Consider the following 144179-nt stretch of genomic DNA (forward strand, 5'->3'; position numbering starts at 1 on the left):
CTAGGAGACGTCCCGGACGTTCGCGTCCCGGTTGAACGTTCCACTGTATCGTGGCCGGCTTTTAGCGACCACTTGCACCACAATATGGGACAAATACGACCGATCCACAACGCTCAGGAACTGGATGAGGCTGTTGAACGACTCACGGTCGCAATCGAGGATTCTCTTCGATACGCGACCAACACGATTCCCGTAAAGGACCATCGATGGGTGCTTCCGGCGCACATCAGGGAACTTATGCGGGAGCGTGATCGCGTCAGGCGGACTTATCAGCGCAATTGGGATCCCGATCTCAAGCGTCGCTATAACCGTCTGCGCGGTGATGTGAGAAGGGAGCTCGCGGAGTTCCGATACGCGTCTTTCGACGCCAAACTCGACGCCCTGAACACCGAAGACGATCACTCCTGTTGGAAGATGGTCAAGGTGCTGAAGGGGAACACGACGCGCATGCCGCCCATTCACGGTGAAACCGGAATGGCTTTCACTCTCGAAGAGAAAGCAGAGGCTCATGCCGATAACTTCGAAAACCAGTGCAGCCCGCTATGCGACGATGACGAAGATGAAGATTTCATCGATCGAGTCGAACGCGTAGTGAGTAGGCGGCTGGCCGTAGAAGATCGTCGGCATATCGAGCACGCTTCTCCGACCGAGGTGAAAGAGGCAATCGCGAGATGTAAGTCGAAGAAGGCATCGGGACCGGACGGGATAGGAAACGCTGCTTTAAAGGCCATGCCTTTAAAAGCGGTCGTTTCGCTGACGGGAATCATCAATGTGTTACGGTGGGTGTTGTTGTTAAACGCAACGGTTGGTTTGAAATGTTTATTTACAATATGTACAAGGGTTATATACAATTATATGCGGATACGATGATGATGGTGGACGGAGAGAGTCGCAAGTAGGCGCCGTGGTTAAGGAGACGTGATCTTCTACTGCTACTAAAGTCGCTAATCGGTTGGAACTGGTTTCTGTTTGCCTTCACCCTTCTTTTAACCCCAAGGGTGGCTGGGGTGAACAAAAGCGTCCAATCGTTGAGCGGCACCGCTGTCCGAACTGCCGGACCAATGGCGTGGGCCGAACGGCGCCCGAGCGGTGGTTTGGGATAACACCCCCTCCCTCAAGGCGCCGGTTCGGGTGGCGCTGGTTGTTGTCGAAGTGGTGGAGGGGCCGGCCGCAGATCGTTCACGTGAACCTTAACGGGTTCCGCCGTCTGGTGCCGTCTGATCCAGTAGGTTGTTGGACCTGCTTCTTCGATGACCATATGGGGTCCAATCCAGCGGGGACCAAACGGAGTTGCGGCTCGTGATCTTTCCATGACGAGCTGCCCCGGTAGGAACCGCCTGGGTGGTGGGTCCTCACCAGCGTAGCGTTGGCGATACCGATGCTCGTTCATGTGGGCCTCCCTGATTCGCCTTCTTCTCTGTTCGGGACGTTCGAGCTCAAGCTGTTGATTCATGCCGGGTGCTTCTACCAACCATTCCCCTGGACGTGGCAACTCATAGCCTAGCAGCAAAGCGGCAGGAGTTTCCTTGGTGGCTGCGTTACGTCTCGAGCGAATGTTAAATAAAGCCCGGTTAATGTGACGATCCCATGTTGTCGGATTTCGTCCTTCCAGCTGAATCCGGATACATTTCTTTATCTCCTGGATTCGCCTCTCCGTTGGGTTGGCTTGGGGATGGTAAATGGGGGTGGTCCAATGCAGACAGCCCCAACGGCGCAAGGCGGAGTCCCAGTCGATGCAGGTGAATTGCGGTCCGTTATCGGACAGGATGGCTCGCGGATACCCGTACCGCGGAAACACCTCGCTCTCCAAGAGGTCGATGACCCTTGCGGCGCCGCTGGTGGTGGCGGGGAAGGCTTCAACCCACCGGCTGAATAGGTCAGTGACAACGAAAACAAACCTGTTGTTGTTTCGAGTTTTTACATAGGGGCCCATGAGATCGACGGCGATCACTTCCCAGGGCTGGGTTGGTGCCCGGGGACGCAATGGGGCCCGTTCCTGCAGAGGGCCTCGTTTAAGGGAAGCGCAAGTCCAGCAACTTCGGACGTGATCTTTCACTTGTACTTCCAGCCCGAGCCACCAATACTTTTTCAGAATGGCTCTTGTGGTTTCTTCAGCTCCAGGATGTCCTGCGAGGGAGGCGTCATGGTAGGCATGCAGAACTTGTGCGTGCATGTCTTGCGGCACAATCAGCCGCTTGCCGTCTGGATGTTGCCTCCATAGTAACCCCTCGTGGGTCGAGTATTGGTCGACTATCCTAGCTTCGCCGGGATTAACAGGACCCGCCTGGATGATCATGTCCAGGGTCTGAATGAGGTTCTGGGCATGAGGATTCCGGCGTTGACTTTCCTTTACATCATCGGCCAACCCCGGTACTTCTAGGCACGCAATATGGTGGCTTCGTACATCTATGGTACGTTGTTTGGTGGGCAATGGCACGAATATCCGGTCGGTGTCCGGCACACTATGTTCTGTTGTTGATTCGTGAACTGGCTGTCGCGAGAGGAAGTCCGGGAGCTCGTTCTGTGCTCCCGGAACGTGTTCCACAGTAAATTTGAATTCCTGCAAGAGGAGTGCCCATCGAGTTAGTTTGGCGTTTCGACCTTTCATTGTGTCTAGCCATAACAGAGCCTTACTGTCGGTGCGCAAGGTGAATCGACGATCCTCCAAGTAAGGATGGAAATAACGTACCGCCCATACGACCGCCAGGCATTCCTGCTCATTGGCGTGGTACCTTTGTTCGGCAGGAGACAGCTTAGCGCTGGCAAATGCGACTATCTTTCTCCCGGGATCCTGATACAGCACCGCAGCAATACCCTTCCCACTGGCATCTGTTTGCAACACAAATGGTTGATCGAAGTTAGGGCGTCGTAGTTGCAGCGGGCGACTCAGCAGCTGCTTGATCCGACAGAAGGCTTCCTCTGCGTCCGAATTCCATTTGAATTTGTTTTGTCCCCGCAAAAGGTTAGTGAGTGGCGTCAGCACCTCGGCGCAACGGGGTACAAAACCGCGGAGCCAGTTGCACAAGCCTAAGAAAGAACGAAGCTGTTTTTTGTTGGTCGGGCTCGTGGCGCTGCAGAGGGTGTTGATGTGTGTTGGCAGGGGTTCGACCCCGCCTGGCGTAATTCGGTGACCCAGGTAGTCGATGGTTGTCGCGCCCAGATGACATTTTTCCGGCGACAACCGCAAACCGTGCAAGCTAAGCCTTTCGAACACAAGGTGCAGGTGTTTGAGATGATCTTCCCACGAGTCGCTGTAAACTATCACGTCATCCAGGTAAACCAGCGCAAACCTTCGGAGATATCCTGGTAGAACTTCCTGAGTCATCAACTTCTGGAAGGTGGCGGGGGCATTTTTCAGGCCAAAGGGCATAACCCGGAATTGATAAGCGGCCCCGTCCGGCGTTGTAAATGCAGTAAGAGCCCGGGATTCTCGCTCCATTGGGATCTGCCAGTACCCGGACCGTAGGTCGAGGCTTGAGAAAACTGTGGCCTGGCTGACGTCCCGCAGGGTTTCGTGGATGATCGGAAGTGCCGAAGATTCGTCCTTAGTCTGCTGGTTCAATCGACGGTAGTCGATACAAAAACGCTTGGTGCCATCTTTTTTTTTCACTAGGACAATCGGGGAAGAATACGGAGAACGGCTGGCCTCGATCACACCCTCCGCCAACATCCTCTCCACCTCGCGCGCGATGAATTCCTTCTTGGCGGGAGAGCAGCGGTAAGGTGGTAGACGGAAAGGCCGTGCCCCTTCAAGGAGCTCCAGCCTGTGTTCCGTGGTGCCAGATGTGCTTTTGCGTGAGTCGACAAACACATCAGGAAAGGCGCGAAGTACAGTATACAGCGCCTCTTGGTGCTCATCCGGAACTTGGTGGCGGATGGAAGAAACGTCAAATTTGGGCGGAGGCGTTGAAGGGATGTTTCGCCGGAAGTAAACTGTAGCGCGCTTCTCGTTCCCAAAATGGAAACAACCGCGTTGAAAGTCCAGTACCACTTCGTAATCGTGAAACCAGGGATCGCCGAGAACGAATGGGGCGCTCAGACGCGGAACCACCAGGAACTGTTGTTCACATTGAACCCCGTCAATAACGAACTGCACCATGGTCCTCCCGAGGATGGGGAGTAGAGCGTCTGGGTCGGCTTGACTAGCGGAGGAAACACACGCGGGGTCATACGACGGCACAATGTCTGATCGCACGAAATTGTTTGTGGATCCCGAATCGAGGAGCGCCACGTGGCGTCCTCCAGCAGTCGCAATAGTCACCGCGGAACGCGTCGACCGGCCGAGCCTTTCTAGTGTGGAGATTGCGGCCGCTCGAACTGTGCTGGGCGAACGGCCGCTGCTTCGTTTCCCGAAGACTTGGTCTGTTGAAGAGGGCAATCTCTGTTCCAATGGTACCCCGGGCAGTACCAGCAGCGGGGTGGCTCTTTTTTCTTCGATATCCCGGGGTCGGCTGTTGTCGACTTAACCTTTTGTTGGGTCGAGGTAGGTTGCTTAAGCGCACCGGATTTTCTGAGCAGGGCCTCCGTACGAATAGCTTGATGCCGTAATTCTATTATGCTAGCCGGCGTCTTGGTTATATGCAGCTGTATTTGTGGAAGTAGTGAAGCCACCATCATAGCGATGTCGTCGTTGGGTTTGCGGCGGAGGCGTTGCGCTTGCAAGTGTTTCCTCTTAAGGAATACCTGGACGGGTTCGTCCGCACGCTGTTGTCTGCTGAAATACTGGCCATTAATCTGCGCCAGTATCTGCGGGCTGTTAAATCTGTCCAACAAGGCCTGGTGGAACGCTGCGAAGGTCAGCCCCAGATCGTCATATGCCGTCCACCACGTAGCGGCTTCTCCCCGAAGGCAGTGAGCAGCCTGCTCCGTTTGAGCAGCCGGGGGCGTTTGTGTCTGCTGGAAGTGTTCCTTCATCTGTAGCAGAAAGGTTTCTGGGTCTTCCATCGCATCGCCGGAGAAGGTCGGTGGTTCGACATTCGATATGGACAGGTGGTCGGCCAGCAGCTTTTGCAGGGAACACACCTGCGGCTCGCAGACGCTGGGTTTGCTGGCTTCTGGTTCAGGCTTCATTGTGGTAGGTTCTGTGGGTCCCTCTTCTTCTGAAAAGCTTGCCAATTCTTCCTTGCTGAAGTACGGACGGGCAGCAGCGGTTCGGCTTCTGGTCGAAGGAGTCTTTGGCATCATCGGGCCCCACGTTGGGCGCCAATTGTTACGGTGGGTGTTGTTGTTAAACGCAACGGTTGGTTTGAAATGTTTATTTACAATATGTACAAGGGTTATATACAATTATATGCGGATACGATGATGATGGTGGACGGAGAGAGTCGCAAGTAGGCGCCGTGGTTAAGGAGACGTGATCTTCTACTGCTACTAAAGTCGCTAATCGGTTGGAACTGGTTTCTGTTTGCCTTCACCCTTCTTTTAACCCCAAGGGTGGCTGGGGTGAACAAAAGCGTCCAATCGTTGAGCGGCACCGCTGTCCGAACTGCCGGACCAATGGCGTGGGCCGAACGGCGCCCGAGCGGTGGTTTGGGATAACAAATGCGGCGTTCCGGCTGCGGCATTTCCCTACCAAGTGGAAATGCGCGGACGTCGTCGTGTTACCGAAACCCGGGGCGAACCTAACGTTCCCGCAAAGCTACAGGCCCATCAGTTTGCTTTCTTGTCTCGGCAAGGTATGCGAGAGGATCGTCCAGACGAGGCTACAAAGATCAGTTCAAGATCTTAAGCTCATTCAGGACGAACAGTTTGGTTTCCGACCCAAACATTCGACCGTACACCAGGTACTGCGACTTGTCGAATACATAACCGAAGGCTTCAATCGAAAGCAAAGCACTTGTGCGGCGCTTTTCGATGTTGCCAAGGCGTTCGACAAAGTATGGCATGAAGGACTTTTGTTCAAAATGCTAGAAGCGGGCGTGCCCCTGGCGTTGGTTCAATTGATCGCGTCCTATCTTGGCGGTAGGAAGGCGCGCATCAAATTGAACGGTACGCGTTCGACAGAGCGAATCCTAACTGCTGGCGTCCCTCAGGGGTCGTTGCTTTCACCGATACTCTTTTGTATCTTTGTTAGCGACCTACCCCGGTGCGAGGGCACTCAGTTAGCGATGTACGCCGACGATGTGTGCATCTACAGCAGATCTTGGTCCCCCGAGATCGCCGCTCGTAGACTGCAGACAGCATCGGATCAGCTGCAAGACTACTTCGCAAAGTGGCGGGTCAAAATCAACGCTGATAAAAGTACCGCAGTACTCTTTACTCGGCGTAGACAGAGACCCCCCGATGCGTTGGTACTGCGAGGGAACGAGCTTCCCTGGCATTCCGAAACCAGGTATTTGGGTGTCATTCTGGACTCTAAACTAACTTGGAAAAGTCACATCGAGGCCATGGCGAACCGGGCGAAGGTAGCTCTGGTCAATCTGTACGCTCTGATAAATCGCCGAAGTAAGTTGGATCCTCTCCGGAAGATTCGACTCTACAAAGCGGTTATCAGACCTGCGATGACATACGCTTCTTCAGTCTGGGGTTACGCCGCGCACTCGCACGTGCAAAAACTCCAAGTGGTTCAGAACAAGGTCCTAAGGATGGCATTCGATGCTCCTTGGTTTGTCAGTAATGCGACACTGCACAATGATTCCCAGATGGTGACCATCGAGGAATTCATTCGGAACAAAGCCAGTACCGAGTTTACGCGGCTCGAAGACCACCCAAATCCCCTCCTAGCGGGATTAACGGATTACGACGTTGAACACCTTCGCCATAAACGGCCAAGGCTGCTTCTCGTCTGACGATCCGGGAACCCGACTGTCCTTTCCAAATCCACTTCCGATATCGCTAATTTAGCGAATATTAACTAATATATTTTCCGTCTGTTTTAGATCCGATGAAGAGGGTTAAGGAAGATTCCAGGAACCTCAAGAGGCCCGTCAAGTTCACCGTTCGTTTTTTTTTAATACTGTAGACGCGAACGCTCTGTTAACGTCGTGCGAGTACTGAGCGATATCATAATCTTGAAATCGATTTATTATTATTAACTAATCAACAATGCCACCGAAAACTAGTGGAAAAGCAGCAAAAAAGGCCGGTAAAGCGCAAAAAAACATTTCGAAAACCGACAAAAAGAAGAAGCGCAAGAGGAAGGAAAGCTACGCTATTTACATTTACAAGGTATTGAAGCAAGTTCATCCTGACACTGGCATTTCGAGTAAAGCTATGAGCATCATGAACAGCTTTGTCAACGATATTTTCGAGCGAATTGCCGCGGAAGCGTCTCGTTTGGCCCATTATAACAAAAGATCGACGATCACCAGTCGCGAAATTCAAACGGCCGTCAGACTTCTATTACCGGGAGAATTGGCGAAGCACGCCGTAAGTGAAGGCACCAAAGCTGTTACGAAATACACAAGTTCCAAATAATTTCTGTACATTTTTATAACGACCGGTTCTTTTCAGAGCCACAAATCTATTTCTGAGAAAGTATTATCGCATCCTATCTACAGTTTAGTTTTACAAACGTATCATCGTACAAGACGTGCTAAATTTAATATAAATTTAAACACGTCGAATGCTTTATCACAAAATATATTCAAGATCCGGAATTACGATACGGCTGTAAAAAACCGTTAACAATAGAAGTGGCAATAGTTTTACCTTTTGAGTTTACAAAATCAGGCACGGCATAAGCAACTTTTTTGTAATGTTCTTAAAAATAATTAACATATTTTTTTAAAGCGAAAATAAGTTCTGGTACCTAATATTTGTTATTATTATTAAATAAGGATTAAGAAAATAATTTTCAAAAAGTAATTAATTTTTTTTAATTAGATTTTAATTTGATTTGAATTAGGTTTTAGGGTATATTTAACCCCCATTTCTTTCATCTATCAATAGTACTAAAAATATTATTATTATATAGTTTACTGACCAATAAAGTTAAGTGTAATTAACTCAAAGGAAGTCGTTGGTACGTCCCTGACTTTCTAAACTATACGGAGTTGTACATCGAGGGAAATATATTCTTGAACGAAGATTATTACTCTTGGCACAAGCTTAACATATTCGTGTATATCCACAAGAAGATCATTTTGTTAAGTGAAGAAAAACCACATATTCTCAAAGCAAGTATACAAATATTCTTGATTCTCAAGAATAATTCGTTTTCTTGAAAGTCAAGAATAATTTCCCTCAGTGCAGGTCTCGTCTCAGGTAGAAATGGTTAAGTACCCTTAACCACACAGAAGCAGAGGTCTACAATTTATGGGGGTTGTAATTCCGTATCTTGGTGTGGACGACTATACATAGAAAGGAAAGGAATAACGGTCGGTCGTTATAGTCTTCCATATAGGCATCGGTTGTTTGACAGTCATATCAACCTATGTGTTATTTTTCTACAATTTGCAAGTAAAGGGGTTCCTTAATGCGGCCCTGAGTGAGAAATCCCAGTATTCTACGAAAACTACCTGTTTATAATCCCGTCTTTAACCGTTTTACTACTACAGTAGGAAAGGGACGGAGTCATAAAAACCGATCGCCATCTGGAGGACTTTACAATGAAAAAGCTTTCGGAAATAACTACATATGTATTTATACAAAGTTGTTTAAAATTCATATTTTATTTTACTTTTTTTAATTATTTTAATTAATTCTTAATTTTCGTTCAAGGGTCAATATTGTTAAAACAAGTTTTAACAATATTGACAATCTTTTTAAAATTAATACTTACAACAATTAAAACAATTCAGAACAGCTGTTATTTTCACTAGAAAAACCTTAAATTTGAGTTGTTGTGGTATCGGACAGGTTTTGTTGAATCAGTGAACCCAACCTTTAATATAATAATAGTTTTAAAAAACTAAAAAAATATGGAATAATCTGAACATCCTAATTTTCTAAAAATCACAAGTTTCACCTTTCTCTTTAAACTTATAATAGTAAAACATAAGTTGCGATTTAAAGTGTATTTTATTTTGTATAAACTATGTAATAAATTAATAAATAAACTGAACTAACAAATAAGACAATAACTATTCGATCAGAATTACTATATCAGTACAATAACTTATTCTAAGGTAAACTATAACTAAATAAACTAAATTATGTAATAGTTATTTATATTAGAAGTGGGCTAGAAACATAATTACTGTACGAGTGTGGAGAATTGTACGACGAGGTCGTAGACCGAGTTGTGTAATCACACGAGTACTGCAATTGTGCTCTAGCCCACGTGTGATATGCAGCATTTTATCTACGACTGTTAAAAATTACTAAAAAATCAATTTCTTTAAAAAAGTCTATTTGACATTTATAAAAGTATTTTGAAATGATTGTTGACAATTTTTAATTGTCAGTTTCAACAATATGTTTACTCATCTGGAATAAGTGTTTTGAAATGTAAAAACATAACAATTAATGTTTATAATAAATAGTATTGTTTCTCTGTAAGTAGATAGCACTTTTTCTTTTGTATTGTTGCTCGTTTCAATAAATTAAGTCTGTTCTGATTAGGCTAAAAATGCGTTACGTAATGAAACCAGTGCGGTAATGAACTTCATTACGTAACTTAAATCACCTCAAATGAGTGCGGTAATGATGACTTATCCAAGCAGTCGTAGATAATAGTTATTTATATTACAAGTGGGCTAGAAACATAATTACTGTACGAGTGTGGAGAATTGTACGACGAGGTCGTAGACCGAGTCGTGTAATCACACGAGTACTTCGAATTTTGAATTGTCAGTTTCAACAATATGTTTACTGTGGAACATGTGTTTAGTAATGTAAAAAACATAACAATTAATGTTTATAATAAATAGTATTGTTTCTCTGTAAGTAGATAGCACTTTTTCTTTTGTATTGTTGCTCGTTTCAATAAATTAAGTCTGTTCTGATTAGGCTAAAAATGCGTTACGCAATGAAACCAGTGCGGTAATGAACTTCATTACGTAACTCAAATCACCTCAAATGAGTGCGGTAAGGATGACTTATCCAAGCAGTCGTAGATAAATAAACTAATATCATGCAATAATACGGTTACATCACTTTCCTCATTTATAAACATATATGCACATTTGTGCATTTATTTCAGTAGCTTCTTCAACTTGCACGGATTTTTTCGTAAGTCATTAAATAATACCCAATTGGCATTGTTGGGCACAAATATTGGGTACTGTCCTACATCATTCAAAGATTGAGTACCTTCGTAACTGATGATACCTGCGGGGATATAGAATTTGTTGTGAAGTAACAAATTGCGTGCGTAATTACTCAATTTTGTTTTATTGTTCTCTCCATTCGTTGTTTCTATAAACAGACCACATTTTCTTGCAATTGATGCTTAGGGTTTGCATGTAGTTTTCTATTACTTGCTTTAGCTGTGTATAGCCAAATATTGTTACGATGTCAATATCGATTGGTAAAATTATGTTTTTATGGAAAGTAACGTTTAAACAATTACTGCAGTTTTTAGTCCTACAATAACTAAATTCTTCTTTATACAGTTGTGTGCAAAGAAACGCAATGTTTGAAATAGCATTCACTATTATCACGCCGGCAATTTTCTGGCTTCCAAAATAATTTATTCCTGTTAATAGTTCAGCTCTTTTTTATATGTTGCTTTACTAGAACCGGTTTTTAAAAATAATTTTAGGAAACTAAAGCAATCTGTGCAAACATTCTCAACATGATTTCTAAATGAATTGTGTGTACGGGCAAATGCTAAACTATGAAATATGCTGTCGAATCCGCAAGTATTTTGAACAATATATTTTTTATTGAAATAGATATTAATGAAACTTACTTATGAACTTATGAAAGAATTACTAACTGAAACTTCCAAAAATTTTAATTTTCAAAGAGTAAAGTGTTCTTTATAGAGTTGTTCTAGTGAAAATATTAGCTGTTCCAGATTGCTTAGGTATAATATATATATATTTGTGATATGGAACTGAAAATAGAAAAACTATGGTCACAGCAATCAACTAGACATTTTGGCAGCCCAACCTACTTTTGTTAGTTTAGTTTATTTATTAATTTATTACTTTGTTTTACAAAATAAAATACACTTTAAATCGCAACTTATGTTTTATTATTATAAGTTTAAAGAGAAAGGTGATTTTTAGGAAATTAGATGGTCAGATTATTCCATATTTTTTAATTTTTTAAAATTATAATTTTATTAAAGGTCGGGTTCACTGATTCAACAAAACCTGTCCGATATCACAACAACTCAAATTTAAGGTTTTTCCAGTGAAAATAACAGCTGTTCTGAATTGTTTTAATTGTTGTAAGTAAAAAGTAAATTTTTAATATGAAACTTTAAAAGAACTAAAGCCGCAGTGATTAAATAAACATTTTAAGTACCTAGAACATCAAGAACAATTTAGAGCAACAAAAAATATGTTATTTTGCAAAATTAATGTCCGTGTTAAACGTAAAACACATCTAGAACAATTTGAATCGGCAAAGTTTGAGTTATTTTAGATTGGCCTATGTTTTTTAATTCTTATTGTGTAATATAAAGCCGCTGACACAAGAATTACTGACTGAAACTTCTAAAAACTTTAATTTTCAAAGAGTAAAGTGCCCTTTAGAAAGTTGTTTTAGTAAAAATAATAGCTGTTCTAGATTGCGTTAGCTATTATAAGTATATATTTGTAATATGGAATTGATAATAGAAAAACTATGGTCACAGCAATCAACTAGACATTTCGGCGGCCAAACCTATTTTTAGTTATAACTTCGTAATGCTGTATCCCATAATTTTGATTTTCTAGAACAATAACTAGAACAACTAGAACAACCCAGAACAACAGAGAAAATTAGATTTTTCCAAAAATGGGGGGCTAGTCAAAAAACCCGTTTTTTCGGTTTTCTCGCGGAGTTTTTATTTTTTCGATTTGCCGGTTTGGAACAATGTAGAACAACTCTAAAACAATCTAGAACAACAATGAAAAATTTAAAAATCAAAAAATGGGGGCTAACTTCCTGCACTCGAGAGGTTGTTAGATGAACAACACTGACAACAAGAATGATGCACAAATATTAAATCTATATTTGTCACAATCGTAGATATCGATAGATAGTTCATTATTCCGATATTATGTTTGTGGCCCTGAGAAGGGCCGTTTGTTAATGTGCCGCGGCGGCAAGGATGTAAGAGGAAATTAAGCTTTTTTCTCGGTCTTCTTAGGTAACAAAACAGCTTGTATATTCGGAAGCACACCTCCTTGTGCAATAGTTACTCCAGATAGTAATTTATTTAATTCTTCGTCGTTACGTATGGCCAATTGTAAATGTCTAGGGATGATACGGGTCTTCTTGTTATCTCTAGCGGCGTTACCGGCCAACTCAAGAACTTCGGCTGCTAAGTACTCCATTACGGCCGCCAAATATACGGGAGCCCCGGCTCCTACACGTTCCGCATAATTGCCCTTCCTCAGCAACCTGTGAATACGGCCAACGGGAAATTGTAATCCGGCACGACTGGATCTGGACTTTGCTTTCCCTTTAACTTTTCCACCTTTTCCTCGACCCGACATGGCGACTTAGATTAGTTGATTGTTGATTTAATGTGTGACGAAAACTTCAACAATATGGTTCTAGTTTCAATGCGAGCGAAACCGTTGTCTTAAAATATTTATACGCATCTGCGCCGACGTATCAACCAATAGCTGCCGTCAGCTAAGCGGTAGCAACAGGAGGCGTGGCCTACTGATCCGACGCTTCCACGTTTTAAACGACAAAGACAGATTTTTTTTTTTAATACTGTAGACGCGAACGCTCTGTTAACGTCGTGCGAGTACTGAGCGATATCATAATCTTGAAATCGATTTATTATTATTAACTAATCAACAATGCCACCGAAAACTAGTGGAAAAGCAGCAAAAAAGGCCGGTAAAGCGCAAAAAAACATTTCGAAAACCGACAAAAAGAAGAAGCGCAAGAGGAAGGAAAGCTACGCTATTTACATTTACAAGGTATTGAAGCAAGTTCATCCTGACACTGGCATTTCGAGTAAAGCTATGAGCATCATGAACAGCTTTGTGAACGACATTTTCGAGCGAATTGCCGCGGAAGCGTCTCGTTTGGCCCATTATAACAAAAGATCGACGATTACCAGTCGCGAAATTCAAACGGCCGTCAGACTTCTATTACCGGGAGAATTGGCGAAGCACGCCGTAAGTGAAGGCACCAAAGCTGTTACGAAATACACAAGTTCCAAATAATTTCTCTACATTTTTATAACGACCGGTTCTTTTCAGAGCCACAAATCTATTTCTGAGAAAGTATTATCGCATCCTATCGACAGTTTAGTTTTACAAACTATCATCGTACAAGACTTGCTAAATTTAATATAAATTTAAACACGTCGAATGCTTTATCAGAAAATATATTCAAGATCCGGAATTACAACAATATTTTTATCTTTTGGGTTCATAAAAAAGTGCGGGAAGTTAGCCCCCCATTTTTTGATTTTTAAATTTTTTGTTGTTCTAGAGTTGTTCTACATTGTTCCAAAGCAGCAAATCGAAAAAATAAAAACTCTGCGAGAAAACCGAAAAAACAGGTTTTTTGACTAGCCCCCCATTTTTGGAAAAATCAAATTTTTTTTGTTGTTCTGGGTTGTTCTAGTTGTTCTAGTTATTGTTCTAGAAAATCAAAATTATGGGTTACAGCATTAGGAAGTTATAACTAAAAATAGGTTTTGCTGCCGAAATGTCTAGTTAATTGCTGTGACCATAGTTTTTCTATTATCAATTCCATATTACAAATATATACTTATTATAGCTAACGCAATCTGGAACAGCTATTATTTTTAGTAGAACAACTCTCTAAAGGGCACTCTTTGAAAATTAAAGTTTTTGGAAGTTTCAGTCAGTAATTCTTGTGTTAGCGGTTTTATATAACACAATAAGAATTAAAAAACATAGAACAATCTAAAATAACTCAAACTTTGCCGATTCAAATTGTTCTATTAGATGTGTTTTACGTTTAACACGGACATTAATTTTGCAAAATCACATATTTTTTGTTACTCTAAATTGTTCTTGTTGTTCTAGGTACTTAAAATGTTTATTTAATCACTGCGCGGCATTAAAACAATTCAGAACAGCTGTTATTTTCACTAGAAAAACCTTAAATTTCAGTTGTTGTGATATCGGACAGGTTTTGTTGAATCAGTGAACCCAATCTTTAATATAATAATAGTTTTAAAAAACTAAAAAAATATGGAATAATCTGACCATCCTACTTTTCTAAAAATCACAAGTTTCACCTTTCTCTTTAAACTTATAATAGTAAAACATAAGATGCGATTTAAAGTGTATTTTATTTTGTATAAACTAAGTAATAAATTAATAAATAAACTAAACTAACAAATAACACAATAAATACACAATTTTGTTTTATTGTTCTCTCCATTCGTTGTTTCTATAAACAGACAACATTTGTCATGGCTAGCCAAAAAACCCGTTTTTTCTGTTTTCTCGCGGAGTTCTTATTTTTTCGATTTGCCGCTTTGGAACAATGTAGAACAACTCTAGAACAACAATAAAAAATTTAAAAATCAAAAAATGGGGGCTAACTTCCCGCACTCTTCATAAAATTAGGCACGACATAAACAACTTTTTTGTAGTGTTCTTAAAAATAATTAACATGTTTTTTTAAGCGAAATAAGTTTTGATACCTAATATTTGTTATTATTATTAAATAAGAATTAAGAAAATAATTTCCAAAAAATAATAAAATTTTTGTAATTAGATTTTAATTTGATTTGAATTAGGTTTTAGGGTATATTTAACCCTCATTTCCTTCGTCTATCAACAGTACTAAAAATATTATTATTATATAGTTTACTGACCAATAACGACGTAATTAACTCAAAGAAAGGCGTTGGTACGTCCCTGACTTTGTAAACTATACGGAGTTCTACACTGACGGAAATATATTCTTGAACGAAGATTATTACTCTTGGGACAAGCTTATCGTATTATCAGCGATAAATATTCTTGATTCTCAAGAAAACGAATTTTTAGTGAAAGTAAATCAATCGTTTTGAAAAAGAGTATCTTAGTGTTTCGTCAACAATCCCATTTTCGTATCGAGAATAAATTTCGTATGTCAAGAATAACGTATCTTTCTTTTTAGAAAAACTTATTCATGTAACAACAATCTTGTATAATTCTTCATTTGAGTATTATAAATTATTGACGCAAAAATGAATTTTTTGATACAAAGAATTGATATTCTTCGATGCTAAGAATATGAGATACTTCATTCGATAATATTTCTATTCTTAAAACAAAAAAATATTTTTGTTTTAAGAGTATCTTATATTTGTTTCTAAAAAATACATTCAAAAATAAATTTTTCTTGAAACTCAAAAATAATTTCCCTCAGTGTAGGTCTCGTCCAGGTAGAAATGGTTATGTACCCTTAACCGCACAGAAGCAGAGGTCTACAATTTATGGGGGTTGTAATTCCGGATCTTGGTGTGGACGACTATACGTAGAAAGGAAAGGAATAACGGTCGGTCGTTATAGTCTTCCACATAGGCATCGGTTGTTTGACAGTCATAAATAAAAGCTGGTTAGGAAGGGCAGGGTCGATTTTTTTAAAATTTTTATACCAACATTGTGTTCCTTAATGCGGTCCTGAGTGAGAAATCCCAGTATTCTGCAATGGAAAACTACCTGTTTATAATCCTGTCTTTAACCGTTTTACTACTACCACAAAATAACCAGTAAGGACAAAACCGGCGGTGTCTTTGATGTTTCACCAGCTATTTTATTTAACCTTCAACCATATTGTTGCCGTGTAGGCGCCAATTTTAAAAGTAAAGTACTCTGTTTTAGGAGAGTGTCCACTAAAATGATTTTGAAATTTAATTTTACTAAATTTCTATTGAAGATATAATTACGGTTATTGAAAATTTAATACAATATATCAAATTCATTTAATACAGTATATCGTTAATTAAAAAAAAAAAATATGTAGATCATTTCAATATTTATTTTATAAATTATTTACAAATTTAAATTTTGCACTGGGCCCGGGCTGCATTGAAAATCTAAAAATTAGCAATTATAGTAAAAGGAAATTTTGTATGCTGTATAATTAACATTAAAAAACTATTATTAAAAAAATAGAAAAACTAAACTACCGTAAAAGATAAGAAAAAACTAATACTACTTTAAAATGTAAGAAAAAATAGCATAATACACTAAATAACTATTAACTAAACAACTATAACTTAAAGAAAAACTTTCGCAATCAAAACAATCTCAACAAACGCACGTGGTAACACAGATGTAAATAAACGCCAACAATATGGCGTAGCCGCACATGTGCATAAAAATGAGTTTCGGCGGGAAGGTCTCTTTGTCCTTTCTGGTTATTCTGTGCTACTACAGTAGGAAAGGGACGGAGTCATAAAAACCGATCGCCATTTGGAGGACGTTACAATGAAGAAGCTTTCGGAAATAACTACATATGTATACAGTTGTTTAAAATTCATATTTTATATTATGTATATATACATATAAAGATATAAAAAACTTCTTACTTGCTTATATTTTAAATATTTATTGGAACCGGTTTCGACACTTAAAGGTCATCATAAGCCAAAATCTTTGCAAGCGAAAAATAAAAAAGAAAATCACATCAAAATCTAATTTCGTTATAAAAATTATATAACTTACGTCATAAATGAAGAAAATGCTAACGTTGAATTTTATAAAAATAACACATTGAATATTAAAATATTAAAATTTAAATAAATAAACTATGGTAAAATGTTAAAATTAAATAAATATGTTACAAATTAAAATGAAACGTACGACAAGACGAACACAGCACACAATAATGGAAATTGATGAAGATGTGATTTTCTTTTTTATTTTTCGCTTGCAAAGATTTTGGCTGATGATGACCTTTATATGTCGAAAGCGGTTCCAATAAATATTTAAAATATATGCAGGAAAATAATATACATTTTCCCATATTAATTGTTATGTTTTTACATTTCGAAACACTTATTCAAGATGAGTAAACATGTTATTGAAACTGACATTAATTCAAAATTGTCAACAACCATTTCAAATTATTTTTATAAATGTCAAAATAGACCTTTTTTAAAGAAATTGATTTTTAAGTAATTTTTGGTAGTCGCAGATAAAATGTTGTATATCACACATGGGCTAGAGCATAATTGCAGTACTCGTGTGATTACACGACTCGGTCTACAACCTCGTCGTGCAATTCGCCACTCTCCACGGTAAACACTTATTAATGTTACTATACAATCATAATGTTACGCTGCAAACCTACAAAATTATTAAAATTAACCCCTTTGTTTAATCCATTTCACTATTCTTGGCAAATCAAAATAATTATTGTAGATCTGCTTAAATTACACAGAGGTTCCATTGAAAATCGGGCAAATTTTACTTCAAGTTCACACAAATTTTATGGCCTTCTAGAAACAAAATGGATGCAGATCAAAAGCACTAAATTATTTGATTAAAAATTAATCTCTTATTTACACTTTATCACAAATAATTATAATTTTTAGGTGATAACATCAGAATTAATGTTACTATATAATCATAATATTGCAAAGTATATTCCGAATTTACATTATAACTATTGTTGCACCTATTTGATTTTACAAAGAAAATATTAAACATTATATTTTGATTGAAATAAAAAAAAAGCTTTCGGTTGCTGTTTTATACCTTGTGTATGTTGTAATTTAAACTTTAGGTCTTAAAACTTACTTAAAAACGTACAATTAGTATTGGAAAAGTTGCTTTTCAGAAAATAATCTATTGGTTCTGAAAAGAACCGGTCTTGTTGAGAAGTTGGGTTGATTAAAATGATTTAAGCTCTTTCGCCACGAATACGTCTAGCGAGCTGAATGTCCTTCGGCATAATGGTGACGCGTTTTGCATGAATTGCGCATAAGTTGGTATCCTCAAAAAGTCCTACCAAGTAAGCCTCGCTAGCTTCTTGCAAGGCCATCACGGCGCTACTTTGGAATCGCAAATCGGTCTTGAAATCCTGGGCAATTTCTCTAACCAAACGTTGGAAAGGTAACTTCCTAATCAAAAGTTCAGTGCTCTTTTGGTAACGACGAATTTCTCGAAGAGCTACGGTTCCAGGTCTGTAACGATGTGGCTTCTTCACACCTCCAGTAGCGGGAGCGCTTTTCCTAGCTGCTTTAGTTGCCAATTGTTTACGAGGGGCTTTACCGCCAGTAGATTTACGTGCAGTTTGCTTCGTACGCGCCATTTTCGTTGTTTTTTTATGAACGTAACAGTAACAAACAGTTACAAACCGATTGCTATCGTCAGATCTAAAAAATTTTAACGGCCGGAGGCTATTTTCTATCCGTTACACGTACCGCTCATTGCACGCTTGTTCGGATTGGTCGAACCCAAGCGGTGATGGGCGTTCCCGTTCCACATGTATATAACAGGGTCGAAAGTGGTCACTCCTATCATAACCACCGAGTGATTACTAGAGTATTGACAAGCTAATACAATGACTGGCCGAGGAAAGGGAGGAAAAGGGCTTGGTAAAGGGGGTGCGAAACGTCATCGCAAAGTACTCCGTGACAACATCCAGGGCATTACTAAACCGGCCATCAGGCGTCTTGCTCGTCGCGGAGGCGTAAAACGAATTTCCGGATTAATTTATGAAGAAACCAGAGGAGTTCTAAAGGTATTTCTTGAGAATGTTATTCGCGACGCTGTCACCTATACGGAACATGCAAAGAGGAAAACCGTCACTGCTATGGACGTCGTTTACGCCCTTAAACGGCAAGGACGCACTCTCTACGGCTTTGGAGGCTAAGAAATTGAAATTATTTTAGTATCAACACGACCCGGTTCTTTTCAGAACCAAAACATTCATAAAAGTTGAAGAACAATTTCACATACACCAACTAAATTTACTGCGATTTGAGAGCCACAGCATATATTATACATATGTACAATGTGTTAATTAGCTATCGTAGTCGACGTCATCATTGCAAGTATGCAACCAATATCACAGTGTAATATGCATCATACACAAATCGCGTGTTGCAATACCAATACTGTGATATTGGTTGCATACTTGTAATGATGACGTGTCGGGTACGATAATTAATTAACACACTGTACTTTTTAACGTACACATATGTATGTAGTTATTCGAAAAAAATATTAATATATTATATTTTAATGGTAATGTATTATTTGCTGCCGCTACTTACTATGTTCATTTTAAAATAAGTTCAATACTAAACCTCACCACTCACCTGGTTGGTTTATTACGCAACCGTCAATAAGTACGGTAACACTGTCATTTTTCTTAATTTTTGTTCAAAATAATGAATAAACCGCTTTTTTTTTGTGTGAATTTACTTTACTAAGACTTCCACGTCATATGGTATGAGAATCGTTAAAAAATAAAACCATAAATTTCGTCATTTTTAACATTTTTGCAAATTATTCTCGACAACCGCGGAAACCTTAATGTAAGTACTTGTACATAGGTATACAGTGATACAATAAAGTCTACATACAGCCCGGAAAATGATAATATCTCAGCTCCCCAAATGTAATTCAATGAAAGTTTTTAACAAAACATGTAAGAAGTCCATATTATTTCCATATTTTACATAAAAACTATATAAGTTATTAATCGAGGGGAACACAAAACAATCATATCTTTAACTCAAAAAAGTCTACATACAGTCCTAAAAAAAGTCTATCAGTGTCCGTTATAGCTCAATAAACATATACAACTATCTAGGTGTAATGTTAGTTCTAGAGACAGTAGTAAGTAGCGTAGTTAGCATAAGATATTATGTTGCACATTTTTATTGAACTAAAATGTTCGGGTTTAGCAGTCTTCAGAGACGTACAGCTAAGCCCGAATGTTTCTAGTTCTAGGTCTAATGTTAGTTCTAGAGACAGTGGTAAGTAGCGCTAGTTAGCATAAGAACTAGAACTAACACTAGACTAATCTTCAAGGATATTTAATAAAGTTCCACAATCCTATCAAACCGAAATAAAACAATTTATTTATGATATGTAGTCGGGGAACATCATACCGCCGAATGTATCCGTTACTTTTGGGAAACCGTGTATATGTGCGGAAAAAAGATTTATCTATGTACCAAGGCAGTGAAGTGTCTCTTGAAATCACTTTGCTGACTTGGTACATAGATACATTTTTTTTCGCACATATATAAATAAACTTTCAGATATAATTTCGTCGTAGTTGGACGAGAATATTATAGAAGTGAAGATGTTTGTTGCTACTATTTTTTTAATACTTGTTATAACAGCAATAAATTCAACTTCTGCTTGTGGTAAGTTTATTAATAAAAATCACAAACAACCAAAGACGGTAGAATCTAAGAGGACTGCCACATCGTTTATTCTTTCGTTTGTAGTGGACTACAAAAGAGTAAGGGATGTAGCAGTCCTCTTAAATTCTACCGCACTTACAAAACAACTAAAAAAACATTTTATAATGTCAGGACCTTATTACTGGAAAATATGCGATGGAGCAGTTCCGGATGATGCTGTTTTAACTGAAGATACAACGATTTTTGTAAGTCGTGTCTGTGCAGGAGGACGTAAGTTATACACAATTATTATTAATTTAAACTTAAATACTGAATTATATTTACAGATCACGACCGCATGAGTTGTTATACAGCGACATACAATTCAATAGATATGACTTCTACGGCTAACGTTAACAGACATAGAGATATTTTTTATAAAAATCGTATGGTAACTTATTAAATTAAAATACATTAATAATAAATAAAATTTAAAACGAATTTTGATTCAGATTTTATGTACATCTAATCCAGAACTTTTACGATGGGAATTCGTTAATATTGAAAGCTTGACAGGAGATTTTCTAAATAAAGTTGTATCCGCTGGTTCTTTAGACGGAACTGATAGGTATGTTGGAAAGGTGTTTCACGAAAACGAATGGAAAATTTCGACGGTAGAACCAGGAAAGGGTTTACTGATTTGGGCAAACGAAGACGGAACTGACGTTGTGGTAACCGATTTTCAAGTACTTGTAATTCAATAATTTTCCCAAAGGCAGAATCAAGTTATGTTCAAGTACAGTAACAAAGTGACAAGGAGTATAATGTATAATGTGTCAGTGTTCACGAAAGTAGTAAAAATTGTTCAAATAAATAAATAAAACTCTCTAAAATAATGATTTGTTGGTAATTAATTTTTTACCTTGTTCTTATCTCCATTAGCCTCTATCATTTGGTACTGGTACTCAAGACGGCTAAACTCATATGTTTCTAGCTCTAGTATTAGTTTTATTTTTGGTTCAATACAAATATAGTGTGTTCCATATCTTCCGCATCAGAGCATTATACGATTGAAGGATACATTATTCTAAAACTTGTTTCACCAAGATTCTTTTAATAATTGAGACCTTAAGAGTCTTTTAATAATTTTTTAATCCTGGCATATTCTACGTCTTATGGTTTCTTAAAATAAAGAAATCAATCCTCTCACCTGGTATGCTTTTCTTTGAACAGTGTTTTGATTTCATTAGTGTTTATATATTCGTCTACTAAATTTATACTCACCAGTATTGATAACCCAAATCTATACTTCTCCATGTCCTTGATCCCTGAAACTATTTTTGGTTTCTCTGCAAAAGGTAAAACCGTATCTCTCACAAAAGTTTGGCATTTCACTGCAGGCTTGTCACTGACATGAAAAATAAATTATCAATGATGGATAAATTTACATATACATATGTATAATTTACATTTGTGCTCAGAACTTTCAATTCAATCTGTGAGTGGTTCAGAACAATTCCACTAGATGGATATTATATTTATAACAAAAAATGTATAGGCTTAGAATGCACTTACCTCGAAAACGCATTTATCCCGCCTTATCTTATTTTAAATGAAATGCTATAGTTTTTGTTACACCTTTTATTTATACGAAAAAAAAATGTTTCTTAGCCAACGTTAATTCAGTAAAGCTCTAATTTGGCATGATTACTCTTCAGATGCCATCAAGTAGATTGTCATTCCTTGTATCAGAATTTCTATTGAATTACCGGTTTCCCACATTCTATGGCAAGAAAGGCAAATATTTTAAATGGAACAGTCCATATTTTATTAACCTATCAGATAGAGAGTTACCTATAAGTCCCCTATGAACATTCTTATACAGTGCTAGCGTAAAGTAACCCCCCCCCCCTGTTTAACTTCTGAACAGATTGAGATATCAATATGAACAAAAAAACGTCAGTTTCTATATTTTATCAGCACAAATATTTTCTTATGGAAAATTTTGGTATCACTTTTAGTTTTTCCGGAAAATGGAACAGCTTTGTTTTTTTAAATGGAACACCCAGTATATTATGGTATCTTTCGAAAGAATAAAACAATACGAATTCAACGATACCTCACAATCAAATATCGGTTTATTAGTTTTTTACATAAAAATTAAACAAAATGCGGAATTTCGCCGGAAAAACCAACGTATCTTCGTTGACTACCTGTCGAGATACAATGGGCCAGATAAATGGTGGACGGTCAGTTAAAGGTCGGTCTACGCTCGGATTAAGCAGGGTTAAAATCAGCAATTCTATTAGAATGTTTTTATGAAACAATCAATATAAGAAAAGGATAAAAAGAAAGTTCTTTTTAAAACTTCTAAGAAAAAATTGTCATAACAACAATTTTAAAGTTTGTAGGTACTTTGAAATTTTGTATTTAAGGCAGCATGCAAATATTTTCCTTCATTTCTATCTTTGAATTCTACCCGACCATGTATAACCAAAGAAAGGCGAGATCAAAATGGCTAGAAGGAGTTTAGAGCACAATATCGAAGCAATTTTAATATTCGCTCGTGCTGACAGAAATCTACATGAAACAGGGCGACAATTTAAGGAACGATTTCCTGAACATCCAATTAGTCGAAAATATTTAAGAGAGCTTGTGAATAAGTTTTTGGAAACTGGAAGCGTCGAAGACCGCAAAAGAACTGGTCGTCAGATATTAACAGAAGTATTTAATGTGCCCATGATGTCGTCTGCTGCTATCGCATCAACGTGTGATGTGTTAAATATTTCCGCGTCGTGGAAATAGACGTGGAAATACTTAAAGAAGAATAAATATCATCCATTTTAAATAAAAATGCTTCATGAATTAACAGAAGATGACCCTGATATAGAAGAACAGAATTTTGTGAGCTAATGACAAATATGGTTGAACGAAATCGATTATACTTGAAACATATTTGTTTCAGTGATGAATGTACTTTCTTTTTGGGTGGAAAATTGCATCGGCGTGATGTTAATCCACATGAATATCGTGAATTTCATTAGAAAGTAAATGTTTTTTTTTCAAGACTTTTGCAAATTGTACAACAGAATTCTGACGATTTTGAAATGGAACTAGTGTTTCATCAAGACGGAGCACCTCCACCTTATGCGCCAATGGTACGAAATTATCTTGATAAAAATTTTAATGGACAACAAGATCACCAGATCTGACACCTTTAGATTTCTTTTTATGGGGTTATTTAAAATCCAAGGTATATGAAATTCCGTTGGGTAGTATTGAGGATTTAGAACAAAAAATTATTGACGTCTGCCAAAATATTGATCACATGTTAAGCCGTGTGAGAGAGGAAACACTACAAAGATGGTACCACTGCCTAGAAGTTCAAGGTAATCATATCGAACAATTTGCTTAATATTTGATTCTTAATAAATAAAAAATTCTTTTATTATTCAATAACAACACTAAGCAAATTTTTCACCGTTACCTATACTAGCAAAATCTTTAATAAGACAATTTCATTTCTTATATTGACTTTTTTTCTTTATAAATATTTTTTGATAAAATATGATTAATTCATAAATTTAATATACTTCCAAACAACTTTTATTTCATTTCTAAAAAAAATAAGTAATTGAACTTGCAATTTTACATCCGTCTTAGCTCGAGCGTATACCGACCGTCCACCATTTACCTGGCCGATTGCATTTCGACAGGTAGTCGACGAAGATACGTTGGTTTTTCCGGCAAAATTCCGCATTTTGTTTAATTTTTATGCGGAAAACTAATAAACCGATATTTGATTGTGAGGTACCGTTGGATTCGTATTGTTTTCATCTTTCGGAAGATACCATAATATACTGGGTGTTCCATTTAAAAAAACAAAGTTGATCTATTTTCCGGAAAAACTAAAAGTGATGGCAAAATTTTCCATAAGAAAATATTTGTGCTGATAAAATATAGAAACTGACGTTTTTTTGTTCATAGTGATATCTCAATTTGTTCGGAAGTTAAACAGGGGGGGGGTTACTTTACGCTAGCACTGTATGTATTTATTGCAGTTTTAATGATATTGGAAAATTTGTACATAGAATGCCAGAAATTCTTTCCTAATTGATTGTTTATTTATTAATAAAGAATTTTCTTTACCAATAGTAATTTAATTATGATTATTGTCTTTTATAGGTTTTGTCATAGGTTTTGTAGGTCATATAGGTTTTGTTTTCAATTATTATTGGTATAGGGCAGGGATGGCGAACCTTTACGTATCAGCGTGCCATTTCTCTAAAGAAATGTTTAATGAGGTCATAGACGTGCCATAAAAAAATTTGACTGTGATTATTGGGAAAATAATAATAATAAATACTATCAACTCAAAACACTTTATTTACTACAAAAACATAGGAACATTTTGCAATGTTTCAATTATACGCGTAATTTAAATTAAAGTAAAATTAGTGTGACTTCTGTTGTTGCAGATTAGATGACAAATAACATATGTTAGAGTTGTAAGATGTTACTTTTAGCAGAATGCATGCTGAACTAGGGTCATCTGTTAAACGGTTTCTAACCGAGTCTTTAATGTCATTCGCCTCTGAAAATAATGACTCGCAGGCATAGGTTGATGAAAATATTGTTAAAATAGCATGAGCCAGCTTCTTCAAACAATTAAATATGTCTGGTAACGCAGTCCACGTTTCCAGAATTTTGTTATTAGCATTTTCACTTATATTACTTGTCAATCTTTCTGTTTCAATTAATTCTAACTCTTTCCTTGTTTCAATAAATTTTTGAATCTATATTGAACTAGACTGGAAATCAATCAGCTGCATTTCAAATTCTTCAATTTCCAACCAATCGAATGGGGACAAATTCAGTTTATCAAATGACGTCACATCAGGGTACATAATAAACTTGAGTATTCCCGATAATTCTTTGAACTGAGAAAATCTCGCTGAAAATTCCCTGATTGAAGAATCAATCGCAGAAATAAATTCTTCAGTAACTTGGTCTTCGTCTGGTTTCTTGTGATAATATCGTTCCTGAAAACTTGCAATTTAGCCTCAAAAGCGCGAATGAGATCTATCATGACGATAATTGTTTTATTAATGTCTTGAAGCTTCATGTTTAACTTATTTAAATGTTGGCATATGTCTGTAAAAAATATAAATTTTGAAAGCCACATAACATCCAACAACTCTGATACTCTTTCTATCTTGCACGTTTTGTTTTTTTGCTGAACTAACCATATTAAATAACAGTTAAAATCATAGATAAAACTCAAATAAACTTTAAATACAATTATATCAACGAAATTCACTATTATGTTATGCATAAACAAACTATGCTTTTTCAACAAACTTTTTTCGTACTGTATCATAATGAATTTTGTGATCAGTGACGTGCCCAAAATATTGTGACGCGTGCCATTGGTTCGCCATCCCTGGTATAGGGTATAAACATAGTGTTGTAATTCTTTTCTTTTCAAGCTATCAGCGGTCAAGGTTGAATCAAAAATTTTTATTTTATTGTTTATATCCGCTAAAAGTAAACCATAGAATTTGAAAATGTATACGTATTTACTACTGGTTAACATCATATTTTCAAGAGCACCCTCTAAGGTTGCCTAGTGCCCTCTAAGGGGATGAAAGGGGACAACCCCTTTGCATTTTTGTAAGAACTTTTTAACACCATGGAATATTAACATTAAAAGATATGAGTTGTAAACTCATTTATTAATGGTACTTTTTGGTCTCTTCAGTTTTTTCCTTAAAGAGGTTATCAGCTTCAAGTTCAAATTAAATAAAGTTTTAATAAAATTAATTAGAGACCGATTAAACATCGTGTATCATTCGATTTATTTACAGATTACTTGGTAAATAAAAACACCTTCAAGTTCAAATCAAATAAAGTTTTAATGAAAATTGTCTGTAACAGTGATGCTAGCAACAACTGATGATGGGGGAAAATTGCCGCCATTATTAATATTGAAAAAAAAACCATTCCGAAATTGGAGTACTTTCCGAAAGACGTCTTACTTAGGGGACGGATGATGGAATAGCTGATGTTGTAATGGTTAACAGAAGTATGGAGTCATAATCCAGGAGGATTATTAAATAAACCGTCAATGATTGTCCTTGATTTATTCAAGACATCTGATCATACATACTACAATCTATGCATGTATCTATTAATAAATGCTTTAAAGAAAGCATGATAAAATGTGAGGTACCTACTGTTGTTTCAATTACACGCTTCCAAATTTTTGAGTTTATAGAGTTTAGGAATGAGAATTTTAATTTAAACAAAACGTCGTTAAAGTGAAATATAAACAATTTTTATGTTAGATTGATTAATTTGAAAATTGTTATCATACTTACCTCTTTTTTTGATGAAAACTTCACTTGTTCACGGAAATTTCGTTTATTGTTATTATTTTTAATCATTATGTTTTTGATTAATATTAATAAAAAAAAAATCCATTATACCAGTACTATATGAACGAAATTTAATAAAAGTTTGTTATACGTAAAATGAATTTTGTAGTTTCTTCTGGTTTATTAATAAAAATTAGCTTTACATGTTTCGACTATACAGTCATCTTCTGAAGCGCTACAAATTAACTTTGATAATATAATAAAGTTTAATAAAAAATTAATTTCAAGGTTACTTATTCGTTAGTTCTGAAATGACGGTCAAAGAAAAATGTAAACATGTCGTACAGTATAATTACAAACTAATAGTATATTATTCAACAAGCGTATAATGGCGGCTATTACCCACGAAGATGAAGTTGCAACCCGAGCAAGCAAAGCGAGCGAGTGTTGTAATCTGAGTGGGTAACATCCATTATACGCAAGTTGTAGTATGCAACTTTATCTATAACTATTTAATTTTGAAAAAAAAAATCAAAAAAAGGAAAAAGAAATAAACTTGATAGACGCGATAATGCGTGTCATTACCAGTCAAAAATCAAATGTATAACGAATAGATAATTCAATAGTTGTAGATAAAATACTTTTATCTGTCTGTACTTTTATTAAAATGGATTCACTGTTATAAATTCTACCGGTTTCGGCTTATTTACAAAACCATCTTCAGGAACCTTCGAATCTCGTCAATTTATTTTAAAGATCGATAGTGATGTTGAGCTGATGCAGGTGGATGATAGCATGTTTTCAGTTTTTCCCCACTTCATTATATTATTTTTTTTTATTAATTTATTTTACTTTTTATAGATCAATGGGGTGAGTATGATACCCACGGTCACCCTCGCTTTCCTCACCATAGGAAACTGTTAATAATGATAGTAGCGAGGAGTATTGCTCAACTGCGTTGCAACGAGGGAGCACTTCGAAGTTGTATAATACTCCATATGTATATCGCTATCCCCACCGCAACTAGGAGGAAATAAATGACAACTTAGGTTTAATAACAAATTGATTACTTAGCATAAATGAAAAATTAAATAAAAATAATTGATTTGTTCTAATTGCCTGTTTTGTTTTTTTATCCACACACACATTCATTATAAAAACAGTGACAATAAAAGTAACAATAAAAGATGTACATATATTAATAAAATATTGAATCGTTTATTTTTGTAATGTTGTTGTTCAATTAACCGTGTATCATTTCTTTATTTTATTTATTCTATAATTTTATTTTGCATAAAAAGGTATTTATACTGTATTTATTCTTTTCTTAAATTAAAGTCAATCGATTGGAATTTCAATTATTTATATTTAATTAAAAAAAGCAACATCTTTTTAAAGATTCCCAGTTAATTGCCGCGCGAATAGTAATCATTGTATTGATAACATATGTTATAAAGTCATTTAAACCCATTTTTTGTAAATATTTTTAACCACATAACATGCCTAATCTCGCTGAATCCAATTCTTTAGCATACAATTTAACAAATATTTCTAATGGGCAATAAATTCCACAATTTGGAACAAAAATTGGTTGAGGTTCTAAATGACCATCATAGTTTTGGTGCAAAAACTAAAATTTTCCTGCTTAAAGATTTTATAATTCAAATATTAAACATCATTACCTTTAAGAAATATATTCCAATATATTTATGAACTTCAATAATTATATGAGCTCCATAATTTGGGTTATGTGGAATGAAATTATCAAAGAAGTTTAGCATTGACGAGATATTAAGATCATGAGCTGAATACACATAAATTTTACGATTTTTCGCTTCTTTTTCCTCGTTTATCGTTAAATATGTGTTGTTAATTATTGTCGAAATCAAAAATCCCGGTGTTAAAGTTTTTAAATCATCCATCATATAATATCTCCATCCATTTGATGATATTTCGTTTAAAATATCGGGATAAATCGATTCAGTCCAATCGGGTAATTCTAAACCAGCTTCTTCTTCCGATTTTAATGTTGAATATAAAACCGTTGCTATACTATAAATACTTCCAGTCATACCAGTTTTTTCTATTAAAAAGGGAAGCAAATAATTGTATTTCTGAAATACTAAATCTGTTGGAAGATACTTCTGATAATTTTCTGCCAACATTATAGGCCAATTTGGACATGTTATTAATGGAGTAAATAATTTATTTTCCTTTATTGGTACATAATCATAAGGAATTGGTTCCCAAAGTAAAGCTTTGTTCCAAATTAATTCCTTTGAAGGAGGATATAATCCTGCTAAAATACCTTCAAGACTTGCTTTAGTTCTTGGAAGATGAGAAGAAATTGCGTATAATATATCTGGAGTGTAGACATCACCAAGAAGTTTATTGTATTTTTGACGAATAGTTGTTCCTATTTTATAATTGGTTAATTTTCCGTTATTGGTGAGATGTCCGATTCTGAACGGATAGAAATCTTTTTCTGTGTAAGGATCGTTTGGATATAAGACATCTGGAGTTCTATCACCATGACGAAAAACCTTGGCAAAAATATTTAAACAGATATACACAATAAAACAATACTTACAACGTGAATAAGTTTTAAAGTTGATTCAATACTAGCAAAATTTTGAATATCATTTGCAAAAGCAATCCCAAAATAACAAATGAAGACAATGAAAGTTTTCATTTTGTGTTGGCAACAAATAAATACTCCGGCAATTCTAAGAGAAATTCTGCTTTTTATATAATTTTTATCTTCTTTTATTAAAAATTGATTATGAGGACATAATTGGTGTAATTAAGTTTTTGGATAGCAACAAATTAGGCATTTCAATTTTTATCTCTGTTAATCTCTATTACCGTTTGTAAAACAAAGAAATTTCTATTTTTGGGATGAATATCAATTTATTATTATATAACGGCAATTCTTTACATCAATAATAAAAAATGTAAAATCTTCTAATACTTTCATTTTAACCAGCCCAAGGCATCCAAATTAGATGGGTCCAATTGTTTCGCATACAATCGAACGAACACTTCTTTAAATTCCACTATTAGGAATTTATAAAATTGCAGCAACGTTTTCATCATGACCTGAATATAAATAAATTTTCTTATTTTTTGCCTCATCCACGCCATTTATTGTTGAATAAGTATTATTAATAATTTTTAAAATCAAAAATCCAGGTATTAAAGTTTTTAAATCCTCCAACATATGACATTTTATTTCATTTTCTGATATTTCTCTTAAAATACCAGGATATACTCTTTTAGTCCATTTTGGTAATTCCATACCAAGATCTTCTTCAGATTTTAATGATGAAAATAAAAATCTAGCCACATTGTAAAAGTTGTCATTCAAACCTGAATTTTCTAGTAAAAACGGATATAAATAATTATATTTTTAATATATCGGATCTGAGTCGAGTTTAATACAATTTTCGTTTAACAATTTAAGTCTATTTGGACAAAGTCACTGAACTAAATAACATGTTTTCTTTAGCGGGTAAATAATCGTAAGGTATGGGTTCCCAAAGTAAATTTTTCTTCCAAATTAATTGGAATAAACCCGCCAAAACAGCTTGAAGACTCGCTTTAGTTCTTGGAAAATGAGATGAAATCGCACTTAAAATATCGGGAGTATAGACATATCCAAGAAGTTTATTATATTTTCTACGGAGGTACGTTCCAAGGTTATAGCAAGTCAATTTTCCTTTATTTGTTAAATGAGCAATTTTATATGGATAAAAATCTTCTTCGGTGTATGGATCTTTTGGATATAAAAAGTCAGGAGTTCGATCACCATGCCGAAAAAGCTTTAATAAAAATATAATTTTTAAAATCCTCTTAAAGATTGTTTTTTAACAATCTATTTTTTGCTATCGACTAAGATTATTTTTAATACGTCATATTTGATTTATTTCTAGCAAATTTTTATCAAAGCAAATCAAAAAATTTCTAACATCCAAAACTTTTCATGGCTTAAGAGAAGTTAATTGAAATTTATTCAGCGATTTACTTTCTTTCTTTCTCAGCGCGTCTCTATTTACTCTTGGATGTAGGTTTCTTCCATGTTTCTCCATTTCACGCCATTTGTAGCAAATTTCTACCCCCAATCTTCTTGATGTCATCCAGCCATCTCAGTTACGGTCTATACTCCGGTTTGTTGTCCGGGGCCTCCACTGGATGATTTCTTTGGGACATCTGATGCTGTCTTGTGTTGCGACGTGTCCTGCCCATCACCACTTCAGAACAGCAATTTTTGCCATTACGTCTATGATTTTAGTGCGCCTTCGGATCTCCTACTGGCTCTTTGATATGTTCTTAGCCTATTAGCGTTTCTTCTTCATGAGCGCGGTGATTTTCAGCCCATATGTTGTTGCCTGTAGTATGCAGAATTCGCATAAAAAACCCTAAAGTAAAACAGACAAAAAAGCAAGAAGGTAGGATGGCAAATAAAAATGTAGATAAATAAGAATACTAAGGGAATAGAAAAATACAGAAAGATTCCACAAAGAATGTTGGATGCAGTAAGAAATAATGATGAAAGAAAAAACGGCCACTTTTTACGAAAGTAACTAGAATCACTAAAAAAATAGGGCACATGCAAGATGACAGAGGGAGTTTAACAAAGCAAGAAGGAAAGCAGATATGAAGAACAATATGACGGGAGTTTATAGATTTCTAAAATAAATTAGAGAGGATATAAACAAACAAGTCAATATGGAAACGAACAAGGGTAAACGGTCAGTTATGTCTTTGTTTGGTGTTATATCCACTAAACAAAGATATTATGCTATAACATTTTCTGCTCTTGTTAGACATGGAAACACTAAACACACTTTATATGTCGAGTGACAGGCTGTTGTCGAGTGATGTAGTGCTTTAGAATTCTGTAAGGACGTTACTTGTCGTGGCGAACAAGAAGGTTGGATACCATCGGTTATGTTTTAATTATAGGGTGATTAAGGAGGCGATCCGATAACTTTTGTTTCAACTTTTCTGTTTTTGATTTCTAGTTGATATTTAGTGGTTCCAGTATCGAAAGAGTCGAGACCGAATGCTGCATTTACTGTTAGGATATAGAACTATTCCACTTTAAGAGAAAACCCTTTCGCTTTCATAAGTCCACTACTGCTTAGCACTGTTAGATTCGTAGAGTGCTTAGTGTTAATTTAAATCCGTTCATGTTATGTCACTTGAACAAACAGTGTCATTTTTATCAATCGATTATTGCGAAACATCTGTAAGGATGAATTAGCTATTAAACCTGTCACGATTAACTTCGCTATTCCCAAAATTGTCTGTGAAATCACGTGCAACTTCGATATGAATTTCTGATGCAGGAAATATATTTCTAATTTGTTGACTGCAATTAGCTTTATCATATTATTCCTAAAAATGTCAAGATTATCAATATCCAAAACTCAAAACACGTGGTGTGTATTTTAAAGCAGGAATTGAGAATACAAAATTTCTTAATTCGTTCGTTAAGGGTGATAATGATTATGAACTCCAGGTTACGATTTATATTTTGCAAAAAGTGCAAGAGTGGCAATTATGGTACACAGGGACCTAAAGCAAAATAACAAAACATGTGCCATCTTAGAGAGGGTGATATATGTATTACGGTCAAATTAAATGACTTCTATACCCTGCAAGTGATCCAAGTCTAGCAGTTTACGATGGACTACAAGGAGCATAGAGAAGGCCAGCTTTGTTGTCGTGATGGGAGGCTTTAGCGCAAAGATATGGAAATTATAGACCTACCTTACCGTGGGCCAATTGTTCTGAAACAGGAACGAACGAACTCAGAAAATCTATTCTGCATCAACACTCAGTCCCAGAAACCATCTAAAAGGAGGTGGATATGGGAAAGCCCAAACAACACGATGAAAAATTAAATCGATTACATACTCACTAACAGCAAAGAGATTTGCACGGATGCCAATGTCTGTAACCGATTTAATACTGGCAGCGACCACAGGCTGATAAGAGCGAAAGTCAGTATCGATGTTAGTCGCAATATCCGAATTCGGATATTAAACATGAAATTTTTACCTACAACGCGTTGTAATCATTTAAGCTTACCCATAATTCGCCGTTGTATCAGCTATGGCCTTCAGCACTAGAACGTTGAGCCCATCTGGCCAATTTCATGGAAGGTAATAGCGAAAAATGTATTGAAAATGCGATATCGATAATGTAAAATGTTTCTTAATTTATAATAAATAATACTTACAACGTGTACTAATTTTAATGTTGATTCTGTACTGGCAAAATGAGATATATCATTCGCACGAGAAAATGTGAAAAATGAAACAAAGAAAATAAACAAAGTTTTCATTTTTTCGTCTTATTAAAACTCCAACGATGGTTTAAAAAAATCGCGTTTTTATATACCTTTTTTATCATCTTTATCGTGTTATTCAATATGATTGGTCTAATTAAAACATTTTTTTTCTTATTTCTAGACAGTTTACAATGGTATAACAGAAATTTAGATTATGCGTATCAATAAATTCTTTGTCATTGTCGGTGTTGTTAAATTTATTACATTTTCAAACACCGCGTAACAGATTTTGGAAAGCAAGAAAAAAAGTCAATCGTAAGAAAGTTATTTTATGTACACACAGCTCCTAAAAAGATTGCATATAGATAAAAATATATTGAAGATATGCTGGATACTGCAACGAAGTTATTGAGAAGTTGGGTAAAATTGTTGATTCCATACTTGATGAAATACTTGATGAGACGATAATTAAAACAGCGGTGAAGCTAGCGGTATTTCAAGTACATTTGAAGGAAAAAAGGATTTATGAAAAGTGAAATGAGCAATAGGACAAAGTCGGCAGTAGTCCTTAACCATCTTAATGAGTTCGTGGTTGAGAAAGAGGAGAGATTAAAAATGAAGAAGGATACCATTCAGAACATTGTTATGATCATGCTCCAGTAACGAATCCAGGAAGGAGGTGAAAGTGATACTAATAACGAAAAGATATAATGATTGGATGGAGTAATTTTTAATGTTGTCAATTCGAGATTACTAAAAATTCAACCTTCCCAACTTCTTCCTGTTGCGCGTGTGGTTTTATATATTTCTGTTTTTCAGATTTGGTGTTGTCTTCATCTCCTAAAACCGTTTCAATCGGATTTTTTTAAAAAGTATACTAGCCAGAAGAGAAAAACTGGCGGCTCGGAAAAATTTCTTCGAAGAAAAAAGAGGAATACTCTATGGATCAGACATAGCATATAAGTAACAGTAACTACAATCATTTTGATGTGCTACTAGTTTAAAACTTTAAATGCGATTCTCCCAAAAGTAACTCGTCAAGATTCGTTGACATTTCTTCTCAGAAACTAATCGTGTTGCCATTTTTCACACATTTTCGAAGAATGTGTGTACACACCCTCCAACCCTGAACTAGAATTCGTTCAATATTATTTAGAATCGTGTATTTCACCGGAATTTACTTACATTTCTTTTGTCGTTTGTGCAGATGTTTTGATCTGAACTATTCACTGATTAAACAATTGGTTGCTTTGGTAATAATGCTTCAAATGTTTAAAATCATTTTCATATTTTTCTATCGCTATATTTTCATCACTTTTCTTCATTAATTGTAAAAATAAAAAAGTGTTGTTGTTTTTGAAAATATAATAAACTTATTGACAAACCCGATTAGACCACTTAAGATTAGTATTTATATGATTCTGAAATAAATGCATTTCCTTATTGGTGATAAGAAATAATAACAAAGAACTTATTGATATAAAAATCTAAATTGGAGTTATACTATTGTAAAATATCCAGAATAAGAAAAAGACTTATTTAATTACACCAATCATACCGAATGTGCTGATAAAGATGATAAGGAACATAATATAAAAACGCGTTTTTTAAGTATCGTTGGAGTTGCAATACTTCAATATTGTTGAAAAAATGAAAACTTTCTTTGTTTTTTTTGTTTCATTTTTTACAGTTTCGTTTGCTTACGATGTATCCAATTTTGTTGGTACTGAATCAACTTTAAAACTAGTACACGTTGTAAGTATTATTTATTATGAATTAAGAGAAGTATTTAGCAATTATTAACTAAAATGATAATTTTTTGATTTTGACAATTGATAACACAATTTTGAGATATCATCCAAAATTAACTAAAAAATCTCTAAATAAATTCATAGAACAGCATTCTTTGTTTTCTCTAACGAAAGAACACCGTTTGTGAAAAAGAAACCTTCTGCTACTTAATTAATCAAGAAACTGTTTGGGAAAGTATTAGATATCGTTTGGAATAGATCATAAATCAGGTCGTAGAAACAAATTGATAAATAAACTGAAGAGATCGATATAATAAATGTTCCAATGAAGTTCTTTTATTTGCCAATAATCTAGAAAATACTACATTTAAATATAATTAAAGGAATTTTGATGATAGGAATACTTTCCATACATAAATTGAGTTTTATTTTTTTATGGGTACACTTCATAAAGTCTCAACAAAAACATTGACAACGTTAATCATGTTAAATAAAATATTACCAACATCGTGGAAAATTGACATGGATAAACTATTAGTTTACCTATCTTAATTTTGTGTATATTATCACACACAGCTAAAATGGCAGTAACGTCAGCGAATGTAGCAACTGATATATTATTGTCTTCTGGTAAATTGTTTGTGTAAGGTAAGTGCAGGGTTGGCCTAAGAACACTTCCTTGCGGAACACCAGTTTCTATCTCTCTTAACTCACTAAATTCGTTTTCATATTTAACTCGAATAATCGGTCGATAATATAATATCCGTTTTGGCACGACCTTACTGATTTTACATATTAGACCTTTATGCCACACTTTGGTGTAACATTCAATGCTCTGCAATATACCACATAATGGGTACGTATCATAAACAACACGTCGCGTTTATTAAACGTGTCAATTTTACGATAGCTTTTCAGAGAAGATTTTTTAAAATTTCTCTTGTATTCAAGTCAAAATCTGGTGCTTTCTCTGCTGTATTTACATTCTTTTGAATTTCTTGAACCAATTCGTTAAGTCATCATTGCAAGTATGCAACCAATATCACAAATCGCCATCCAATAACACGCAAATCGCGTATTCCAATAAAAATACTGTGATATTGGTTACATACTTGCAATGATGACGTCGGGTACGATAATTAATTAACTTAATATTTTATATTATATACGTTCATTAGGATTAATTTTGATTTTGACCTCTTCATCATCGAAACTTACATCATTTTTCTGAAAGGTTCTTTCTAAATGTTTAGCAAATAAAACTGATTTTTGTTAATTTGTTCTTGCGCATGTTTCATTATCAGTGCGGAGAGGTTGGTTTTGATTAATTGGACTTTAAAGCTTTCTGGCTGCTCTCCATAATGAATAATTACTTCCCATATCGGTTAACTTAATAAGGCATTTCTTAACCAATTCTTCCTTTACCTGTTTTTTTCTTATGTTAATTATTATGCGAGATTATTGAATCTATTTTTATGGGAAGGATAGCTTTTCTTTCTTCCGCGACTAGTTCCATAACTTCCGGTGTTGCCAACAGTTTTCCTTTTCAGTTCGTTGGTATTATTCCATGCTGCGTGCTAAATATCTCGTAAGAGACTCACACTTTCATTTTGCATCAGCAATCAATGTAATTTATTAATATTTTTTATTCACGAAATAGTCATGTAACCATAATAACCATGTACAACTCGACAATCGAAAATATTGAAATCTCGACGTATTGCCCTAACAAACACCACTCGACCTCACATACGACCTCAGTGCAATTATCAAGTAGTATCTCGTATTATCAAGTATTTTCGATTGTCTTGTTGTATAATATATGAAAAGCAAATTAGACCACTTACAATTTTCAAATGATTTTAACAATTACCTCTTTATTAAAGATTTTCCGACATGGTGATAGAACTCCTGACTCATTATACCCAAAAGATCCATACACGGAAGACGATTTTTATCCATTTAGAATTGCCCATTTAACCAATAAAGGAAAATTAAGAGCTTACAACATTGGAACATATCTTCGTAAAAAATATAACAAACTTCTCGGAGATGTCTACACTCCGGATATTTTATATGGAATTTCTTCGCATTATCCAAGATGTAGAGCAAGTTTAGAATCAGTTTTAGCAGGTTTATATCCACCGTCCGAAGAATTAATTTGGAATAAAGAATTACTTTGGGAACCGATTCCTTACGATTATTTACCAATGAAAGAAAACAATTTATTTCTTCCTGTTTATACCTGCCCAAATATGAACACATTAGTGACTGACATTTACCAAAATCTCGATTCCGATCCCATAATTCAAAAATATAACTATCTACTTCCGTTTTTAGTAGAAAATACAGGTTTGACGGGAAATCTTTACTCTATTGCTATAAATTTATGGTCAACTTTAAAATCGGAAGAAGAAGCTGGTTTGAAAATACCAATTTGGGCTCAAACGGTTTATCCGGAAATTTTATCGGAAATAACTAAATACAGTTGGGAAGTATATTCACGGACACCCGATTTAAAGACTTTATCCAGTGGATTTTTGATGTCGAAAATTATTAATAACACTTTTTCGACGTTAAATGGCGAGAATGAAGCAAGAAATCGAAAAATTTATTTGTATTCAGGACATGACTTTAACGTTGGTGCAGTTTTATCTTACTTAGACAATTTTGTTCCTCATCTTATCAATTATGGAGCTCATGTTATTATTGAAGTTCATAAGTATATTGGAATTTACTTTTTAAAGGTAATGAAAATGTTCTTGTGAAAGTAATTTTGGTAACATTAACATTTTTAGTTTTTACATGAAAATAATGATGATTTGGAACCTCAACCTCTTTTCATTCCAAATTGTGGAATCTATTGCCCATTAGATGCTTTCGTTCGATTATACTCCAAAGCATTAGATCCTGCTATCTTAAATACTTTGTGTACTGGTTAAAAGAAAACATTACAACATAAACACATATAGATTTTTGTTATTGCTGTGAAAAATAAATTGTCGCTGTATATTAATAAATTCATATTCATCCCACAAATAAAAATTTGTTTGTTTTACAAACGGTAATAGAGATAAACAAAGATAAAATGCTTAATTTGTTGCTATTCAAAATCTTAATTACACCAATCATGTTAGATTTTTTTAATGAAAATGAAAAGTATAAAAAGTAGAATTTCCCTTAAAATTGTTGTTAACAGAAAATGAAAACTTTCTTTGTCTTCTATTTTGCAATTACTTTTGGATCTTTAAACGTTTACCAATTATCTATTTAATTAAAGGTTGTTCGTCATGGAGAAAGAACTCCTGATGTTTTATATCCAAAGGATCCCTACTCGGAAAAAGATTTCTATCCATTTAGAGTCGGACATCTAACTAATAAAGGCAAATTAACCAATTACAAAGTTGGAACAACACTGCGTCAAAAATACAACAAACTTCTTGGTGATATCTACACCCCAGACATTTTATACGCAGTTTCTTCTCACCTTTCAAGAAATAAAGCAACTCTTCAAGGTATTTTAGCAGGTTTATTTACACCTTCGAAGGAATTAATTTGGAACAAAAATTTACTTTGGGAACCAATTCCTTATGATTACTTACCAAAGAATGAAAATAAATTGTTTTCTACATTATCGACATGTCCAAATTGGCCGATATTATTGGCAGAAAATTATCAAAAGTATCTTGCAACAGATTTAGTATTTCAAAAATACAATTATTTGCTTCCATTTTTATTGGAAAAAACTGGTATGACTGGAAATATTTATAGTATATCTAGGGTGCTATATTCAACATTAAAATCGGAAGAAGAAGCCGGTTTAGAATTACCAGAATGGACAGAATCGATTTATCCTGATATTTTAAACGAAATATCATCAAATGGATATAAGTATGAAATGATGGATGATTTAAAAACATTAACACCTGGATTTTTAATTTCGAAAATTATTAATAACACATATTCTACGATAAATGGTGAAATTGAAGCGAAAAATCATAAAATTCATGTGTATTCAGCACATGATCTTAATATCGCGTCAATGTTAAACTTCTTTGACAATTTTGTTCCACATAATCCAAATTATGGAGCCCATATTATCATTGAAGTTCATAAATATATTGGAATTTATATCTTAAAGGTAATGAAGTTGAAATGTTTTAATTGATAATCTTAAAGCAGAAAAATTTTAGTTTTTGTATCAAAACAATGTTGGTTACTTAGAACCTCAGCCTATTTTCGTTCCAAATTGCGGAATTTATTGTCCATTGGAAGTACTTGTTAAATTGTATGCTAAAGAATTGGATCCAGCAAGATTAGAAACGCTATGTGGTTAATAGTATTTATTATAATGAATTTCTATAAATTTAAGACGGAAATATTTACAGCAATGAAAATATTACAAAAATAATAATAAATAAAATAATAATATAATAAGGGCAAGTGCATTTACATCGCTTGGATTTAAATTGCCGAAACGTACTATTTTTTATTTTATTGGATTTAAATGCAATGACATTCTATTAGAATAAGCAAGTAACGATTGAAATCCACATTTATAAACGAGCAGGTCGAAGAAAGAGCATGTCTTGAAAATAAATATACAGCTATATATTTCTAATCCTTTCATATACGTTTCATATACATGAATATATTTGGGAAGTGTAAATTAAGAACAACAGTGGCGTACCAGTATTAAAAAGTAAAGAGGTAGAGCATTGATTATCTACTTTGACAACCTCGCTGTATTCCTCATACACTGAGGGAAATATATTCTTGAACGAAGATTATTACTCTTGGCACAAGCTTATCATATTCTTGTATATCCACAAGAAGATCATTTTGTTAAGTGAAGAAAAACCACATATTCCCAAAGCAAGTATACAAATATTTTTGATTCTCAAGAAAACGAATTTTTAGTAAAAGTAAATCAATCATCTTGAAAAAGAGTATCTTAGTGTTGCGTCAACAATCCTATTTTCATATCGAGAATAAATTTCTTATGTCAAGAATAACGTATCTTTCTTTTTAGAAAAACTTATTCATGTAACAACAATCTTGTATAATTCTTCATTTGAGTATTATAAATTATTGACGCAAGAATGAATTTTTTGATACAAAGAATTGATATTCTTCGATGTTAAGAATATAACATACTTCATTCGATAATGTTTCTATTCTTAAAACAAAAAAATATTTTTGTTTTAAGAGTATCTTATATTTGTTTCTAAGAAATACATTCAAGAATAAATTTTTTTTGAAAGTCAAGAATAATTTCCCTCAGTGTAGTAAAAGATTATTATTCCTTAATTTTTTTGTTACTCATCGTAAAGGATTAATAAGTAAAGGTTAAAGTAAAGGTAAAGTAAAGGTAAAGGTTTCGTAAAGGTTTGTCTGTAAAACTTTTTTTGTATATTTTAAACAGATTTTTTATCTGATTTTATTTATTGATTAAATTCACATTTATCCATGTTGTAAGTTAAATATTTTGAATAAGAAAATGTTTTAAAAAACTTCTTTACTTGCTAAAAATAATTTCATTTACTCAGATACTAGTTTGGGGTTTCATCCCCATCATAAGTCTGAATCTATATTATAAATGAAAATAAGCAATACATATACGTTAAAATGTTAAAAAACAATCGTTGAAACTTTATATTACGCGTGGTGTTGATATAATTATATACATCTAGAAATAGAGCTACAGTTAAATGTGATTAAACAACAGGGAAAGAATTCGACTTACGTTACAAAATGAAGAAACATATACAGGGTGTCCCGTTAAGCGTACGGAGCGGCTGTATCTCTAGAACGGTACGGCCAAGAGGTTTGGGAAAAAAATCCTTATAAGCAAAGTGGGCAAGAGAAATAGCTGGAAATTATTTTGAAGTTCGTAATTCGACCGCTAGGGGGCGTAACTGCCATTGAAAAACATAAAGTTCCCGCTATCTCAGAAACTTAGACGATGAGCTATAACTTTGACAACATCATTTAATAGCTTTTATAATACCGCCTCGCTTTTTGGTTTGCGATATTTCTCATATCTGTCATAATAAGGGAGGGGAAGGCCAATGCGTTTTCATATGTTTACATTTTAATATCTCCTAGACCATTCAACCGATTTGAATGTTTTCGGTGTTGTTAGAAAGAGCATGTTATGCTCTTTTTAAAGATATTTTCAGTAAGACCGTCTGCTTTAAAACAAATGAACTAGAGGACGTTATCTGCAGCGATTACATATTTTTGTGATTTTTGAAGAAAAGTTAAATGGAACGATACTATTTACTTCACAGATCCTTGGTCACCTTCAAATTTGCTAAATTTTAGTGAAAACCGCATCTCGATGTCGCCACCCGTTCTCGAGTTATAGAAGAAAATGTTAAAAACTCGAGTGCCATCAATCGGATCCAGTTACCTCATCGAGAAAAACAAATCACATAACCATGGTAACTGTAAACATGTCATTTACTAACGCAGAAGCGTATGATAGAGCGTATGATGATTTATTTTCAATGTTTCAAATACGATGCAACTGCATGGCAAAAATGTGCAATGCAATTACGACAAAGAAAGACATTTTTCTCTAGAAGTGTTTTTAAGATTGACTTAGCGATTACGGAAAACTGGCAACGTGTAGCCCATTCAGACATCTCTATGAATTCGTAAATCATATTGGTGCGCAATGTGATCCCACATAATCTGGGAACTCCGAAAACAATTGTCCACAAGAGTTCTCAAGAGAATAATATTTCCACCACGTTGTTTTACATCAGGCCTTAACAGATACCGATTATGATAACAGACTGAACTATTACCATTGACTTTTAAATATGATTTGGGCAAATCCAAACCTTTTATCACGAATGCTATGGATGCATGAAGCATCTGTCAACAAGCTGATGTAAACTTGCATAATATGCATTCTTGGTTCGAGCAAAACATTGCTTTCACCCCTTTATCTATTGGGCAGACTAAACGACCTGACTTTTCAAGAAAAACCAATAACCAGGAAAAATATGACAAAACACTAAATACCAGTAAAAACGTGTCCAGGGAAGAGACTTAAGCAGCGCTTTTTTTTCGTCGAAACTAGATTAAATAAATGCATCGAGGTTTATGGAAGGCATTTCGCTCATTAGTGAGTTATTTTTGCCAAAAATTTAAGTTATTCTAAGTGTTTTGGTTTATTTTGTTTTATTATCATTGTTGATGTTTCATTGATCCGTTGGCTTTTCAACACGCCTCAAAAGTAGTTTTGAAGCAGTTCTAAGCTTAGATAAAGTGTGAAGGAAGGTTATAGATAATAAAATTTTTGTTCTCTCTAATTTGTTTCCTAAGGTAACTTGATCCGATTAAGATATACGAATTTTTAACATTTTCTTTTATAATTCGAGAATGGATGGAGATATCGAGGTGCGGTTTTCACTAATATTTAGCAAATTTTATGGTGATTAACGGTCTGTGAAGTAAATAGTATCGTTCCATTTAACTTTTCTTCAAAAATCACAAAAATATGTAATCGCTGCAGATAACGTCCTCTAGTTCATTTGTTTTAAAGCAGACGGTCTTACTGAATATCTTTAAAAAGAGCATAACATGCTCTTTCTAACAACACCGAAAACATTCAAATCGGTTGAATGGTCTAGGAGATATTAAAATGTAAACATATGAAAACGCATTGGCCTCCCCCTCCCTTATTATGACAGATATGAAAAATATTTCAAAACAAAAGCGATGCGGTATTATCCAAGCTACTAAATGATGTTGTCAAAGTTATAGCTCATCGTCTAACTTTCTGAGATAGCGGGAATTTTATGTTTCTCTATGGCAGTTACGCCCCCTAGCGGTCGAATTACGAACTTCAAAATAATTTCCAGCTATTTCTCTTGCCCACTTTGCTTATAAAGATTTTTTTCCCAAACCTCTAGGCCTTACCGTTGTTGAGATACAGCCGCTCCGTACGCTTAACGGAACATCCTGTATTATGACTTAGAGATGTATCAAATATTCGCATTCACATTAGCATTCTCGAATATTCGCATATTTTTCAACATTCGTATTCGCGAAAAACATGCGAATATTTTGCGAATATTTCTAACCATACATTTTTTAATTTGTTGAATTGAAAATGACACACAATATTTTAAAAAGTTTTATCTTTAGTAATAAAAATTAAAAATCAACAAATGTTTACTTCTGACTTAACATGAAATAAAACCTATAAATCAAAATACTATAACTGCATAGTTATCTAAAACATGTCTTATTGTAATGTTCTTAAACCAAAAAAATATTATGAATATAAATTAAATAAAAACACAACATCTATCTGCGAAAATAAACAAAAATATTTTCTTTTCTAGGTAACTAGCTCCAATATGTAACAATTTTTTTGAAAACTAATTGTAGGTAACTGTCTGTAACTGTTGAAATGAAAACTATAAATTTGGTTTCAAGCAAACACTATTACTGCTTTGATTATAATTAGAAAAAGCAATATGTGTGTACTCAATAATTACAAAATATATCCAAAAAAGTTAATATTTAAATTGAAGAAGAGGAATATTATATTTTAAAAATAAAAGCTTTGACGCCTTTTCTTCTTGTAGTCTGTTTCGATGTGATGTGTAAATAAGCCCAGCTTCACTAAAAAATCTCTCACTAGGAACACTTGTTGGTGGTGTAACCTGATATTGTCTTGCAACAGGAGAAAGAAGTTTATATTTCATCTCATTCACCTTCCACCACAGAAGTGGATCTTTATCTTTTTTTAAACGCTTTTCAGATAAATATTCCGTAATAGTTTTTCTGACCAATAGGTGTAAGGCATTAGCAGGCGGAGGTTGATCACTAGTGATTTCGCTTTCTCCTTCACTTTCACTGGAAGAATCCATTAGGGAAATCATGGTGTCTCTAACAGATGCCTGCCTTATTGACTGAAATGCACTGGGTCCTAACTTTTCGACTCCATCAGTTAATCTGGCACGCTTTGCTTTAGGGCCACTTGATCTAAAGTGTGCAATTGATGCATTTATTTGTTTTTCATGTCCAAAAAAAGAATTTTGAGAAAATCAAGAAAAACTGCTTACCTTTATACTGTAAAGGATTTTTAGTAATTCGGGGCGGTATTGAAAGCTATAACAGTACTCAATCGGGTGCTGTAATGAGACTCCTTACAGCATCCGATGCTGTAATGAGATTTTAGTAACATTTTATGGAACCAGTTCAAGTTGGTGACATTGGGTCATTAATTTTTCTAGTTGTCAATGTGACAATGTTTGTCTATGGATGTTTAAATACGTTCTTAGCATCGAATACAAGGTCCACAATGATGAGGACATTGAACTCTGAGCAATTTCTCTTATTTTGGGAGGTGTACATGAAACATTTTTGTCGGGTGAATACATTTTGTGTTTTGACAGTTTCTAATTGTCAATTCAAATTTCTATTTTCAAGTGTTACGGTGTTACCAACATACCTATTTTCCTACTTTGTCAAAATTTATTTTATTTTTGAAAAAAAAAGGATAGAAACGCGAATTACAAAAAATAGCATAAAAAACACGTTTCGTAAGACTTAAAGCACTCATTCATTAAAAAACTCGTGGCTTCGCCACTCGTTTTTTAACTTGAATTCGTGCATTTCAAACATGTCTTACGAAACTTGTTTTTTAATATACTATTTTGTAATTCGCGACGGTAATGAAAGCTCTGCAGTATCCGATGCTGCAATGAGATTTTAGTAACATTTTATGGAACCAGTTCAAGTTGGTGACATTGGATCATTAATTTTTCTAGTTGTCAATGTGACAATTTTTGTCTATGGATGTTTAAACACGTTCTTAGCACAGAGTAAGGCAGAGAGTTAGCTCACCGGGAAAATGATAGGCCATTCTCTATCTCTTATTATCACCTTATTATTATTATCATAATACCGATATTTTCTCTTTGTCATCTTGATAGAAATCCTTAGTAGATGGCGTACATGTCGTTAGTAATATTACAGAAAGCTGTTGACTTTGTTTAAGCGGTTTTGACATTTTATGTATGTATGTTACATATCACACAGTCCTTTTGCGTTTATTGTCTTATTTGTGCTTATTATCTATTTTTGCGTTGTATTTTTTACGAATAATTTTCGAGAATAATTATTGTAAAAATGTTTTGCATTGTGTGTGGATGTAGCGAAGATGACGTTGGAAAATTATTTTGTTTTCCCAAGAATAAGGACAGGTTAGTATTTTAATTATATTAATGTTTAATTTCAATAGTATTCAAATTAAGTATTCAAATTTTTGATAACACCGTGTCACTTAGGGTAAGAAGCAGTTGGTGTTTGATAACCAACATTTATTAAATTTGTTATAATGCTTTTTTGTTGTATGTACTTTATCAATTGAAAACCACAGACAAAAACGGCCAACCCAACCCAACCTGTGAGGGTCATCCCGGAGAAGACAAGGACAGGGGTTTTTAGTGTAATTATATTGTAATTTAAATATAAAATTTTAAATCGCCAATGGATTTCTCTTTATTTTGCATTGAAATTATAAAATTATAACTTTTTGATTTGAGGTGCTTTTTATTGGTCTATTAAGCTGTAATTATTTTGGCTTACGCAAGCTAAATATAGCTTAATAGATCCACAAAAAGCACATTAGATCAAAAATATTTCTGTATTCAAATTTTAAATTAAATAAAAGATTTGAATTTGGCGCCAATTGCATTTTTGCTTCTCACTGCCATCTACATAAGTGTTACATGATGAGTGAGAGAGACCGGTATATATTGGATCTCGCTTTCACAATGGAGTTGGCCGTCTGGTAGTAGTCTGTGGTTCTTAGCATCGAATGCAAGGTTCACAATAATGAGGACATTGAACACTGAGCAATTTCTCTTATTTTGGGAGGTGTACATGAAACATTTTTTTCAGGTGAATACATTTTGTGTTTTGACAGTTTCTAATTGTCAATTCAAATTTCTATTTTCAAGTGTTACGGTGTTACCAACTGCTACATACCTATTTCCCTACATTGTCAAAATTTATTTTATTTTTGTTAAAAAAAAAGGATAGAAACGCGAATTACAAAAAATATTTTTTAATATATTATTGATTTTATTAAGATGTTTTTATAATTAAATGTAGAATAAAAAATAACTTTTGACTTTAGTTTTTGTTTATTTTGCACACAAAACCAAAAAATTATCAAAAATTAAAAAATATTGGAAAAGTAACACTTGTCCCAATGTCAATGCTTGTCAATGTTTATTAGTTGTCAATGTTTATTAAAGAACAAAAATACTGGAGTGAATGAGGAGCACTATCCGATTTTGACATAAAACGATTATATTTACATAACAACATGTTTTTTGATTGTAGTAAGGGACAGGAATTTCAGTCAGTATTGGAAATAAGGCTACGGTTACAGTGCAAGCGAATTCGCGCGAACCATAGTTCGGGCGTGTACGTCCGAATCATAGATAAGATATAATATATTTGTTATATAGATGGGCAACTATAAACGTTTGATTGAAATGCGCAATTAGTTTTGGATACTGTCACCTACAGCGCTGAAATCATTGGCAGGCGGGAAATATAAATTAAATTTGTTATTTGAAAGGTTTATCGATGATTTTTTACGAAAGCATTGCTTGGCGACAAAACTTTACAAACTGTGCAAAACTTTAAACACATTAAATTTTGTCGTTTACAATGTTTTACAAAAAAACATCAAAAAAACATGACTAGGTATTAAATTATTATTTGGTACAGGGTTTATTAAAAAGTCTTTAAATGAATAACAAAGACTTTATTCTTTAATTTTTTTATTATTATTTTTACCACATCGTTTCCTTTTAATTTTATTGCATTTATCCAATGCTGCTTCCGCATCAATCGAGGTGTACTTATTATAAAGCAACAACAACAAATCGCCTTTTTTTCAAATCGCTAGCAACTCTTCCACTGTACACAATACAACGCAATCAAAAATATTAGTATGTCAAACCTGGTCAAACCAGTCAAACTGACAACTCAAAAAATTGCCAAAATGGGTTCTGTAATCGAAAGCAACGCCATAAGTGACAGTATCCAGAATTAAACGTATGTTCCCAACTTCATTAATACGAGTGACTGGTGCATGGTCCGAATTCGGGCGAACAAACAAACCGATATAGTGAAATGTGTATGGTTACAGTACAAGCGAATTAATCGCGCGAATCGCTACTTGTCGCTAGAAGTTCAAATGGGTTTGTTTTTTTCGCGCGAACTGCACATTTTAATATTGAAATTCAAGTTGGCATTATTTCAAATAATATTTGGATATCATGGATAATGAGAAATTAATCCTACTGGTGTTCGACAGAAGAGTGTTGTGGGACCAAAAATATAAAGGATACCATAATCGTGACAAATCGCGAAAATTATGGGAAGAAGTGGCAACTGAATTAAATGTAGGCAGTAAGTAAAATTTTTTTATATAAAGCAATTAGTGTATGATTTTAATTTCACATTAAACTACAATTTATTAAGCTAGTCACACTGTTTAATGTTTTCTAATGTATTTATATAATTGAGATGTTAAATTCCGGTCTTAAATAGTATATTGTTGTGGTATGGCGCCAATTTCACTATTAAAATATAGTTTAAAAGTTTCTCATACATCGTATGCCACGTTAGTAGACCTGTTGTTTGCACGAGCTTTCTAATTGTCCTTCCCTGTCTATAATTACGTTATGTAATTACTTTTATTATGCATTTCACTATTAAATCGACCTTATTTGGATGACACTCTATAGGTTTGTTTAATAGTCTCCATTTTGCTGTCATAATTCCAAATGAGCATTCCACTGTTCTGCGACACCGTGACAGTCTGTAGTTGAATATTTCTTCTTCCCTTGAGAGATTTCGTTTAGAATAGGGTTTCATTAGATACTTTTTTAAAGGATATGCATCGTCACGTAGTAAAACGTGCGACATCGGAATTGGGAAGTTTTCTATTTTCTGGTAGTAAAGATCGATGTTCTAACTGCTGCGATAAAGTTGAAGAAGCAAAAGTTCCGCCATCGCTTTGTTTCCCACATCCACCCACGTCAATGCACACAAATTTATAATTTGTATCTGCTACTGATATGTAGTACTATGGAAAAGTATTGTTTATAATTATAAAACATTGTGCCAGTTTTATCTTTTTGTCATTTTCAGGTGAAACAGCAAAGTCACAATGGAAAGGACTGAGAGATACATTTCGGAGAGAATACCAAAAAGTGAAAATTAAATGCTCCGGTGATGAAGGAGGAGAACAGGTTGGCTCTACCTGGCCTTACTACGATAGTTTGTGTTTTCTGGCAGATGAGATGACACCGAGAGAAAGTGCAGGTAATGTTCCACCAGTGCGTAATAAAAATGTTGAAAGCACAATATCACAAGAACAGAGGCAATATGAAGAACTCTCTCAAATGCAATCCTGCAGTGATGATTATCAGGATGATGTTAGTAACCAACCTGTAGAGGAAGAAACCCCATCAATATGTACAGTTAGAACGCCAGAATCAACTGAAAAACACCCAACGCGTTCTCTGAAACATTCGAGCGATATACAGAAAAGAATGATAGAAGTGGAAAAGGAAAAACTTAAATTTTTTAAAGCCTTTAGTACAGTTGCAGTTGCAACAAGTTCTTGTCAATGAAGTCATGTCTTACACGCAACCAGTACAACGCACACTTTCTTCAGATACGTTTTCCGCACCTCCCTCAACTCAAACTTCCTATACTCCTCAACCTACACCTTCTCCTTCGTTATCAGAATCCAGTTTACGTCACTCTTATATTTTACTCTAATCACCTGTCTCTCGATCTAATAACATACCCAAGCATTTGAATTCAGCAGTAAGCAACGTTCAAGACTCCCAGTTGGATATCGCAGCAGAAGAACAAAGTTACAGTCTAGCATCGTATGTCACAAATTTCCAGATGTAAATAAACTTACAATTAGAATTAGATTTATTTTGCTTACTTACCTTAAACTTACTGTTAACTTTTCAGATGGAGAAATACATTCTCTAAAATTACATTGTTTTCTTATATATTCCTCTATCGCATTCGATATATAAAAGTATGTGTCATAAGTCATACGATAATATTCATAAAACTTTAATGGCTGATTTTTTAATTCTTCAAAAATTTTGAAATATTCACTCAAGTGGTGATTGAAATAAATTTCATTAACCCAGAATTGTCTCTTTCTTGGTCCAAATAATAGCTGTTTCGGGAATGTACTTTCTGCTAAATAGAATTCTTCTTCAACATCCATGACACTTTTATAGGTCGCTCGCGTCCGTTCTGTACAGCAAACTAAAATCGCTCTGAATTTCGCTTAAAATATCTCTTGAACCAAAAACCATTTCTTGTTCGCCCGAATTCGGACGTACACGCCTGAACTATGGTTCGCGCGAATTCGCTTGCACTGTAACCGTAGCCTAAGGAATTTTAAAACCTAAAATAACATTCCATATTCGGGAGTGCTCGGCGATAATCGGCCGGTGGTCCGATCTGTTCACGTTTTCGGATTCGATAAAGGTTGTTAATAAACAAATAGTGTGTTGCGTTGGCTTCAAGTTTAAAGTGTTTACAACTGCCTCTATATAATATATGCAATTTTGTTGGTTAAATTCATAATTTTTATTTAAATCTAAAATTCTAGACAAGTTGCGTCGTGCCATCTGTAAATAAAACACCCAACTACACTTATTACCAGAAATTTTTTTTTAGTGGCATGAATTAATAAAGGGGTTGTATTGATTTTTTGTCGTTACATACAATGATTATTATTTAATCAACTCAGCGGTGTTAATCCCATTTTGTTTTCCCAACAAAGATAATGTCATTTGGAACAAAATTCTCTGGAAATGGTAACGAGTTTTTCACAATCAAGTTTACAAAAATGTCAAAATATTGCAAATGGAATCTTTCTTATAACCTTTATCTTGAAGATTATCTACCAATAAATACGAAATCGGAAATTGATCACAATTCGGTATTCCAAAGGTGATAATGGTGCCATGGTATGGAAAAAGTAAGAATTTGAAATTAAATTTAATCGTTTACAAACAAGAATTAATAAACATAACCACAATATTACATTCTAATATATTTTTATGGTATTGTTTAAAGTAAATTTCTTTCCACATTTTAGGTGGAACTGAAACACGGTAAAGGATAGACACTGAAGATTGATGTCATTTGTTGATTAGTTAATCAGGATTTGATGCCCTCTTAAGGAATTAATGCTTTATTGAAAATTAAAGAATACAAACTATGGTGACACTCCAATTTTTGAAGACAATGTTACAGTTTAACAGGTAATACATAACTTCTTACATTATAAGTCTGGTAGGGGACTTGTGTAACAACTAGTAACAGTACAAGTTAAGTCTGGAATATCTAAATAAGTACTGTTACAAGACTTACAGGAAGTGTATCTTATTGTTCATTTTTTTTTCTATAATATGTGTCAAGGTAAATTTTTTAGGGATTCTGTTGCTATTAGTTAGGACCCTTATAAAATGTATGTTGTTTTTCTGATTTTTAATAACATTTTCAGTAACTAAATACACCCATACCTCGCTGTACGACCTAGATACGTTCCACGAAAGTTGCCCGCAAAGCAAAAAGCCGTATAAGGAATCTATTATTCTAATACAAATTCATACAAATTCAATGGGATCGGTTCCAAATTTGTTAAATATGTAAAATGGTTTATTATTCAAAATGCATTTTATCTTTTTATTTCATTTAAATCAAAAATACATACATAACAAGTACATACATTTGTAGATAAAATAATAACAGACTCCAAAAACCAACAATAATCTATAAACAAAAATGAAACAACTTCATGTTACATGTTTACATACAGGGTGTCCCACCTAAGTTGCCTCGGTTCATAGCCGAATTATGATTAAGTTTTTCAAAAAATGTTTCAAATAAAAGTTGAATCGAATCATATTGTACATATTTTAAAATTAGTTTCAGTAATGGCGGACTTCCGCTTCTACCGGAAATGGATATCAAATTTGTTATTTTAAATGGAACATCCTGTATATTATTGCATTTTTGGATTCCTCGTGAAATTTCAATGGTACTTTGTTAAGGATACCTTAGATCTAACTGGTATCGTTTTTGAATTACATGACGATTGTAGAAAAAAATGACATTTGCAGCATCTTATAAATTTGGCAATATTGCCGAAACTGTGAAAGCTAGAAAGATTTGGTTTTCTGTTTTGGATTAACAATAAAAGAGCACACGTTTGCTAATAGAAAATTATGCATTTATATTACGGAGTTCTTAAGTAGGGATCTGTAATTTTCGAACTTTTTAATCATGGATAACTTAATTCTTTTAAATGGAACAATATACCAGTTTTTGCATAACTGGATGTAAAATTTAATTTCCGTTCAGTTTTATACAGGTATCATGGTGTCTATCTTGAACGGTTTTGAAGATATTCCCGATTTTTCAGTTTTTTACGATAGATATGTATTGCGAAGTAGGCTTAGGACTGGTAAAATGAAATGGACGCTTTGCAATACTATTAAAAATTGAAGTAGGCTTGGAAAACAAACTAGGTAAACTGTCATTACTGTTCCACGCATTAGAACTGTCATTAGTGTTCTACGCATTAGAACTGGTTTTCAAAGTATTATTTGTTAACATAATAATTAAAAATGTCACATACGCGGAAAGAATTAGTCGATATGGTTTTCGTTTTCGGCGAATGTAACAAGAACGCTTTGTTAGCGTCAAGACTTTACGCACAACAATATCTGGAAAGAAGCTGGAAAGATTTACAAATACTGCATCCGTAAAACGTACTAAGCGCAACCGTAATAACTCCGTACTTACGGATGAAAACCAGTTGCACGTATTGTTAGCTGTGCAAGAAAATGCAGAATCTAGTGTGCGTGAAATAAGTAGGAGGACAAACATCAGTAAATCTTCGGTACACAGGATTTTAAGAAAATATAATTATCATTCGTATCGAATCCAGTTGCACCAGGAAATTACTGAAGGCGATTGCGAAAGCAGGCTGTTATTCTGTCAGTGGGCAATTGAAAGAACTAATCTTGATGCCAATTTTTTCGGACAGGTGATGTTTTCGGATGAAGCTACCTTTCACAAAAATGGGTTTGTGAATCGTCACAATTGTCATTATTATAATATTATAACCCCCATCGATTCCTTGCAACGCATAGCCAGTACAGATGGTCAGTGAACGTTGGGCAGGTGTCATTGGAACGCATATCATAGGCCCTTTCTTTCATAATCAACGTTTGACGGGTAGGATTTATTTAGAATGTTTAGAAAATAGTTTGGGCGTTCTGTTGGAAAATATTCCACTAGCTATTCGTTAGTAGATGTGGTTCCAACACGATGGTGCTCCACCGCACAATACCGCCCAAGTAAATATAAGTTGTAAAATAAAAGTTGAATCGAATCATATTGTACATATTTTAAAATTAGTTTCAGTAATGGCGGACTTCCGCTTCTACCGGAAATGGATATCAAATTTGTTATTTTAAATGGAACATCCTGTATATTATTGCATTTTTGGATTCCTCGTGAAATTTCAATGGTACTTTGTTAAGGATACCTTAGGTCTAACTGGTATCGTTTTTGAATTATATGACGATTGTCGAAAAAAATGACATTTGCAGCATCTTATAAATTTGGCAATATTGCCGAAACTGTGAAAGCTAGAAAGATTTGGTTTTCTGTTTTGGATTAACAATAAAAGAGCACACGTTTGCTAATAGAAAATTATGCATTTATATTACGGAGTTCTTAAGTAGGGATCTGTAATTTTCCAACTTTTTAATCATGGATAACTTAATTCTTTTAAATGGAACAATATACCAGTTTTTGCATAACTGGATGTAAAATTTAATTTCCGTTCAGTTTTATACAGTTATCATGGTGTCTATCTTCAACGGTTTTGGAGATATTCCCGATTTTTCAGTTTTTAACGATAGATACTTATTTCGCAGCGCCGGCCACCTTCCCCTCGCATTTTACCAGGCTTGGGACTGGCAGAAATATTACTGGCATGCTTAAAAAGTGGCCAACAAAACTCAACAAGACCACTGGAAACAAAACACAAATAAAAAAACACTATTGCATCAAATGTTCAAAATGTTGTCCGTTTTGTTCACTACATAATAGAAATCGTTTTTGTAAGGAGTTTTGCACATTTCTGAGAATTTCTGGTGTGATTTCTTGAAAAGCTCTTACAATGCGTTAACGCATATCGTCAGGAGTAGTTGGTGATGTCTCATAAACCTTGCTTTTAATGAAATCCCATAAAAAGAAATCGCAAGTGGTAAGATCTGGCGATCTCGGAGGCCATCTAACAGCGCCAGCGGTCCGGAAAGGACACATCCAAATACCGACGAACTTGGGCGGTATTATGCGGTGGAGCACCATCGTGTTGGAACCACATCCACTGACGAATAGCTAGTGGAATATTTTCCAACAGAAAGCCCAAACTATTTTCTAAAAATTCTAAATAAATCCTACCCGTCAAACGTTGATTATGAAAGAAAGGGCCTATGATATGCGTTCCAATGACACCTGCCCAACGTTCATTGACCATCTGTATTGGCTATGCGTTGCAAGGAATCGATGGGGGTTTGTTGTATTATAATAATGACAATTGTGACGATTCACAAACCCATTTTTGTGAAAGGTCGCTTCATCCGAAAACATCACCTGTCCGAAAAAATTCGCATCAAGATTAGTTCTTTCAATTGCCCACTGACAGAATAACAGCCTGCTTTCGAAATCGCCTTCAGTAATTTCCTGGTGCAACTGGATTCGATACGGATGATAATTATGTTTTCTTAAAATCCTGTGTACCGAAGAATTACTGATGTTTGTTCTCCTACTTATTTCACGCATACTAGATTCTGCATTTTCTTGCACAGCTAACAATACGTGCAACTGGTTTTCATCCGTAAGTACGGAGTTATTACGGTTGCGCTTAGTACGTTTTACGGATCCAGTATTTGTAAATCTTTCCAGTTTCTTTTCAGATATTGTTGTGCGTAAAGTCTTGACGTTAAGAAAGCGTTCTTGTTACATTCGCCGAGAACGAAAACCATATCGACTAATTCTTTCCGCGTATGTGACATTTTTAATTATTATGTTAACAAATAATACTTTGAAAACCAGTTCTAATGCGTAGAACATTAATGACAGTACTAATGCGTGGAACAGTAATGACAGTTTACCTAGTTTGTTTTCCAAGCCTACTTCAATTTTTAATAGTATTGCAAAGCGTCCATTTCATTTTACCAGTCCTAAGCCTACTTCGCAATACATATCTATCGTAAAAAACTGAAAAATCGGGAATATCTCCAAAACCGTTGAAGATAGACACCATGATAACTGTATAAAACTGAAAGGAAATTAAATTTTACATCCAGTTATGCAAAAACTGGTATATTGTTCCATTAAAAAAAAATAAGTTATCCATGATTAAAAAGTTCGAAAATTACAGATCCCTACTTAAGAATTCCGTAATATAAATGCATAATTTTCTATTAGCAAACGTGTGTTCTTTTATTGTTAATCCAAAACAGAAAACCAAATCTTTCTAGCTTTCACACTTTCGGCAATATTGCCAAATTTATAAGAAGCTGCAAATGTCATTTTTTTCGAAAATCGTCATATAATTCAAAAACGATACCAGTTAGACCTAAGGTATCCTTAACAAAGTACCATTGAAATTTCACAAAGAATCCAAAAATGCAATAATATACAATCTGTTCCATTTAAAATAACAAAGTTGATATCCATTTCCGGTAGAAGCGGAAGTCCGCCATTACTGAAACTAATTTTAAAATATGTACAATATGATTCGATTCAACTATTATCTGGAACATTTTTTGAAAAACTCAATCATAATTCGGCTATGGACCGAGGCAACTTAGGTGGGACACCCTGTATATAATTTTTTTTTAAATGGCTTTAATCTGAAGACGATGAAGAAATGGTAACCTGCAGATCACTGTCGTCATCATTTTTTGCTGGTAAGGATGGGCCTGGCTTAAAAAAATGGTCCAACATTGTTTATCTTGTCTATTTCGTTCTTCAGTGATTTGTCACAGCTAATGGCTGAATTAATTCCTCTAGAAACTTTAGCGCTACGTTCGACGTCAGGATCGTTTTCAAGGAGGATATTTATTCCTTGTTCGAAACTGGAAAAAGCTTTCGACAATTTGTTGATGTTATCTGTTTGGATGTCGGTTCTGCTTGCAACTGAATGAGTTCCTCATATGAAAGGGGTTCCCTATCAGCTTCAAGTAGATCAACCACATCACGTTCATTCAAACCTTCAAAGCTGAGATCATGTGCTAGATCCAAAATATTTTGTCTAATTTCAGGAAAGAAATTAACTTCTGCCACAAATATCAAGTAGCGCTAGACACAAAAGAAACAATTAAACTTTATTTTGTAATAAACATCTACTTATTTATTTATTTGGACAAAAATAACATCGAGTGTAAAACATTCATGCGCTACTAGATTAAAATGTTAGGTTACTTTTTGATGGGGAAAGAAATGAATTTTTAAGAAAAACAAAATACTATCGTAAAAAGAATGTTTTTAGGATCTCAATAATAAAGAAAAATTTTGGCATTCCATTTAAAAAAAAAAGTTGACAGTCGCCATTTTGAAATAATTCGTCCAATTGAAAATATGATATCACCATTGTGTAGAGAATGTCCTAAAACATATTACTGCCAAATATTTTGCAAGTAGTACCCATAGTGTGGCTACAAAAAAATAAGGCGCTTACTCTGAATCAGGCTGTAAGTATATTGAAATATGAGGCGCCTAGTTTCAAAACCGGACATTTACTTAAAAAAGTTTTCGAGAAAAAAAGAAAAACGTGTTCCATCGTCCTAGTTAACTGAAATTTGACTAACCACATATTTCAATTTATAACTCAACCATTTTATATATTTTACAATATATTTTTATTTTTTGGTTAAGACTTTTCCATAATTTAAAAAAATAAACATTTTTTTAAGTGGATATGTCCGGTACTGATACTGAAAATGGGATTTGTCCCGTTTTGATAACAAGACCTGAATTTTCGTGAATTACTGTTCAAAAAGCGATATGAAATTGGATCGGCATCTGATTAGATGAGTTTAATAAAAGTGTCAACATACTTGGTTCCTGATTTTAAAAAAATTACCAAAAAAAGAAACACATTGATTGCAGCAAAACGTAATTTATTTTGTAATAGTAACATAAAAAAAGTGAAATTAAACATAGCCAGACTCTTGCACAAATTCGCAGAGAGGTTCATCGTCTTCGCTGTCAGTAGTCTCCTCGAAAGGCAACAACTATGAATAGAATTTGCATCTCTCTTGGTCCTTCCAGTTCTGGCCAAAATGTAGAGTCAAAAGCATAATCACGTCTTTCAGTTTTTCGGACTTGACTTCATTTTTTCCTATTTCTACTACCTGTGGTTCTATTTGCGAAACCTTTTTCCCTTTTTTGGTAATAGATTTTGGGTTAATAAGGGTATTGTTATAATAATGTTCTCCATTTACTAAGATGCTATTCTTTGTTTATTCTAAAAGGACACGTTTGATTTGTGATATTTTAAAATGTAATGAACTTGGAGATTTCAACACTTTTTGTGCCGCACTTTTCCAATTACGAACAAACCAGTCTCGTCCAAGTAGAAACAAAGTGCCTTGTTCTTGAAAAATAGCATGGTATTCCGAGGGATCTACGATGGTCTCCTTTTTTTAGAACTTTTTTTCTAACATTCCAAAAACACGATCAGGAGGCATGAACGAATGTCCAGTTATAGGAAACACTATTTCCACCTTTTTAACCTGCTTTGAAGCTTCTAGTAACCATTTCATTACCATTGCCAAAATAATAGTGTTTTTATTTTGGCCGGCACAGCCATCGGATACCAACCGAACAGTGTTAACACCTGTCATTTCCGATTCATTACGTTTTAGACAATGATGTAAGGCCGATGCTATTTCGTTAGAACCCTTTGGACTTTCAGTTTCTAACCACGAGTATGTGAAAACATTTTCTTGTCGAAGTGGGTCTTTTGACGAACCCTTGACTACACAAAGGTTAAAATTTATTTAAATTTTTTTGACAATCATAAGAAAATGTCATTCATCCTTGCTTTTTCTCTTTTAAAAGGTGATAAAAACCTTTTGCTCGTGCTTTATGTACTCTCAAATCTGTTCTTAATTTGTTTTTCTTTTCGGTATCTTTTTCTATTTTTAGGCTCTCACTGATACCTAAGCATGTAGAACAGGCGTCTGTTTTGGAAGAGCCGAAACCAACATTAAAGAACGTAACAAAAACGTGTCGAAAGTAACTTTTTTTTATAGTTGCCAATTCGTCGTTAGTGTTTTCAGAAAGAAACATGTTATAAAGCTTTGAGATATTCAGTTCCGATGATAAATACTGTCTAATTGACTTTTCTCTGCAATAATGTGACTCTAGTGCTTTTAGTGATTTTATGAACCCTTTAACAGCTTCTAGCTTTTTAGAATAAGGGTGCTTTTGCGATTACCGCCTCGGTTTTCTAATACCTTCCCAGTTTTATAAAAGCGATCGAGTACACCCAAAACTCGGTGTTTAGTGATGCCCAGAATATTGAGAAATGCGGCTCTACATACACGCACTTCTGTACCATCCTGTTTTTTAACAAAATATGCAATCGACATACCTTTGGTTTTTTTATTTTCCTTGCCACGTTTTCTAGCAGGTGGGAAGCAAACACAAAATCTTGTAATTAACTGGTCTTGTTGCAATTTGTTTGCATTTTTATAGAATATGTCCTTGAAAATTTGAATATCGTGATTGTAAGCGAGGGACACTTAAATGTACCCTGACCATGGTTACAATTCATCAACTGCGAATGTAAATTCTTGCAGGAGTAACATAACAATGTGTAACATGCATTACCGTTCTTTTCTTTGTACTTCAGTCTTCCAATGTTGTCTATTAATACCTTTCTTCCGAGCACATTTTGAATCTACTACTTCCTTTATAAATGACGCCATAGTAATTCATAAACCGCAATATGCGAAGAAGATACACCAAATATGCAGTTCCGAACACGTGCAGTTGCGTACATACACTGCGCAGTCTGCGCACGTGACGTGAATAACGTTTCTTATTGGGTACGATGAACACGTCCGTTTTAGAAACTAATGCGCCTTGGACTTGTTCGGATTTGAAACAAAGTGCTATGTTGCGTATATGAATAATATTGAATACGTCCGGTTTTGAACATGTAATACCTAACAGATCAACAGCTGCCTTATAACACCACCACTTTGTATCGAAATCAGCCATTTGAACAAAATGTGACATGTCCGGTTTTGAAATTAGGCGCTTCATATATCGCAAACCATTTTAATATAAAGCCGACGTTACACGTCGCAATTGACTGCTATGGCGGCAACTATGGAGGAGCGTGGTTTGACTGTTCCCACAGGTTCCCGTCAAAATTTGCGTGTAACATGTCTATTACCATAGTAATGACTGCGAGCAAAGCTACTGCGAAGGCTAGAAAATTTTCTACTTTCGGTATATCACGGAAATTTGACGATTAAACACGCCAATTTGACGCTAGCAGTCAAACCACGCCCAACCACACCCTTCCGTAGTTACCGCCATAGCAGTCGATTGCGACGTGTAACGTCGGCTTAATAAAATATAATACTCCTATATAACAAAAAATATAATATATTATTATACATATAAAATATAATAAATATTATAATAATCTAAATGGTGAGAATTTTATACGATCCATTATACCATCAAATATTATCAGTATTTTGTATAATACTTACCCATTATTCTCTATGCAACATTGCAATCTGGTGAACATCAAATTTACTAATCTTTCGCATTCATCCTTGTCATGAAACAATTCTCACACAACTGTAATGTTGCGGCGCAGATTATCAACGTTGCGAATCGAAAAGTTGGCATTTTTGTTGAACTGTTTTCCACCAAAGCCTATAGATTTTCGATTGGGTTAAGATCAGGTGACCGCGCTGGCCAGGTTCAATATTTTCGTTATTTTGTGTAGTAGTTTCTGTATTTGTGGTAGTAGGTTGAGTAATCGTTTTCGTTTTAGGTGTCAAATTAGAGGTAAAATATTTATTTTCAATTAGATCCATGTCATAAATTAATGGATTTTTAATATTACTCAAACTCAAAGTTTGACTTGATTAAAAATTTTCTATTTCTTCTCTACTTTCACCTTTCTTCATCTAGCACCTCATAAGACCTTTCATTAACTCTTCCTACTATCTTCCCTCTTTTCCATTGATGATTAATTAGATTTTGAATTAAAACAGTGTCATTAATACTCAATGGTTTTAAATCTTTTACATTTGATTAATTTTGATGATATTATTATATCATATTATTATATTTCTATCATAACAAAATTTTTGACTTTTCTGCTTATCATTCATTTTTTCTTTATTATTTCTTTTTCCATTATTTTTGGTTCTAAATCTTTATTTGTTGTTGGCATTTTTGTTTTAATCTTTCTATTTAACAATAGCTGAACAACCTAATTGTGGTAAAGGAGAATTTCTGTATTCAGTTAAAGCAATTATAAAATCACTATAATTTTTACACTTTTTCAACATCTTTTTTGCAATTCCCGCTGCTTTTTCTGCTAATCCGTTTGATTGACTATTATAAGGACTAGAAAATTTATTTTTAAAATTCCAATTATTAGCAAAGATTTTCATTTTTGTTGAATTAAATATGTATTTCGTAAAAAAATTGAGTAGACCAAGAATTCTTAACAATTCAGTTGTGTTATTTGGTGTTTTTAACTTTTTAATTGCTACTAAATTTTTTTCATCTGGTTTTATACAATTATTTAATATAACTTGACCCATGAATGTAACTTCATTTTGTTGATATTGCAATTTATTACTGTTAAATGTAACATTATAAATCATCGTTCTTTCAAAAACTTTTATGAGTGCTAAATCATGTTCTTTTTCTGTTTTACCTGATATAATAATATCATCAAAATTAATTTCAACATCAGGTATGTCACCAAAAATTTCAAAATTTTTAGCTTGAAATATTTCTGGAGCTGAAGATATACCAAATGGTAATCTGTTAAATTTATATCTCCCAAATGGAGTATTAAAAGTGCATAGTTCACTACTTTTTTCACCTAGTTTTAGTTGCCAAAAATCTTCTTTCATATCCATGACCGTAAAAACATTTTTTTCAGCCAATCTAGTACAAATATCTTCACTAGTCGGGATCATAAAATGTTGACGTTTAATAAATTTATTTAATGGTATTGTATCCAGGCATAACCTTAACTGACCATTAGGTTTTTCAACAATCATCAAACTATTTACCCAATCAGTTGAGTGTTCCACTTTTGAAGTTATTTCTTTTTTCTCGAAATTCTCCAAAGTTTCTTTTAATTTTGGTCATAATGATAACGGAATTTTTCTTTTTGCTTGAATTGTAGATATAGCATTGTTTGTTAATTCAATTTTACATGTACCTGTTATTTCACCTAAGCTATCAAACAAATCTTGGTAACCTTCCAATAATTCAGTTTTGTTTTTAGGCATTTCTGTTTCTTCATCAATCTTATTTAAAGTATTAATTCTACCTAACAAGTTAAATTTTAAACAATCACTTAAACTTAACAATGGTTCGGTTTTTATGTTTACAACAACAAAACTAATAAACTCTGATACATTTCTATAACCACAAGATAAATCTCTTTTTCCTACAGGTTTTAATTTATTATTGCTTACTAAAGGTGCTGACATAAAACACTTACATTCTATTTTGAATTTAATTTCATTATTTAATATTTTTAAGTTTTTTTGTGTTCTTTTTCGTTCTTCTTACAAACTTTTGCAAAGTAATCCACAGTAATTACATTTCTTCTTTACTTGGTTTATCTCTTTTAAAGGGTTTAATACTTGCGCGTGATATTTTCCTAATTCAATTGATTTACAATAACTTTCAATTTTTTCTAAGGAAATATCACTTTCTCCCAACAATCTTTGTTGCACGTTTTTGTCAAAAATACTTGTAACTAGCTTGTCTCTTATCATTCTATCTTCCTATGTTTATTTACATTTATCATTTTCACACTTAAATTCATATAATGCAGCTTGTGTACGCAACTCCGTAATGTATGCATCTATTGTTTGTTCTTCTTTTTGTTGTAAGTTTTCATATAAAGATTAAACTTTTGTTTCCAAATAACCCATGTTTCCGCAGGATTATTAGAAAAATCTAATGTTTTCGGTGGTTTAAACTCCATTTTATTCACTTTTTTTTTTTATACACCTGACACCCTATCTTATATTCTGTTTATTAATAAAGCGAACTACTAGCAGTTAGCTATTATATTTACTTTATTAACTAACAGTGTACACAACTATTATAATTTTGATACAAGTAGACCTGAAGTCACAATACCAATATAAATAATAATAATGTTACTACATTATATAACATTATCAATTATGTTTTAAATGTGATGTATACAATTGTTCCATACTTCTGCTGTACAATTTAACAAAGCAGTATGCCACACATTACTGACACATTTTTTTTCTTTGAAGGACATCATTGATATGTTTATTATAAAAGGTCTTGCAATAGGCTCAACCTAGTTCAATTGCATTATGCTGACAATGATAAGAAGCAAGTCGCAACACTTCACTATTATTCTGCAGAAGAAGATCATCAACGACATATCTTTTTGTATTTTGCTGCAAAAATGGCTCAATATTTTCCCAAAGATGAGGTTTTGTTTTGTTTTCAAAAAATTTCAAAAAATATCTGTGATCATTGAACTCGATGTTGTCGTTGATTAATAACTCTTTATCATTATCACGAATATGAAACTCCTCTAATAAGTCCATCTTTTTAGACTTAAGAAGAGGCCTTACCAAATCTATATTATCAATAATTGAACTGTGTTGGTTTTCCTGTAAATGTTTATTGAATGCGGAGCTGCTCTTAGAAATATGTTCCTTATATCTTATATATCTTATATCTCCTTATATCATCACTTCTTTGATGATCCCTACAGCATTATCACTACATTTTTGCCAGATAAATTGTGCACTGCTGGAATTAGATTTTTGTTAACCCAGTTGTAAAAGATTTGCAAATTTATCGTCGTGTGGTAATCTTTGTCAGTATTCTTGCTATTAAAAAGTAACAAGCAATTTCCTAAAAAACCATATTAGCTGTATCACATGATTTCTTTCCATTAATAATTCCATAAATTTTTTGACTATTAATTTTTTCAATTTTGTTTTAACCCATGTCTCGAATTACTGCATACATATAATAAATTTCATGAACTAGTGAATTCGGGTTCTCTTTTTGCAAAATATAATAGTTCATTTAGGTTAAAATGTTTCCCTCTAAATAATTTTTGAAAAATTTCAACTGCAAGCTGTTCTTTTCTTTCGTTCCGGTTTGTGCTTTTTGGGTTTTGCAAACTTTCTTTATTGGTAAGGTCTATATGTTGTAAATAACTGTATTAGTAACATGATAAATAATAAATAAGAAAACTAATTTGTTAAAATACTAAAATACATTAAATATTTCACAAAGATGGATATGTCACAAACTAGCTCTCAAGAACTTCTCGTTTCCCGTAGTGGGTTTTCTAGCTAGGTCCACGGAGCGGCTCGTGTACCCAACTGTCCACGCACTACCCTTTTCTTGATAGCTAGCAATGACTAATTGTAAGTTAGGGTTTGGCACACTGCGTTCCTTCACTTGAAAGCGAACGGCAGTAATTTGGAATTAAGAATAAAAATAGATTGAAAGAAAACGAAATTTCACACAGGAAAAAATATAGAGTAAAAATCAACTCTAAAACATGGTTCAGATCGGTCCAATTTATTTAGAGTTATTTTTTTGCACTATATAGTGTAGGTGAATAGATTAAAAATTTACACTATATAGTGAGAAGATGGTGTTTACTAAATAGTGTAAAATCGTTACTCTATAACAGTGTATTATATGTAATCTAACTAGATGTTGTCGTCACTCTAATTAGATACATTTCTAATCTAATCAGTGTAAATTATTAAAAATTCGCTCTAATTTTACTCTATTAATTGACGAAATATCACTAAATAGTGTGTATCTTACACTTATTAGTGTTAATTTTTAATAGGAAGTGGAGTATTTTTAGGGAAGTTTTACGTTTGTAATAAAAATCAAAATTATAAAATATTTGTTTTTATTTTTACTTGTAATATATTGTTATAACTTAAATTTAAAAAAATTAAATTCTGTTTATATACATATAACATATATAATACTTAATTCATTTTAAAGTTTCCACCGAGTCACCATCAAAACTGCATCTAATGAGTCTTCTATAAGTTTCCTGTTTGTATAGTTGCACCAAGTTGCACATTTTTACCAATCTTCACAAGGAACTTGTATGTAAAATCTTCCGGAAGTTCCACTAATTTCACATCATGAATGTTTTATTTTGGCAAACATAACTAAAATAAAAATCGTTCTTTCTTTCTATATCGCGTAAATCAGGTCTCGAGACGCTATCGAGTTCCGACTCGTTTAGTACGTTTAGTAGATGACCGTTAAATTTTAGCTGTATCACACCACATGTTGATCACGTGATACCAACGAGTAATCCCGAGCAAAATAGTGCGGTGCCTACGAAGTACCCGAAGGAAAAGTACACGTCTAGTGTAAAATTTAATGTTTTATATATTACATAACTTCACTAACATAAGTAAAAAAGAACTCTCCTTTAGAGAACTGTAAAAACTACTCTATTAAGTGAATAATATATGAACTCTATATTAATATTAAATATAGTGTACATTAGAGTTATTTTTACCATGTGATATTACAATTTTTACTCTAATTCTTTTTACCAACTACTCTAAAATTTTTACACGACACGATTTTTTCCTGTGCACTGTTAAAGAATAAATTTACTTTATTTTTGAAAAGGAACGAATTATATTATATAAAAAAACAACTGAACAAAGATTTTAAAAAGTAAAAATTATACGACGTAATCTATTCAACAATTTAGCTGTGATACATTTACTCTTATTACGAAATTTGCCGAGGTGGTTAGCAGGTTCAATGAGAAATCAGATGTTATAAGATTTTAATAACGCTCGCCCATTTGTTAAAATAAAATATTCAACGAAGAAAAAGAATCCAATACAGCGAATTTTATAACTAAATTGTTATAAGTTCAAATCGCACGTCTCGAATTTAAAACACACCAAAAACTTTAATTTCCCGGTTTCGCCCGATGCTTTTCCGATCCAATCCCGTAACCGACTCCCTGATTTTTTGTTCATTTCTTCCCTGCTCCATCTACTCTTACTGCCACCTCGGCACATTCCTGCCAGAACCGCCTACGTAGTATTTAGTCTGGACCCTCGGTTCTCACGACGCAACTTCGTAATTAAATTACAAAGTTCTGCCTTTACAATGGTTCTTACGGTTTACTACAATGTATTGCATTTACTGCTTAATGGCTTTCGAATCCCAAAATGCGGTTTGTTACAGATAATTAGTTCTTGTTCTGATATATCAGGCTTCAAATCTGTAGTTTCGAATTTGTGACCTTAGTGACGCTCGTTTTAGTTGGACTCTCAATAAGTTGGGTTTTTTCTTGCGTTCATTTTATTTCAATTTTATTACTTTTGACTTTTGAATAACGAAAGCTCAAACAAACGTCAGTGTGACATATTTATTTCAAAACATGATAAAACAAAACTCCCTGTTAATTTTGCCAATTTACAACAATTTAACAGGTATTATAAAAAAAAAACGAACTGTATAACTTTGAAATGTCTTTCCTTTTAAGATTCTTTTAATATCTAGGACAAAGAACTGGTGGTAAAATTGCTGGTACTAAAAACCATCTATTTCGTCTCTAGACTGTAGATTTGCCTTACCATCAATTCTTCCGTATTTCCTAAGATTTGTGACTCATACCGTTTCTCCATTTTTTACATCTGCCAAATTCTTAAATCTATGTCTTTTATCATAATTTGCTTTCTGTTTCTCTTTCTCTTCTTTCTCTCTACACACTACTGACTGTGTTGAAACGGACAATTTATTAGGGAGTAAAGGCCTGCTTTCTTAGCCTTCTGTTCAACGATAATTCTGATAAACCAATTGCGATTGAGTAGTACGATAAGCCAGAAGAGCCATATATGTATCATCATTTTTATTCAATAAAGCTCTCGCCGTCTTTACTGTAGCTTCTGCACAACCATTTGGCTATAGTAAGGGCTACTTGTAACATGCCTGAAGTCGTATTGTCACAAATTCTTTAAATTGTGATTGAATTTGTAGATCATTATCTCATCGCACCTTGTCCGTTATTTCATATTTTGAAAATAATTCCTTCAGCTTGGTGATAATTGCTATTTTAGTCATCCCTCTCAAGTTGAAAATTTCGAAAAATCTCTAGTAATAAATAATCAGTTACAATGAAGTACCATACATGTTTCTTAAATAAACTGCTTGCTGACTCTTGTGAAAAGCTGCTTTGATATTTACACGTGATTCTACACATTTAGGGCATGTCCTAATTAAATTTTGTTGTTGACTTGATACTCCTGACCACCAAACAGATAACTTTGCTCTTTCTCTCCACTTAACTATGCCCAAATGACCTGCATGTATAAATTGTAAATCATTTATTACTGGATTGTTGGAGTGGATCTGATCTTAAGTTTAAATATTTGTCGATACCTATAAAGATAACAGGCCAAATGCAACCCTTGAATTCAACTCCTTCGGATCAAGTTATTCTCTACCAGTACGATGTCAATTTGTATCAGCGAGTTAATACTTTAAAATTGCAATCAGCAACGCATAACTAGTTGTCTTCAACGCGATTTATTAATGTAATTGAATACATGTAGTTTGCAAGTGGATATATGTCAAAACACCAGAACAGTTTGAAAATCCCGTGGAGATTTGTTTTTCGAGTGACAAACCAATATGGGATAACTATGGGAATTATATGGGAATTTGGCAATTAGTCAATTAGTTTTTAATCCATTACTTTTGGAACTTTTCCGCAGAAAACTCACTTCAATTATTTCACAGTTAAACAAAAAAAGTATTGTTGGATTTTTTTGTTAGACTTAGCGTCATATTGAAGTCTCAATAGTAAGAAATCATGCCTCATTTGTCCAAAGAAATTCTCTATTGGATCCTCTTTCAATATCCGTGTTTTTAAACTTGAAATACCATACCTTTCTTGGAGATATTTGAAAATGCCTAGCAAACTGTTTAATGTAACAATCCAGTTCTTGATAGATGGTGTTGATCTGCTGCCTTTTTTGTATACAAATTTCATTGTAGACAAGATCTTTTTAGCATTCTGCCAAAAATGGAGATGAGGCGATTCTGTTGTTAGTGCATAACGTAATCGTTTGTTTGTGTTTGGAGCTACCTGGCTGGAATTGACACTATCATATAAATCGTTGAAAATTTTTTATATAAGTGTCCATTGCAGACTGATCCAGTTTTCTTCCATCTACACTAGTTGTGCCTGTGAAGTTCAAAATGCAATTATCATTCTATAAATCTTACCAAAAACGATTGTTTTTGCTACCTGATCGTACAAATACTGCCATAACTGAAGCTATAGTATAACTATAACTGAAAGTTTGGCTAGCACGCGACACTTTGTTGACACGTTTTTCCAGGAATTACATGTTCATCCTTCAATTTTGGCATGGCACGAATTTCACTTGTTGCCATTTGTTCATGTTTGTCAAGTTTTTCTCAATTAAACGGTTACGAACACCTTTTAGCAAATGTGGTGGTTCATAAATATGGAAATAAGTTTTGTCTTTTAGTCTGCAGCAATTGTCACTACGCCTTCACTACCTTGCCATAGAGCATCTGTGTTAGATTTTGATATTAATTGATTGATAGCCGCAACATTTCCTGTACCGTGATCACATTTGACTAAAATACTTTTAATATGTCGGATCAAATCAAAAGTATTAGTTGCATTCTGGGAAAAGAAGTTACAAATAGTTTGCTTCCATTTGTTATTTATACTCCTCAACATAAATACTAATGTAGTGTTTGCGATCAAATTTGTTGATTCATTCCCTTGTTCTTCAAACCTAATCGTTTCTTTAATATATTAAAAAATAAATGAGAGTGAATCTTCATTTCATCCCATATCAAAGAGCAGCATTTGTCTTCAGCTTGTAGATCATTGGTTGTACAGGAGTTCTATACATATAATAGAGTACTTATAGTTTTTGCACTAGGTAGTGCAAAGAATTTTGACAGTAACTTGTATGCCCTACGACATTGTTTAAACAAAACCAACGCCGACCATGACTTTTCAATAAACAGTTTCGTAACTGGCTTTTCAACAGTCAGCCTTCAACAGTTTTTTCAGTAAGTATATCCTGACATCCATGAAAAAGAACGTCTGTAAATATCGTTCTTGTGAAAATGTTTTGTACTTTCCACAGCTCCTCATATTGAGTTACCCATCCTTTTGCTAAAACAGATGTGGCGTCGTCACCGTCAACCGTTAATTTCTGGAAAACTATTTTCAATAAATTGTCTTCAGCTGTGACTTTCGTTTTTTGGATGGTGGTGTCACAAATGTTTCATCGGCAGACTCGGTTTGTTTATAAAAAAAATAAAATAATACAATGTACAAAATATATAAGAAAGTTTTCACATATTTACGTTGATATATCATGACATATTCCTTCTCTAGAACATTCCTGATGTTCCAAAAATTTGAGTTTTTCGAAATACCACAACGAAGAACTCAAATACTCTTTAGAAATTGTAGATTCCGGGTTCATCGTAAGGTATTGAAGAAAATAAACTCGAAAGAACGATGAATAATTAAATTTATTAATGTAAATTCGGTGCTATTGACAATTTCGAACGCCTGGCGTTCCTCATCAGGCACGACTACGAGAAACAACAAATAAAGATTAAATTAAATTTGTACATATGTGGAATTTAAAATTAATTGATCAAAGAATCCTTACAAATCTTAAAATAGTTACAAGTGAAAAAATAAAAAATATTTACCGTCAAACGAGGAGCATCAAGTTGAGGGTCAATCAATTTTATCTAAAGAAATTTAATATCACTCCTTATAACTGTATAGAAATGAACCCCTTAATTCCCACTCTAAAAAGCTTAATAAAACTTCATAAAAAAGAAAAAAGTATTCGTCCTATTATCAGCAATAATAACACACCTACTAATAAAATATCGAAAATCATAGTCATTCCTTTTTAACACCTTTCAAAGTTCATTCTCTTACAACATAAAAAATTCAACCGATCTCATTCATAAACTAAAGAATTTCAGAGTCTCTAAAAAATGTAAACTAATTTCTTTTGACATCAAAAATCTGTACACTAACGTACCCACGATCGCTTCCGTTGCAATCATTAAAAGATACCTCATTTCAGAACAACAAATACTAAAAATAGACATTAATGAAATTAACTGTTTCCTCGATATCCTTGAAATAGTTTGTAACCAAAACTTCTTCGTCTTCAACAACCGTTTTTACCAAATAAAAGATGGTTTGCCCATGGGCTCTCCTATCTCTGGAATTGTTGCCGACATCTATGTTAACAATTTCGAAAATGAACTGTTTTCTGAAAAATATAAATTATTTACCAACGATATTTTATTTTACGGTCGCTACGTAGACGACATCTTCATTATATACAATGGTAACCCAGCTAAATTTTCCGCTCTGAAAGTCATTTTTAATAACATATGTAATCTCGAGTTCACCACTGAAATGGAAGTTGATGGTAAACTCAACTTCTTGGATCTTGTAATTTCTCGAAATGCAACGAAAACGATTCTGGAATTTGACATTTTCAGAAAGCCTACCACTACAGACTCTGTCATTTCTAAATTTTCATATAACTGTAACCAACACAAAGAGGCGAGTTTCAGATTTTTCTTTAACCGTCTCAGCTCCATACCTCTCAATGAAAATAATTATTTAAACGAACTTAAGAAGATATTAAAAATTGGTCTAAATAACGATTTTAATATAAGGGACCTACAACGAATATACAATAAAGTACACGCTTCACGTTTAAACAACCTTATCTATCCTCACTTTAAGAAAAAATATAGATTTATTTCCCTTCCCTACAACCCTTCCCTCCAATACAAATTTAAACAAAATCTAGATAAAAGAACTCGACCTTTATGAAGAATTGTTTATTCATCAATATAATGAAGACGACATACTTCTTAATGATTTAACAGACTTCAACAATTACAATTACAGAAATTTTTTAAAATATGTATAACATCACAATTTACATTTACTTTACTCCCACCAACTCCCCCAACTTTCACCTTTCCATGTTGCACTCTTGACCTTCAGTCCACCTCAATACGCCAGCCTGAACGGACTCAATCAAATATATTTCATTTCCTATTAACGTTCGGGATAAGTTTTGACGTACTTTATTTTTTAAATTCATTCACATCTTTAATGTTTTAACGATTTTACACAAATAATTTTACAACTTCTTGTACCTACTCATACCCAGCAGTTTATAAATTTATACACGGAAAAGTTTTTGGTGTTTTTCAACAATTTTTCATATTTCATTGGAGACAATCTCATAAATGATTTTACAAAGACTCAATGTATTCCTGAAAACCCTCAACTTGATGCTCCTCGTTTGACGGTAAATATTTTTTATTTTTTCACTTGTAACTATTTTAAGATTTGTAAGGATTCTTTGATCAATTAATTTTAAATTCCACATATGTACAAATTTAATTTAATCTTTATTTGTTGTTTCTCGTAGTCGTGCCTGATGAGGAACGCCAGGCGTTCGAAATTGTCAATAGCACCGAATTTACATTAATAAATTTAATTATTCATCGTTCTTTCGAGTTTATTTTCTTCAAATACTCTATCTGCTCCAGATTTTTCATTTTTTTTTACTTTTTTTTTAATCGCGTTTATTTTTAGTTCGGAAAACGTTAATTTTCTTAACAACTTTTTCTCTGTTGGCGTCTGGATCTATTTGTTTTAATTTTTCATCATTTTGTTGTAACATTACAATAGGCTGAACTTTTAACTTTCCACAAATATGGCATTGACTCGTATAATTCGAGCAATTCTCCCCAAACAAATTGTAAGGAGCGGCTCTTACTTTGTTGTGTGGGCGTGCTAAAGGCGTATGCGACAAGCAGAACCTTGTCACGCCGGCTTGGATTTAGGGAGCAAAGTTAAATGAAATTTAATAAAAGAAATCAAGTCAAATTTAAATAACAAATTTAATGAAGTGAAATCAAACAAAAATAATAGCAAAAGAAATAAAATACAACCTAAAATTAATAAACAGAATTAAAGTTAAAATAAATTGGAACAAACAAAATTTAACTACAAAAATAACTCGAAAACTTTATATTGATTAACAAGAGAAATTTTAATCTAGTAATTTACCTGACTTTACTTGAAAATCTGTATAAGCAATTTAATTAAAAACATCAAAAAATATCTAAGTTCAACAATTACAAAATGATCAATTTAATAAAATGAATAATTCAAAAATAACATCGAATATTACGTAGGTTTATACCAAATCAGAAGAAGCCAAAGCAATTAGTTATAATCTTTACAAGTTAATATGTAAAATAAAACATTAACGACTTACCAAGGGTTAAAGCGATCATATTGAGAGGAGCGACTCGTCAAAAAGTATAACAATCAAACTTAAGAATTACCGGAGTCTTACTCGGACTTTACACTAAGACTCTTAACCGAAACCGAACAGGGTGCTTCGCCGAAGGAATTAATTTTAAATCAAACCGAACTGCACTTAACTTAACTCAACTTAACTGCCTCAAAAGGCGCTCCTCCTCAATATTTAAACCTTTACCCCCTGGACGCTCTTTCCTCTAGGAAAGTTCTTATTGGCTAACACATGGCTCAACCAATTAGAAATTGCAACATCAGCAATTAAACAAAAGAGAGGGAAGGAAAACAAGAGGAAAACGTTTTCCCCCTGAACGCTCTTAACTCTAAGAATAATCTTATTGGTCAACGCGTGGTTTAACCAATCAAACAATTACAACTATAACAATTAGACAAAAGAAAAGGAAGGGAAGGATGAGTCGAGCAGCGATCCCCTCTATCCGAGAATGAATAAAAATATCAATAATTAATTACCAAAATCTGAACTGGTCTGCGGATCGCTACAAAATTTTTCTTTCATATTCATAGCCACACGATCTTTAACCAACTTATTAAAATCATTAAAAAAGATTTCTTCTAATTTGTATATGTATGACAAAAATTTAATACTGGGGGTGTGACGTAGTCCATACGATGAATCATCGGAAAAATTTTTGAAATAAGAAAATAAAATTCTTCATTACTTTCAGGTGTTGTATTTAGTATCAAAATGCAACACTCACAAGAACGCTGAGTTAAAATATTTTTTTGCTAAATATCCAGCGACATGTGAAGAAGCATTTATGGATGGCAAACTTTGTTCCCGGTAGTCAGCCTGAATCACTGGTATAGTTGTATTATCTCAATCTGGTTGATTTTGCTTGGTTAATGGATTTGTAGCAGTAATAACAGCAGCTTGTAAGTTGTTCAATTTTGTAAGTAGTGCCCCATCATCATCGGCACAATTCTTGTTATTACTACAGAAATAATTTTTGCAGAAAAGTTTAGTGAATAACCGTTCAAATTGAATAGGAGTTGGGTTTCTGTAATTTCCATCTTGCTGCCGGACGCTTTCAAAAAAAATTTCCGAACAATCTTGGTTTAAATTTCTGGTAGAAATCGAAGTAAACCCAACCCCTTCTAATTTTTGTCATAAAATTTTTATACCATTAATGGTAGCCACCCAGAATTTTAAGCATTTCACAGTGGTGGTGATATCCTTTCCATTTTTGTTGAATACTTTTCGATCTGCTATGTCATCCAAATATTGTTGTTTATAAAGTTCTCCTTTATATGGACTCCTAAACTGTTCAACAAAATGTCCAAAATTTGTTTTTCAACAAATTCAATAGTTACTATTGATTCTACTGGTAATGCGCCGAGAGCGAGGTGCGTTTCTAATCCATTAGCAAGAGTTGTACTTATTACCTGTGATGGAAATTTCACCTTCATTTTTTCAAAGTTGCTAGGCGATATGTGTGAACTATTTAATTTTGGTGCCAGTCTATTCCTTTGACGACAGTCCTTTTTATAAAATTGTTCTATATAATTCCATGATGTTTTTACTCCTTTGATTAAAAAGTTATTTGTGATTAAATTGTTACGAGTTGCCTTTAATAAATGTGGTGTGTCAAATATGTACACAATAGATCTATCTCCTACTGAAAAGCAAGGATTTTGTGGAGAAAAATTGAGAACATTAAACAAATTTATAAAATTGGATCCCATGTCAGTAATTAGGCAGTCGACAAATAATCCATCACGTTCCAATTTCTCAATACAACCTATTATTTCGCTTTTAAGTGTTGCGGCGCTTAAAGTGGTATTAACAAAATATTAGCCCATTGGTTGTTTCCAGTTATTTTTAATTCTTCTCAATATCAACACTGTAGCAGTTGTGGTATCGTTGAAGGGTTTTAGGTTTTTTAAATAAAAGAGTTTCTTCCCAACTACATGTGAATGTGTTTTACCCAAAGGTTCGTACAATTCTGATGCTTACAAAAGCGTAATCAATTTTGAAGTATTACAGCAATAATGTTTACCACGGTAATACGGTTCATCGGATGATGACCTGATACTTATTAATTAAGTTGCTGAGCCTACATTTTATAGTTAAACGTTTTGTAATTTACTTAAACAATAATGAATTTGGATACATTACACAGTACGAGCTGGCACGAACTGTCTTCTATCAGAGCCCATATCCGCAATTACAATAATTTCGTCACGACCTATGCGATAATAAAAATTCTCCTTTAAATACATATTATATATTATATAGTGCCATAAATACCGAAAGTACCTTTTAATTAAATTACTATACAAATTCGAGTTAAAAATTGTTCTTTTTGATATTTTCATACCCTAAAAAAGGAAAAACCTACAACAAAATTGGCCACACTTTTTATACACGAATAACTAAATGGTCTTATATTGCTTCATTTTTCTAACCTATACATTATTAATACAATAAATTTAACATTTAAGAAAATAACTACATTTGATGGCTTCAGTCGAGTTATTGTATGCATATTAAAATTTGTTATACAAGTGTTTCTGTTATTTTGCAGATTCCTCAAATTGCCGCTGGAACCATTAATAACGACATGGAGTTTGTGTAAGCTGGGGTATTCAAAGGTGAATACTCTGAGCAGTTTTGAAAATCGCCAAGGCTAATCAGGGTTGAAGTAACCGATAATTACCATGATGGATAACTGGATAACTAACTAAAAGTTCCTTTTACGTTGGCGTGTATATATCATCAGATCAGCAGTGGACATAACTTTGGCTATTATTGTTACAAAACGCTGCTGAGATATCTTAATAGTTTTGCATTCCGACTGTGCATTTATAAATCAGCCATTTATGACTGTGCTATGGATAGGTACACAAGCGTTCTCTCAAGAATAATAGTAAAAGAGCATTTTTACATCTCTCTTGCTATGAAACAAAGTGGTTCTTTATAGAACGCATGTATACGTGCAAATTTTTGTTTTTGCGGTTTTGTTGGCAGTTTCTTTTGTCGAAATTGTTCGTTGCGTAGGGTGAAAAAGTTCAACTGGTACAAATTCAAAAGCAAATTGTATATAATTGTTTTAAAGTTTGGTGATAGCTACTTAACGTCAGTAATATTTTTTTGTAACGACCACCATTGTAAAGCATTGTAAAGCTGTGCTATGGATAGGTACACAAGCGTTCTCTCAAGAATAATAGGAAAAGAGCATTTTTACATCTGTCTTACTATGAAACAAAGTGGTTCTTTATAGAACGCATGTGTACGTGCTAATTTTTGTTTTTGCGATTGTTTTGTTGGCAGTTTCTTATGTCAAAATTGTTCGTTGCGTAGGGTGAAAAAGTTCAACTGGTACAAATTCAAAAACAAACTGTACATAATTATTTTAAAGTTTGGTGATAGCTTTTTAACTTCAGTAATATTTTTTTGTGACGTCCACCATTCTAAAGCATTTGTTGATTGATGTGTCTCCTTGCTCGTATATAACTCAATCTCATCTTCACTTACATTTTTGAAATTAGTCTTATTCAAAGATTTCTTTAAAAAGCTCGAGTTTCTTTTATATACATTATTAGTCTCATCCGTTACCATATATGATCTTGGTGTTTTGTCATATTTTTTTTATAATTTATCTTGGAGTCGATGTTTTTCCTTCTCTTATCAGAACATTCTCACTCAGTTTCAATGTATCTTTTTCCTTACTTCCTCTGTTATAATTCTACCGTTTTTTTTTTCTATTACAAAGGTTAAGTTTTACAGAAATGGAGAAACATACAAAATACAGAAAAATATGACGTCTGTAACTGCATTGAGGTAGGACGACCTTTTTCGCGCAGGAAGAAGTGGTGGGTGTTGTTCAGCTTCTAGAATTGATCTGAAACAAAATTTTTTGAGCTTCTGTTGTTCTTTGGGACCCTACTTCACGGTTAACGAGGGAATTAAAAAAAAAAAAATTATTGCGCTTGGGTTGTACTTTGAAAAACTTGTTATAATTTTGATCGAAAAAGGAGTTATATTTCTTGATCATATTTAACATCGTTGATCTTATCAAAAAAAGCTCTCGTCAACCGATAAAGAATCATATGAGGAACGCGTATATACAAGATGAAGTTAATCGGACAAATGGTGAGGTAGTTATCGTGCCCACCGTATTTAAAAGTCGTGTTTTGAGAAAGATACGTTTAAAGTTTTGCAAAACTAAACGTGTAGAAAAATGTTACTTACCACTAATCGGCGATGCCTGCGTCATAAAGCTGACCTTCATCTACAGTATGACCGTCCAGCAATCGTAATCGATTTTGTCTGCGACGAATTCGGCTCTCTTTTGTCGCTTCCAGCGTCCTAAGTTCAGCCGTGCAAATCCGTTGGGCATCGATTTCCTGACACATGTTATAGGCTGCATTATCTATAGACACATTCAATGTCTGCAACATTATTAACAGGCTCAAATGACCTTTATTGAAGATTGCTGCTGCAATGTATGCGGCTATTTCAACAGTTACAGCAGTACAATAAGTCTCTTTTGAAGCAATCTTCCAGATAAGATCGTTCAGGCTTTCGTTGTTATTCTGCGTATATCCGCCAACACACCTTGACAACAAATCGTCTCTGCTCAAATCTTCCTAGATGGGTCGAATTGCATCTTGGATATTCTGGGGAAGAGCAGTCTTATGTTTATAGCCAGTAAGAGTGTTGGTAGCATACGCTCGTTGCCAGGAGCACCACGAATCTTCTCCAAAAGGACAGTTTTCATGTTGTGGTTTTTCATCTGTTGAAATTTTATGAAGAAACGTCGCCCAGATAGCTGCTTTCATTTTTTCCATTGAATCCGCATTTCTCCTGATGGCTAAACCGTAGTATGTCTGCAACTCGTCTATACATTTGCCCGTTAGTTTACCTTTTCCTCCAAGACCTTTCGTGTTTTTCTTTAGTGCACGAAGACGAGTTCCCATTCTCTTTTGTACGTGACCTACACACTCTTTTTTGATAACCGGAATATCATAGCGGTTTGTTTTTAGAATACAGTTAAACGTCTTACAATCACCATCCCCAATATAATGCAGGTATTTTACTGCATGCAGTTCTACGGACCGTTGAAACATTTCCTCCATTCCTTCCACTTCCATTTTTCCTGCGCTGCCTGTGTGATTTGCGAAACACTCATGTTCTTGTTTCCATTCCTCATATTCAGCGGTGTTAGTTCTTTTTTCCCAAAATTCGCAGGCTTTGCAGTAAGATGATTTTACCAGAATATCTACAACTTTCCCTGTAAAATTCCGATAAGTGTAGTCACGCCAAAATGAGAAGAGAAGCCTCGCTTTTTCCAGGTTCTTTTTCCTTCGTCGCTATTTTTTCTTCAGCAACCGCTTCTTTCATCAAAACACAACTAACAGTTTTTACAGCACTGTGAATGCTTCGTATAATGGCATCGTACGTTGACTGGCCTACAGGTTTTGGTAAATCCATTAGTCCGCAAAACTTCCGCATAGCAGATTGCCCCAATCCTACAATTCTCATTGCAAAAACAAATCGTCTATTTATTTCATAAACTATTTATTTGAGGACACGATGGAATACGCATAGGCTCACACTTATCGCAATGTAAAACAATTTTGAATCCAAGGCCCCGAATGTCATCTTCCATAAAATTTACGTCACCACCTTTTTTTTGCACTGTACACCAGCACTAATAGCCGTAAATACGGTGACAAAGTTTAAAATTCGGTAGCCGAAAGAAGAGTCTACGCTCACCTCGCAATCTTTAACCACTTTTAATTTTTTCGCCGATGCACTCATCGTAGCTTTTTCGGAGTCTATTCTTTTTTTTGATGGAGGAACTCTTTTTACGGACAGAGAAGGTCTTCTGTTATCTGCTCGCTAACCCTTCTGGTCAACAGTTACGCGTCGTGGCATTTTTGACGTTTGATTGAAATTGATTGAAATCAATTGAAAACACACGCACTAAAGCTAAAATATCAGCCAACTAAATAAATTCGCACGTTGTTTAACAGTAACACGTTATAACGTTATAACGAGTTATTCGACCGGTTTTGTTCAAACTAGTGATGGGCCGGGTCGTTCCTTTCGCGGATCCGCTCCTTCCGTTCCGGCTCCATTAAAGGAACGGATCCGACCCGATCGGTCCTTTGGACCCGCGGGTGCGTGAAGTTGTCGGCCCAATAGAGTCATGGAGCACTCGGAGCTGGTAGCATAGCGGACCGGGTACGAGTAGTCGACGGTTCCGAGGAACAGAAATGCACGAAAGTTACGTGTTGAAGGCGTAAAGATTGCCGACGTTTTTTTTGCATTGTGTATCAAAAACACAAAATGTAATTTTAATTACTCTTACATTTAAAAAAAATATAAACTCATGTTAAGATGTATTAAAACAACACATAATAAAAACTATATCTATAATAGAAAATAATAAAACAATGTAGAGGTATAAATTAATATTACAACGGTTTTCTGAATTGTTTTCAATTTGCATTCAAAAAAATTATTTTTTCTACTTTATTGTGAGATAGCTTATTACGACGTTCTGAAATAATTTGGCCAGTTTTTGAAAAAATTCTTTCACACGGAACTGATGTAGCTGGTACTGATAATATTGTCGTCATAATTTTGTATAAGTTTGGGTATTGCTGTTTCCTTTTTTCCCACCATACCAGTGGATCTTCTTTTCTATTTAGACGTGGTGTTTTCAGGTATTGGTCTACCTCTGAAGTGGCAGCTTCATTTGGGTTTTGAACAGTACATTCGTTTAAAGCCTAGAAAAATTATATTATTATGTTCGTAATTGTATATATCAATTAAATATACTGACAGTGCTATCGAAAACGTGCCAAATAACATCATCATTTCCCTCCATTGGTTGGTCACTTGATTGGTCATTATATTCTACTTCGGGTTGGTTTTCCCTAATCATTGCCTCCACTTTTTGGATTATACGTTGACGAGTAGATTCGAACAACGCATCTTCTTCATCCGTTTTGTGTTCATTCATAAATCTTGCCTTTTTAAACCGTGGGTCAATAAATGTCGCATCGGCATATATAAAATCACTTTTTATGTAACTTAAACGCTGTTCTAACTGATTTATTATAAATTGACATACATTTATAATTTCAGTCGGCATGATTGTGGTGGATTGGTTATCTATATTTTTTATGTAATCTAGAAGCATTTTTCTAAATAACATCACTTTGGAGATGGTAACCGCTTTTTCACTGCTTAATTCTTCGGAAATTATCTTGAATGGTTTTAGTACCTTACAGGTCCAATTTATTATCGTTAAATCTTCTTCGGATAATCTTATGTTGCAGTTGGTTATAGCTAACGCTGATTGTAATGACTCCTTAATAGTTACTATTCGCTCAAACATTTCCAATGTTGAGTTCCAACGAGTAGCAACGCCCTGCTTCAATTTTAATGGTTTTTGATTTCCTAGTTGTGTTTGTAAATTTATTAATTTTAATGTAGCCTGTGGACTGTGCTTAAAAAACTGAACTACTGCCTTTAGCTTTTTGTGAACTATATTAATGTGTGAGAGGGATTTTTGAACTATTATATTAAGGGTGTGTGCAAAACATGGAATGTGTTGATATTGCAATAATCGCACTGCAGCTGTAATATTAGCTGCATTGTCTGTTACCATTGCCACGATTTTATTGTTAATTTTCCACTCCTCTAATACCTTTTTTATTTCGCGTTCAAGATTTTGTGCTGTATGACTTTCGTTAAAACGACGGCACCTCATCAAATTTATGTTTATTGTTGGTAATTATCTGGCTGATTTTTATGCCTGATAAGAACGTTGGGATGATGTTATATTTCCTAATGTTTTTATTAAGCTTGTTCAAGTTGTGGCTATAGGGTAAAGTTAAGTATTGTTTTTTGGTTTGGAAACTTGGGTAAACTAATTTTCTAATATTATTGTTATGTATATTGTTAATGATATCTTGCATAAAGGCGATGCTATAACCGTTATCAATCCCTATTTTTATAATATTGTTAAGATCTGTTTGAAAGTTATTTTTATTAAGGGGGGTGTTGTATAATCTGTTGAACAAAAAGTTAAATGCAACTTTCTTATGAGCAGTACAATTGCAAGATTCCCTAGGTATGATACACTCTGTAGTTGTCGGTTTTCTGTAAATGTCGAAATTGATAAAACCATCCTTATTATTTTTTATGTGGGTAAGATCCAAAAAATTTATACGGTTGATAAGGAATGTAATCCTTTTCCATGGTAAATTCTAGATTATTGATGGTGTTGAAAACATTGAACAAAGCTTTAAGCTTAGCTGGATTTCCCGTGTAAATTATAAAAATGTCGTCAACATATCTTCCATAAAATTTAATATCCTTAGTAACAGTGGAGTATTTGTTTGAGAATAATTTATTTTCTAGGTTATTAACGAAAATATCAGCGATGATACCCGATAATGGGGAGCCCATGGGTAAGCCATCAGTAGTGAAAAATTTACTGTTAAAGAGGAAAAAGTTCTGTTTACATATGAATCTGATGATGGAGCAAAGGTCCTTTATGTTCTCGTTTTCAACACCATCAAAATCATTTATGTGACGTGTAAGATGTTTTTCAATAATTTTCAATGACATCAATGGGTACGTTTGTGTATAGGTTTTTTTATATCAAATGAAATCAAGGTGGTGTTCTTATCAATCTTGACATTTTTTACCTTTTCTATCAGGTCAACTGAATTTTTCAGTCTGTATTTCATATGTGGTTCAAAGTGTTTGTACAAAAACTTCTGTAGGACTTTAGCTATTTTTTCGGTGGTGGTGTTCCTATTACTGATGATAGGTCGTATTGACTGTTCTATTTTGTGCAGTTTGATTAAACATTTGAGAGTGGGTGGAAGGGGATTCATTACAAGTTTATTGAAAGTGTCGATGTTGAATAAATTTAAGCTATTTCTACATTGTTTCAACAGTTTTCTAAATTGAATGTTAAAATTTGGGGTGGGGTCTTTATTGCATTCTTTTATATTGTTTTGTTTGAAAAATTCATAGGTTTTATCTAAGTATGATTTATGATCTAAAATGACCATCCCAGCGTTCTTATCCCCTAATGTTACGGTAAGATCATTGTCTTCTATTTTTTGTTTCAATGTTCTGATTTCGTTAGATTTTATGTTAATGAAAGTTTTGTTGTTTCTATTCATACCTTTTTTTATATGTTCGTTTTCTTGAATTATGTCTTTAAAGTTAGGGTGTTTATAAAGCTGTGAAAGATTGAAAATTCTTTTTTCGGGGCTGTTGAAAGTTATTGAACTGAGGTTACTATAACGTGGGGCAAACGGGAAGGTATCATTCAAGTTAATTTTGAAGTGATTAATATTGTCTCTATGAGAAATCTTTCTTACAGTGAACTTACAATTATCTAAATCTATTTGTTTGTTATCTTTAAATTTAATATCTTTATTGTTGTTGTGATGTTGTAACATGCTTTCATTATTATGTTTTGTCATCGTCTCACCCTTGTTTTTTAATGTGTTTCTATCATTATTTCTGGAAATAATGGTCGACTATTCCATGGTCGAATTACAACAAAAATTTTGTAATTAGGCGTTGTCCTCATCGGATACATTTCTGCGTAACACCTCTGAGCTTCACGACCATTACCGTTGGCAAGACTGTACACAAAGTGCATATCAGTAATTTCGTTATCAGAATATTGCTGCATTTTTGGTAATTTCACTTGAATAAGTACTCAAAACACTTAAACTCTTAGTAACACGGTCAAAAAATTACACAGTTAAACGACAAAAGAAGTACTTTTATTTGTTTATCTATGTATTCTTTCTCGGATTTTATTAATTCTATTGTTACGTATGCAAATTGAAACCGCATAGGCCTACAAAATCTGGTCAATGAGCATTTATTATTTTGCTATACGTTCATTCATTATCAAACCATTGATGCAATAAAGATGTTAGCATATGAGGCTTCCGGGTTCATCCAAAATTTTTGTTTGTATTGTGCTTGGGACGTTCCATCAAATCCCCATTTTGAAATTAAGCAAAGTTTACTATCTATTGATTGCAACAGATCTCGTTGTACTTCTGAAATACGATTTATTGTGTGATCCAACGGTCTCCGGAATCCGATAAACAAAACATTAAAACAATGTCAAAGTTATATAAAGGTTCACTTACCTCAGCCAACTTTTAAACAGTGGAGACGGTGTGGGTTTTAAATAATATTCAAAGTTGTTAATGGGCGTCACGGACTTTTATAAAACCTTTACAAACTTATTTGACCACAAACTAATTAAGTCCGAACTTTAGATCCCTTTTACAACTCCAAATAGTGCTTTACTGTTCTAATTCTATTCCAATTCACAATCAGTACAACGGAAAACCATCGATCAAATCGGTTCCTAATTGAAATAATCTTCTCCAAAAAATGGTTACATCATGATGTAAAATGATGTAAAAATATTGAGGTTATGAATGTCCCAAATCTGCCACCAACAGAAACGAAATGACATCTAACGACCTTCAAAGACGTAATTCCAAGATGACGTTCCAAAAATTCTTCTAACAAAGTTCTTCTTATTGAATAAAGCGATCTCGTCGATTAATGGGTTGATAATCGCTTAATACGATTAAAATATTCAATTAAGAACCAATATCACCATAACCAAGAATCATCCCCAATAAGATAGCTCTCGTTGAAATGGCGATGGCGTCTCTGTTAACGCACGTGATGCAAGTCTTATATCCGCAACTGCGATGTCGAAAATTTAATGACCAAAAATTAGATACGGAAGTTAGCAAAACCTAATGATTGATTCATTTTAGAGGGACAAAACCCCTCTAAAATTTAACTGAACCACTAACATCAGGCAGACAAGATCTTCTCGAGACCACGACTTTTACTCGTCTCCGACCTCAAGACCGCGACCGAAAATTCAACGTACCGCATTCAACCCACCAATCAAAAAGAAGCACGCAACAACTCCACTAAGCAGCGCGAACTATGAAAATATGAATACAGAAAATAACGATTTAAAGAACGAAATTAGGAAATTCAATAATCCCAAACGGAACCGTTACAAACTAATTTCAACTTCATAGGTTTATAATAGTTTCTATGAACAATGCAGATTCTAGAATATGTATTTAAATTTAAGAAAGACTATAATTAAACAAATAGTAGTATCATCACTATATTCATTGTGTGAGGGTTCTGGATACCTGTCTGTCAAGGAATTGTTACTCGGTTTGTTAAAGTATTAACCATGGTATTCGACCGGAATATTACCCACTTATAACAAAGTTTAATTAAATCGTTTTTCTTCTTGGTCGATATAGGCAAGGGTTCAGTATAACATTTCTTTAACCCATTAACGCCTAAAGAAAGATTGCCGAATAAAAATCAACATAGCAAATGAAAATCTGTTTACCTATTAGTGAACAAAAAAATAAACTACACTCACAATGAGTGTATATTAAAAAATCAAAAAAAAATATAACAAAATCTTATAAAAAACACCCCGACCTCATATCAGGACGTTAGGTAGTGGTATGGTAGGATTCAAAACAGCCGTTCTCGATGCACATAGTTTTTTTACAGTTTTTACAAAACTCACCACCATTTCTTCTCCTTTACGCTGACCCTATACAACGAAATGCATTGATCGTGTAAATCAACTCCACCTATTCCAGAATTATATGTAGAAAATAATTTTGGCTGGAGAATGTATTCTTTTGATTTCGTAGCTTTAGACCAACGTTTCACGTAATGAAATGGTGCAACTGTATCATAATTGGTCAACATGGAACACACGTTGTTGTCTTTCCATTTGACACACAAAACTTGATTTTGTTGGTCAAACCTGTAATCTGATGATCCTTTGTTCATTTTTTTCATGGTTTTTGAGTCCATCGTTGGGCATTTTTGTGTTCTATTTTCTCGTATTGTTCCGGTGGCTCTTATACCTTTTCCTTTCAAGTACACCATAAGGGGATACGAAGTAAAATAATTATCGAAAAAAAATTCGTGGTTTCTTGGGTTAGGAATGTACTTCATAAGGTTTAGAACCATTTTCGCTCCAAGTGGTATTCCCTTGAAATCTTCGATTTCACTATGGTTTTTGCCACAATATACATCAAACCCATAGCAATACCCAGAAGAACTACTTAGCTCTAATTATATGAGAAATACAGAATTTACATCTGAATTTTTTGCATGTTTTTCGTGCCACGTAACCCACAACATAGTTAAAAATATTAATTTAAAAAGGATTATTCAATTTATTTATTAAAGGATGAAGCTGCCAGTCTCCCTTGTCATATATATCACCTCTTACAACTATTTAAAAAAATTGGAGGTTTTAATAAAACAGAATTGGAATCTTTTTCACGGTTTCCTCCAGTTATATAGGGAGTTAAAATTTTTCTTACGTGGAGGGATTTAAAAGAATCCCCAAATGCTTGACATGTGAGATACACATTCCTTCTCCTCATCTGTCGTATCTACCCATACAGATTCTCCAGAAGAATCTGGTTTAATTGTCTAGGTATTATACATATATTTCGTTTTTCTTTTTTTATTATATTGCAAAGAAGTAACATTCCCTTTAACCCTTTCAGTCACGAGTTTTTATTTGTCATGGTAAAATTATGAAATTTGGTACACATTACTTATTGTTTTTCTTAACTTTTCAAATTTTTTTAAAATTTTTATGAGCCATATTTAAAAAATAAAATTAGTTAGACAATTTAATAAAGAAAACAACAAAAATGTATATGTCAAAGATATATTAGGTTGAGTGATAGGTTCTGAAATTTTTTTTTTACTTATTACATAAATGCACATTGCATTTGATACAGTAAATATGAGTTCTGCTTTTGCATTTACGGTTTTTACACCTTGTGGCATTTTTTTTACTATCAAACTCAGGCAGATGTCCCATGTTATCTAGTCCAACCTCCTTTACAGGTGTAAATCCTTCCTGAAGTCTTTTCACACCCGATGGATATGAGGTTGATGCTGAACCAGCACGAGAAAATGCTGGTGACGTAGTCGGTGACATTGAAGGTCGTCCCCTTTTTTGAGGGTCTTATTCGACATGATTAAGGCCTCGGCAATATTGGCCCTAAAATGTATTAGGTCCAAAATATTTTTTTTAGGCACCTTCAATTCAATGGTATGATTTTTATACTGAAGCCAAGAATTCGTGCAACTAATACCAATGGCATGAGTAAACATGCGCAAAGTCCACTTCCTGGACCTAATAAACTTTCTGTGTAGAGCGTTATTAAAAAGTCCAGTTTATCTACTCCTCTCATAGATTTATTATATTATTCGATGACTACCGGCCTTGGAATTTCAATAAATTTTTTTTTTCTATTTTATCCCATCTGGTGCACGCTCCTCCGTTTTCACCGCCTACAAAGTTGGAAGCCATGACAACTGGCTTATTATCAAACCATTTGGTTATGATGATCTGACCACTAAGCACCTCCTCAGACGTTCCTCTATCTTTCGCCTTCATGACGGTGTCAGAAGAAAGTTGTGGCTTTTTGAAGCGATCCACAATTGAATGTTTACTTCGGTGGTGCACTCCGTTAGTTTCAACACCACTGAAGCACCTAGACCAAATACCTCCTGTTGAACTTTATTTAGCTCTGTGGTAGCGCCTTGGTATAAAATAAAGTCATAAAGTAGCCTGCTGCCGCCACACAGGACAAATTATTTAACACCCCAAGGGCAGGGTTACCCTTTTACATATTGCTTCACAACGGTCTCACTTTCCAAAAAAGATCCTTGTCATCTGGATCCTTTTCAGTATTATCCACAAAATACAAATTTTGACTCAATTTTGAAAATCGTTTAAAAGGCATATAATCGGCAATTTGTGGTACATACAGTTTCTTTTCCTAATAAAACCTTACACCTGGATAATGCAAGTTGCCTATTAGAACGTGTATCCCTACAAATGTCTTCATTTCTTCAACATTCGTGGGTACAAATTTAGTCCAAGTCTGAACCGCATAAAGATTTGTCATTTCAAACATCCTAACAAGTAAATCCTCCGTAAAATATTTTTTAAAATAGTCCAGGGGAGTTGGAACTGCAGTAATTTGGTTTTTTTCTCTTCGTACCACTGAATCGGAGGAGTAATATACGTGCAATTTTTTCTCCAAATAATGTCGCTTTTTGGAGTCAACTCGTTTTGTTCCAAAGATTGATCTTTTTTCGTTCGTAGTGAACGTGTACCAACTGTAGACGTGCTGGGAGTATGTGCTGCCGGATCAGCAGGATCACCCGAACACTCTTCGGAGCCTTCGGTGGGTTCTTCGATAAGTTGTCTGTCGTCTAACATATAGTCAGATGCTTGCATCTCTTGCTGGGGATCTAAAGTACAATGTTAGCTAACGATTACGGCAATAAAATAGGTTTCATACTACCTTCTAGATCAACGGATGAATCACTTTTTCAACCATCATCTTGATCTTCGCTGAGGTATTCCAAATCGGAATCATCTTGATGAAGCAGGTCGAACAATTCCAATGAAAAACAGAAAATTTAGGGAAAAAACGCCAGAAAAACAGATACTAAACTTTAAAACTAACATTGGTAAACACATGTAAACATAAACAGATGCGTGGGTGAATCCAAAATGGCTCATCTATAATTTTTTTGACAATGCCACCTGCAGCATTGTGCCTGTAATTTTAGTACGAGTAGAAATTTATAGAAAATTTTTTCTGTTATACTCTCTTGCACACAAATGTCACCACTTTTTTTGTATAGCTTTAAAATATGAGCTAAACGTACAGCGCTACAACAGAACACTTCAAATAAAAAGGAACTATACTAAAAAAAAAATCGAAAAGCGGTGTACACTACAGTGGACCGTGTGACCGAAAGGGTTAACCCAATGTGTGCTTACCCAATTTTTGAGGGATGGAGGCGTTGATTTTGTTTTGGTTGCAGGATCCTCAAAATTTATTTCGGGCAGTTGTTTGATAGCATCTAAAAGAACATAAAATAGCATATTTTATATTTTGTTAATTATAGCTCTCCAAAAGTTGCAATGCTCACTGTTCTTCGATGATATTAATTCTTATTAACTCATTAACAGAGTCAAATAAATCATAGAACTTTAGTACTAGAGCTGTTTGAGATGCTCTTTTGGCATAATTATCTTACCATCAGCAGTCACTTCATCTATAAAAGTATAAAAAGGTTGGTAGACTGTTGTTAATGTTTACCATCATTACTTACTATTTCTTGTCATTATTGTTACAGTAGCTGCCATTGTATGGCTAAAAACTTTCGTACGATATGCCACCTTTATTTTCTTTACTTTGTCTTCAATAACGTGCTCTACAGTAATTTTATGTAAAGCACGTAGTTCGCCACTTAATACATCGATATATTTTTATGTGGCTCCAATCTGCAGTTAAAGTAATCTTTACCAATCTTTTTTTAATCATTGATTTCTTATTCCCTTAAGAAGATGGGGTGGATCATACAAAATCAGTGGTGGTTTTTGTCATTAGCATAAAAAGAGTGGATTCCGTTTCCATTATTATTACCGGTTTTTGGATGATTAATAAATTCTAAATTCAGTGCCCCCTTACACGCTCCCTGACCGGATACGGTAGCAAGTATTTCAAGGCCACATTACTGCAGCTGTCGTACTACATTCAGTATTTTGCTTGGCAAGAGTACTGCTGTTGATACCTCCGCTACTAAACATGTATGCTAGAGGTTGCTTCCATTTTCTTACAACACCCTGCACCATAAACACTAATGCTCTATGCTTTCCAACGTACACAATCATTTTATAATGATACAAGTTGATTACTTACTACACTAGAAAAAGCATTATAATTAATTTTATAGGAGTGCCAACACCAATAACGGTAAGTAATGGAACACCAAATTTATCTATGTCCCCATTTTGCTTTGCTATTATACTTCTTTACCTGCTTTTTCTATTTCACTTCAAGTACATTCTCCATCAACAATCTTCTTGATGTTTATGACATAAACGCTTAGATATAGGTGATATGATTGCCAATCAAAACAGCCCGGTCAATTCTCGATACGTGCTAAAATTAATAAAATAATTAACTTAACCCCTTCCCTACCAGAATTAAATTTTATAAAACGTCATTTATCATCCAGCGGTACTTTTAAGTCCCACTAAATTCTAATAATCACGTTAGCTTTGATTAGCTGAACGTATCTATATTTTGCGAGACTTTTAAATACCGCTGGTAGACAAAGGGTTAAATATTGGGCGGCTTTACGGAATTGATTTATTTTGAATGGGAGATTAAGTGTCAATTCTAACCTTCGCTCTTTGACAGGAAAGAGATTTCTCCATAACTTTATGTTTTTAGACATATGGGATCAGAAGAAACGTGATTTAATTGAATGAAGGGTGGCATGAATACCTAGATAAGATAAACAGTGAAATTTTTTTTAAATGTCAAACTACTTTTAATTAAATTACAAACATTTCATTTCTTCGTAACTATTAGTATCCAATTGTAGAAGATATAAGCCTTTAATAACAATAATTCCTTAAAAATGTCATTGTAAGTCTCCTGTTACATGTGAGAAACAATTCTTGTCACACCATTCTTAAAATCAGCTTTCTGTGTTGACACATCCGCATCGTACCAGTTCATGTTATAAACGGCTTCTGTCACACTGATAGCCTATTTTAAATTGTTAAGTTAGTGATAATGTTATTGAGACCAATTGAGAACACATCAATAATAACGAACAATAAGATATAAATTTTATAACTAATAAGAGTTCCCTATAATAAATACATAAAGTAAATATTTTAAATAACTTTATAAATGTTATTGCCCGTTGTTTCAAATCAAATGGGATGTAATATGAATGATATTTTTGTGCTTTACATTTTCGGTAAAATAATTTAGACAAATCCTGGTGCACATTGCCTTATTAGTAGAGATGCACCGTATTTGTGCCAAGAATTTATTTTTAGAGGTTTTAGGAAAGAAATGTAAAATTATTTGAGATCAAACTTTATTGCACTAGTAAAACATAACACCGTTAAATGAGACTTTGAATAATAAAAAAGCAAGTATAAAATTCCTAAACCTTCTTCTAAAGCAGCTCAGTCGTTCTGCTCCTGTTTTTCAGATATTCTTCTATTAGTTTCTCACCCAACTTTTTGAGAAAAGCTCTTCGTTTGTCATGTGTTTGGTCATTTTTTCGTAGTATTATTTGAGCATAAAATTGCAAAAATTTAACCTTCGCTCGAGATCATTAGGCAGAACTTCTTGCATCCTAGTCACATGGTACGGGTGTAGGAGTAGTCATCTTATTAAGCGGTTAACGATTGTTTTCGGAACATTTAACTCTAGAGCTAAACGCCGAACACTAATATTACCATCCTCAGCGAATATATCTAGAATTCGTTCTTCGAGAGCGACACTTTGACCAGCAGCACGACCACGACCTCCGGCTAGAGGGGCAAACTGTCTTATTAGGCCACTTCAAGAGATTTTGATTTATTTTTATGCCAAACGAGACTTTTTTCCCTATACTTTTTAGACTCAGTCTTTATCGTTTAACCTAAAGAAACCTGTGGTACCATTTTCGGTAATTTTCACCCTTTTCGGGACACCTGTATGTTTGCCAAGCATTCTTAGATGACTTGTAGTACAGTGGCAATTCCATATTATGAAAGCAATGAGGAGATTTTGATTTCCCCATCATCATTAAATAATAATAATAATATATGTTTATTGATGATGAGGCAAAAAAGGCATCAAAAAGGGTTGAGTCAATGCAGTCCAAATAGACTGTTATTGTTTAAAAATAACAAAAAAAAGTTAAAAAAAAAGAATTTCCATTATAATAAAAGGAAACAAAAACAAAATAAATTTAAAAATTAAATGAAACAAAATTCATAAATTAAATCAAGAAATGATGTACTAAGTAAGATTAATTATAATATTAAAAACAAAATTACAAAAAAAATCAATAAATCTGTTATGCTTTACCTCCCCTCGGCCCCCCAAACACAATTAAATCACCACCCATTACCTCCCCTTCACCCTCCAACCAACTAAAATTAAAACTTATTCTGCTCATTCAGCAGAAATTCTTTGTAAGCTGACTTGAAGCCTCACTCGCCCCGCCGCCTGACTGATAATGGTATGCTATTCCAAACTGATTGTGAGACTATGTTGTAACCGAATGAACGTTTAAAAATCTGCAACCTATGACGGGGTATACATAACGTGTGGCGTTTACTCAAGGCATTATTGTTACTCTTTCTTTAAATGCATATGTTCCAATAGCGGTTTTTTCAAAATTTGCAACATTAGTTTTATTATGTAAACTTTTGTACACGAGACCAGTTTTGTCGCAGTTATATCTGTTCGGGCAAAAAGCAATTTTCAGTAATAATATTTTTAAATTTGTATTTAAATGAATTAGCTAGCTCAACATTGTAAGACATACGCTTTCCACAAACAGACAAAATTCGTATTACATGGCGGTCTTTAAATTTTGTCAACCATCAATCACTTGCTACAAATTCCGAACAAAGGGTTAATTCCGGAAGCATATGCTTTGTATAAAACTGTAGCAATTTGCTTTCCATATTGTTCTTCTAAAACATTACATCACGTGGATGTAATGGATACTTTACATGGGTCCATGTCGCAAATATGAATCCTTTGCTCTTAGTAATTTTCAATTGTCCTTTTACCTGATAGTACCATTCATCCCTTTTATTTATTTTAAAACAGTCACTATCTTGCTTAAATTTTCAAAAAGTATTTTTTTTTGTTTTATGGCATCCTCTAGAATACTCTAGATGCATCTGGTATGCGGAGAAAGGGCACTTTATTTCCTCAACAACTTCTTCTCCAACTAAACCATCTGGACTTGCTCCTAGGAAGGTGTGATCGTCTACGAACAACTCACATTTTTCCACCTTTATATTTTCTTGTTGTTCTAGCTGTTTTATAGCAAGTTCTTCATTTACTATACCGTGCTGCACGGCCTTAGATCTACTTCCTGCTTCACAGGTGTATTAGATTCGTTTAACTAAATTTGTGGTTGATGTCTTCTTTCTACTGCAAACATTATAAAAATTAGAAGCGGTTAAACGTTTTCTTCTTTCATCAGCGCCTATATCTAAGTTTTTCAAAAAATTTAACTTCTGCTCAAAAATGTTTGCAGCTTTTTTCATATTTTTTCCCTGGTCCAATTTGGATCGTTTTTGCTCGAACTTTTCTAGTAAAGAACTTTTAGATTTATATTTAGATAAATGTACACGAGAATTTAGCGGTTTTGTATTGAAAGCAATAACAGCTCCATATCAATGTAATTGTAACACTTTCAGTGACAATTTCAGCGTGCTCAGGGGCCATTACGTGTACTCTTTTGTACTACATTCGGCTAAGACTTAAGGTATTTGCTGTAACTTGAGCTGATAACCTTTCTCATCAATATTAAATGTTGCCACCCCCGAGCGCGGGGTTGATAAAAGGGTTTGAACATTTTCAGGGGTTCTTTTCCCCACGGGTCCGCTCTTTCTAAACCCTTGTAACGTGGTAACTATTAATAAAGGATGTAAATAAAAGAGAAAGAAAAGAAGCATGTTTTTTTTTCTACCTGAATTTATTACAGTATTTACAACTATTTAAAAACAAGACAAAAAGATAAAATAGATAAAATAAACTAAGTATTAAAATAAACCCCAAGAATAATAATTAAAATATAAAATATAATCAAATAAACCTCCTAATAAAACGACAAAAAACACAATAATAAAAATTATTAACTAATACTTACATTTAATTTATCCCTATAAACTAACGTATCCAAAACTTTACTCCAAAAATAAACTATTAATTTCTTATACTCTTCACCCACAACCAACTCACTCTACGATCCGCACACAACTCTCTACTCAACTCCCGCTACCCGCGTCTATCATCTCGCTTGACTCTTGTCATTATTAACGTTTTGTCATCGAAAAAAATTCAGTCAACATAATAAAATGTAGAAGATTTTGAAGTTAGTCATTCCCCTTATTACATAAAAATGCCTTCTGGTTATTATTAATCTAATTCTAAATCAGGTTCTTGCGATGTTAAAGAACTGAAAGTAATAAAACTGAGAGAAATGTATACAGTGGGTGGTCGGTTAATTAGTCCTTTTCATTTTTTGTTTATGGGGCGTTAAAGAACATGTCCAATGTCGATTGCGTCGAAAAAATGTGTTGGATGGCTCTTGTTGATCTTTATGTGGATTTATCAACATATTTAATGCTCCTTGGTTCGATGTACCTTGATCACATCTACGATTAATGTCGTGAGGGTATTACTATTAACATCCCCACTAGAAAACATGTAAACGACCGGTTGCTTCTACGTCTTGATTAGTCTCCGTACCATAAAGACCAAAGCTCGATCAGCATTTTTCATACTCTTTTTATAAACGACATCCTCAAATCCAACAAATGTATCTGATTTGGCATTATAATTGATGTTTACGTCCGAAAAAACTTCGTCGAACATTAAAATGCACATACCTTCATCATTTTTATCTTTTGTGAATTCTTTTAAATTTTCAAAAATTAGCCACTCTCCTTTCTAATCTCAAAATTTGAAATCGCCGTTTCCAAACCCCATATTGACGTTCTACCACATTTCTACTCCTTATTTGAGACTCATTATAACGTCTTTCCGTCTCCGTTCTCGCGGCATCGAGTGGAGTTAGCAAATAATTTCTGAAACAGGTTCAATACTAACGTATTTCGATACCCGCTATCCCTAAGTAAAACACTTTTGTAACTCCTGTTGTTCAAATCTATTTTTAATACGGCTGTTGTTGAAAATAGTCTGGTCATGGGTGGATCCGGGCCACCCAGCTACAATGTCCAATATTCGCAATTTTGCATCGGAAACAGTTTGGACATTGAAAGAAAAGTAACCCTTTCTGTTCCTATAATATTCTGCATTCTCTCCACCTATATACAGATAAAACGTGTTTCACCTTCTAGAAAAACTAAAAAAAACATGTCTATAACATCACCTGGTGATTGAATTCGAACATGTATACAGTCAATAGCACCAATTACTTGTGTAAAGCGTGCAATTTCGTAAAATTCTACCCGACTTCGAACTTGATCAGCGTTATTAGGCATCTTTAAATAATTGGACCTTAAATTTGCAATAGCTACTAAAACGAATTTTATTATGACGGAAGCAGATGACATTTATTTATTACGACATTTTGAATGCAATTATATCAGCGCCTACTGGATACCTACGGCAGTAATGGAAAACTGGTGTTTCAAATCAGAAAGAGAAAATATTTTTTGTAAATAAATAAATTTTTGCAATAAAAAGTTCTGCTAATTGTTAAGCGGTGATGGTGAAGAACTTACCACTTGCCCATTGCGGATAGACAAGACTGTATACAAGGTTTCTTTAACTTTGATGTCTGTTAATGCCTCTTTGACATTACAGATTGTTGGAAAGTGTTGTTGAGAGAAACTTTTCATGTTGATACACTCGCATCATACCAGTTTAAATTATAAACTGCTTTCGCCATAACAACAATTTATTCCAAAAAAGACTATATTTCAAATGTTTTTGCAAAACCTTGGGTAGCTGTATTAGTTACAAATAGCGAAGTTAGCAATAATTACGTAATTACCAAAACGATGCTTTGCTTTTAAAATTTATCTAAACAATGTGGATATAAACAAGGTATATGGATACGTACAATTAAAGCAAGTGATTTTTCTGTCATGTATGCGATTTGTTTCCATTTTTCTGCTTGTTCCGACTCAATCAAAATTAGTATAATTTGAAAAATTTGTACTCCCTAGAGGATCCGAAAGATTGATTCGGAAACATGCCCTAGAGCATGTTTACCTCCAACAACGCCATCCGGTAAATTTCTAGATCTGATCATCTCTCCCTTCTTCCTCTAACTTGCCATAGTAATAATCAGTATGTGCTCTTCGCACATGTTGTCGCATGCCAGCATAGGTGTTAAATGTCCGGTCGCAGCCGGATACAGTGGTTAATACAACACCCCAACACCTCAGTATACACCAAGCGAGAAACCCTCTTTAGCACCCCTTCGTTTAAACGGAGAGAACCGCGTGAAGGTCGAGGAGTATCGAGTTGGGTGCTTGAATACCCTGGTGCAAGTTAGCGTTGTCGTACTCGTTGAAGGGTACACAATCACCAATCGGGTTTGTTCACAGTTCAAGTCGCTTCTGTCGCTACTGTCTCTGTTCGCTGTTCAAGGAGGACAAGGCTTTGTTAAAATGTTTAAATACCGTTCTGCTACCTATACGTTAAAACCAAAGCGGCCTTGAGTACGCCTTTCAATGGTGTTTTGGGGATTTACGTTCGACTGAAAAAAGCCATAGAAAAAAGTACATTGCATAGTGCCACACAATAGAGGACACTAAAATAAGAAAAAAAGTTCCTATGAACATGGGTCCGCAAGGCCTACGGTTAAAAGATACGGGGTGTTGAATTTTAATTTCTTTTTTTATTTATTTGCAAAAACAATGATAAATACTTCAACAATTAAATTTTAATGTTGTGATGAGAAATATGATTAATTAAAACAAAACATTAAGTTTTTAGAAGATGTTCAAATTGTTGCCCTTGTACAGTTGTGATCTTGGGAAATGCACACTCAAGGTCAAGCGCTGTTGTGAGATCCGACATGCCGCTGGCTAATCGGGCTGAGCCGAGCGCACACGAAGCTCTTGCTCTTGACTCGTGGGCGCTCGGCTCAGCCCTACGTATTTCAAAATCTCCTGTCCAAATATTCCCTTGCCACTCGAGAAAAGTGAGCTGGCGCTCCATCATGCATGTAATACATTCTTGCAATAATGGCCAATGGGACATCCTCTAATAATGTGTTTAAATCATTCTCCAAGAAATTTCGATACAGTGGATTCGATTGGGCAATCGAAATGGGCCAATTAAGTAATTGTCAATTATACCTGTCCACACATTAATAGAAAACCCATATTGGTGACTTCGAATTACAGTTTGAGGATTTTCATCACTCCAATGGTGCATGTTATGTAGGTTCAGAATACTATCACGACTAAAACCAGCTTCGTCAGTAAACAAAATTGATGAAATAATGTTTTGTCTTTGGTTTTGCAACCATTCGCAAAATTGTACACGAGGAAAAAGTCATGTTCCAATAATGAATGAATTTTTTGGAAATGATATGGGCGAAGAAGTTGTTCATTGAAAATTTGTCTAACTGATTCACGGTTAAGGTTTCGCACCGCTGAACTTGTTTTTCTGGTGCTTGTTCTCGGATTATTTTCTACCATTCGTAAAACAGTTTCTTCGTTTCGCACAGTGCGACGAGTTCTGGAAACCCCACTATTCAATTTTGGTTCTCTAAAACAGCCATCTTCTCCCAAACGCCTATGCACATCAATAAATGTTCGAACATTAGGAACTTGTCTTAAAGGATATCTTTCTCGATAGATACGTTGAGCTTCGTAAGAATTTGATCTAGCTTCGCCGTAACACATAATCATGTCCCTGTATTCTTCAAAAGTGTAGCGAACCATTTCTGAAAGCAATTTTGAATAATCAGTGAGAAAACCAATGAAAAACTTAATCACGAACACAAAATAGCTCAAACAATTATTACATTAGTTTGACAAGTGTCATTATGACACGTTATTCAATTGTTATTTATCATTGTTTTTGCAAAGGTTACTTTGGCGCTTTTTGAATAATTAGCGTGCATTGTCGGCTTTCAGATGCATGGATAACAAATTTTTGCAGTCGAAAATGACATACAGTGTATAGCAAAAAAAGAAAAAGTTAGGACCGATTCAATAGTGATGGAATCCTGTATGTATGTAGCGCTCTCCATCAGTAATCACAAAACTAAGATCATATTTGAATTTAGCATGATAAAAAAATCCTGTATACCACATTTTATCAATTTTTTGCGTCTCTGGCTAAAGATATTCAAAAAAAAACCTCAAAAAAAAAAATAAAATTCAACACCCCGTATCTTTTAACCGTAGACCTTGCGGACCCATGTTCATAGGAACTTTTTTTCTTATTTTAGTGTCCTCTATTGTGTGGCACTATGCAATGTACTTTTTTCTATGTCACCCTGTATATGTTGGTTATTTCTATTAAATATCCCCGCACTGCTAATGTGTGCTTCATCGGTCCAGATAACTGTTCTACTGAAACTTGTGTTTTCATTAACCTGAACTAGGTGCCAATGGCAAATTTCAAGCCTTGTTTGGCTATCACCATATCCCGTAAATGATGAATGATTCGTGGAACGTATGGCTTATATTTGTGTTTATGTAAAACACGAAAACAGTGCTTTCTCGAAATACCAAGACCAACCTCTATTTCGCGGAAGAATCTACTCTAACTGCCGCTAAAACTTTTATTTCTTCGTCTTCAATTTCTTTATTATACGTTTTTGGTCTAGGTTTTTTGAAAGAACCAAATGGTGTTAAATTTTCCTCCAAACGATCAAATATTTTCGCATTTGGCTGTCTTCTCTCCGGGTATCTATTAAAATACAACTTTGCAGCCAATTAACTACTTTTATTTTATGTTACAGTCTAATTTATTCCAATGTTTTGTATTTATGTTACTTGTAAATTTTTTTTATATTGTAATTTTTTTAAGCGACAGGATCTGGAGATCCTTTTTTCGCTTCCTATTATTCCTTCATTTGTACGGAATTATCATTATAAATTTTCTTTTCTTTCTATTTTCTTAATTCTTTACTTATTTTAAATTTCATACGGAAAAGTTATTGCGCGCAGGTCGAGTTTTTTTTCGAAATTGGATTTAGGTTTTCGAAGAGGAAGTCTCACTCTTTTTGGTGGCACGAGACTCAACGTGTAGCGTCGTTGTGTAGGCGTTTTGGTTGACATTTGGGTGATTCATTTGGTCATAATTTGATTTAACGCATCCGAATTAATCGGGATCATCACATCGACAATTTATTTGAGAACAAGTTTAAGTTCTTTCTTACGGTTAACCCGGCTATTTTGCGTTTTGAGTCGATTTACTTTTCACACGTGCGAGGCCTTTAACATCTGAGGTGTGTGATAGTAATTTAATAGAAATTTAATCATTCAATCATTTATTCAGACACAATCAATACTTATAATATTTTATAATTCCAAAAAAAAAAAAAATTTGTTTAACTTAATAATTTAACAATTCTTTTTCTTTCTTCTCTTTCTCCTTCTTTTTTAATTTTTTGTATCGTCCTTTTACTAATTTTTAGGCCTCCTATTTTGGGATATTATTATTCCGGGAATAGTTTCTTTGGATTTATACATTGGGATTTTACCATTCCAAAAAAAAAAAAAAAAAAAAAAAAACAAATAATATAATTGTATGGTGGAGTGCCTCCCCACTGCCGACTCCGAATACTTTCCCTCTCCAGAGGAATCGCTGCATAAAGAAGAATCTTACCAGTATCAAGGTCAGAACGTATATGTAAAGTTATTTTGTGTTCATTAATGTGTTGAATCGCTATAAAAAAAAAATTTACTTACCTTGCAAATAAATTATTGCAGATTGTAAGGGTAAAATCTAAATTTTGGGGTGATTTTTTTTTTTTTTTTATTTTTTTTCTCGTCGAATTTTTTTTTGGTTTTACTACGTTTCAAAAGACAAGCTTGTACTTTATACAAAACGTATCAGGATCAATTTGTTTCAATTTCCTTTTTATAGAGTATATTTATTTGTAACTCTATATTAATTAACCATATAATAAAATATTAAAAATTAAAATGGAGTATTTGGTAGACTGTTTTATGTTTGTCTACCAGTTTATTTATTATTTTATGACTATAACAAAATCGCCATGGGAAAATACATTATGTTGATATAACAACCCATGGTGATATAACATGATGTTTCTATATAAAAATAATAAGAGTGCGTGATGCGCTACAATTATTCCCCCCTTCAATAAAAATTAAAAATTTAAAGTAATGACGATGTTTCAAACATAGAAATAAAAAGAACGAAGAAGGAAAGGAAATCCATAGGGGGTGGTAACAATTGTCTTTAGTCTGCACAAGAAAGACATTATATACGTTGAAATAATAAGTATTTGTTTAAATTATAAAAAGGAAAATTTTACTTTTTTAGGATTTTCTTTAACAGTATTAATATCATGCAAGGTTTCATTCAACAAGAATGCTGGTTGTAAATGATCAATATGTATTGAAGTGTGGCGATTATTCTTTAGAATAACAAAGTATTTATCCATTCTCTTAATAACTTTGAAAGGACCTTCAAATCTGGACGATAAAGAATTTTTTATTCCTTGAATTTTTACAAAAACAAAATTTGATTTAAACAATTCTTTGTGTATGAAAGGTTTTAATTTTGAATGAAAGTTAGTCTGAGTTGGTCTCAAGTTTGCAAAAGATTCACGCAGGCTAATAAGAAGTTGATCTGTGTCTATCGAAGAGTTTGACTTAAGAAAGAATTCGCCTGGAAGACGAAGCGGTTGTCCAAACACAAGTTCAGCAGAAGAACATCCCAGATCTTCTTTTAAAGAAGATCTGAGTCCTAATAAAATTATTGGAAGATCGTGAAACCACCTGTTGCTACTACCACGTGCAACAATGGAATTTTTGAGTGTACGATGAAATCTCTCCAAAATTCCATTGCTTTGCGGATGATAAGCAGAAGTACTAATTTGTGTAGCACCAATTAACATGGCAAATTTTGAAAAAAGTTGAGATTCAAATTGTCGCCCTTTGTCATGAGTAATTGTGTGCGGAATACCAAATCGTGAAAAGTAATTTTGAAAAAGTGTATTTGCTATGGTGCTTGCTGAAGTGTCTATAACCGTAAAAGCTTCTGGCCATCGAGTAAAACGTTCAATAACAGTTAAAATATATGAATAACCAGAAGAAGGAGTAAGAGGTCCAACAAGATCTATATGTATATGTTGAAATCTTCCTTGTGGAACATTTATATGCTCTATAGGAGATTTTGTATATTTATTAATTTTAGTTTTTTGACATGGTATACATGATCTAGTCCAAAGATAAATGTCTTTACTCATGTGGGGCCAAAAGAAACGCATCTTTAACAAATGACGAGTTGCACGTATACCAAGATGTGAAACATTGTGAAATTTTTGGAAAATTTGTTTGCGAAATTTTTCGGGAATATAAATTTTAGGAATGGATGTTGAGACATCACACCAAAGAGTTATATCAGGAAAAACTGATTTTTCTTCAACGAGTGTAAAATTAGTATTACCTCGCGATTGGGCTTGTAAGAGATGTTGTAACTGAAGATCTGTAGATTGAGCATGTTTAATCTCTTTTAAATCAGGATAAGGAAAATTGAGGGATTCTATATTAATGCGTGACATTGTGTCTGCAATAATGTTAGAATCGCCTTTAATATACCTGATGTCTGAAGTGAATTGAGATATATAATGAAGATAACGTGTTTGTCTTGGTGTTTTATCTGATTTGGAATGAATGGAATTAACTAACGGTTTGTGATCAGTGTAAATTGTAAATTGGTTGCCGTATAAAAAATGTTTGAAATATTTAATAGATGAATAAATAGCTAAAAGTTCCCTATCAAAAGTTGAGTAATTTATTTGACTAGGTGATAACTTTTTTGAAAAGAAAGCAACGGGTTGGGTCGTATTATTAATAGCCTGAGACAGAACTGCACCCATACCTGTATTAGAGGCATCTGTTGTTAATGTCAAATTGGCTGAAGGATTTGGATGCGCGATATATACGGACTGAGATAATAGATCTTTAGCACGTGAAAAAGAGTTGGTGTGCTCGTCTGTCCACAGAGTAATTTGCTTCTGATTATTTTTGCAAAGTGTGGTCGAAAGAGAATGCAAGGGTCCAAGAATTTCAGAAAAATTGGGTACAAATCTGTGATAGAAATTGATCATTCCAAGAAATCTTTGGAGTTCTTTCAGATTTTGAGGTTGAGGAAAATTATTTATTGCTTCAATTTTTGATTGAGTTGGACGAGACCCTTTGGAAGATATATGATGGCTTAAAAAATCTATTGAACTTACTCCAAAAACACGGTTTAATGTTGATTCCAAAACTGTCTAATCTTTCAAAAAGTTGTCGAAGGTGAATTAAATGTTCATTTTTGTCTTTACTAGCAATAAGGATATCATCCAGGTAGACAAAAATGAAACTTAAACCGGAAGTTACTTCATTTATAAATCGTTGAAACGTTTGGGCTGCGTTTTTTAACCCAAATGGCATTCTAGAGAACTCATAGAGACCGAAAGGGGTAGTGATAGCGGTTTTGTAGATATCTTCTTCTGCTACTGGTATCTGGTGATACGCTCGTACAAGATCGATTTTTGAAAAAATTGTGCAACCATGAAGGTTCAAATTAAAATCTTGCAAATGAGGTAATGGGTATCTGTCTGGTACCGTTACTAAATTTAACTGACGATAGTCGCCACAAGGACGCCAGTCTTGACAATCTTTTTTAGGTACCATGTGTAAGGGTGAAGCAACAGAAGAAGAAGATGATCTACAAATACCGAGTTCTACCATATCATTGAATTCTCTTTTGGCGATTGCAAATTTAGTTTTGTCAAGTCGTCTCGGCCTACAAAATGGAAGATGTGAATCGGTTATAATATAATGTTTAACATTATGTTTAACAGGTAAATTAAAATCTGGAATAGTGGTTAAATTTGGAAAGGATTTTAAAAGATTTGTAAATTCAGTTTCGATAGAAAATAATTTAGGGGAAGAAATTTCTGAGTTGGCTAACGTGCCATAAGTAGATAAAGTGGTCTTTGAGTCAATCAATTGTCGATTTTTTATATCAACTAAAATGGCGAATTTATTGAGGAAATCAGCTCCAATAATTGGTTTTGTAACATTCGCAATAGTGAAAACGAAAGGAAAATTTCTTCGTAAATTTAAAGAGACGGTTAGTAATTTTTTACCATAAGTATCGATTACAGAACCGTTAGCCGCAGTAAGTATGGACTGTGAGTCTTTTTGATTTAAGGGATAAAATTTATTTGGAATGACAGAAATGTCAGCTCCGGTGTCAATCAAAAATCGCAGGTTATTTTTATTATCATATACAAAAAGTCTGGAAGATATTTGGTTAATTGATTTTGAAGAAGGTGAGGATTTTTCTATCGAAACTTTAATTAGTTTTTTGAATTTGAATAGGATGTAGTTGGTTTATTTTTTATTAAATTATGGAATTTACACCAAGTACCTTCACAACTATAAGCTTTGGTACCATATCTGCTATGAAATTTGCAAATGTTTGAACGTTCTCGAGAAGGAGTACGATTGCGCGAACGAAATGAAGAATTGTCATTGTAACGACAATGTGAACAACACTGACGTTGTAAAGAATTTATATCTTCAACACTCTGTTGTAAGTTATTTATTTTATTTTGAATAGATGTAATAGATGTGTGTTGTTGTGTTACAGTTTGCAACAAAGTTTGACAAGTTGAAGTTAAATCACTGATGGCTTTTAATAAAGGAAAATCATGCGTCGAATGTGAATTTTGGGCAGGCGTAATTTCTGAAACTTTTAATGATGAATAAGGACCGGAATTTAAAGAATCCCAAATTTTATCTGCCATCGTTAGTAATTCAAGTGGATCACTTTTTCCAGAGGCCAGTAAGGCAACTGAAATTGTGTGTGGAAGCCTCCTCTTCCAAAGTTTTAAAAGTAAGTCTTGACTTACAACTTGAGAACCACCTGCAGTAACCATCATACCTCGGAAGAATTCAGATGGTTTTTGATTTCCCAACTCTGAACCCGACAGGAGATCATCCAGACGTTTCTCCTCACTTTGTGATAGTCTATCAATTAAAGTTTTTTTAAGAAAAGGATATAAGTTTGTGTCTGGTGGGTTATTAATCACATCAATAACTGATGAAATGATTTCTAACGGTAAATTAGAAATCACCAGATTGTATTTAGCTTTGTCATTCTGCACATTACAAATTGAAAATTTTGCTTCCACCTGAGTAAACCAGATTTCAGGTTTTGATACCCAAAAAGGTGGAAGTCGCACTGCAGAAAAATTTTCGGAAAAATTTTGTGTAACACCAACGTTATTATCGGGCATTTTGAATGAAACCTTGTTTAGTATCGAAGAATCAATGATTGAAAATTTGAAGAATATAATGTCTGACTTATGAGGAATAGAAACAATTGTCACTCACCCAAAAATCAGTTATTATGATGATTAGTTGTAATAGTAGGTTTCTTCTTCTCTTATTTTTCTTAGGTAGATTTTTCTTTTATGAAACGCAGATTTCTTCTTGTAGTAGATTTCTTTATTCCGTATTTCTGGTAAATTTCTTCTTGTCGTTTTTATTCCATGTGTATATTTCGTCTTCTTCTAATTCTTCTTCGATTGGTGTTTATTATAGATTTATTATATGGTTATTATTATATACTTTCTTTTTTGAAAATAGTCGGGGTCACCAATTATAGAGTATATTTATTTGTAACTCTATATTAATTAACCATATAATAAAATATTAAAAATTAAAATGGAGTATTTGGTAGACTGTTTTATGTTTGTCTACCAGTTTATTTATTATTTTATGACTATAACAAAATCGCCATGGGAAAATACATTATGTTGATATAACAACCCATGGTGATGCGCTACACTTTTGTTGAATTTTTTTTATTACCGAATATTTTCTACAGTTTTTTTTTATTTTCATTTTAAAGTTAATTTTAACGTCTCCCAAAACAGTGGGTTTCCCATTTATTTAAATTTGAGTTATAAGTTATAATACTTTAGTTTATATTTTCGAATCTTCATTTTTTTTATTATTCAATTTCTTTCTACAATTCAATTTTTGTTTTTAATAAACCAAATTATTTTTTTTTGTAATATCAGGTGTTTTATAGAAATTTTGTACATGTGATCCTTGTGTGCCTATTCCTATTCCTGAACATCTACATTTCGTAATTGATGGACATCGCTGTAATAAATTACGTGGCGCCAGATATAAATTAACGAACCTCCCCGTCTTCACTGTGCTAGTTGAGGTTCGGCGGTGTTTTCATTTTTTTTGGGTTGGCACGGAAGGGTTAAAGGAAAACCATCTTGGTCAAAAATTTTTTTTGTTGATTCCGGTACGTAACGGCGTTATAATATGTAACATTCTAACATGTTAAACTTTTCGTAATTTATCTTAAAATACGATATAAAAATACGATTCTTTATGTGATACTACAGAAAATTTTTGAATACAATATTCTTTAAGAGTTAGTTAAAATACTGTAATTTACAGGAAATTTTAAATTTAATTTCTTCGATGACACTAGATGGCGACGTTTGGAAATTTTATAAAAAAGTTTATTTTTAGCTTTATTCTAAAACGATAAGTAATAAACCGTCGAATCCTATATTTTTGAAATCAGAACAAAATAGCGAATTCAGTAAGCTAAAAATCAGTGATTATTCACTTAAAAAAACGAAATTTGTCATATCTCAAAATCTAAAAGTGAATTATTTTTTTTTACGTCATCAAATTCTCTGTAAAAAAGTGTCCATATAATGTCGGAGTTATAATACTCCACCTATAATACTAACCAAGGTAATTGCACTTGCTGGTTTTACGATATTTTCAATTCGGACATCGAATTTGAACCATCCTGTACAAGATGTGAAGAACGTATCATCATTATTAATTAATCTCTGTAACAGACAAGTGTATTTTCTTAGCTTTATTTGACTTGACCTGTAAAATGTATTATGTACTGTTTTCTATAAAAAGTGTCTTATTGTCGTCGTTCACTTCATAAAAGTCAAGTGGCAATTATTCACAATAGAATCAACAGTGCGGATATTCTCGAAGAGTCTTTATTTAGAAGTCTTTGTTAAGTGTATTTGATTACCTGTGCAGTAAACATTATAATTCTACAACAACCTCTTGAATGTCTTCGGAGCTTCTTTTTAGCTTCCTTTAGACCAGTGTTTCCCAAAGTCTTTTGGCCCACGGACCCCTTTTCTTAGTCAAACCTTGCCGACGGACCCCCAGGGTGAAAAACTACATTAAATACATAATAGAAAAATGAAGAATTTAACTTTGTTGTTTTAATGGTAAATGGTGACGTAAAAATAAAATATAAAGTAAACATTTTGTTGAAGATTTATTGATTATAACTTTTGTACTAAAAGACAATAAAATATTAATGGCTTGTATGAACCTGATGGGATGTTATGAGTTTATTTATGTCCGGCTCGATGTTTGTCAGTAGCAACCGCAAATCCCCCCGATTACTAATTTCCAGTCTGTTTCTTTTCTTTGTGACGAGGCTCATAAGGGCACTGAATCCACGTTCTACCAAATACGAAGACGGAAAAGCAATCAACAGCTTCTGTACAATAACCTGTTACGGGGGATGGATTGCGCCGAAGAAGAAACAACAGTTGTTGAATAAAACGGAATAATTTATTTACAAAAATATGTACAAAAAAAAAACCCTCAAAGGTTTTTTTAAGACGAAAGGGGTCGTCTTCGAATTGGCGGTTGAAGTGCTGGCTTGTTGTCGCTTCGGAGTTCGGTTGGAATTGACCGCTGATGGAAACCCGGCCGCCTTAAATAGGCGCCCTTGGGTAAAACCCTATCAACCGGGCGTTGTGGTTGGTTGGCGACCGTCCGATCCGTAGGTAGGGTTGACGACCAATGGCCAAGCAGATCGAACGGCGCTCAATTCGTACTTGGTGACAAACCCATAATGCTGGATATAAAATTGGGATCTGTTTTTGTAACCAGAAATTTTCGTATCCTTGCTTAAACATTGGTTTCAGCTCCTCATTTGTGGATAATTCAATAAGTTGCTCCTGTACTGGCATGTACTCATCTGTATTTGTGCTCTGAGTTTGACTACTTACAAAAGGGTTCAACACCCAGTCGGGAAAAACTTCTTTTGTGTGATATTCACCAAAACAGGGAGAAACACACAATCCCACGTTGCATTCTCCGCACATATATCTGGAATCTCGTCTCTTCTTTTTATCGCGAATTTTAGATTGTGAACGAACAATACATCTTCGAACTTTATTATTTGGTACGGTAGTCGGAAAATGCCGTGCAGTAAGGCGCTGAAGATTTGTTGGAGTGAACTTGGTTTGTATGGTTTTTGATATATTGTATCTGTAACAAAAAAATGTTTGTACTTATGACAAATTTAAAACCAGAATTACCTACCTCTCAAGCAACTGTCGAGTAAGGCTCAATTGAAAATCTGCTAGTGCCAACTTCTCTGGATGTTGGGTTAGGAATAGTGCATGACTATTCAAAACACATAAATCGAGAATGTGGAAGAACAATTTCTTGTACCACTTCAAGGTTTTTCTAACGCATTCTGTAGAACTGAGCATCATATCAGTCCTGTCAACTGCTCCCATATTTTGGTTGTAGTGGACTACACATTCGGGTTTTTTCACAAATTCTCCTGTGTTCCGGTCTTTCTTATTCAACTGTATCATTTGGTCTTTGTGAAATGTTGTCAGAATGTTAACTTCCCGGCGATCTTTCCATCTGACTGCTAGAATATTGTCACTAATATTGGCCATCGATGTTGTCTCACCCTTCTTCAAATTACCTGATAAATTTGGCATTTGCTTTCTATTTGTCCTAACTGTACCGCATGTGTTCGTTTTGTGCTGAAATAAGTAGGTAGAAAGTGTTGGCGAGGTATACCAATTATCTGTAAAAAGAGAGTGCCCTTTATCCAAATAAGGTTGTATTAGTGTTGTTACAACTGATCCTGACACTCCCAGATCTTGATATAGCTCTATTTCTGTTTGCTTGCCTGTATATACGATAAAATTTAGAACATATCCTGTCTCACAATCGCACAACAGAAATAGTTTTATGCCAAAACGATGGAGTTTTGTTTTTATAAATTGTTTGAAGAGCAGCCTCCCTTTGAAAAGTACTAAGCTCTCGTCAATTACTAAGTTCTGGAACGGCGAAAAGTTATGGGCAAATGAAGTTTTAATTTTTTCGAAAACTCGTCGTAACTTATGGAAAGAGTCACCTTGAATTTGTTCAGCATTATTTGCGAAATGTAACATACGCAATATCATTTGAAAGCGGTTTCTTGACATCACTTTCCCAAATATCGGAGTGTGAAGTAATTCATCGGTCGACCAATTTTCCACAAGTTTATTTTTTCTATGGCGAGCAGCAAGTAGGAGTACGGCAATAAAATTGAAAAAATCTTCTTTAGTAATTGGGATCCAAATGATTTTTTTATTACGTATCTGTTCTGAAGCATATTTATTGGTTTCGCTTATAATAATTTCCACTACCTAAATATAAATAAAAGAAAAGAATCCATTTCTTTTGAAGGATTTTCCATGTTTTCTAATCGTGCACCAGAGTCTGCGCCACCAAAGTTATGTATTACAGGCATAAATTGGCGCTTTCTCCACTCTATAGAAAAATTCTCATCCAAAGCATTTCTTACCTTTTTCATCAATGCTCTTTACAAACCATTCTACTGCATGTATCACACGAAATCGTTGTCACTCTATTTTTGCGTCTTCCATAACAATAGCACCTTCCTCGCATTTTTACTGGTGGTTCTTCTCCTTCATGTTCCTCTACAACAGCTTTGTATCTCTTCAGGAACAGTTTCACATCTAATGGTAAACTCTGTATTTCAGCCCTTTCTGACAGGCATGGTCTCATCAAAGATATAGATAATTCCTTTAAAAAAATTCGTCTGTATTTTTGAGGATTGGCGATGTTTGCAGCATTGTACAAGATTTGACTGTTAATTCCGGCGATGTTTATAAGCTGAAAAAATATAACCATCGGCCACCTCTGTGTTCTTCTTGACACTGAGTATGTATCGCACATCTTATCTATTGTATCAACACCTCCTTTGTGACAATTATAATCCAAAATTATATTTGGTTTTCTTGTATCCGGATCTACTTCAGAGTTATTATGCATAGTTGATATCAAACACACTGCTTTATTTTTCTTAGGTTGATATTTCTCTTTTGGTTGATTTCCACAATACACCTCTAAATTTGTAACAGAAAATGTCTGGGCTTCACACAATACAAATACTTTTAACCCATACTTAGCAGGCTTGCTAGGGATATATTGAAGAAAGCTGCATCTACCTCTGAAAGGCACTAACATCTCATCTATTGTGACCTCTTCTCCCAAACAGTAGTTGTTAGTGCAGTTCTCCTCAAAGCGATCCAGTGTAACTCGAATAGCAGCAAGCTTGTCAGTCAATTTGCGATCCGATCTAGTATTTTTGTCGTCAAACCTTAGAGCGGCAAGCAAAAATAAAAATCGATCGTAACTCATGAAAGCCCGAAATATTTCAGAGCCCGTTCCATCTTTAGTCCACAATTCGAGAAAGTGTGTATGGTTTTGTTTCTTAGTTCCTGCAAGTAGTAATAATCCGACAAATGCCATAAATTCTGTTTTTGTTGTGTCTTTAACCCGTCTCGGCCGGTTATACTTTATACGCATCTTTGCTATTTGTAAATTGGTACATTCAACTATATTTTCAATGATGTCGTCACTAAAAAATTTCTCGAAAGCACTTCTCTCATTTGTAACGTCTTTTGCACACTGTCTTGGCCCAGGAAATATTTTTACAATATTTTTACTAGCAGTTTTGCTGAATTTGCTCACCACTTGATTTTTACACCACTTTGTTTTTTTATCCTTCCCTATGAAGTACTCGTCTTTACCACTTTCTGAACCCTTACTGATATCATTATCGCTTTCTTTGTCTGGGTCAGAAGATTCTTCAATTAGCTCCATTTCCGATTCAGTGTTATGGTCACTTTCCTCTATAATTTCCTCTATAACTATCCAACTCTCCCCCAACTTCTTCCTCATTCAACTTCAAGCTCATTTTGTGTGAGACGTTTCCGATTTCTAACATGAACTCGATCCCTACAAAAAAAATTTCTACTCAGCTTCCGTTTCATATTTTTGTATAAAAAATAAAATAGCAACTTAGCTTTATTTACACAATAGAAAATGTAACATTTACTACACGCAAAATATCTCTTTTTACAGAAAGACACTCGTTAAGTTTACTTACATAACTATGTGCGTGGTGTACAGAAGTCGCCGGTTCGGGTGTCACTTTCGATATTTTCTTGCAGATTCAACTATTCAAGCAAAAATCACGTAGGCACTATAACAGACTACAGTTAACAATATACTGATAGGTTACATCGAGTGGCATAAACACATAAAGTAGTTTTGACAAACGGCAACCAATTTAACAACCGTGGTGTACTGTGTACACCTTAGCCCGTAGTTAAAGGTTAAATTTAAAACTAAATTTACAGCTGAATTTTTTTGTAATAAATTTAAATTTAAGAGATATCAGTTTTATTCAAATATACTTACGCAACGAAAGCACACTATCTGTGTAACAAAACAAAAAATTATACTTCTTTTTGTCCAACACTCGGAAAATTTGTTGTATGCACTTCACATCACGCACAAGCCAGAACTAAATTGTTGTATACACTCAAGGACACTAAACTACCAGGATAGCTCAATCAACGAAAATCGTCCGCCTGCTATGTCACCGAGGTGACGTTACCGCAGGACTCTAGCGTCTCTCTCTTACGCCATAGTCTTAGTAATAATTTATTAATAAATAATTTACTAATAATTTATAGGCGATTTTTTATTATTATTTTAACTTCCGTATTAAACAAAATGTGTCTCAATTTATTTATTTTTTATTAAACCTTGCGCGGACCCCCTGACGTTGTTCAGGGACCTCCAAATCGGTTTTAATTTTCCGAGGACCCCCTGAATGACCCTAGGGACCCCTTGGGGTCCGTATGGACCACTTTGGGAACCTTTGCTTTAGACGGTTGGATTTTGCTGGAAACAATCAATGGAAACGAACCATCGAGGCCTTTTCAACGTTTAAAGAAGACTATGTACCTTTATTTACAACGTTTATCAGTCTCTTGACTATGCCGTTGGTTCTTTATCTGCAGTGTACTTGGATGGGCACACTAATGTAGCTATGGTGATTAGGAATCTGCTAATAGACACCCTGCCATATTTATTTTTTTATTTTATATATTTAAATTTTATATATTTTTATTTTATAACATTAACTTGCAACATGGATCACATAGTTATTATTAAATATTTACCTTCATAACCACTCGGACGAGAAATTGGAGTCTTAGAGAATTGGAAGTAGAATTGGAAGAAGTATTTAAGTAAATATTAGAAGAAGTACAAAAACTATTGGAAGGAGTATTGGGATGAATATTGTTTTCTGAATCCGCATTCCGCAACACGATTTGGAAGTGGTTTTTGGGACAATTTCTCCCTAGATGTGGTTTGAAATTGGCTTGAGTAAAATGGCGTTCACAAACACGTACTCTTTTTGTCAAAAGTTGCTGATATGCATGATCTAAAAGATCGTATCGACCCATTATCTCTTGGCAAATAGAACATTCGTCGTTGTCCGGACGGCAATGCATTCGTTGGACAGTTCTCCTCCACACATTTCTGCAAATGAGGATTTATGAGAGAATTATTACTTGTTAGGCCATTCGTGAATTTTTTGTTTTGTTAAAAATTTTATAGTTCTTATATGATTCTTTAAGGATTTTTTAATTTTAATCTTTGCTGACGGAATGCCTTCTGTTGCATTTTCTTCGTCTTCGTTACTTGAATATTCACTTTCTTCCCTGTCGGAATCTTCATCTTCAGAGTCACTATTTATATTTCATTCTTTTAACAATTTAATTTCTTCTTGGCTCAAACCTACGAATGCAGCCCCATATGGGAGGCAAAATTTATTGTAGCAAATAAGTAGTGCGATAAAGTCAGCTTATTGCGCAATACCGAAGCGTATAACAGAAACGTATAATATAAACGTTAAAAGCATAGTTTATAAAACTGATCAACGTAAATATACTGTCGTAGCATATAAAAATATATTTTGAAAAACATATTTACACACGTAACAGCGAAAAGGTTAAAATTGTATTCAAACCATTTTAGTTTTTAATTATTATTATTTAGCAAAGTATTTACGTGTAGATAAAATACAAGCATTTTTTCTTCGTAACTGTTAATATCCAATTGTAAAAAACAAAAACCTTGATAATAATAATTCCTATGTACCTTCAGATCAGCGCTCTGTGTTGACACATCCGTATCATACCAGTTCATGTTATAAACAGCTTCTGCCACACTGATAGTCTATTTTAAATCGTCAAGTTGTATGGTTTACAGAAAACATTATTGGCAATAACATCAATAATAACGAATAACAAGATATTAATTTTATAATTAATAAAAATTTCCTATAACATGTAGTAAATATTTGTAAGAATCAGGTGTGAAGTTAACCCTAGAACCACAACGTGGAATTTTGATCACATTAGTCACAACCTGGCGTCGCATACGACTCCATAATAAAATCCTATTTATACCTTGTTTTTTTGATTAAAACGTCCATATAATTATACATATGGAAAGCAAATGAAGTACTGGAAAGGTTGTAATAGTATATTACATTATGAGGACTGTAAGGACCTTATTATATGCGAGTAGGAAAGCTGCGCGCGAGCCGCGTAGCGGCGAGTGCAGTAATTCTACGAGCATGTAATAAGCTTACAATTCGAGTTATGTACTATACTATTTCTACGAAAGAAAAAAATCGTATATATATTTTCAATTTTTTTTCAGAATTACGACGTTTTGACAGCGTGTATCTGTCAGAACAGCGTCTACCAATTCGATTCGATTTTGATTGGTCAGAATGAACCGGAACTATAACGTAATGAATATTACATTACAGTTCCGGTTCATTATGTTACAGTGTTCGCAATTGTCCGTTTACTTATGTTAGTAACCAAACAGTACATAATCGGTAACTTACTAATATGGGAGTAGAAAAATATACTTAGTTCAAGTAAATACTAGAATTTTATTTATTTATAAAAAGAAAGAAACCACGCTAAAACTGAAATAAAAAACTATGGTATTTGAAATAAAAGTTTTATTATTTGCAGTCTACACAAATGCTGAGGCGGTGCTCGGCGCATACGCTTTTTTTGCAATGTTCGCATTTGTTTCGCGCTTTACGGTTTTTTGCCCTGGGGCAGTAATCACAACGACCTAATGGCCCCTCAGCCCTTTGCAATACCTCTTCTTCGTCGCACTTTAATATTTGGCGAATATTACTTCTTATTTCCCTCGGAAGTCGTCCATTATTCATCCTGCCTCTAAGATGTTCTTCTACCAGTGACATAGACAGTTGCTTTAGGAAGGCTGACCGTTGAACTGGTTTATCGGCATCCTCGTTCCATTTGTAAATGACATACGAGTTGATTCCTGCAATGTCCATCATTCCATAAAAGATTCTTAGTGGCCATCTACGAGTTTTTCTGGACACTGTCGTCGAATGACATAGCTGGTCGAATGTATCAACGCCACCTTTTGTTTCATTATAAAACATGATCATTTCTGGCTTTTTGGTGTGTTCATTTATATCTGGTTGGGTATGCATTGTTGATATTAGAATAACTGTTTTGTTCTTTTTTGGGACGTACGAAACCAGAGTGCTTTGGTCGTTATGTACAAACATACTCGATTGTACCGCTTTTCCTTTTGTTTCCACAAGCTGTTTTGGTATGTCTGGTTTGTTCTTTCTCAAGGTTCCCACCATGGTTAGCTTGAGTTCTAATAATTTTTCCGCTACCTCTAATGAACTAAACCAATTATCCATTGTGCAGTTTCGGTTTGAGCCTTGAATTTCTTTCGTCAAGTTCAAAACATAATGTGTCGGAATGGAAAACGGTCCTTCCCTGACCTCTTTACCGATATAAGGCTTGGCCGAGCACATATAAAATGTTCTTGAATCACACATGGTCACAAGTTTTAAACCGTATTTATCCGGCTTACTAGGGATATACATTTTAAAAGGACATCGTCCTCTAAATGCCAGTAAAGTTTCATCAATAGTTACATATTCTGAGGGGCTGTAGTTTCTTCTACAACATCCCTCAAAAATATCCCATATCTCTCTGGTAGCAGCGAATTTGTCTTGTTTTTTCCTTTCTTCCCTTGTCGCTTTATTGTCAAACCGCAAACAATTGATCAGAAATTCAAATCGGTTTTTACACATTGTTGCTCTGAAAACCGGAGGTCCTAACTCTAATGAAAATAAATCATGTAGGGTAAGATGCGCGCTTTTCATAACACCGCTAAGATATAAAAGACCAAGTAAAGCACGCAATTCAACAACATTTGTTTCACCAATATATCGCTGAGCGGTTTTATAACGTGTCCTTTTTATATTGATTTGGTGGTTTGTATATTGAACAATTATGTCGAGGATCTCGTCAGTAAAAAATGAATTCCAAATTTTACGTATGCATTTCAAGTTGCGCAAACAACCTTTTGGACCGGGTAAATGAAGTACAATGTTCTTCCGGGCAGTTCTTGCATTTCTAGCATGAAAACTTTTCAAATACCATTTACGACCATTCTTCGCATATATCGCTTTCCTATTTTCTGTCTCATAACTGCTTGAAGAAGCTGCAGTATTATCGCTCACGTCATTACACTGATTACTTTCTTCATTAGTATTTTGTGGTTCAGCTGCATCAAACTCGTCGTCTTCTAAAATTTCATTTGTTGTAAAATCTTCTGTTTCACTTTCTTCACTTTCAGCTGCTTCATCGTCCTCCAATTCGTCATTTTGAATCGCAAGTGCTATTCTTTCTAACTCTATCTGAGACAAGGGACGTTTTCTTTCATTCATATTTGCTCTACAAGGTATATATTTGCATAAAAATAAATAAAACAAAATACAAACAGAAGCACATACCTCTGGAATTTCTATGTTTTAAAGAACAACGTGGCGTCGTATACGACGGCTAATTTTTTTGACACAGATACAATTGTTTAAATTTGGAACTGATTCGTCTACACACTTTTCACTCTTAACCTAAAAGGTACTGAGACGCGTGATCACCTACGTCATATAGCGCAAGCGCACGTTAAGATTTAAATTTCTTGCGGTCGCATACGACGCCACGTTGTGGTTCTAGGGTTAAAATAAAGGAATTTACTGTACTTTAACTAGTTTTCTTTGTCTGACTAGTTTCGCGTATAAAGGCATCTTCAGCAACTTCGTTAAAAAGTTGAGAAAATAACAATTTCAAAAACCTTCAAACTCAAAAATTATAGCACGATTTACTAGACTGAATATTTACAAACATTTATTTTTGAACAAAAAAATATGGTTTTGTTCCCAATTGAGAACAATGTACCGGGTGGGCCACTAAGAAAGGACGCCGGCTATATCTCAGAAACTGTTGATCGCATAGTTTTCAGACAAAAAAATTCTTATACAAAGTGACCCATAGAAACTGCTGGAAATTATTTTCAAGTTTGTAAAACTACCGCTAGGGGGCGTAATGCCAACGACAAAATTTAAAATGGAGTTTTTCGTAAAATTTTGATAATAAAACTTCATTCGGCTATAACATTTTTAGAATCTTTAGATAATTTCTGACAACTTTCGGTAGTCAATTTTTTTGCTTACTGCTTAAATAAGTGAGGTACGGGGTGTTACATTTACTATTATAAAAGTAGCCCTAACTTAATAATTGTTCATCCGAATACATCAAAATTGGTCTTGTTGGAAAGAGGAGGAATTTTTGTATTCCATGACATCCCAAATTAGCCGATTTACTTTCTAAGTCAAACGCTAGGTGGCGTAATTTGTCAGTTTTATTTATTTTTACAATTTTCTCGAAAAATTCAAATGAAAACGTATATTTTTGACAAGGTATGTGAAAAGAGCGTTAAAAAGTACGTTATACAGTGAAAACCGCAATATCGTACATGTTTTAGTCTTACAGATATTCAAAAAAAGAAGGATAAATTAAAACGTAACTACGTTTGGGTGATTATTTAATATCATAATAAGCTTTCAAAGAACAACTTTAACCAATTAAAGAAATCAGTGATGTCTTAAATGTTCAAATTGTCTGCCATCAGCAGCAATGCACTGTTGTAGGCGCTGGTGCGTAGATAAGACGGCAGCCTCTATTTCCGGTAATGAAATATTGCGGATAACATTTCCTATCCGTTCGATCATGTCTTCTCGCGTCGTAGGCCTGGTTGTAAAGACGAGGTCTTTTATTCGCCAGACAAATAAAACTCTAAACATGTTAAATCGGGCGATCTAGAGAACAAAAATTATTAGTTAGATGTATCACAGAATCATAGGTACTACAGACTTGTAAAGTTTAAAAACTGCTAAGTAAGAGGTACCTTGCTGGCCAAGGATATAAACTTCCTCTGCCTATCCACTTATTAAGAAAAGTTTCGTTCAAAAATTGTCGCACTTTTGCGGAGAAATGTGCCGGGCACCCATCGTGCTGAAAAGACATGTCTCTGCGAATAGCTAAAGGCACATCTTCCAAAAGAATTGACAGTTCATTTCTTAAAAAATTGAGGTACGTTGCACCATTTAGTCTATTGTTAAATATATAAGGACCAATAATGCGTCCACCTAAAATCCCGCACCAAACGTTTACGATCCACAGGCCTTGATGCTGTATTTCTCGCATCCAATGAGGGTTGTTACGCGACCAGTAATGCATATTATGCAGGTTTGCACCATCACTATTGAATGTGGCCTCGTCAGTCCACAGCATCCTTGAAATCAGTTAAGGATCTTCTATTAACATGTTTGTTAACCAGTGGCAGTAATCCAGACGAATATCACAATCTCTTGCAGTCAGAGCTTGATGGAGAACTACGTGGTACGAGTGCATCCTACATTAAAATGTGTTAGTTCGTATTCTCGCTGGTTGATTTCATAAAACATGTAGTATTTTCATATATTCTTTTATACCTACCCATATTCTCTTAAAATACGTCGGACCGTCGTCCGAGTAACACCTAAACCATCAGCGATTGTTCTTGTGCTAAGCTGTGGATTGAATTCCACATACGCTAAAACATTTATTACGTTTTCTTCAGTGCGACTTCTACGTGTTCTATGATATATAGAACGATGAATACTTCCTGTAGTCCTTAACTAATGGGCTATACGGATGAAAACATTTGTGTTATAATGCTGCCGTTGTGGATGACGAACTGCATAATGTCTTGCAGCAATAGTTGCATTCTGCATGCATTCAAAGTAACTCGCAAGCATATCATACGCTTCCTCATTGGTCGGGATTTTTAAAATAGCTAAATTAAGTTATTCACACGACAGAGAAAACACTAAATGACAGTAACAACAGTTTGACTTGACGCCATAAAATTAAACAATCGGATTTTGTTTTATCATGGCCCGCTAAGATCAATGAGAATATTTTGATATTACCTAAATGTAACACCCCGTACCTCACTTATTTAAGCAGCAAGCAAAAAAATGGACTAACGAATGTTGTCAGAAATTATCTAAAGATTCTAAAAATATTATAGCTGAATGAAGTTTATTATCAAAATTTTACGAAAAACTACATTTAAATTTTGTCGTTGGCATTACGCCCCTAGCGGTAGTTTTACAAACTTGAAAATAATTTCCAGCAGTTTCTATAGGCCACTTTGTATAAGAATTTTTTTGTCTGAATACTATGCCATCAACAATTTATGAGATATAGCCGGCATCCTTTCTTAGTGGCCCACCCGGTACATAAAAACTACAGTTTTCCAAAATTAATATTAAAACTAGAAGCGCAAGAAAAATCAACAAGATAAAAGATGTAAACAAAATATTTCGGGTTAACGACATAACTGTATGTTTAATCGTCACTTACAATGAAATTGTTTAAAACAATTATTGTTTTAGTGGAAACAGAGGTGCACTCTACATTATTCACACATAGTCCGAGATTTTCTATAACAATTGTGGTTTTTACATCTTTCGCGGTTATCCGTGTGTAAAGGCCAATGTCCAATGTTGTCAGACCTGATACTATATGTTGGCCGAGGCTCATCACTTCCTCTTTTTGATGGAAGGGATAAAGCAGAACGAGTGCGCTTAGAGCGATTGGGCCGTCCCTTTTTGTTTTCAGGTGCAATTTTACCATTCAAACATAAGTCTCGCGCTAATGTAGTTTTAAATTCTAGCAAGGAACAACAGTCATTGTTATTTAGTTGCTTGTTTATTCAGCGAAAGAGTAACCAAGCATTAACTACAACAACGTCCAGCATGTGAAAAAATATGCGAAGATAGCATTTACGACTTTTTAATTTTATAGGATACAGGCCTAATAGAGAATCTTGCAAATCCACGCCACCCATATGCATATTATATACAGTAACAACGTCTGGACGACCAATGTCCTTTCTACAATTCTCTGCTTTCTCAAAAAAAAATCGGTTCAAAAAAAATCATCTCCATCACATTCCTTTTTTTCCCAAGATTTAAGACATGAAATAGAATTTGTAACACAAAGTTAATAAGCGAGGGTTTTGATTTCTTTTCGCGTTAACCCACAGTAAATATCCGAAGCTTGAAGAATATAATCTTTAAATTCCTTCTCAACGTTATCAGGAAAAACCTTTCTGTTTGGAAAATAACCAACGATGACCGAAGGTTGGACTCTCTTTTCATCGTCGATTTTGAATTGCTAAAGAATATCTGCAAGTGTCGGGGAAGTATAAGAATTGTCCGTGGTAAGACGGTGTCTCAAATTCAAAATTGGTCTCATTTAAGACATAACAATTTGTGTTCCCATTCCCTGGTCTTAATCTAATCAATTATAATTACTATCGATTATTGTTTCCCTTTCTGTGTAAATTACGAATGACCAAATATATCCAGATTTCGATTCGCATAAAATGTAAAATTTGATGCCGAATCTGGCCCCAGGTATCATAATAAAAATAGTCGTTTTTAATATAGTTTCTATATTTTTATCAATTAATTCCTATTTGCTGCGACCGGGGTATTACACTATAATAGGGTAATATCATCATATACGAGTATATTTGATGAAAAATATTACAGTGTAATGTACCAAATCTTTTTTATATATAGTTTTGATGTAAGGAAGAAAGTCAATGGATTAAGCTAAGGACAAAGGATAAGATAAGATTCACCAGCTGCTAAGAATCTAAGTTTTACAATAAGGCGGTCTTCCACCGTTGTACTGTTTCTTAAATGAGTATATTTCTGTGAAATCAATTTATATACTTTAGACGCCTAGAAACAAAAGCTCTTCTCATCCACTTTAAATAGTTCTCGTAATGGTTTGGATCTTCACTTTTCAATTCCCTCAATAAATGATTTTGCCCACATTCATTTTGTCTTCTTTTTGCGTTACTTTTTCAATAATAAACAGATTGCAGTTATTGAACTCAAACAGGCACCAAAAGCAAAAAGCTGTGGTTCATGCATTTTATATAATAATATGATCAAATATATTACGTAGTGTAAATAGACAACATATTTTCCATAATATTTTCTCATCAAACGTTATATTACAAATATTTAATAATAGATCTATGATAGTGTAATATCGGCCTGAGAAATGCCGAATTGGTTAAAATCACTTAATAAATCAATCATTTCAAATAAACCATAGTTGAGTATTAACAATTAGAAAAATATTATCAAAATCCTTACGAAATATAAATTTAAAGACAAGAACTGTATAATACATAAAATCCTCAAAAATCATAACACTTTATTGTGTGCATTTATATATTTATTATATATTATATATTTATATATTTTATTATATTTATTTTTGTAGGTAAGAGCTTGCTTCCTACAAAGTTTTTTCAAAACTTCTGCTATCGTGATTGCTGACTTCAGCAGAAATGTCTTCAAATATAGGCTTATCCATTTCCAGTACCGATAGACTTTCAGCTTCTCGTGGAATAGGGTGTAGTTACCTTCAGCGTATGTTGCCTCTGATGGAGGACTGCCAAAATTGTTTGGGTCATATCGCAGGTGGTCTAAAGAAGCAGAAACCGGCAATTCTGTAGATGGTCCTGATTGTTCTCAGTCGGTGACTGCTGACGGCATGAAACTAATTTTTTCAAAAACGTCTGCGTATGGAAAAATTCTACATTTTTTTAAAGCTACTACAATATTTATTGGCATCATTGCTTTTTGATATGCTTGACCCACACACTCGGGAACGTTGTAGATTGCTATCTGTTTGCCTCTGTTCTTCACAACTAGAAACCTACAGCGCTATTATAATACTCACATCAAGTGATTGCCTTTTAGCTGTTGTGTGTGGGTGTAGGATAAGAACACAGACTTCAGATCTTTTGGCTAGATCTAAAGTGTCAATACTCAGATGGGATTCGTGATTAACCATTATTAACGATGCGGGATTTTCTGGGGATGCACAAGTATGTTTTATAAAGTGCTGCATGACTTGGACAAACAGCTCCGCATTCATCCATTCACTCGGGTTAGCAAGTCCAAAAGATCCTGGAGGTGCACCAGTTGACATAAAATCCTTGTCGTAGGGGGGTCATAAATCTTACTGATCATGTACAACACCCTTCGTTTTGTTATTGTTTTGTAGTTATCGGAAGAAACATAATAATTAAGGTGATCTTTGTGCGGCTGCCAAAATAATGTTCGACTTGATTCGTTATCACTTAAATTTATTATTGTTAAGGGTTGTTCTACGAGGTCATGGTCTTGAACTGAGTTTAAAATTTGCCTGTCGTTCGTTATCCACTTTCGTAGGTTGAATGTTGCAGTCTGCAAAATCTGTGTAATTTCTGTTTTCATCTTTAGTGCCTCGTCTAAGGCATCAACTCCTGTTAAAAGATCTTTTTGTATAGCCTTGGAAACTAAAGGATATTGGTGCTGATTTTCGATGGCAAGTTGTTTTAGACATCGTGTCGCCAAATACGAGGAAGATGTCAATCCGTATGTTACTATGTTGAGTTCATAGCATTTTATGTCTTCATCGGTATTATTTAGAATGCGTTGATATTTTTGTTGACTTGGGTTAATAAGTACTTGTCTTTCTCGACATCTGCACCAAGTACGTACTTATGTTTTCAAAATCGTATCAGTATATCAAACAGATCGCTTTGAACGGTAGATCCTTTCATTTGCACATCATTTAAGTTTAAATGATAAGTTTAGCCCGGTGTCAGTCGTCGCTGACCCATCAAACTGTTCGTAATTTCGTTGTGCTACTGGATTGTTTTAAAACGGCATGGTGCACCAGATAATATGTACCTGCTTCATTCTACACAAGGAGACAAATGATCTAAATCTTGGTATTCAGAGATAAAAGACTTAAACTGTACGCTTAAGTTCTCATCGCGAGAAAATCTTTGCTCCAATGCAAAAAAAAAACTGCGTAAGGTTCTCTCGGAATGGGATGTCTACTACAAATCGCCCATCTACTTCTCGTTTTGTGGTTTGTTCGAAAATTATTTCACTTGCGGATTCTTCATTGTTCATAGTTCGTTCTGGTAGTTCTTCTTGTTCCCAAAATCTAGCCAGCTGGTCTATTATTGCGCAGAAAACGTTCGTTTTCTGTTTGGAATAATCTACGCAACCTGTGCCTGCCAATACGTAACCTAATTTCGTTTGATGTAAGGTTGGCACATTGTTTTCCCATGTGTATTTGTTTATTTAACAACCTAGACCAAAACACTGGCTATGCCAGCAGTACGTCTACACGCTTATTTACATTTTTGATTTTTCCTCAATAATGACGTAAGTGGAGAAATAATTGTTGAGAAATTCAGCACAAACCAACGATACCAGGATGCAACTCCAACCATCCTACGAACTTCAGAAACGTTTCTAGGTATCGGGATTTCTAAAATAGCTCTTACTGTATCTGGATCTACTTGTGAACCAATTCTGTCCGTGGTATTTCAATGACTCTACAGAAATTCCACCTATCTTTACTGAGCGTCACTCAAGCTTTACTGATGCGTGCAAAACTTCAGTCATGCGGTAGAATTTATCATTGAAACTTATATATAAGTGAAACATGTTGTACTGAATGAAAAATGTATTAAATAAATCATAAAATATCTTTGTGGATCGAAGCTTTCTACTTCATTTATTATTCCAGATTTTGCAGGACTCGAAAATGTTTCTTGAATCTGCTATGCGTGCATTGGAGTCGTTAAAATCATTCGTCGAATCCAAAAGAGATGATTTTGATAAATACGAAGAAGCAGCTAAACAAATATCAAATATTTATGAATACGTACAATCACGCATCAGAAAAAGAAGTTCACACTTCTTTGAACCAGCTCGATTACATGAAAGCACAAGACACAAATCTGTCACCAAAAGAGAAATTTAAAGTGTCCGATTTTATCCCAGTGATTGATCAACTTTGTGTTTCTCTCACTGAAAGATTCGCTCGTTTTCAAAAATTAAAATTATAAAGAATAGGCTTTTTGCATACATCTTAACTTAGCTAAGAAAGTATCTCAAATGCTACAAGTGTCTGTCCTTGGGTAACCAAACGAGATGTTGAAATGTTTCGTGAAAATTGTTCTATAGCTTTCATAGGATACAGAACAGTCAGGATGAGTCTCTTTGAACATCGAAAACATCCTTTTCAAATTGTAGTACTGTAATGACTCGCACGTCCCTTGAAAGAGGCGATATGATCGTTAATTTTTTTGCTCCATAAACACGCTTGCCCGCTAAATTAGTACAGTTCAAAATTTCTTGTACAATAACTGGAGTTACAAATAACTGAAACGCTTCTTTTGGTGTTGCAGCCATATGTTTCCTTGCTAGTCCTGGCGCATGCCGAATAATGTTGTGTGGTTGACTTTTATTTTTTGCTGGAGGTTCCAAACTCCATACCAGACCACTTGGAGCAATGTAACCGCTCGTTGAAGGCTTACCAATATCATCAACATCATCCTCTGAATTATCGTCACCATGATCAGAACTGGATCCAGAATACTCGTCAGGCACCAATTCGAAATTTCTATCTTCTGTGTCATCATTTTCTGCTTCTGACACATCACTTTCTTCAGAAGGCAGATCATCACATTCAGCTGACCACTGCACCAATATTTCTTCATAACCGGGGTCACCAAATCTCACGCTTTTCACAATCCTTTTTGACGCCTTTATCATATATATCTCACAAGTTCACTCAATCCAACTTCTATTCCAACTGAATGAAAAACAGCTTTTATACATCCAACAGTAATGCACGTTTTAACTTGCACAGACACGCACAATTCCGCGCAGCAGTGTTTGACAAATTATAATAATCCTCAACCTGCAATGAACAAGTTGAAACTTGTTCTATAGTAACTAGTAGTACACGGCCTTCGGAGGCCCGGTTTATGCAAATACGGGGTGCTAATGGAAACGATTTTTTTTTTCGATTGTTGATTACACTTGAATGTTTTTGAATCAAGTGTTGAATAAAGACGTGTTTAGAGCATATCTAAATGCTCAAGCCGATTGAAATTATTTTAAGAAAATTATGAATAACTAAAATCTCGCCGGGCCTGAGAGGCCCGGTTTATGCATCCTAGGGTTAAAGATGGAAAAACGTTTATTTTCCTGGAACTTTGAAGACCTTCATCTCGAAAACGGTGCGATTTTGAATAAGACTATTTTTGGTCAATGGTCATTATTTGACACGTAGTATCTCTAGTTAAAATATTTCCCATTATTAATGAAACAACCTGTATACAGGGTGATTCATAAGTAATGGGCCAAATTGTAAATGTACGTTCAGGAGGCCAAAATAATAATATTTTCATTAACAATAATGGGTCTTAGTCTGCTCCATACTGAGATACAGGATGTTAAAGCGAAAAAAATAAAATAGATTTTTGTTAATAGATCAGCTACTTTTCTACATAATGACTCATAGTTGACTTATAGTTTTTGTAAGGGTAAACAATAATGTGTGAGAGGATTTGAGTTAACTCGTAGATGTCGCCACATGCGCCATATGAATTAGATGAAATCAGCTACAAATTTTTTATCGCTCATTATTTTACAACATACTTGTTTAATTTGGATAGCCCCATCATTTCTGTAGAAAAAAGCTATACTTCTTTGATCTTGAAAATATTAACGATTTTCGAGATATTTGAATTTTACTAATTCACTACACTACATTTCACGGTGGTCGACGTAGCATTAATCTGTTAAGACACAAGCATGGCATGGAATGTTGACATTTACCTAACCGTAATTGATAATTGATAACAATATTAAACTGAAACCATAAAAAAATTACGTAATAAAACAATTTATTGTACGCCAGTTAATAAAACGAAATACAACATTAGAACAGACTTGAACTAAGACCACTTACGACAACTGTTATCAAAACCTACATGTTAATGTTGTGCGAAGTTAAATTAAATTTAAGCTTAATTATGAGCTACTGCAAAAGGGTTTCAACATGACCACCACCAGCATTTATACACGCATTTAACCGTTTGGTTAAGGATTGTCTGACTTTAAAAAATGTAGCAGGATTATTTCGTATTGAATTGGCTGCATCTTGAATTCTATTCCATAACTCGTCTCGTGTATTTATAGTAGGTTCAGCATAGACCATTGATTTCATGTAACCCCACACATAAAAATCAAGTGGATTAAAATCGGGACTGCGAGGTGGCCACTGAAATTCACTACCACGTCCAATCCAACGGTGAGGGAATGTTTCATTCAGATGTTCGCGCACAGCACGTGAAAAATGTGGAGGAGCACCGTCTTGCATGAACCACATATTTCTTCTTAGTTGTAATGGAAGATCTCCCAAGAGGTCGTTTTCCTTTGTAGTAAGTCTTGTAATTTTACATAGACATTATTCACCCCTTTGCGTCTATTATATTCCCCTTTCGCCCACCAAAATTTGTATTTGTATTATTAGCTAATAGTGCAATAACTTTAGATTTTAAATTGTTTTCATTTGATATGTATAGGTGATTTGATAAAATTTCAGCAACTTCACCCTCAATAGATTCTAAATTTAAATTTTTTAATAGAACGCCCTTCTTAACATTATGAAATCTGACTAATATTGGATACAATTTGATTTCATTGTGATTTGGAGGCATCAGATGAAATCGTAACCAAATTTGCATTTTTCAAGTCGTCCGCAAGTATTTTATCGCAGTAATTTTTAAATACTGATTTAATAATAGCTTCACATTTTGCCCTAGCACATGAAAATTTAACATTGTGAAATTTTTTTAATAGTTTGCTTGTACAATCCAAACTTTGGTTGTGCATGATGATGTGGAACGCAAACGTTCCTTCCATTATAGCTAATTGTTTTTCGTCATCAGAATAATTAGAAATTTTAAAAAAATTTGTAACTTTGCTACTAGAAGCTGACGCATCTAAGGCTTGCTTATGTTTATTTGTGTTCACGTGCTATGTTACAGCTGCTCTACCTCCTCTGCAATGCAAAATATATCTCCTCTGCAAATAGTGCAGAAAACAATGGTGTCCTTTTTTGATGTTATGAATAGAAATTCTTTTTCAATTGACCATTGAAATGGCATTTTCTCTTTTTGGATTTTTCCATCCCTTAAAAGAAATTTAAAAATTAAAAACGTAATAAAAAAGAAAATTAAAAACGTAAGCATATTATATTTATTATGAATAAATAAAATTCAGAATTAAAGAATAAAACGTACTTGAATTGTAATTACTTCAGTAAAATGTTAAATATTCGTTACGTTAAGAAAGATCTATTTTTTTTAGAACAAAAAATAGTAGCACCAGTAGTAGTAGTACAAGTTATGTATAAATTCACGCCAGCATTCACGCTATAATAAGAAATCACGAATTGAGAAGTGAGTCGAGACAGAGCGAGTGTTGAAATTTAATAGAGTGTTCGGGTGGACTGGTCGAAGTGAAATGCGCACTCAGTGCAGAGACGCGTATATGTATATCTCTTTCTATCGAAACTGATTTCTATCTTCCATTTCACTTTACCAGTGCAAAGAGCAGCCCACCCGAAAACACTATAAAATCATATGCTGGGCATGGTATTGCCTTCAATCTCTGTATTAACAGACTCGACACTCGCTTGTGACTCGCTTAACGCTCGATGTATGATATGTTCGCTATCGCATTTAACAGTTCGGTGTTATTATTTTAACTTTTAACACATCAAAAAGGAGGACAGTTAGGAGGACACTTATCAAGGAAGGACAGAACATACAAAAGGACTCTCCTCCCTAAAGGAGGACGATTGGTCACCTTAATAATAAGCCATGCCCTGAATTTAAAATATTTTTGATGATTTGTTTCATTTAGAAAAGTAAAAGCAAAAGAAGAAAAGCAATTCGATTACTAAATGTTAAAGGGCATTTTAATCTTACTTACAAAAATTATACATTTAGAATAATGTTAATATCTCATTGAGATAGCCTTTTTGTTTAACAGCACTCAGTATCGATTCCACTAGTTTAGTGGTTAATTGAGGTGATATTTGAACCCATTCTGTTCTGAAGGCTTCTTTTAAATCGACTGTGTTTCTAATTTCATAATGATAATGATTTCCTTTTGAATATTGACCACAAATTTTCAATAGGATTGAGATCTGGGCTTTGTGGTGGTATTTTGAGGTACTTTGGACAGTTGTGGAAGATCCAAAGTCTAGTATCTAGCGCGGTATGTTTCGGATCATTTTCCTGTTGAAAGATAAAATATCCCAAAGATCCAAACTTTTCTGCACATTGCTTTAATTTTTTTTAATGTTTAGGTATCCCTTCGCAGTCAATATTCCATTTCCGAGCCTCCACCATGTTTGAACGTAATTACCATGTTATTTGGACGTCCATCTGATATTTTTATAATGAATTTTATTCAACAGTGAAAATTATCGTTTTTAAAAGGTTGACATACGTATTTTGGCATTATTTAACACGAAAACGCACCATTTTTTTAATGGAATTTAAGCTTATTTTGACTTGAAATTAACAATAGATATCAACAAAATTTGAAAAGTAATACTTTCGGTTTTTATAAGTTTTACAAAATGTACAAGTTTATAATCTACATGAAAACGAAGATTTTTACTGAAGATGTTCAAAATGTTGACCTGCAACATCAATACAGTTTCTAATTCTGCGTTCAAAGGAAGCCCGAACTCTTTCAATTAACCCGTATTTTCCACTAATTGTCCAGCAAGTCTTCAAGATCGTTTACAGGTGTCACATAAGCTAAACTTTTTAAGTAGGCCCACAAACAAAAGTCTACCGGGTTCAAATTCGGCGAACGTACGGGGCCTGCAATGGGCCCCCTCGCCCTATCCATCTCCCAGGAAATCTTTCATTCAAATGTTCTCTAACAATACGCGTAAAGTGCTGGGGACCTCCATCCTGCATAAACCACAGATTTTGTCTTTGATTTCACGGCAAGTCTTCCAAAAGTTGAGGTAGACTGTTTTCCGAGAAATCAAAGTATGTTGGACCGTTTAATGGTTGTGGTAAAACTATCGGTCCCATTTACCTATCCCCTACGACGCTTAAGTTTCGGTTATATCAAGGCAACGTCACGCTTCTTCAGCTTGAATTGTGGTTATAAACGATAATTATATAATGCAATATATCCATAAATTGTACATTGCGAGATTTATTTCTAATTAGTTACAATACCACATTTTTCAAATCTAATTTTTTTTGTGTGTATTTTAGGTGGGGCTGCCCTCTAAAAGTATAGATAGTTACCGATTTGTCTCTGTTGTGCACTGCTTAACCTTGCACTGAAATTACAAACACCCTCAAGAAAGTTATTTTGCTTAACAATTAAATGACACCAACTATGGTTTTTCTGTAGTCTAATTTTCGAAGACAATTCCTCAGTTTAACAGGTAATAGTTTAATTTTTTTTATCATGTTTGTTCATAAATTAATCAGCATCAGATTATAATAATTTTTGTGTTAATGTATTACAATAATGATTCTGTATTATGACTTTTAATCATAAAGAATCTTGTAAGCCTTTTTTTTGCAAAATTACAAAATTGTTTGATGTAGAAAAATTGAACAAAGAATCTTTCATAACGAATTAACTAACCAAAGCATGATTTATCAATCACATTAAATATCAAATTAATTTATTGGGAAAAGTACTAAGTACATTGTTGTTTGCAACTATAACTCTTTAAATTAGGAAGTGTTCAGATAATTTTAATAACTTTTACAATGATTGTGTTAAGGTTCTTTGTTATCATCGTAATGTTAAATTTTGATAATAGAAATAATATTCGTACTTAACAATGGAGATTTTTATTTATTTTTAGGTTTCAACCAGTTTCGGCTATCGCCATCTTCAGGAAACCACGTTGTAGTGAATCAATTTTTTGTTCACAAACCATAATATTACTTCTCTTCTATTTTCTTATTCTTTCTCTATTGTTCTTACTTATTTTGTAACATTTACTATATTTACTTAATTAAATAATGTGTGTAATCCAAATTTATTATATCTTATTTCTATTTTCTTTGTGATAAAATTTAGGCGCGATCATTGTTTATTTTTAGAAGAGTATAACCTAAAAATTGGCAATGATTTCAGCGGCGCCGCGGCGTTCAGTTACAAGGTGTAATATTTAACAGATTTTCCTAACAAGAAGATACTATCTTCGTCTTCCAACATGCACAATTTCAGTTTAAATAAACATTCATAATGAAACTACTAATGAAGGTCAATAGGTATCCTACTAATGAATAGACCCTGAGTTGAGGTGGCATGGTTGGCTATCCTTCTCGCTACAATACACCGACTTATAGACTCCATGCCACGTCGTGTAGCGATGGTACGCGAAGCTCACGGGGATACTCTTGCTATTGATGTTTCTCCTCCCAGCAGAGTTGTGCCGCTCTCCATGTGAGAGTAAGTTATACTACTTTAGTACTACTTCCATACCAAATTTTATTGCGCTAACGCGGTGTCCTGCGTGAGCGACGAATACGACGCGACGCGATGCTACATGCGACATATGTCAATCATGGAGAAGTACAGCACAATTTTGCTTGAAAGTTCATATTTAATGTACAGACTTTTAAAAAATATCGTAAAAAGTACAGAAAGAAAACAAATATAGTATTTTTACAAAGAAACACATTTGCGAGTTCCATCATTTATATCCAAAATTAAGAAACGATTCTAAAATGTTTAAACAATATTGTGGAGTGTTACCTTCTACTTTCGATTACATTATTGCTGGTATTAAGTCTGAATTTCAATTAAAAACAACAAATTTTCAAAAACCTATTTCTATTGAAGAAAGATTACTGTTGACATTGCGGTGAGTACATAGAAATGAAACTACATAATATTGTATTATTGAAAATATTTTAATTATTATGAAAGTATCACTGAGATGAATCACCAGAAGTGAAGTAACTCATCGTTGAAGATTCTGTGTTTGATGGGGTATTCAGTTTTGATATTTCGTTGATGAGCATCTCCTGAACCTGAGTCCGAAATAATAATTTATTCAGAGATGGTAGCTTTTTCATATACGGCATTATAGACTTGAACCAGTTCAAGTCGTCGTCGACTTCATTTAAATCTTTCTTCATTAGGTCTATTTTTTCTCGTTCGAGTGTTATTAAAATTTCTTCAATACTTTTTGCTGCACTTTCTTGTACCTTTTGGTCGCGATGGGGTATGCAACGATACAGGTGTCGAGGTATCATATCGTATCTGTGCCGAAATAGCATTTTGTGCAGTTGCAGCATCAGTCGTAGGGCCATCAATTGTTGCCAAATTGGTATCATCTGTATTGAACTGCGATTCATCGGTTTGTGTATTGTATGATGTTTGCTCAGAAAGAATAGACATCATTGTATCATCATCGATAATGTCGCTTTCATCTAATATTTCATTTTGAATATTACTAGTAGTTTTACGAGGTTTCAAAATTGTCTTTAAAAATTGCATTGATTCAAAATGTGGCCAATCGCCTTGATATTGACCATTTTGATCTGCATCCGAACCCGATCTTGGCTTTTCTACTTTGTTAAGGTCTCTGTTATAGGAATCTCTTAAATTCTTCCACTTCTTTTTCACATCATCAGCTGAAATTGAAACAATATTATTATTTACAGATATTTGGTTACTGGAACACCATATAGAAAGTTATCATTCAATTTCCGAATATCAAAAACTGCCATTTCAAACATAGTGAAAGAAGTGTATACTGGAATTTGGAAGACTTTAGTAATAAAACATATGCCTATACCTACAACTGAAATGTGGAAAAGTATCGTAAAAAAATTCTGGGAGAAATGGCAATTTCCTAATTGCATTGGTAGCCTTGATAGCAAACACATACGTATTAAGAAACCAAAAACATTTGGTTCTATGTACTACAATTATAAGGGATTTTTCTCTATTGTATTACTAGCCTTAACTGATGCTAACTATAAATTTATAATGGTTGATATTGGTGCCTATGGAAAAGATAACGACGCTGGAGTTTTTCACGCGTGTACTTTACGACAAGCAATAGAACATAAAAAATTACAAATACCGGAACCCGACTTTTTACCAAATACCCTCATTAAAGCGCCTTTTGTGTTTGTGGGTGATGCTGCATTCCCATTAAAAACATACCTTCTGAAGCCTTATGCACAAAAAAATGTCAGCGAGGGAGATATTAAAGAGCGGTTCAACTATAGATTGTCTCGAGCGAGGATGGTCGTTGAGTGTTCTTTTGGTTCAATAACGTCAAGATTTGGATTACTTAATAGGCCAATTGAGACAGATATTGAAAATACAATTAACACTATAAAAGCTATAACTCTACTTCACAATATAATACGTGATCTTGAGAGTAATTGCGAAAATTTGACGTCAACTTCGTCACCTCATCTTCAACCATCAAGAAGATATAATGCCTCAAGTCACATACAAGAGAGACATTCGCGAAATATTTTAATGAACATTGAAGGTTTCATATTATTAAATTATTTCGATGTCTCTATAAAATATATTTTATCTTCCAATATCAAGTATCCATTCGCTTCTTTAGGGTATTCTGCCAATATATTACTATATTAAATACTAAACTTGATAATAATTTAAATAAAACTTACCTGTGCATTCTAATGCTTCGGCAACATTCTTCCAACTTCTTTGTATTAATAAACGATTCCTATAATGTTTATGTTTTTTGTCCCACAACAATCTTTGCTCACGCACTGCGGCGATCAACGCTTCTGAATCAACCATTACGTAGTTCGTGGTGTCGCATCTGATCGCCCTCAAAACAAGTCTGCGTTACGTCGCGTCTCGCCGCTGACTGTCATATAGGCCGCAAGTAGGGTATGCCGTTGAGTTGATCGCGTTCGTCGCTCACGCAGGACACCACGTAAACACAAGCGTTCAGATTATACAGGGTGTGCTCGTGAATTATTTCCAACAGTGTATTATCTTCGTCTTCTAACATGCACAATTTCAGTTTAAATAAACATTAATAATGAAACTACTAAGTCTAATATGAATGTATAATACGGTCATAATTTTCAACTACTATGCACCATGGGAAAGCATTGACCATAATTAATACTTCTAATTTTTTCTAATAACTATGAAGTGTCGAATAGAGATAATGCATATAAATTATTGAATTACAATACTTATTAATTAATTAATTACATGTTTTTCTTTTTGTTTCAGCTTGTGTGCGAATTGCATGAATTTAACCCTGCGTGTGTACACTACATTTTTCGAGACACGGTGTGTACACTGGGTCTTTTAGAGAACTGTCGTGTTTTCTGAGATTTCTAGGTTTACAAAAATCTGAAAAAATTCAGAGTTACTCTTGGAAAGATATATCACAAGACATGATAGTTTCCAAACTCGAAATTTTAAATGTATTGCTAATAAAAATTGAAGTACAGTCAAAACTACAACAAAACACACGTGTTGTTCAAAAATTCGTAATTCTATAATAAATATATATAAATATAAAAACTACGCTAAGGGTTTGTAGCTTAGACTATGACTTTTGAAATGAATATAGTGTCATTGATGTCGACTCCGAAAAGTTTAATTATTTCGGCACTTGAATGTAGGAGACATTTTATTGATTTAGACAGGTAATAAGAATTTGGAAAGATAATTATTTGCTACTAAATAAGTGTTTATTATAAAAAAATACAAACGATATAATGATATATGTAAACTAAAAAAAAAGAAGATATTTGTTATGCACAATTGTGGCAAAAGTGAGTTCGGTGATCGTCGCACACAGGTGATCCACACGACGCACAACTGTACAAAGTTTTTTTGTTGTCTCTCCAACTACAAACAGAACACCGTTTTCGTTTTTGTAATCTACCAGTTTCGTTAGAACGATGTTCGTTTACTTCAAGAACTTCACTAACTAAGGTTCTGACGCTTCTGCGTAAGGTGGATTTTCGTAGCCGGTCTTCTAGATGAGGCTTTATAAGACTGAAAGTTAACTCCTTCAAAAACGAACGGCAATTTAAAGCGGAGTTAGCTTCTCTCAAATTATATAGAACTGCGCTGTTGACTCCTGCCTGATCTAGCATTCCAAAAAATAGGCGCATAGGCCATCGCTTTGTAATTCGGCTTGTGCTGTAGCATTTACAAAGCTGGTCGAACGTATCTGTTCCTCCTTTAGTAGCATTATAAAATGCGACGATGTCTGGCTTGCCAATTTCTTCATTCATATGGCCTCTTTTGTGTAAGCTGGATAATAACAAAACCACCTTATTTCGTTTCGGGCTATACGACAATAAAGTCATTCCATCGGCGTAGGCGTACCTCACCGTGCCGGCAGCAGTTGATTGGAGGAAAGTCGATGGTATTTCAGGCTTATTTTTGCGCAACGTGCCAACCATACTCAAGGAATAATTGTGCTTCATTTCTCTTACAATATTGACAGACATAAACCAGTTATCACAGGTAATATTGCGTCCAGTATTACGTATAGTCTCAGTCAATTTCTTTATGTAATAACTGGGCACTGTATCTCCTGCGGCTGTTTCTATCCGTCCAACATAAGGTTCGGCATCTATCGTATACGATGTCTGCACGTCGTTGCAACTAACAATTTTTATACCATATTTGTCCGGTTTATTGGCAATGTACACTTGCGCTGCAAAACGGCCACGAAACCCCAGAAGTTGTTCGTCGATGGTGCAATTAGTAGAGGGCGAATAATACTTCTTGCAATTTACAATAAATGCGTCCCATAGTTCTTTTATGGGGGCTAAAGCATGTTCTGTTCTTCTTACATTTCGACTATTCTTCTCGTCGAACCGAAGGTTTTGCAAGAGGTATTGAAATCGACGTTCTGGCATTACAGCTCTGTATAAATTATATCCAAATTGAGGACTCCATAGATCCTCTAAATTTGTGTGGTTGTGTTTTTCCATGCCGGTAAAATACAGCAATCCGATTAAAGCTTTTAGCTCGACTATATCTGTATTTCGGCAAAATGATGCGTTTTGATTTTCAATGTTCACTCGGTTTCTCTCGATTTCTTCATTCGTATGCTGAATAATCATTTCAAGCATTTCGGGAGTAAATAATAGGGTCCAAGCTTCCAATGGTGTTGAGACATTCTTTGCTTCTTCCCTCGCTGAGGGCAAGTAAACGTGAAATGAACGGCGTCCCCGGGATTCAGGTGCGATCGTGGACCACTTGAAATTATTTTTACCTTTTATTACTGACCGCGGACGGCCTAGCCGAGGTTGGATATTTTCCTCGATCTCGTCTACTTGTCGTCTTCTGAGCTCATCAAAATCAGAGTCCTCATCGGCATCTTGCTCATCAGCTATTTCTTCATGAACTTCCTCACCGTCAACATCATTATCGCTTTCTTCGTCATAACACACATCAAGGCGACGGTCACGTAGATAATACATCACCTGGTTTCCATTTCGTTCGCCCATCTTCAAAAACTGTTCAATCAACAACACTTTAAACGACTTGTTTAAACTTATTTAAATGACGCTTGAAAACACCAACGTCAATTGTACACTGACCCTTTCGGGGAACGGTCGCGAATAAAATTACCTGTCGTTGTCAAATAAATAATCAAATCAGGGCGCTATTTAACCGACTAATCCCCACTACTACCTAGATTTTTTACGGGTGCAATTTGAAACCCGATCCTTGTTAATAGAACGAAAATTTGATTTTAAAGTTTTTACTGTTCCTTTAAAGACCCAGTGTTCACACGCAGGGTTAAGATAATCTAATAGTAAATATTTTGTGTGATATTCTATGGAATTTCTTTCAGTAGGTCTATCAAATTAATTTCGAAAAATGCTGAATTGATGGTGATAGTGATTTTCCAAATTTTTATATTATTTCCACAATATGCTATTGAGATGTCTAAATGATTCCATATTTGTAAAATGTATTTATTAACCAGCTTTTAAAGCTGTGCTATGGATAGGTACGCAAGCGTTCTACCAAGAATGATTTCCAATAGAAATTGAATAATTCTTTGTGAAACGCATGTGTACGTGCAACCTGTACGTTTTGGGATCTGCTTTTTTGATAATTTGTTTTATTAAAATTCCCAAAATGTAACTCGTCTTTATAACTCTGCATATTTTTCCGTGTACTGGATATTATGTACAGGGAGTACTTGACTTACGACGGGATTGCGTTCCAATGACTTCGTCATAAGTCGGTTTTGTCCTAACTCAAGAATTGTTATGAACTGTTTGGTTTTACAGCTGACCCAAGATGAATTGGCCCCTCAAGGCCGTGTCAGTTGCGCGAAAGAAGGAGTGCGACGGTAAATCGTTAAAGGGAGATTGCTATATCCGAGAGCAGGTATAAAGCGGGTGTAACAAGAGTATAGCGCGTGGCAAAAGTTGATTTATAGGGAAACACGAATAATAGTTTTGCTACAAATTTTTGGAATTTCAACAAATTGTATTGTCTGTTTTGTTACTTCTTTGGGGAAATATGGGAAACGGTCAGTTTAGTTAAGGCCGTTTTTTACATAATAATTGTTAATATCTCTGCAAATAGTATTGTTTGTTTTGTTACCTCTTCGGGGGAAATATGGGAAACGGCCAGGTTAGTTAAGGCCGTTTTTTACATAATAATTGTTAAAATAGTATTGTCTATTTTGTTACTTAAGTTTCTGGCCAGGCAAAATTACTTTAAACACGTTTTATAAATCAAAAGAAATGGAAAAATATTGAAAAGAAATATACAGGGTGTAACATAAGTGATGACTTTAATTTCAAGGGGTGATTCCTTGTTATATTTTAAGCACAAAAGTTCATACGAACATGGGTCCGCAAATGCTTCGTTTCCAAAATATAGGGTGTTAAAGTTGAGAAAATAAATAATAATATAACCTTCAAAAAAACATTTATTTGTGCATTTTTATTTGAATGTACAATAATAATAATATTTCATTTATCAAACTTTAATTAAATCAAATGCTCAAAATGAGAGCCGCGATTTTCAATACAAGCATGTAATCTTCTGCTCATCGACTGTCGCATACGTTCAAAAATTCCTGGAGTGTTGCGTATGATATTACAAGAATTTACAATTCTGTTTCTTAAATCATGTACATCTTCAACTGGCGTTGCATAAACAAGCGATTTCAGATGTCCCCAAAAGAAATAGTCCAGCGGATTAACGTCTGGAGATCGTGGTGGCCACGGCTGAGGTCCTCCCCGACCTATCCATCGTTGAGCAAAAGTGTAATTAAGATGTTGGCGAACAGCAAGACTAAAATGAGCAGGTGCCCCGTCGTGCATAAACCACATGCCATTTTTGGTTGCTAGTAGTAAGTACATATTCTAACAGACCAGGCAATGTGTCATCTAGAAATTGTCTGTAAGTCTCACCATTCAGTCGAGGAGGAAGAAAATGCGGTCCGATGACATGATCACCAAGAACTCCGGCCCACACATTGACCGAAAACTGCTGCTGAAATCCACGTTCTTCAATGGCATGGGGATTTTCATAGTCCCAAAAATGATTATTGTGGAAGTTTCTGATGGCCGGTAATCCATTTCTTGTAATTCTTGAAATTCATTTCCCGGTGGTAATCCCCTGTAGTGCAGGAACTTACGCTCCAGGAACAAACCCATTCTCACTGCCGGCATGAACAATAATTATTCGATCGCCTTTAGAAACTGGTTTCTGGAGGCCAGTATTGGTATTATCATCCCAATTTTTGGCGTTGGTATGGGATGAGTGAATATATGTTTCGTCCATATAAATTATAGGGCGTTTTGCTTCCCTATACTGTTTGACATTTCTTAAAGATGTACATCTCAAATTGGCGATGTCATTTTTTTCCATTAGTAGCTTTCTATTGGTTTTTGTTTTCCTCCAGCGATAACCGATACCGTGCAATATTTTTCGCAAACTTTCTGGACAGCCCCTATACCCCGTATCCGCAGAAAATTTTGCTAAAATTCCCTTTACGGTTGGTACCTTCTTTTCTGTTATATAGAAATTTTGAATTGTTCGTCGAAGAATGCCTACATCGGTGTCATCCAAATCTATTTTGCTTTTTTTCTGGTCACGATTTTCGTATAGAGTTTTAAAGGTCGACGTTTCTCCACTATCAATTTTTCTAGATTCTGTAACTATCCGTTTTAAAGTTCTTACAGAAACTCCAGTCGCTGTCGAAACGCGATCCTGTATCTTTAAATACAACACTTGTAAGGTTAAAGTGATACTTAAAATTGGAATTAAATATTTACCTTTTGAAGTGGAATTATCCATTCGCCATTTTCGGATTCTTGCGTCGTGAATTTAAAAACGTTTGCAATCAATTCTTTAGATTTGACGACGCATTTGACCTTGAGGGGCCAGTTTGGTTTCGGTCAGCTGTACATGCCTAAATATCAATAAATAACTTTAAAAAATCTTGTATATACATAATATAATGTACATGATATATAATTACAATATAAGGTACATAGTATGTATCTACTATTACAACTGATAAGAATTGTTTTTTTAAAAAAGTGTCAATGTTGCTTGTGTTGTGATTTTCTTTTTTTAACAACTTCCCTGTCCAATGAGTCATATATATAAGACTCACAGGAACGTATTAGAATAAGTTCATGAGTCATCGGTGACTCATTTCTCTGTACAATTTGTGGAACATATGTGGACGTATAGGAAAAAACCTAATGTTTACAATAATAAAAGAAAATTTCGCTATTTTTTTATGTTTGTCATCAAGAATACTGGAATCTGACAAATTTATTCAAAGAAAATATTATAAAATCAAGCATGTTTATCATTATAACATTCTAAACAGAACGCTTTTTCACAGCTTCTGCACTCAGTGTGTACTTGTCTTTGCTTTTCTTGCCAATAATCCTTTATTTTTCAACGTGACATAACACCCAGTGCATCTTTTACGGACGAGTTTATTGTTTGCATTTCGAGGTATTTCTTGTAAAGAATGTCTAGAATTGCTTGAAGAGGCTATTGAAGATTTTGAAGAGCTAGAGGAAATTGAAGATCTTTGAGGTTGCTTACATTCTGTGGTTGATGCTGCAGGTCCAAGGAAATGTCGGACTAGATGTTCTTGGACTTGTAAAACTGTCAACATAGGGCCGTCTGCCAACTCGTTCTAGATGCATCTGGCATTGATAATGGCGACTCGAAATAGTAAATCTATTGCTATCTTTTTGTACCCCGTTAAACTTTTACGTAACGGCGAATGAAGGGAAGCAAGTTGATCTGAAATATCAATGCATTTTTTCGCATCATTGTAATCGATGATTGCATCAGGTTTCATAACGACGTTTGGTAGTTAGACATACCGTCTCCATGACAGGTTGAGATCATCAGGACGTCGCGTTTATCATGCCATTTTAGTACAGTATAGAGGTTGTCCTTTTGTCTAGCTATTTGTTCTCCCTTTCTTAGCTTCGCTTTTACTACTTCTTCTGGCAAATTTCTTTTAGTTTTACGTAAAGTGCCGCATAAATCAGTATTGCGACCTTTTAGATACTCAGCCAATGGCAAACTGGTATAATAGTTATCAGCGACGATAATACGACCTGCATCTAAAAGCGGCTCTGTGAGCTGTACCATTGTTGAACCAGGTTTATCAAGTCCCTCTAATTGGTGCGAAATCCCGGAATAAATTTGGTAGGACCATGTGTAACTATTTATTGTGCAGGCCTTATATATTTTCATACCGTAGCGATCTGTTTTGGTTGGGTTATAAGTTCTCATTAGCAATCTTCCATGAAATTTGACCATCGACTCATCAACGACAATAATTTCGGAAGGTATATAAAGACTACGAAAATTGTTTACCATTTTATGTATGAGTGGGTCTATTTTATGAGTTCTTCGCTCTCCAATGACACCTATTTGGATTTCAGTAAAGTGCCAGCATCTTAGAATGGAGCTGAACCTGTTATACGACATATTTATTTTGTGCATAAGAGGATTATAGTAAAGCACGTCTAATTTCCAGTAGTGCTCGATTGACGGCTTAGGATAGGCCGCGTACATTTCTGCCACAAAAGGTTTCCCTTTTAATGCCCGAACCTTAATCGCGGCAAGTTTTTCAAAAATCACCACATCAGAGACTGGTACCGCCGCGGATAGCACGTCCAGATAGAAGCCGTCGAGTGGTCACCGGCACACTTAACGGAACGAGGTGCACCATTGCACATCCGTTGGGAGTGACCGTAACGCTGACAGCGATGACCCTGTCCGACTTCCGTCTTCTTTTTAGCGCTCTCGACGGTCATGGTCAATCCCTTTACCGTCTTGAGATCGAAAATCCTCTTGGCGTCCGCGGTGTTTTTCAAGACACACAGAACCAGGGGAATTGGTCTCCTTTCAGAGCTCTGGCGCAATCGTTTCACGGTTTCTGTCCAGAATCCCTGCTTTCTCAGGTCGGTAGCAATGCTATCCTCCCCAATACTGGTAGGGACGCCTGGAAAGACCACCTTTAGCAGCTTTTCATCGGGGAGAGCAAATGTATGGTACTGATGTTTACCAACCATCAACATTTTCACCAAAGCGCGGTAGGCTTCCACGGTGGGGAGCTCTATCTTGATTCTTTGCGGAACCGCTCTGGGTTTCGAAAAGGCGATCCTAACGGTACGTTCACACACATACTGTTTACGGGACCTTTTTTTGCGGATCCGATTTTATTTCTGCGAAGACGTATATATTTAAACGGGCGTGTTCAAATATATGACAGTATACCGGATCCAAGGTTTGTACAGCGTATTGTACCAGGTTGGCCAGAGATGGAAAAACGCGATTTGAAGAGTGAAGGGGGGATGACGTCACCAGATCTGGAGATCCGAGTCGGAGTAGACGACGAACCTTTTCTAATATAAACAGAACAAAAAGTTAAGTCTTTATTTTGGTCTACGTTTTATTTTTTTATTCAAAATTTGTTTAATTTTAATGATTTTTCTTTTAAATGCATTTAATTTTTTTAACGATTCATACTTTTCATTTAAAAAGTTAATTCAAATAAGACGATATATTTAAACCAATAACTGTTGATACAACATAATTCGAACGACAGTTTTTAATTGCACATGAAACGGGCATCTAAAATTACAAATTTTGATGGGGGGTTATAATAAATCATAGCTTATCTGAAAATAATTACCTTGGTATTGAAATTATTAAAAAGTTTCTTAACACTAATTATAAATTTTCAACAATAAAAACCAGTAATAAACAAAAAAAACTATTTTATAATATAAAATAACCGAAATAACAATGAAAAAAACAGAAATCGTATAACAGTACGTTCTCACACATACTGTTTACAGGACCGTTTTTTGCGGATCCGATTTTATTTCTGCGAAGACGTATATATTTAAATGGGGGCGCGTTCAAATACATGACAGTATACCGGATCCAGTAAAAAATACTGATCCGTCAAAATGTGTCGTTCCGTTTTGCCAACAAAAACTGGACGTCGAAACAGTAAAAATACGAATCAGCGCTCGATATATTGGCACCTTTACCTTTTTTTTTGTGTAGTGAAAGACGATAGTACCAAAATAACACAAGAACATCCATTCTACGCGACTTTCGGTCGAATAATGATCGACCTCCCAATAGTGTGTGAATATAAATAATAGTCTGATCCTGTAAATACGGAACCGTTGAATTGTGTGTGAACATCACATCCAGTAGTGACGGATCGGAGAAAAAACGGTCCTGTAATACCGGGCCGCTGTGTGAACGTACCGTTACGGTGTATTACGGCTGGATCTGGTGACGTCACGATGAGGGCATCTAAGGGGGGGAATATTTTCGTTCATTGAAAAGGTTGAGTCTGGCCAACCTGGTACAATACACTTTACAAACCTTGACCGGATCCAGTAAAAAATACTTATCCGTCAAAATGTGTCGTTCCGTTTTGCCAACAAAAACTGGACGTCGAAACAAGAAAAATACGAATCGGCGCCAGATATATTGGCGCCTCCACCTTTTTTTTGTGTAGTGAAAGACGATAGTACCAAAATAACAACGCGTAAAATGGATGTTCCATTTTACGCGACTTTCGGTCGAATAATAATCGACCTCCCAATAGTGTGTGAATATAAATAATAGTCTGAGACTGAGAATAATAGCCTCGCTGCACGCCGAGGCGGATCTTGGCGGGCGTGCTTTCTTGATCGTCGCCTTCAACGAGGACGGCCGGCCTGAATTTTTTGGTAGCAGCCTCCACAGGGGAGGCGGAACTGACCCGGCGTGAGGGTTTGGTCGCCGCCTTCAACGGGGAAGGCGGACAAGCTGACGATGCGTTTGCCACCTCCACGGGCGTGAGGGTTTTGTCGCCGCCTCCAGCGGGGATGCGGCTGGGAAGAACGGGAACCAACTTCCCGTTCTTGTCGACGGTATGTGTGTCGACCAAACTTGCTAGCAAGCTAAAGTCTTCACACGATGCGGACGTGCCCCTTCCAAATTTAAAAGGCATTTCTGCCGATTAAACTATGAGGCAAAAACTCCCTTGTTCCCTTGCGGGAACAACCCTAAAAAGGGCGCTCTTAGTTTCGAAAGAAACTTATCTGCTCCGGATTACGCCTTGACGAGGTCACCGAGGTAGAATATGAACCTTCCCCCTTCCTTTTCCAAATTTAAAAGGCATTTCTGCCGATTAAAAGATAAGGTGAGAACTCATTTTACCTTGCGGGGCAACAAACCCTAAAAAGGGCGCTTTCAGTTTCAAAAGAAACTTACCTGCTCCGGATTACGCTTGACGAGGTCACCCATGTAGAACTCGAATCTTCCCCCTTCCTTCGCTCTCGCTGCAGGTGGTGGATTCTTCAAACTTCCATTAGAGAATATTCTGTCATAGTTGCTCACCCAATAAATAAATCATTAGATATCGCCCAATTTATATCGTTTATGAAATTTATAGGAAATTAATTCTCAACAGACCTTTATTTTTAATTTTTTGCATTTTTCAACCGAATTTGACAATGTATTTGCGGAGCTTTGTAGATTTAGGGACATTAGCTGTAAATGTGGAGGTTGCATTTATTTTTCTTCAAATTTTATAATAAATAAACAGAAATAATTATATGAGCAGTAAGCGTTTTTATTGTAACATATCTCATTTACAATTTCTAGGATATCATTAAAATCACTAAAATCAGTTTCTTCGTTTTCATAATTTTTTGTATTTATAAATATCAACGTTTTATCACTTGGAGTGAAACTACGGCGGCTGCAAATCTGTTCATTTTGAAAGTTTATTTTCATTCTCAAAATGGCATCTGATTTTACACCTAACTAAATTCATTATTGAAAATACACGTTTCACCACTGCATTACTGAGTGGCAAAGACAACAGTTTCTAAGCAAAATTAGATATATGAAGAAACATGAACTCACCACCTGCATTTCTGTATCTACTCACGTAACTCCAGAAATCAATAGGATTACTTGTAATATTTCCATTAAACTCTTGCATTCAGTTTATGACAATCAAATATCTCCACTCATTTTCGGAAAATGTTTTAATTGTTTTTCTCTACTAAAATTACAATTAATGTTACTGTATTGTACAGCAATGGGTTCAGAAAAAAAATCTCTATCCAATAACGTGAAGAAAAACATCCGAGCAATTTGAAAATCAAAAGTTGATAATCGCTTGAAATTGAAGACGGGGTTGGAAAAAATCGGAAGGTAAATGACAGAGTTACAGCTTAGGGCGTTTTTTTATCTGACACCTGTATATAATATAACGCTACTACGCAACACAATTTTATGTGTTTCATGTTTTTATTATGTTATTAATATTAACGGCAGAATATTTTTATTATACTTTTTGTTTAAAATTTATACGACGTTGGGATTACTTTTGCTTGGATTAATGCTAAACTGACACGATAGAATTGATAAATATCACCACGAACTGGAACATTTCAAATCACATAGATATTGTAGTAATTGTTAAAGTTATTGCCTTCAATGTATTAACTGCTTCAAGTCGACCAAGAGCGTTTTCGGCGGTTTTGACTACAGGGAGAAGTTTTCTGTGTAATTCTTCTGATAAGTCATACTTTGTAATTTTTGATTAACCAGTGCGATAAACATCTGCTCTTGCTGACTGATATCTTTTCTTCCCAGCTGAACGCGTTTCTCTAAAGGTACCACGTTGTGGTCTAGTTGCGACGATTTCTCTTTTAATTACTCCGGGGGCTGCACCATAATGAGCATTTACAGCTTGCGCTATATACTCTCTGCCTTGACTCGTTCGGTGCGATGCACGGTAATTCCATGGGTATTAGAATAATTTGTAGGAACACATAATTAATAAAACAGATAACAAACCGAAGATTGTATCCTTCACAATTTATTTATTTAGTAATACAGCTACATTATAACACATATTAATTAAAATTACGTTCTATAAATGCAACTCGCATCATGCTGCCTCTTAAGTTGTGTTCAGGTAGAATTTCCTCCATATTTATTCTGTTCATTTCCTGTCAGATGCTGAATTTGTCTCGAACGTTTAATATTGTGCGGCACTGCTGTTGCTATAATAATTGTTATAGAATTCCTTAACTTGTGTTGCAAAGTACTTTGTAAGCACCGAAATGTAGATTTCCATAATCTAAATGTCCTCTCTATAGAGTTTCTAGTAGTAACGTGTGCCCTATTATACCGCAGTTCAGATCGTGTTTGTGGGTTAAGAACAGGTGTGAACAGATAATCTGTTTGCTGAGAGGCACTGTGTCCCCTAATATTATCCCTGAAACTTCACCTCTTTCTAATTTCAACTTAGTGGCACTATTTGCAAACATTCGACTCGCAAACATCAAGTGTCGATCCAGGCCATCGTACCACGATGTATTGTATCCGTAAGTCTGCATCATTAACTACTTGTACGTTAAGGGACATCCAAGCTTTCCCATTACGGAAAACTTCAGCATTTTGTCCTCCAGGGCTTTTTTTTTATGTGCGTACCGTCGATGCTTCCATTCACACCTGAAAATCCACCAAGCAAGAAAAATTTTCTTTTATGTCTTGCAACTTCTGCCACTGTGGATGGAAACTTGATATATTGAGGTACCTTGCGAGCTAATAGTTCCGACACTTCCGAGATTGTTAAGGAACATGTAGGCTGACTTATGTTTACAAGATCACCGCATACCACCTATTATTTTGGTATAGATCAATTTTTATATTTTCAATTTTATCTCATGTTTACCTGTATACTGCCAGTTGCGTATAAACGTAATGCGGCTTTCACAAACTTTCATTATGGGAGGAATCGGTAAACCCCGTCTTGATTGGTTCTTATTTTGTCCATAAATAAGTAGCATAATTATGGTTTCTATTTCGTGTCTTCGAAACCTGTACCTCAGCTGTGATTGGTCTCCGCGATAACCTGAATCATTTTTCATTGCTCATAGCAATGGCTTCCCACATAATGGGAATATTGTATTCCCATTAACGCTGTCCAAGAGATTGTCAAGAAATTTGATTGCTTTTGCTGTCCCAATGGCAGATTTGTTTAAAAATATATCGCTGTATAGTCCTACAAACAATACCTTAGAATTAGGTTACTATAAAACACCATGGATAAAATGTATGTAATGAAATAAAAGTTATACTTTTCATGTATTACACGTAATAACAATAGCACATTACCTGTTTTTGCCATAACATTTATATTGGCAGCTAACTAATAATTGAGTTGCATTTGCAATCTTCATTTTCTTTAAAATCTTTTTGGGATCACAGTGCTCTTCTGTTAACTTTGGCAGTCTTAATTCACCTGAAGCATTATCCAATAAATAGACATTATAAATAACCTCCCATTTTGCTTTGATACAATCACCATATAGCATTTCCCGATTGGATATTCCTGTTCATTTAAGGGGAGGTTCCCGTCCAAAGGCAATAAAAATGCTTCAATTTCTGGATTTTTTTTTGAATACAAAATAAATTATTTTGCGAAATTTTTTTTATGAGTTTAGTTTATATATAAATGAAGTATTATGTTGAATTGTTTCGTAATAAAATAATTGAAAATGGCGGCTCCAGATCTCGTCAAAGAAGTCCGCTCCCGGCGCGATGTGTTGTGCGCGGTACCTTCTGCAGCCTCGCCAAGTGATCTGAAATCAAAAAACCAAGAAAAATCATAAAATAGATTAAATTTGTGGGGCCCTATCGGTTTCCGATTTTTAAAAAAGCCCTTTCAATCAAAATGGCGGCCGTTTGCAAAAAAACTCATTTTCTCATGCTTTTTTTGGGCTTCAACTTAAATAAAAATATATTTACAATAATTTTTTTGAAAAAAACGCTCCGTCAGGGCCCCCCAAATTTAATTAGCTTTAATTTGAGAGGTGAAACTTTGCAATCGGTGCATTCCTCGAAGCTCTAGAGCGTACCGCGCGTCGAAAAACATTGTTTCGAGAAAAACGCATTTAAAGTTTTATATAGTAAAAAATTGTAAAAATGTAGTAAAAAGTTAGTTTTTGACAACTTACTCTAATCAGCTATTCCAGCACCATACAGAATTCCTTCTTCTTCTTCGAAGAGCGCGTTACTTTCAATCTCCAAGGTCATTTTTTCAGTTCTTGCTCGTTTTGCGTGTTCCGACAATTTTTGCTCCCCTGCCGTGATGCGTTTGTCGTCCGTTTTCTCGGCGAAGCTCCTGCTGTAGTTACCAATAACGATTCCCAGTGTATTCATCGTTCTCAAAATTGATGAGCAGCCTTCATTGAAGATACCAGCAGCTGTATATGCTGATATTTGAATCGTTTGTACACCGCAATGAGTGTGTTTAGGAGAAAGTTTCCAAATGATGGCGTTAAAACTTTCATTATCATTTTGTGTGTTTCCGCCGGTGCACCTTTGTAATAAGTCGTCACTCGAAAGAGCCTCATACACCGGTCGAATGGCTTTTTGGACAGATTCTTGAAGGGCAGGTTCATGGTGGAAATCGTTGAGTCCCGTAGCTTCGGCGACACGCCACTTACACCAGCTGTTTTCTCCTCGCGGGCAGTTCTCGTGCTTCGGTTCGTCGTCTGTGGAGCATTTATGATGGAAAGTTGCCCATACAGCCTTTTTCATTTCCTCGGCAGAATCGGGGTGTCTTCGGATGGCAAGACCGTAATACAAAGTTAAATTTTTGATTAGTTTATCTGTTAACTTCCCAGAACCTTTGCCTCCGATTCCTTTAGTTTTTTTTTTAACTTCGCGCTGCCGAGAACCCATGCGCTTTTGAACATGCCCTATAAACTCTTTTTTTCGCATTCTAGGAAAGCTTTGAATGTTTTGGTGTCTCCATCACCAATGTATGTCTCGTATTTCACGCCGAGTTCATTTGAACGACAAAACATTTCTTTCATCGAATCTACCTCCATCTTGCCAGCACTTCCAGTGTGATTTATGCAGCAATTTTCTTCATGACTTTCGAGCCACGTATCGTACTCCACAGTTCCATTTTTTGAGGCCCAGTTGCTGCAAGTTTGGCAAAATGAAGATTTTACCACAAAATCTATAATTTTATGAGTGTATTTGCCGATCAAAGTTGTAACCCCGAATAGTGAAGAAAACCCACGTTTCTTCCATGAACCGTCTCCAGAAACACTCAGATGTGTTTTTACATTTCGTGCCTTGACGTTCAACTCCTTTTCTTCATCAACTGCTTTTCGTTGAACCATTTCAAACGTGCTCTTTGATGCCCCCAGTAGATTCTCTATGAAAGTGTAATATGCACTTTTGCCAAAACCGGTAGATAATTCCATAAGCGAACAAAACGTGTTTATCGAATGCATCCCAAGTCCCAAAAGGCGCATAACAAACATCAGTCGGCGATTTATTTCGTACGAAGTATTCACTGACGGACTCGAGGGAACGGCGGCGTTTATTTTTGCATGAGCACGTCAAAAGTAAATTGAAGCCGAGTCCACGTTTGCACGTTTGGGTAAATATTACATCCCCGTCACATTCTTTACTTTTTAAGCATTGCGATAAAAAGTTAAACACTGCTAAAAAGTCGATAATAACGTTAGTATGGCCAACATCGATTTCGATATCATCGTAACTCGCGTTCTTCAATTTCTTAGCGGATGTGCTGACAAATTCTTTTTCATTTTCCATTTCCTCTGGATCATAACTGACTTTCTTTTTCCGCGGCCGAGCAGGATGCGCTCTTCCCGGTAAACATTTTCGCGTGTTCGGCATTTTCCGGCACGTCGTCGCACGAGTAAAACTACGTTTTAAAAGAAACGGTTGCACACAACTATACCTTTTACAGTATGATTTCACACTTATGAAATATGATTTCGCACTAGCGAAAACAGATTACATGCAAATGAAATTTGATTTCGCACTAGCGAAAACAGATTACATGCAAATGAAATTTGATTTCACACTAACGAAAACAGATTTCATACAAATGAAATTTGATTTCTCACTAACGAAAACAGATTTCATACAAATGAAATATGATTTCACACTAACGAAAACAGAATTCATACAAATGAAATTTTATTTCAAACCAATGAAAACAGATTTCACAGTATTTAAATATTTAATTAGAACATTATTTATAACAAAAAATTATTAAATTAAATTTAACAACCAATCTAGCAACCAATAAATTATTAATTATATTTCTTGAATGTTTTCTTGTTGTAGTGCTGCTGCATAATAACGTTCTACATGATTCGAATATCTTAGTAAGTGTTGTTGTTGAACTTCTTGAATTGCTCTATCTGAAATTTCTTCTAAGATGCGCATTCTATATTCATGAAGTGTTAACCCTTGATTATTAACGCGTCTGTAATTCAATATTTCTTGCATTCTTTCTTGCATTTGCACTTTTACGGAAGATTTGAAACTACTCCATAACAACTCAATCGGATTTAGTAAATAAGAATATGGAGCAAGGCGTACTATTTCTATATCTTCTTCGGGTTCAAGTTCAGATTCAAGATTTGAATGTACAGGAGCATTATCAATAATAAATGTTGGCTTCTCGATGCCATCCGCAGTGCAAGTTGCTATTAAGCGACGCAGC

General features: G+C 34.5%; 15 protein-coding genes and 5 long non-coding RNA genes across 23 annotated transcripts in view; 10 read left to right on the plus strand and 10 right to left on the minus strand.

Annotated features, from left to right (window-relative positions):
• The first annotated feature begins 6976 nt into the window (after nt 1-6976).
• Nucleotides 6977-7467, plus strand: LOC139432181 (histone H2B). The gene has a single exon (XM_071200574.1). It carries the CDS (start codon nt 7045-7047, stop codon nt 7414-7416), a length of 372 nt encoding a protein of 123 aa, XP_071056675.1. The 5' UTR covers nt 6977-7044; the 3' UTR covers nt 7417-7467.
• Nucleotides 7468-12074: 4607 nt separating this feature from the next.
• Nucleotides 12075-12566, minus strand: LOC139432197 (histone H2A). The gene has a single exon (XM_071200599.1). It carries the CDS (start codon nt 12534-12536, stop codon nt 12162-12164), a length of 375 nt encoding a protein of 124 aa, XP_071056700.1. The 5' UTR covers nt 12537-12566; the 3' UTR covers nt 12075-12161.
• A 217-nt stretch (nt 12567-12783) lies between these two features.
• LOC139432165 (histone H2B) lies at nt 12784-13309 on the plus strand. Its single transcript, XM_071200538.1, has one exon. The coding sequence runs from the start codon at nt 12852-12854 to the stop codon at nt 13221-13223; it is 372 nt and encodes a 123-aa protein (XP_071056639.1). The 5' UTR covers nt 12784-12851; the 3' UTR covers nt 13224-13309.
• Nucleotides 13310-17838: 4529 nt separating this feature from the next.
• LOC111413854 (histone H3) lies at nt 17839-18324 on the minus strand. The gene has a single exon (XM_023044976.2). It carries the CDS (start codon nt 18286-18288, stop codon nt 17878-17880), a length of 411 nt encoding a protein of 136 aa, XP_022900744.1. The 5' UTR covers nt 18289-18324; the 3' UTR covers nt 17839-17877.
• Nucleotides 18325-18535: 211 nt separating this feature from the next.
• On the plus strand, nt 18536-18864 carry LOC111418932 (histone H4). Its single transcript, XM_023051642.2, has one exon. The coding sequence runs from the start codon at nt 18541-18543 to the stop codon at nt 18850-18852; it is 312 nt and encodes a 103-aa protein (XP_022907410.1). The 5' UTR covers nt 18536-18540; the 3' UTR covers nt 18853-18864.
• Nucleotides 18865-20292: 1428 nt separating this feature from the next.
• On the plus strand, nt 20293-21189 carry LOC139431665 (uncharacterized). The gene is made up of 4 exons (XM_071199724.1): nt 20293-20359; nt 20531-20629; nt 20686-20789; nt 20851-21189. Exons 1-4 carry the CDS (start codon nt 20296-20298, stop codon nt 21100-21102), a joined length of 519 nt encoding a protein of 172 aa, XP_071055825.1. The 5' UTR covers nt 20293-20295; the 3' UTR covers nt 21103-21189.
• A 7012-nt stretch (nt 21190-28201) lies between these two features.
• LOC111418926 (venom acid phosphatase Acph-1-like) lies at nt 28202-30803 on the minus strand. The gene is made up of 4 exons (XM_071199981.1): nt 30771-30803; nt 30198-30536; nt 28398-29258; nt 28202-28345 (listed from the first exon to the last, which is right to left on the minus strand). Exons 1-4 carry the CDS (start codon nt 30801-30803, stop codon nt 28202-28204), a joined length of 1377 nt encoding a protein of 458 aa, XP_071056082.1.
• Nucleotides 30804-34663: 3860 nt separating this feature from the next.
• On the plus strand, nt 34664-37789 carry LOC139432232 (venom acid phosphatase Acph-1-like). Its single transcript, XM_071200680.1, has 3 exons — nt 34664-34768; nt 36651-37511; nt 37563-37789. Exons 1-3 carry the CDS (start codon nt 34664-34666, stop codon nt 37704-37706), a joined length of 1110 nt encoding a protein of 369 aa, XP_071056781.1. The 3' UTR covers nt 37707-37789.
• Nucleotides 37790-37916: 127 nt separating this feature from the next.
• LOC111418928 (venom acid phosphatase Acph-1-like) lies at nt 37917-39101 on the plus strand. The gene is made up of 3 exons (XM_071199982.1): nt 37917-37952; nt 38045-38905; nt 38958-39101. Exons 1-3 carry the CDS (start codon nt 37917-37919, stop codon nt 39099-39101), a joined length of 1041 nt encoding a protein of 346 aa, XP_071056083.1.
• A 5732-nt stretch (nt 39102-44833) lies between these two features.
• LOC111422951 (uncharacterized) lies at nt 44834-45478 on the plus strand. The gene is made up of 2 exons (XR_011641929.1): nt 44834-44996; nt 45173-45478. It is a non-coding gene; the product is annotated as an uncharacterized lncRNA (long non-coding RNA).
• Nucleotides 45479-46914: 1436 nt separating this feature from the next.
• On the plus strand, nt 46915-48835 carry LOC111420274 (uncharacterized). Its single transcript, XR_011641764.1, has 2 exons — nt 46915-47223; nt 47968-48835. It is a non-coding gene; the product is annotated as an uncharacterized lncRNA (long non-coding RNA).
• A 570-nt stretch (nt 48836-49405) lies between these two features.
• LOC139431701 (uncharacterized) lies at nt 49406-74343 on the plus strand. 4 transcript variants are annotated; one of them, XR_011641761.1, is made up of 3 exons: nt 49407-49837; nt 49958-50661; nt 54756-59812. It is a non-coding gene; the product is annotated as an uncharacterized lncRNA (long non-coding RNA). The 4 variants fall into 4 exon arrangements; XR_011641763.1 differs by lacking the exon at nt 54756-59812 and adding an exon at nt 73168-74343 and having other exon boundaries at nt 49426-49837; nt 49958-50123; XR_011641762.1 differs by lacking the exon at nt 54756-59812 and having other exon boundaries at nt 49426-49837; nt 49958-50123; nt 50366-50587.
• LOC111416580 (uncharacterized) lies at nt 69188-69826 on the plus strand. The gene is made up of 2 exons (XR_011642090.1): nt 69188-69599; nt 69723-69826. It is a non-coding gene; the product is annotated as an uncharacterized lncRNA (long non-coding RNA).
• A 1556-nt stretch (nt 74344-75899) lies between the features above and the next one.
• Nucleotides 75900-78267, minus strand: LOC139431798 (zinc finger BED domain-containing protein 4-like). The gene is made up of 2 exons (XM_071199983.1): nt 77433-78267; nt 75900-76114 (listed from the first exon to the last, which is right to left on the minus strand). The coding sequence occupies exons 1-2, from the start codon at nt 78265-78267 to the stop codon at nt 75900-75902; spliced, it is 1050 nt and encodes a 349-aa protein (XP_071056084.1).
• Nucleotides 78268-82226: 3959 nt separating this feature from the next.
• LOC139431799 (piggyBac transposable element-derived protein 2-like) lies at nt 82227-82685 on the minus strand. Its single transcript, XM_071199984.1, has one exon. The coding sequence runs from the start codon at nt 82683-82685 to the stop codon at nt 82227-82229; it is 459 nt and encodes a 152-aa protein (XP_071056085.1).
• A 27038-nt stretch (nt 82686-109723) lies between these two features.
• LOC139431800 (piggyBac transposable element-derived protein 4-like) lies at nt 109724-111487 on the minus strand. Its single transcript, XM_071199985.1, has one exon. The coding sequence runs from the start codon at nt 111485-111487 to the stop codon at nt 109724-109726; it is 1764 nt and encodes a 587-aa protein (XP_071056086.1).
• A 14790-nt stretch (nt 111488-126277) lies between these two features.
• LOC111423979 (transcription factor Adf-1-like) lies at nt 126278-127891 on the minus strand. Its single transcript, XM_023057370.2, has 2 exons — nt 127756-127891; nt 126278-126735 (listed from the first exon to the last, which is right to left on the minus strand). The coding sequence occupies exons 1-2, from the start codon at nt 127889-127891 to the stop codon at nt 126278-126280; spliced, it is 594 nt and encodes a 197-aa protein (XP_022913138.2).
• A 977-nt stretch (nt 127892-128868) lies between these two features.
• Nucleotides 128869-130584, minus strand: LOC139431801 (piggyBac transposable element-derived protein 4-like). Its single transcript, XM_071199986.1, has one exon. It carries the CDS (start codon nt 130582-130584, stop codon nt 128869-128871), a length of 1716 nt encoding a protein of 571 aa, XP_071056087.1.
• An 8893-nt stretch (nt 130585-139477) lies between these two features.
• Nucleotides 139478-142397, minus strand: LOC111416274 (uncharacterized). Its single transcript, XR_011641759.1, has 4 exons — nt 141640-142397; nt 140798-141264; nt 140355-140684; nt 139478-140300 (listed from the first exon to the last, which is right to left on the minus strand). It is a non-coding gene; the product is annotated as an uncharacterized lncRNA (long non-coding RNA).
• Nucleotides 142398-143767: 1370 nt separating this feature from the next.
• LOC139431802 (uncharacterized) overlaps nt 143768-144179 on the minus strand; it is a 1059-nt gene continuing 647 nt past the window's right edge. The window contains exon 1 of the mRNA XM_071199987.1: nt 143768-144179. This exon is cut by the window's right edge and continues 647 nt beyond it. Coding sequence (XP_071056088.1) covers nt 143768-144179 — 412 coding nt within the window.

This window comes from Onthophagus taurus, chromosome 11 (assembly GCF_036711975.1).
Source record: "Onthophagus taurus isolate NC chromosome 11, IU_Otau_3.0, whole genome shotgun sequence".
NCBI classification, from domain to species: domain Eukaryota; kingdom Metazoa; phylum Arthropoda; class Insecta; order Coleoptera; family Scarabaeidae; genus Onthophagus; species Onthophagus taurus.

What these genes read in the sequence shown, in the direction of transcription:
- LOC111418926 (XM_071199981.1), bottom strand. Translation starts at nt 30,803, where the DNA reads ATGGAGAAACATGGAAGAAACCTACATCCAAGA. An exon ending in GAAGAAACCTACATCCAAGA is followed by an intron (nt 30,537 to 30,770) that starts GTAAATAGAGAC and finishes TTTTTATTAAAG; the next exon opens with CTTTTTCGGCATGGTGATCG. An exon ending in TTGGAATATATTTCTTAAAG is followed by an intron (nt 28,346 to 28,397) that starts GTAATGATGTTT and finishes GGAAAATTTTAG; the next exon opens with TTTTTGCACCAAAACTATGA.
- LOC139432165 (XM_071200538.1), top strand. Translation starts at nt 12,852, where the DNA reads ATGCCACCGAAAACTAGTGGAAAAGCAGCAAAAAAGGCCGGTAAAGCG.
- LOC139431665 (XM_071199724.1), top strand. Translation starts at nt 20,296, where the DNA reads ATGTTTGTTGCTACTATTTTTTTAATACTTGTTATAACAGCAATAAAT. An exon ending in AAATTCAACTTCTGCTTGTG is followed by an intron (nt 20,360 to 20,530) that starts GTAAGTTTATTA and finishes TTATAATGTCAG; the next exon opens with GACCTTATTACTGGAAAATA. An exon ending in TTTTTTATAAAAATCGTATG is followed by an intron (nt 20,790 to 20,850) that starts GTAACTTATTAA and finishes ATTTTGATTCAG; the next exon opens with ATTTTATGTACATCTAATCC.
- LOC111418932 (XM_023051642.2), top strand. Translation starts at nt 18,541, where the DNA reads ATGACTGGCCGAGGAAAGGGAGGAAAAGGGCTTGGTAAAGGGGGTGCG.
- LOC139431800 (XM_071199985.1), bottom strand. Translation starts at nt 111,487, where the DNA reads ATGAATGAAAGAAAACGTCCCTTGTCTCAGATAGAGTTAGAAAGAATA.
- LOC111423979 (XM_023057370.2), bottom strand. Translation starts at nt 127,891, where the DNA reads ATGGTTGATTCAGAAGCGTTGATCGCCGCAGTGCGTGAGCAAAGATTG. An exon ending in CGAAGCATTAGAATGCACAG is followed by an intron (nt 126,736 to 127,755) that starts GTAAGTTTTATT and finishes TTTCAATTTCAG; the next exon opens with CTGATGATGTGAAAAAGAAG.
- LOC139432197 (XM_071200599.1), bottom strand. Translation starts at nt 12,536, where the DNA reads ATGTCGGGTCGAGGAAAAGGTGGAAAAGTTAAAGGGAAAGCAAAGTCC.
- LOC139431799 (XM_071199984.1), bottom strand. Translation starts at nt 82,685, where the DNA reads ATGGTTCTAAACCTTATGAAGTACATTCCTAACCCAAGAAACCACGAA.
- LOC139432232 (XM_071200680.1), top strand. Translation starts at nt 34,664, where the DNA reads ATGAAAACTTTCTTTGTTTTTTTTGTTTCATTTTTTACAGTTTCGTTT. An exon ending in CTTTAAAACTAGTACACGTT is followed by an intron (nt 34,769 to 36,650) that starts GTAAGTATTATT and finishes TCTTTATTAAAG; the next exon opens with ATTTTCCGACATGGTGATAG. An exon ending in TTGGAATTTACTTTTTAAAG is followed by an intron (nt 37,512 to 37,562) that starts GTAATGAAAATG and finishes TAACATTTTTAG; the next exon opens with TTTTTACATGAAAATAATGA.
- LOC139432181 (XM_071200574.1), top strand. Translation starts at nt 7,045, where the DNA reads ATGCCACCGAAAACTAGTGGAAAAGCAGCAAAAAAGGCCGGTAAAGCG.
- LOC139431798 (XM_071199983.1), bottom strand. Translation starts at nt 78,267, where the DNA reads ATGGTAACAGACAATGCAGCTAATATTACAGCTGCAGTGCGATTATTG. An exon ending in CGTTTTCGATAGCACTGTCA is followed by an intron (nt 76,115 to 77,432) that starts GTATATTTAATT and finishes TGAGAATTGTAG; the next exon opens with GATTGGGGCAATCTGCTATG.
- LOC111413854 (XM_023044976.2), bottom strand. Translation starts at nt 18,288, where the DNA reads ATGGCGCGTACGAAGCAAACTGCACGTAAATCTACTGGCGGTAAAGCC.
- LOC139431801 (XM_071199986.1), bottom strand. Translation starts at nt 130,584, where the DNA reads ATGGGCGAACGAAATGGAAACCAGGTGATGTATTATCTACGTGACCGT.
- LOC111418928 (XM_071199982.1), top strand. Translation starts at nt 37,917, where the DNA reads ATGAAAAGTATAAAAAGTAGAATTTCCCTTAAAATT. An exon ending in GTAGAATTTCCCTTAAAATT is followed by an intron (nt 37,953 to 38,044) that starts GTTGTTAACAGA and finishes ATTTAATTAAAG; the next exon opens with GTTGTTCGTCATGGAGAAAG. An exon ending in TTGGAATTTATATCTTAAAG is followed by an intron (nt 38,906 to 38,957) that starts GTAATGAAGTTG and finishes GAAAAATTTTAG; the next exon opens with TTTTTGTATCAAAACAATGT.